General features: G+C 42.4%; 9 protein-coding genes across 11 annotated transcripts; 7 read left to right on the top strand and 2 right to left on the bottom strand.

Moving 5' to 3' along the window:
* Positions 1-7,071: 7,071 nt before the first annotated feature.
* Positions 7,072-19,202, top strand: LOC117268712 (uncharacterized). The gene is made up of 4 exons (XM_078161618.1): positions 7,072-7,235; positions 12,319-12,781; positions 12,904-13,305; positions 13,534-19,202. The coding sequence occupies exons 2-4, from the start codon at positions 12,338-12,340 to the stop codon at positions 17,425-17,427; spliced, it is 4,740 nt and encodes a 1,579-aa protein (XP_078017744.1). The 5' UTR covers positions 7,072-7,235; positions 12,319-12,337; the 3' UTR covers positions 17,428-19,202.
* A 2,099-nt stretch (positions 19,203-21,301) lies between these two features.
* LOC144458573 (mitochondrial ribosome and complex I assembly factor AltMIEF1-like) lies at positions 21,302-23,810 on the top strand. Of its 2 annotated transcripts, none has more exons than XM_078161066.1 (2): positions 21,302-21,392; positions 23,561-23,810. In XM_078161066.1, exon 2 carries the CDS (start codon positions 23,598-23,600, stop codon positions 23,808-23,810), a length of 213 nt encoding a protein of 70 aa, XP_078017192.1. In that variant the 5' UTR covers positions 21,302-21,392; positions 23,561-23,597. The 2 variants fall into 2 exon arrangements, with proteins under 2 accessions (XP_078017192.1, XP_078017193.1); XM_078161067.1 differs by having other exon boundaries at positions 21,305-21,396.
* A 351-nt stretch (positions 23,811-24,161) lies between these two features.
* Positions 24,162-33,152, top strand: mief1 (mitochondrial elongation factor 1). Its single transcript, XM_033644019.2, has 4 exons — positions 24,162-24,308; positions 24,450-24,630; positions 26,760-27,031; positions 28,165-33,152. The coding sequence occupies exons 1-4, from the start codon at positions 24,162-24,164 to the stop codon at positions 29,002-29,004; spliced, it is 1,440 nt and encodes a 479-aa protein (XP_033499910.1). The 3' UTR covers positions 29,005-33,152.
* A 1,173-nt stretch (positions 33,153-34,325) lies between these two features.
* On the bottom strand, positions 34,326-42,444 carry napsa (napsin A aspartic peptidase). The gene is made up of 9 exons (XM_033644020.2): positions 42,262-42,444; positions 41,770-41,923; positions 40,332-40,455; positions 37,875-37,993; positions 37,525-37,724; positions 37,258-37,380; positions 35,592-35,736; positions 35,367-35,465; positions 34,326-35,088 (listed from the first exon to the last, which is right to left on the bottom strand). Exons 1-9 carry the CDS (start codon positions 42,327-42,329, stop codon positions 34,927-34,929), a joined length of 1,194 nt encoding a protein of 397 aa, XP_033499911.1. The 5' UTR covers positions 42,330-42,444; the 3' UTR covers positions 34,326-34,926.
* Positions 42,445-46,381: 3,937 nt separating this feature from the next.
* On the top strand, positions 46,382-59,244 carry LOC117267939 (uncharacterized). Its single transcript, XM_033644017.2, has 12 exons — positions 46,382-46,577; positions 49,702-49,800; positions 50,042-50,188; positions 50,271-50,426; positions 52,617-52,733; positions 52,970-53,089; positions 53,276-53,341; positions 55,733-55,864; positions 55,990-56,064; positions 56,211-56,250; positions 56,428-56,482; positions 58,346-59,244. Exons 1-12 carry the CDS (start codon positions 46,572-46,574, stop codon positions 59,088-59,090), a joined length of 1,758 nt encoding a protein of 585 aa, XP_033499908.2. The 5' UTR covers positions 46,382-46,571; the 3' UTR covers positions 59,091-59,244.
* Positions 59,245-61,350: 2,106 nt separating this feature from the next.
* atf4b (activating transcription factor 4b) lies at positions 61,351-64,273 on the top strand. The gene is made up of 3 exons (XM_033645873.2): positions 61,351-61,507; positions 62,309-62,764; positions 62,867-64,273. Exons 2-3 carry the CDS (start codon positions 62,410-62,412, stop codon positions 63,871-63,873), a joined length of 1,362 nt encoding a protein of 453 aa, XP_033501764.2. The 5' UTR covers positions 61,351-61,507; positions 62,309-62,409; the 3' UTR covers positions 63,874-64,273.
* Positions 64,274-75,011: 10,738 nt separating this feature from the next.
* LOC117269035 (GTPase IMAP family member 8) lies at positions 75,012-85,199 on the bottom strand. The gene is made up of 6 exons (XM_033645851.2): positions 84,734-85,199; positions 83,373-83,928; positions 81,809-81,906; positions 81,508-81,639; positions 80,667-81,257; positions 75,012-76,767 (listed from the first exon to the last, which is right to left on the bottom strand). Exons 1-6 carry the CDS (start codon positions 84,762-84,764, stop codon positions 76,694-76,696), a joined length of 1,482 nt encoding a protein of 493 aa, XP_033501742.1. The 5' UTR covers positions 84,765-85,199; the 3' UTR covers positions 75,012-76,693.
* Positions 85,200-86,049: 850 nt separating this feature from the next.
* Positions 86,050-100,591, top strand: adsl (adenylosuccinate lyase). Its single transcript, XM_033643856.2, has 12 exons — positions 86,050-86,318; positions 92,204-92,407; positions 92,572-92,616; positions 92,894-92,973; positions 93,114-93,285; positions 94,674-94,720; positions 95,794-95,884; positions 95,998-96,067; positions 96,153-96,300; positions 96,492-96,672; positions 96,760-96,936; positions 100,388-100,591. The coding sequence occupies exons 1-12, from the start codon at positions 86,175-86,177 to the stop codon at positions 100,472-100,474; spliced, it is 1,446 nt and encodes a 481-aa protein (XP_033499747.1). The 5' UTR covers positions 86,050-86,174; the 3' UTR covers positions 100,475-100,591.
* Positions 100,592-101,091: 500 nt separating this feature from the next.
* tmem150b (transmembrane protein 150B) lies at positions 101,092-119,412 on the top strand. 2 transcript variants are annotated; one of them, XM_033645758.2, is made up of 7 exons: positions 101,092-101,402; positions 101,485-101,585; positions 103,516-103,575; positions 103,693-103,760; positions 104,042-104,169; positions 104,293-104,470; positions 105,888-119,412. In XM_033645758.2, the coding sequence occupies exons 2-7, from the start codon at positions 101,521-101,523 to the stop codon at positions 106,091-106,093; spliced, it is 705 nt and encodes a 234-aa protein (XP_033501649.1). In that variant the 5' UTR covers positions 101,092-101,402; positions 101,485-101,520; the 3' UTR covers positions 106,094-119,412. The 2 variants fall into 2 exon arrangements, with proteins under 2 accessions (XP_033501649.1, XP_033501650.1); XM_033645759.2 differs by having other exon boundaries at positions 104,296-104,470.
* Positions 119,413-138,245: the final 18,833 nt, after the last annotated feature.

Raw genomic sequence — 138,245 nt, forward strand, 5'->3', positions numbered from 1 at the left:
TCAGTGGCTTATAAAAGAGATTGACAAGATCAGTGGATCTTTTCGGTCTTTTTCAGAACTCATGCAAAAATACGATCTGGACTATAAAGGCAATTTTTGGAAGAACGTTCAAATCTTAGCTGTGTCATTAAGGGCATAGGCAAAGTCACACAGATATTCAGTACAATATTCTGGCATTTGTGCTGCCTCTAAGGCCGGGGCCACACTGCACGAGTGAGCAGTGTATGACAGTTACCTCAAGCAATGCAATGCCGTGCTGGGAGCTATTTTTATGTTGCCAATGTGTTAATGCATCCTTGATAATAATAATAATAATCCATTAATATCACACAATAATAAAAGTCTCTGAGGTTGTTGCACATGATGTACTAAAAGGGTTATTTGGATTTTTATTTTTGCAGTAGCTCGGTCCATAGGGACCTGGGTTGTAAATGGGGAACTAATCAATATATCTTCTTCCTCTTCTTCTAGAGTGAAAAGTGATGAAGAGACTAAATTTAGCAAACTGTTTCACAGCGAGCTGCAACAACATCTGCATTCTTGTAAAAGCATCTTGTAAAAGAGCAAAGCTCATAATAAATGAGTGAAAATGAAACTTTCTTCTAACTTTCAGTCTGAGATTAGCTAGATTAGATTAGCTCCACGCAGTAAATAATCTTTGGTCTCTCTTAAACCAGCCAAAGGTTACTTCCATTCCTACAAACCCGTGATTATAATCTGCATGTCAGGTGTGTTTTACTGCAGTTCTCTCTGGTCTTCCCAACAAACCCATTAACAGGCTTTAAATCATTCAAAACTCTGCAGCCTGGATCCTTATCTGCACCAAACCATCCGACCACATCACCTCCATTCTCATCCAGCTACACTGGCTCCCTGTTGAGTACCGGATTGACTACAAAAACCTTCTGCTCACCTTCAAAGCCCTCCACAACCCAGCCCCCACTTACCTCTCTGACCTCCTCCAGGAGTCCCTTCACTCCTGCTCCCTGCGCTCTTCCTCTGCTGGTCTGACCATCTCCACCTCACGCCTCACCACCATGGGTGCCAGGGCTGTGTGCGCCCATTTTGTGTCTCTTGCTATTGTTATTTTATACTCTGTAAGGTGATCTTAAAGCCACAGCGTGTAGGAATTTCTCCCATCTAATGTTGAAATCATATATTGCATTCAAACGGATAGTGCACTCTAGCGCCTCACTGTTTCAAACGTGTATTGCAACAACAGTAGCTGCTTTGTACCAAAAAGCTATGATAACATTGATGAAACCGTGTCGTCCGATACTTCATGGAGTTTTCATTCAGGCTCCTACACAGACACACGCGACGTGAGTTGACAAACCCCCTCCTCACCATGCTGGCTGTGTTTACAACATAGGACTGTTGGGACAGGTGTAAATCGAACCAAACCAATCACGTTGTGTCTTTTGACAACTGACAAGTGGCTCAACCTCACACACCTCATCCCTCTCCTCGCGTCACTGCGCCGCTAACAGTGGCTGACAGCGGTTCTGGCCTGTGATTGCATTACCTTTCTCCTTCAGCAGCTCTCTCCACCTGGGAAAGGCGACCCCGATGTTGACACTCATTTTTTGAATTTGACGGTCACGTTGCCTTTTTGAGTCCCTTTTTGTGCTTTCTTGGCGACGAGGATTCTGTCTCCCGTGATGCTGCATATGCGTGATCCTGAGTCATGCTCATAGAGTGGGACTTTGTTATGCGGCAGTAGTGCCGGGGTAGTAGTGAAGCGCCTCTTGCTCCTCTCCTTCGGCTTCTCAGTCACGCAGCGCTGGCCTGGCTCTCAACGAAAACGCTGAAAGCGGGGCTATTCCCTGGAAGTGCTATATGTCCCTTGCTGGCGGGTGTATTCTCAAGATGGCGGAACGTTATGAAACCCCCCAAATGACTTACCCGCACAATGTACAAACAAATCTGAAATTCTCCTTTGATGAGAATAAGTCCGATTATTGGTGGAGGTAATAATACACGTATGATGACATATTTATGAATGCAGTCATTGACTTCTGCCAGTAAACAACTGAAAATGCTACACAATGTCCCTTTAATGTCAGAGCCCAAGACAAATTCCCCACTTTGTGGGTCAATAAAGATTATCTCGATCAAATTAGATCCGGACGGGGACTTGAGCCAACAACCCTCTAGTTCCAACTCAAGTTACTATGGACTGAGCTGCTGCTGCTCCAAATTTAATTAAAGATATTAACGTGAACACCTTAGTGACACCAATTTATCTGTATTTTACTGTACATTTTTGTTGGCTTGCAATGTTCACATGTTGTTGCTGTGCTGTGAGCTGTTTTTATGTTGCCAATGTGTTAATGCATCATTGATAATAATAATAATAATCCTTTAATATCACACAATAATAAAAGTCTCTGAATGAGGTTGTTGCACACATGTACTTTTATTTTTGATAAAAGGGTTAACCGAAGGGTCGCTGGCTCAAGTACCCATCCGGACCAAACATGGAGCGTGGACTGGTGGCTGGAGAGGTGCCAGTTCACCTCCTGGGCACTGCCGAGGGGACCTTGAGCAAATCACTGAACCCCAAACTGCCCAGGGCACCTGTCCAATGCATCTCTGACATCTCTCCATTTAATGCATGTATAGGTCTTGTTTGTGCATGTGTGTTTATTTCGGGCCTGAGTGTGCATGACAACAGAATCACCTGGGGATTAATCAAATATATCTTCTTCCTCTTCTTCTAGAGTCAAAAGTGATGAAAAAGAGACTAAATGTAGCAAACTGTTTCACAGCGAGCTGCAACAACATCTGCATTCTTGTGAAAGCGTCTTGTAAAAGAGCAAAGCTCAATGAGTAAAAATGAAACTTTCTTCTAACTTTCAGTCTGAGATTAGCTCCACGCAGTAAATAATCTTTGGTCTCTCTTAAACCAGCCAAAGGTTACTTCCATTCCTACAAACCCGTGATTATAATCTGCATGTCAGGTGTGTTACTGCAGTTCTCTCTGGTCTTCCCAACAAACCCATTAACAGGCTTTAAATCATTCAAAACTCTGCAGCCTGGATCCTTATCTGCACCAAACCATCCGACCACATCACCTCCATTCTCATCCAGCTACACTGGCTCCCTGTTGAGTACCGGATTGACTACAAAAACCTTCTGCTCACCTTCAAAGCCCTCCACAACCCAGCCCCCACTTACCTCTCTGACCTCCTCCAGGAGTCCCTTCACTCCTGCTCCCTGCGCTCTTCCTCTGCTGGTCTGACCATCTCCACCTCACGCCTCACCACCATGGGTGCCAGGGCTGTGTGCGCCCATTTTGTGTCTCTTGCTATTGTTATTTTATACTCTGTAGGGTGATCTTGAAATGTGGTTTGAAATGGGGGCCTAGAGGTCCTTCAGAAACACCGTCAGAAGCTCAGGCTTACTTGAGACATAACAGTATCCAAGTACCAAAGTGAACGTGAGTCCCATTTTCTGTTAAATTGTACAAACAGTGATGATTTAGGAGAGTTAATGTTCTGTGAAATGGCTTGTCTAAACCCTGACACTTGCTGGTGTGCAGAGGACCAAAAGCTAGAATGGCTCATTAATCTAAGTTTGCCAATTTTGTTGCTAAAGCCAGGAAGAGTAGGCAAGAATGTTTGTTTACTAATACACATTTTGATTTCTTTTTTTTTTTTTTTTTTAGTTTACATGATAAATGCCTTTGTGAGTGATCCACGAGCTTGGTCCTACACAATGATGATATGTATGGTGCTTTTGCTGCTTGGTGTAATTTTCTCTCTGGTCCTGGCCTGCTCTGATCTTGTGATGTCTTGTAAGACCAGGTGGGCTGGGTGTAACTGCTTGCATGACTCAGGTGAAGTTGTTTCATTCCCATGCTTTTTTCTTCCTTGTGAATCAGTTACATCTCCCTCATTGTAGTGCAGCCTCACCTTTCCATAGCGTCACTGATTAACTCTACAACAAAGACAATGTATAAACAGACACCGCTGACTCAACTGATGATCCTTCCTTGTACATCATTATGTTACTCGTGCACCACTTCCTGTACGGTGCAGCCTCCGCAGGAGCCTCCACAACAAGAACAAAGGTCTCATTGTTGGGTTGATTATATCCTAATTAGATTGATTTATTTTTATTTTTAAGACTTTGGCCAAGTTGGTGGGTGAGGGGGTGGCCTGATAATCCTGGTAAGCAGAAAATGCAACTTCTTCAGCCTGGGAAATAATCACTGACTCACTCCGCTTCATGCCTATAGCTGACACTTAAAGGACCAGTGTGTAGGATTTAGTGGGATCTATTGGCAGATATTTAACATGATATTCTTATTGTATATTATAATATATATTGTATATAATAGAATTATGTTTTCATTAGTGAATAATCACCAAACACTGGCTCTAGTGAGGGGCTTTCACATTTTAACGTCACCTGAAAGCAGTGGTGTGATGTGACGAAATAATAATACCTAATTACATCACTTGAGTATTTTTTGGGAGTAGCTGTACTTTACTTGCGTTTCTATATTTGTCACATTTACTGCACAACATTTCCTCAAAGCATTTTCAATTACCTACTACAATAAAGGGAAGAACAGGAGGAAGGGATGGACAGACAAATGGAGGAATTGAAAGGAAGGAAAAACTGGACTTTGTTCTTTAAATACTTAAAGTTGTGAAAAAGACCTTGTTTTCCTTCAGGTGTAATGTACGCTCCATTTTTAAGGTGTTCATGTTAAGAGGATACAAACAGTAATTCTTAAAATTCTTACCACTTGCTTTTTATCAACAGCATTTACTCCTACTTTAAATATTTAAGTACATTTCATATCAGAAAATTACTTTTGATACTTAAGGACAGTTAATAGCAGGGCACAAAACATCTTAATTTTTTTCCTTAAATATGACACACGGCTTAATTTCTTCTTAGCTGAGGGACTTACACAGTTGCACAGAATCCCTTAGAGGGTTTCCCTTATTAAGGAAAAACACTAACTCATTTACTCCATTGAAAGAGATTTTACAGCAGTAAAAGTTTCCATGGAGATTGTTTGTTTGCTTGGACTCACACTTGTGACGCCTGTTAGCGTCTCACAGAGTTGGCTTTAAGTTAGAAAGTGGAAAAATGACAGAGGACAAGAAAACCATATTGGTCTGAAGCAGTATTGTAGCGAGGCAGTAACTTATAAAAGTAACATTTAATTGAAGCCGTTTTTTAACCACACTCCATAGAACCACAGCAAAACACACCTCAAAGATTTTCAGATGGTTTAACGGTGAAAATGAGCTATAAAGCTCATGGAAATAAGGAACTCCAGACAACACGCGGAAGACTCCACTCGCAAATATCTGCATGGGACTGAGCTCAAAATGCGAAGCGCTGTCAATCACAAAGGGGTTCAGCCTTTTATACAACTCCTCCTATCATCATGCATACACAGAGCGTCCTCTCCCGCCTACCGCTCCATTAGGTCCCAGGGAAGCTGAGCCTCCCTGGAAGTGACGATGTTGTCGCATTTATCCAATGACCGTCTGGCTTTGCTGCATGAAAAAAACCTGCTCAGCGCTGTCTCATAGGAATGCTTGGAGGCTCTGCGTCCACCACACTGACACGACAATGTAACACAGGGAGGTTATGTTTGAAAACTGGTGATAAACAGCTGACGTTTGAACATCATAGTCGTGATCCTAGCGCACGTTTAATGCAATGTAAATTCTTATTTTAATGTAAATTCAATAGTGCATATTTGACCATTTCTTCTATGAAATTTTAGGGCAAGTTCAGCCTCCCTTGTTGTCTCAGAGCAATACTGTCATAGAAAGCACAATCTACAAAGTAAATTTGATCCCCAAATACCAGAAAACAGAAAATGACTATAGGAAGATTTACAATGAAAATAAATTGAGTCAAATCTAAAGCGTAAAATCAAAAGTGTATCCAATGGGTTCTCATGGTCGCAGAACACTCTTCTTGCTGTGTGTTAGTTGTTTCATTTATCAGCATAGACTCAGTTATGTTACAGTTAAGATAGAGTCAGATGTACCTTCAGTTTGTTTACCTTTGTTTGGTTGCTAAGGTCTTTTTTTAAGTGCAAAAGTAAAGGGGTTCCTTAAGTATAAGACCAAGACAACGAGAAAACCATGAATACTTAAGTGAACATTTTAAGGAAACCTTAAGCAGAAGACTTTTGAGGAAACCATAATTCGGATTTAAGGGAAAATATTAACTTCTACCAAAGTAATTTTCTGGTAATATATCTGTACTTTTACTCGAGTATGGCTTTCAGCTACTTGATCCACCACTGCCTGAAGGCCACCTTCACTGCACAGATAGAAAGGGAGTGATGAGCAGTGAGGTATTCAGCTGGTTTCAATCTGCAACCTCACCACTAGATGGCACTAAATCCTACACAATGCTCCTTTAACGTACCCAGCAGTGACACTCCCAGATTCAGTAGGAAGGCTCTTAGTTTTATCCACTTGGCCTCCATGTGACGTTCCTCCCACATCTCTATGTAAGAGGCCTCAGTGTTGAGACCGATGTCTGTGTCCCTCCTCAGCTCCACCAGGTGGTGTGGTAGCACAGTGTCCTGACTGATGGGGCAAAGTCACTGAGTACATTTACCAGTTTTGAGGTACTTGTACAATACTTGAGATACGTTTCTACTCCACTACATTTCAGATAACGTTACTGCAGCTGCATGTTGAAGCTAATCTGTGGGGGACAGGAGGACCATGGATATAAATGTCAGACAATGAATTTGCCTGACCACGAGACACCTCATTAAATTATTTGTGTGTGTGTGTGTGTGCTGGCCTTTGGCAGGTAAAACTGGGAGCGCACTGGGTCCATTAATGTCTGTCGACTGAAGAATTGATCCCAGGTAGCAGATCAGGCGATTGGCCATCATGTATCCCTCAACAGGATTGGTGCTTTTACCATTAAAACACTCCCTGTTAGTTGTGTCTAAATGTTGCCTTAAACATGATGATAGTGCTCTAGTGAAGTTAGATTATGTAAAAGGCATGTGACAGTATATAAAACACACAAACAGAGATGGAAGAGACAGACTGAGAGAGAGGAGGACAGAGAAAGAGGGGAGGCACGAAGCATAATTGCTTAATTGGAGTCACTGCTTCCATATTACAGACTAAAACTCAGTGTTTTTGTAGTCCAACCAAGTTTTCCTCCCACTGACTGTTCTTCCTTCACACCAGCTGGCCAGATCTTAGACAAATTACCATATTGAGGTAAGCTGATTTTCTCTCTGAAATAAAAAACATGTCGATAATGTAGAAAAGAGGTGATTGATTTGTTTGATGTACTCAAATGTGAAGTATGTATATCAGTATTAGTCTGAAACTTGATCAGTCTTGTTGTTTTTATAGTCTACTTTATGTGTAAAAAATATCAAATGATGATGATATCTGAGTAATACCTTGACCAAAAAATAAAATAAAATAAAAATAAAATTGATAAAATAGAATAAAATGAAATAAACAAGTAGTCTTCTGTCACTTTTTGAGGTGATTTCTTGTCTTGAGAATAGTTTTAAAATGGAAATAAGTCCTCAGACAAAAGAATGAACACTGATGGGTGAGAACCGTAGGGGTGTAAGTGACATTTTGGGCAAAAATGAAATCTCTTGATGAGCTATTTTTGCTGATAAAAGAGAAAGCCTACTTGTGAATTCTGAACCAGTCCAGAGTTATTAATCAAAAACCAAAAGATTTAACATTTAACACTGAACTTTTTGAGGCCAAAAGGAGCATAACTGCGCTTACTCACTTAAAAACACTTTTTCAATAACTGTCAAATATTGTTCGTAACGTATATATTCATCTGCGTGTTTATAAAGTTTTAAATATTAAAGATTAAATTCAATAAACAAAGTCGGAACATAGTATATTGGTCAGGTGTCACTGACGCTCCTTTGGTTCTCACCCCTTTAATACATTAATATTGTTGTCTATCATTACAAACAGTTCTTTCATTGACAATGGAGTAATTTTATTTTAAGTCTTTTAAGCATTTCGTGAGTGAAACCTGAGATCTATTAATATTGCATATGATATAACATTGTCCCGAGGACTATTAATCCAAAGATCTCACTGTGAACAGTTAGGGACTATTTCTTTGGAAGTTTTTCCTCCATTGTTGACAGCCATTTCTGTGGCTCTTCTCAAGTCATTGTCATCGTGTTCTTGGAAAGTTGCTGGAAATTTTTTATCTTGTTTTCAAATTTTCAGTGCTTTGAGCACCACAGACTAAATTCCATTTACTGTACCTCAGTTGTACTGGGGCAATGACAGACATGTCAGACATTGATATCTCAAAACCTCAGCAGATAAAATAGAAATGATCTGCCCGACACCACAGGGGATAAATAAGAAAATCCTATGCAATTTGGTGAACTGGACCTTTAAATGAAGAGCAAATAAGAGTGGGTAAGCACAATAGAACAAAAAATTGTACAATTTTAATAACATTTTTTGTGCTTTGTTAATTTGGCCTGGTTTGAAAGGCCTATTTAAATGTCCATAAACCAAATTTCTTGTATTATTGAATTGCAAAATATATATGTTATGTAATATATAGTATTGGTAGTTCTGCTTGTATTTGGTATAAATGAGCTATTGGAATCACAGGATCAGTATCCTCGCAGAGCCTGAATCCCTCCTCAGATATCACACAGACAGCCAGCATTGTGTGGAGGACTTGAACTGCTGAGACAAATCAGGAGAAATCTAATTTATCAAAAGTCACACAGCGAGCGAGGCATTTCTTTGACAACCAGCGTCAATAAATGCCCAGCTTTAGTTTTGTACAGAGGAGCGGTGAAAGGAGAGTAAGTGCTTTCACGTGAGAGCAGATGGGATTAGTTATCAGCCATTACTCGGTTCGTACAGCAGAATCCAGGAGGTATTGTCTCACACCGAAGTAAAATCTGGATGCATTCCATTCATGTTCACTACATTAATACACAAAGAGACCTGTGTTAGACCCAGCTGTCCTTTACCCAAAATCACATAATTGACTTAGTGGTTCCAGTAATGTGAGAAATGTTGGACATCATGTGAAGGAAATGTAAAGGGCAGTGAGAGGGGGCACATGCCAGTTAGTGTGTGTTTGTACTGTACGTCAATGTACACCATAACAGCTATGCTAGCTGCTCTGTGGGGCTGTATGTAGCCTTGGCACTATGATGCTTTGAGCTAAATGCTAACCTTTGCAAGCTAAAATGCCCACAGTGACAATGCTAATATGCTGATGTTAAGCTGGAAATATTTACCATGTTCACCATCTTACAGTAGTTACTTACATTAGTGTGTTAGCATGCTTACATTCACTAATTAGCACTAAACACAAAGTAGAGCTGAGGCCGATGGGAATGTCATCAGATTTGCAGGTACAGAGTGCTCAAGGAATGATGTGTATTGGTGGGCCTGGGATTTCTTTTATTTTTATGACGATGTTTCAGCCTTTTGGCCTTCTTCAAGATCAGCAATCATGCTGAGACACAGCTACACTGATCTGTTGTATAGACCACACCTTTTGTCGGCCACCAAGGGAGTTAGCATCAGTTTCACATGACAAAAAGACAATGGGATTTTTCCATTGGATTTTGGATTATTGCAAAAAAAAAACAAAAAAAAAAAAAACTCTGTGGCAAATACTTGTTCATGATACTTAGATGTTTTGGTCTGCAAGCTAATCTTCACAAGTGAAAACCACTTTCCTGCTTTTTGAACTGTAAATGCAATTGCCAGAAGCTAAGTGCTAACGTTAGGCTATAAATAAACTACAGCATGATTGCATGACTTTAGCGTCACCACCACATTCACACTGTAAAGTCGTCTCATTTAGCCACTTGTTAGCAACCATCTTTTGTAAGACACCTAAAGGCTTCAAAACTCACTAGTGGGGTATTTACAACAAATGTTATGCTGCAGAGCAAAACTTGAAAGTCTCTTAAGCTTGTGTCACCACAGACCTTATTTCATTCATCTGACCAAAAACCCGTTCAAAAAACCCATTGACCTTGAGATAAGGGAACCAGGAGTGCTAAAATGCTAACTCCTTTCTCAGGGTTTTAGGACTTGTTCCTGCAGCACGGTGTTCGTCCATAATCCAAAATATTGGACTAAGGTGAAAAAATAACAGCTCACCAAAGCTGAAACTCAGCCTGAGGGGAGGTAACAAATGTCAAGGCAATATCACTGTTTGTTGCGGCATTTCACAGACTACAACAACAACAAAAAGTCAACCTTGTGGTCAGTGACGGACTGGGACCAAAAAGAGGCCCTGGCATTTTTGACACAGAGGCATCGGCCAGCCAGGGGTGAAAAATTTTCATATTATTTTACAAAAAAATATGCATTTTTACGTCATTTTAGATCATCAGTTCCTTATTTGTGAAAGAACAGGCGTGGTGTCTCATATTCCCCCTCCCACATATTACTAGGTACTATGATTGATGATTTTACACATACTAACATAAACAACACTACCACTGGCGGAACGTTTCAGAGTGCCACAGAGACACAGAGTGTTCCACAACTACCATAGAAACTCACACACTCACTCACTGCCTTGTTGCACAATAGAAGAGGAGATATACAGACACAGTCATTATGAATGATAAAATTGATTTGTGGCTTGCATGGAAGCATGTGGAAAGCTAACCATATGATGAGAATGCAGAAATTCCACACACCACGCAATCAACTCACTACAATCGCACTGGTACAGTTGACAACAATGCACAGCACACAAGATAATAAGGCAGCAGCAGAGCCCCCATAAATTCAGGCACGTTCAAAGGCCAGACTAATAACCTCAGTTAATAATACTAGCTCTATGTCTACCAAAACACGAAAATCTGAAACACCACACAACTTCATCCTAAAGGCTTAGCCTACTTCTACCATTAACCATAGGCGCCCCCTCTTGGACAGAATACAGCACAACCAAATTACAACAACAGAAACATGAATCTTACACCAACCGCAGTGCATATTACAATAGCATTAGCAAAACATGAAAAGAGCACTGCACAGCCACAGTGCACATTTCAATAGCTCTATCAAAAGCACTAGTTACAACAGAAACAAGAAAGACCCTATGTGTTATAAGCCATAATAAATGTTACAGCAGCCACAATGCATATTACAATAGCTTCACCAAAACATGACAAGAGCACTGCACAGCCAGAGTATAAAAATAAATATGTGTCTCTCAGTGTCTTCTTTAAAATCTCTTCTGAAGACTCACATTTATCGTATGGTCTTTTCTTAATTGAACTGTTTTTAAATTATTTGATGTTTTATTGTTTTATGTACTAATTGTTTTATTGTTAAGCATGTTGTAACTCCGTTTTGAAAGGTGCTATATAAATTAAGTTATTATTTATTATTATTATTATTATTATGTCTTACCTTTAAGTAGTTAGCAGGCTGCGAAGGAGTTTGCTCTTCTCTGAGGCAGAGGCCGTACTGCTAGCTGCACTTGCTGCAGAGGTGCTCAGTCTGTTGCCGCTGGGTAAACACTTTTTTGTAAATAAATTGGATATTTTCGCATACTTTTCACTCTCTGCGAGCATAGCTTTCCTTTTTTTTCTCTCTTTTTCTCCACTCCACCCTTCTCCACCCATCTTTTCGTGCCTCGATCCATTTTCTTTTCTTGTTGTGATGTTGTCGTTGACGTTGAGTGCATTGCCCATCATTCCTTTGTCACTTGTCAGATGTCAAATGTCATCACTCAATAATCGCGAGAAAATGCTTGATGACCAAAAATTCTTTATATTACCGGTAGCCCCATTTCACTCATATTTATTTAAAATTATATTTATGCTACTACTTATATGTATATTGTGGCCGATAAAAATGTTTTGGGCCGCCAAGAGAAGATTTATTTATTTATTTTTTAATTTTTTTTTTTTTTTTTTTTTGCCTGGCGGCCGGCGGCCACAGGGCCATGCAGCTGTTCTGGCATTTGCCCAAATGCCAGATGGCCAGTCCGTCACTGCTTGTGGTGGTGTAAGAGGAAAGGTCAAGGGGTCACCAAAATCATTAGGACTCATATTCCTACAATTGTGAACCGACTTGCCATTCCTAGTGCCATGCTAGCATCATCTGATGATTATGAGTTATGAGTTTAACAGTTGTTGTACTGTATATGCTATATTTTACATGAAGGTGTATGGATTTCTTCATCTGTGCTTTTGTATGCTTCTAATTCTGTCGCAGCTAAAGTGCAAAGTCTAACCCATCAAAGATCCAGTACCTGGTATCTCCATTCATTCTTTCTCTCTTTTTCTCCTTCTGTATAAAGCCTCCTCCATACCAACAGGATGGCCCTTCTCGACTACCCTGTTCCAGAGCTGGATGTTACCTTGCAAGAAGTGAGCCGTGTCCTGCAGCTCACTTTAACTCCTGACCTTTACCCAGAGTTCAAAAGTACGCTGGATCAGCAGAAGGAGCTCCTTCAAGACGCCCAGAGAAAGTTTGCAACGAGAGCTTCAGGCCAAGAGAACTGGGTGACGGAGCAGTTCAAGAAAGGTCTGCTGTCATGTGCTGACCCACTGCCCACCTCCACTGCCCTCCCTGTTGTTCTGTCCTCATCTAAAGCAAAGGGATGTACCCAGCTGGGGAGAGCAGCCTCTCTGCTCTGGGCAGCAGCAAAGCTGTACAGTGAGCCCTTGTTACTGGAGGGCAATGTGCCAATGGAGCGCACGCAGCAGTCTGAGGTATTCGCTGCCAGCCGGATTCCTGGAAGGAGTCAAGATGAGATTAAGGTGAGATTACTGGTAGGGCACAACTGATGAGATTCATCAAAGCAAAATGAAAAATTAGAGGTTTTCAATTATCAATATGTTAGATCAGCTCTTTTTCTAATCTGTAGCTTTGTTTTCTCCAGGTCTACCCAGACAGCCTCCATGCCATCATCACCTGTGTTGGAGGAGTGTTCCCCGTTGACATACTGTGGCGTCCAAGCACTGGTGGGCCGCTTTCTGCTCGGCCATTCATTGACATCTACAACCAGCTGGCTCAGGTGATGGATCAACCCAGTGCAGGAAAACAGAATGATCCCTCTGTCATTTGCAGCCTCTCAGCTCTGGAGCGCAGAGCCTGGGCTGCCACCAGAGAAGAGATCCTGAAGCAAGCAGGAGATGCAGCAGCATCACTGAAGCTGATGGAGAGTGCCGTGCTGACACTCTGTCTGGAAGACTGCAACGCACCATCTGAACTGGCTGATGTCCTCAATGCAGTGAGGCTGGGAGGAGGAGGAGATGGTCCATGTCTGAGATACTATGACAAGGTACTGAAGTGAATCTGGATAAAGGTCCAATTTCTCACCTCTTTCACATGCACACTTTTACACTGTTGAACTTGGTAGTTGATAATTATCATGCACACTCTAGAATAGCAGTAATTAGGCAATGTATTGCTGCCCAAGTAGAAAGAGATATGTTTTATTGCCCTCACTGAAATGTTGAAATGAACTAAGGAAATAAACCAATCTTTGTTGTTCTACTTTTTTTAACAGGTGGTGAACCTGGTGGTCTTCAAGGACAACACAGCTGGGATGGTGTTTGAGCACAGCGCTGTGGATGGGATGGTTGCTGGGCTTGTGACTGAGAATGTGTACAGGCTGTCTGAGACTGCTGACTTAAAACTAGTCCATACTGATACGGACAAAATGAACGGGTCTGTCACAGTAAATAATGTTGATTCTGTTTGTCCAGAATCCCTAACATTCCCCTTGCAAGGAGTAAATACTCCCAAACTGAGCCCTGACTTAAAAGCAACACACCCAGTTCTCACTCTTGATGTGCCCTCCTTTCCTGATGTCTTCTCTACCCTCAGAGGGCAGAGAGGTCTGTATGATGCTTGGATCAACTTCTCTTTGCAGCTTTCCCTGAGGCAGACTCTTGGGGAATCTGCAACCAGGCACCTCCTTGTCACACCTACCCATATGCGCCACTTCAAACATGGCCGTTGTGATCCTACATACTCACTCACCATGCATTTTCACAAGTTGGCAGGTGCCTTAGTGTGTTGCATTGGTCCAGATAACAAAATTCAATACACCACTGACCTCCTACGTCTGTTCCATGTTGCCTTTCTGGAGCATAAGAGCCTCATCAAAAACACCAAAAGTGGTCAAGGAGTTGGTCCCCACCTGGCTGCCCTGCGTAGATTGTTGCCGCCTAATAATCCACTGAGAAAGTACTTGGACCCCTTTGGATGTCCATCTGTGTACCTCACAGGTACAGATCTGGTTGAGGATGTGGAGTGTGGAGTAGGTAATGTTTATGCCCAGGATCAATTGGCTGTAACCTACCTTGGGCAGAGAGACAAGGTTCGTATTGTGCTTAATGGGAAAGGGAGCTTTGCTCTGGTACTGGAGAAGCTTAAAGAAAGCCTGATGATAAACCTGAAGTTAGTGATGCTTCTAGCTCTAAGATATGCCATTGCATGCCAGATGGGAGCCCTGGAGTGTCTACTGAATCAAGGCAAAACAGAGAAAATGAATGGAGAGACCTCCTTCTGCCCAGAGAGCTCAAACAATGTTGATTTAAGCCCTGGAATGAGCACAGACCACACTCTGGTGATCCACGGTGGCGCTGGAGAGGAGGTGATGCTGAACACTGAAGTGATTGGAGTTATTGAGTTTGCTTTACAGACAGCCTTAACTCTTGGATCCCAAGTGCTTCAACAAGGTGGCAAGAGTCTAGATGCAGTTCAGAGGTCAGTAGAAGCTCTGGAGGACTGCTTCCTGTTTAATGCAGGTAAAGGCTCAGTATTCAACAGAGATGGCAAAAATGAATTGGAAGCAACCATCGTGGATGGCAATGCAATGAGGTCGGGATCTGTTGCTTGTGTGCAAACTGTGAAGAACCCAATAAAAGCAGCCAGATGTGTCATGGAGAACAGCTCACATTCACTCATTGTAGGAGACGGGGCTGAGGAGTTTCTGCAAGGGTTGGAGGAGAAGGAGAAGTCTGTTGGGCCTGAGTATTTCCACACTGATATACGTCACAGACAGTTAGCAGCAAAGCTCACTGTTGGAAATACCTCAACAAACAATCACCCCCAGACAGTCGGAGCTGTGGCCTTGGATCGTTGGAATGGGTTGGCTGCTGCAGCCTCCACAGGTGGGCTAGTAGGAAAGCTGAAAGGGCGAGTTGGGGACACAGCAGTAGTAGGGGCAGGAATATATGCTGATGATAAAGTAGCTATTACCTGCTCTGGAGATGGAGATGTATTTCTGAGGCACACAGTTGCACAGAAAATAGCCAGTCTCTACCACCACAAAGGCTACAGCCTTAGGCAGGCATGTAGAGAAGTGATGGCTGAAAATCTGGATGGGATCTGTGCAGGGGTCATTGCTGTGGACAGTAAAGGTGATGCCATTGTTGAAACAAATGCTGGTGTAATGTTTGTGGCCTCAATGATAGGCGGCATTTCACGAGTAGAGGTCCTCAGGCCCCTGAAGAGCTTCTCTGATGTGATCTGGGAAACAGATGAGCTGGTTGCCTACCTGGATCCAAAACCCTGGATCCCTGGGTCAACCATCCTGACTAGAAAAGCTCTAAGCGGGGCAAGGAGCATCTTCAAGTTGGCTACAACTGATTTTGTGGCTATGCTGCAAGGAGCAAGAGCTGTGTCAAGCTTGCTATGTGAGCGACTGGGAGTGCAGCGCTGTGCTTTGGTTTTCCATCCAACCCCTGATCAGCCAGCACAAATCAAACTGCTCCCACTTCATGGCCTAGAGCCAAAGTGGCAGCCCCATCTTTCACATGAAGAGGAATTCCACACTAATGATCCTGGCTACTGCACCTCAAAGAGCGGCCCACGGTGGGATGATGAGGCACTGGCCCAGGTTCAAGCCAAGATTAGAAATGGACTGCCAACACCAAATGCACCTTCTTGCTTTGACTTTTTTGGAGATGCTTCCAATGATAACCTGTTCAGTCGTATTGTACGTGGAGAGCAGCAACAGTGGAGAGTGTGGGAAGACAGTGAGCATGTCGCCTTCCTGACACCATACCCAAACTCTCCTGGACTAACAGTTGTGGTGCCACGCAAACCACTCTCCAGTGACATCTTCAAACTGGAGGAAGCTGACTACAAAGCACTGATCCTTGCCACTTGCAAAGTTGCCAAACTACTGGAGGAGGGGATGAGAGCTCAAGGTGTTGCCCTGATCTTTGAGGGCTTTGAGATCGACTATGCTCATGCCAAGCTAATCCCTCTGTTGCCTTCACCAGATGGCACAAAGCCTGCTGAGCTTCAACCAGAATGCTTCCAAACCTACCCTGGATATGTGTCATCACTGCACGGCCCAGCTGTCGACCCTGAGGCCCTCAAAAAGATCCACTCCAAAATCACCCAGTGCAGGCCTACTCATTCATGGCAAGACCCTCAGTCTCACTCCACACTTGCCATCAAGAGCCAGTGGTATCGCAACCTGTTCCAGATTCAGAACACTCTTTTCCACAGCACAGTGGAATATTTCCACACTTCCTGCCAGTTCTCCTATGCTTTGACCCCTCTCACCACAGACACCATCTCTTCACCAATGGGCCTGGGATCTGACTCAGAACCAGTTTCTGTTAGCCTGCTGGGCCAGGACATCTACCTGGCTGACTCAATGCAATTTGTACTTGAATACTTCCTTCGCTTCCAGGAGAACCTGCCAGGGACGTACTACATATCTCCCAGCTTCAGAGGGGAAGATCCTGATGCCACACACTTGAACCAGTTCTACCACGTGGAGTGTGAACTGTTGGGTGACATGGACAATGCCATCTCTACAGCAGAGGGATACTTGGCTCATCTCACCAAGTCCATGTTGAAGAAACACTCTGATATTATCCTCAACACTGCCGGGACCATTACACATGTCAAAGCCATGCTGAGTAAGCTGGATGGAAAAACCCCACTCCCAAGAATCCCTCTAGACCAGGCCATTCCCATGATGCCCTCTGCTGACTGCTTAGAGTGGGTCCAAGATGGACAGCCGCAGTTTGGCAGAAAGCTAACACGCAAAGGAGAGCGGGTCTTGATAGAGAAATATGGTGGTGCTGTTTGGCTGACTGAGATGGACCATCTAGGAGTTCCCTTCTACCAGGCGTATGTGGAGGGCACTGGGCGGTGCAAAGCCAAAGCTGCTGACCTCCTCCTGGGGCTGGGTGAGACTGTGGGTCTCGGTGAACGTCATTCCACCCCTGAGATGGTACAGGAGGCCCTCAGGCATCACGCAGTGCCAGAGCAGTCTTACAAATGGTACATCAACATGCGGCAAGTGAAACCACTCCTCACCAGTGGATGGGGCATGGGGACGGAGCGCTACTTGTGTTGGCTGCTTCAGCATGATGACATCAGAGATATACATATCATTCCTAGGATGAAAGGAATGAAATACATGCCCTGACCATGAGTACTACACCAATCTTCAGGTTATTAAATGTGATATACTTGTAATAACAGGGCCAAAGAGGAATATACAGTATGGATTTTAACCATAAAAATGCATCAATAATTCAGACACTGGAGCTTTTTTCCAGCTTTGGGTGTCTTATAATCATCACCAAGTTAAAAGTGGCAAAAATCAATACATCTAAAGAGAGTTTAATTTGAAATAAGGAAGTAAATCAGCAGTTGGTTAAGAGTTTGTTTCCTGTTACATGGTAAAGCTTTAGTGCCAATATGACTGCAAAGTGAGCATACACAAACAGTGAAAGTACAATCTGAATTGTTTCAGTATTTCATTTCTTGTTGTATCATTATGTATAGTGTTGACAATATAGTTAGTTTCAGGTTGTAAAGTCTTTCAGACTATGCAAGGACAACACAAGGTGCTACAGTTGTTATAAAGGTTGGCCATATTTTCATAAATAATAATACAATACATCATCTCAGCAAGCAAAGCAAATCTCTGTACCGTTCCTCACTATGTTGTTTTGTTTTATTTCTATTAAATTGTTTTGGTATTTAAAGGATTTTTGTGAAAGTCATATGGATCTTGTATCATTGCTCTTTTTAATGAAGTAAAAATGACTTTTTAAAAACATATCAGGTGTGGATGGATTACTGACATGGACAATGGGACCTAACATTTTATAAAATATGTCATATTATGTATAAAGAGTAACCAATCACCTTCTGAAAATGTATTTTTGCCGACCCCCAGTAATTTAATTTCTCACCTTGCTGTGGGGATATTCAGATGTACTCTAGGACTTCATGACATCACTCCTGGGTTGGTTACAGGTAAAATAAAAGACACCTCTTTTTTCTATTTTATTTTATTATAGTTTATTTTATTTTATCTCATTTTTAATTTATTTTATTTTATTCTATTTTATTTTTTAAATGTAGTTTGTTCCACTGAACAAAACACACCTCTGTTCACACCCAACCACACCTATGAGTGATGCTGGTGTGGTCAGAGGTGAAACGGGATTGCTATTTTCAGAGAGGGTAGTGAAACACTTCTTTTCAGTCTGATGTAAAGTCACTCTTTATACTGACAACAGACCTGACTGGATAATGTCAGTCTACCAATTAGGGCTACAACAACATCTCAGTTTTTCACTCTTATATATCTGAGAAATGAGCTGAAAGTGGCTGAACTCTGCACTGACTTGTAAAGTTGGGCCACCAGTACTATCAACACTCTGACATTATAAGGAGTCAGTTGGGTGTTCATAATGGAAACTTAAAAGACTGGGGTGATATCAGCTAAATTGGGCCACTTTTTGGTTAATCACTTGGGAAACTAAGAAAAAAACAATGTATGACATTTGATTGTGTTCCTATGATTAATAATGACTGTTTTTAATATTTTTGTGTTGAATTTATGTAATAAAATATAATTGTTAAGATCCTACAGCTGTTGAAACATCAGCTGTCCCCCATTTTTGAGATGTGCAGTGTTCAGGTAAAATGGGCCACCTGATCAGCTAAAATGGGCCACTCAAACTGCAAAGTGAAACAGTCATTTTTCATAATATAATCAAATTATCCTGTATTCGCCTAATGCTCCCCTCATCCTCTCCTCTACCCGCTGGTTGTACTTGCCACTTCCCTTATAGACATCCTTTCTTTTTCCTCTCTCTTCCCTTCTCCTAATCTAATTTCCTCTCTCTTCCTTTCTCCTCCTCTCCTTTCCTCTCTCTTCCCTTCTCCTCCTCTTCTTTTCTCTCTCTTCCTTTCTCCTCATCTCCTTTCCCCTCTCTTCCTTTCTCCTCATCTCCTTTCCTCTCTCTTCCCTTCCCCTCATCTAATTTCCCCTCTCTTCCTTTCTCCTCCTCTCCTTTCCTCTCTCTTCCTTTCTCCTCCTCTCCATTCCTCTCTCTTCCTTCTTGTTTGCCATACTGTAATTATAGTTTCATGTTACTTTACTTAACCATCTTCCACTATCACTTCTAGGTTACAGTAAATCAGCCTCTTTCATCTTTCCCTTTCTCATGTGTGTGTGTGACTGAGCGCTAGCTGGTGAGAGCTAGCTCACGATGCGCCCTGGACCAGAGCTAACACACACATACATAATTACAAAGGAAAATGTGAAGAGGCCCATAATATAAAATAATACACTAATATATTTATATATTAATACTTTTTAATAAGAGGAACCATCAAAATATTTGCTAAAACTCAACTCAGAACGTGGCTCATTTTAGCTGAAATGTGTGGCCCAATTTACCTGAACACATTAAGGTAAATTGGGCCACTAACAAAAAATGCTTTTTCATGAAAAATAATTTTATTTAGCAAAACATTAGCATTATATCTGATGGAGGCCATCAGGACATGTATTATACATCATTATTTATATATGTACATTTGTTTTTTATTGAATTATCAACCTTATCATTGACAGTTAAGATTTGGTATGTCAGGGCACTCACCATGCAGTTCTCTGGAGCAGTCTCAATATGAGGCTTTGCCCCACCCACCATAGCAACCATAGACCAATCAAATCAATTGTTACATGTCAAGTACTGTTGCGGCAACAGTTTCAAATCATTTGCATTCATTGGCTGTTAACTTTTAAAGAGCTGAGACGCTCAAACGTTAAATGGCCCATTTTACCTGATGGCCCAATTTAGCTGATGTCACCCCTACATGATTTTGATATACAGATTTAGATATATAAAATGCTCTGGGCTAAATCTTTCCAATAACTAAGAATGTCACATGTAGATTTGCTCACACCTGCAAATCCATACAAACACTTGATGAAGCTGTAAGTGAAACGCGTTGCTCTATTAAATTCTCGATCCTCTTTCTGAGTCCTGTCTTGTGTGTGGTACTTAGCCACAATATATGTGTTTTTTTCTTTACTTCGCAAAGAAGGATTTAAAAAAAAAAATTAAAATCCAAAGAGCACGCTGTCAGGAAGCGTTTAATTAGGTGTATCAGACATTTTCACTGTTTATTTGTAAACACAGCTGTGATGTGCACAATTATACCACATTGTAGTATAAAACTACATCATTGGCACAGTGGAATACAACTTCAAGCAAAAGCCACCTAACATGACATCTTAGCAGTAACATCTTTGTCTCTTATAATAGATTGTAATTTGTTGTTTGCATTTGTATTCATATAGATATTCATCCTCTGCTAGCATTTAGGTATACTACTTTACAGCATTCCTTATTTAATACAGTCTTTAATTTTTACTTTCCATCCATCCATCCATCCATCCATCCATTCCGTGAGAGCTGTCTTTCCATATTATTGTCCTTCTCTCTTTTAAACTGGTCTTTGTGTTGTGTGCTGTTTGTATAGTCCATTTGTTTTCCCCGTGTGATTGCTTTTCCTTTATTTTTTATAATTTTTGCTATTTTTTTTGATTGTGAAACACTTTGGTCAGCTGTTATTATTGCTTTTAAATGTGCTTTATGAATAAATTTGGATTGGATAGGAACCACAAATGATATTTTAAGAGGAGACATCTTTTTTTCATTTTCCTGGTCTAACTCTATCTGCTTTCACAAAAAAAAAAAAAGACATTGCCGCTCTCTGTCTAAAATATTTTTCCATCACTTTATCTTAAATAATTTATTGCAATACCCAGAAGTAACCGTTACATCATAAAAAGACATTGACGGAGACACAAACATTGCATCATGTTTTTTTTTTTTTGCATCATGTAAAATTCATCCGATTTCTAAAATAGATATTTACAATAGAAATAGTCTAAAAATACGCTAAAAATGAATTTATAAATAAAAGTTTAATATGTGTAACTGTATTGTGTCGATAGTAACCCGGATGTACCGTTGAGTAGTAGACTATTTGTTTCCGGTTGCCACTGTCTCTCTGACCCCCGGCTTGAGCAGAGCCCTGCCTCTGTCTGAAGATTATCTTTGCTCTTATTTCTGAAACGTAGGTTGGTGTGTGTGTTTTTGGCTGTATGTTCTTGTCTGTTTGCCTCCTCTGTGTCCTCCGCTCTGTTTTTATGACTGCGTCTTATCAGCGAGGCTGGTTAAAGGTAAGGTCGTAGCCCAACAGCTAGCTAGCGTGCTAAGCTAACATGCTAGCCAGGAGTGAGCGAATGTGTGACTTTCCATGGAGCCAGCCATTTTCTAAAGACAAATGAGCCTCGGTGGATTACTTAGCCTTTGTTTTGCAATTAGTAGAGGCAATGGTCACACAGCAGGCGTTGGGGATCTGGGAGGTAGTGAGCCACGATGTGAAGCTAAGTGGGCACATTTGGATGGTTGCTAACCTTAGCAAACGCTACAGTCTGTGAGCTCTGCACCTGAGGGACAGTAGTGTGGTTGAGTGTGAAGAATTAGTGCCATCCAGCAGGCGACATGTGAACTGTAGAAATGAGCAGGCTGTTGTGCCCTCTGTCATAAAAGTGTCCAGCTTTTAATTGTGAAGTTAATCTACAACCTACTGTCTCTAATGCAGAGATAGGCTGCATAAATATGTGCTGCATGGGTCATGGATGAACTGTGGGATCATGTTTGCTTTGTGCATCCCTCCACACTACTATTTATAATACAGAACAGAGTGGTCACCAAATAAGGGTGAAAGGCAGGCAGCTTTCCTAAGGAGCTTTGTGCATGACTTCTCAGTGCAGTGCATAAACTGTTAAAATAAGTTAATCTCTACAGCAGCTCTTGCTTCCTGTCTCTCTCCACCAGACTCTCTGATTGTGACTTCATTTTTATTCTTTCATTTTTTACCAGTTACATCCTTCAATGAAAATCCAGCATGATGACCAGATTAACTTTTGTCCCATATGACCTTTCTATTATTTTAGACATGGTTGCATACATTCAGTTGAATACAGCCCAGTAATATTCAAACTGAATATTGTAGTGTTTTTTTTAATAAATATACACTCATTCAAAAGTTGGGTTGTTTACCAGTGTGTTACATCACCTTTTTGTTTGGAAACAGAGGACACTAATTATTGAAATTCTGAAAGTGAATTTCTTTCCCAGTTTGTTTGATATCAGTTGCTCCCCAGTCCAGGGCCTCCATTGCTGCATCATGTGCCTCATAACGCGCCACACATTTTCAATAGGAGACAGGTCTGGACTGCAGGCAGGCCAGACTGGTAGCCATAATCTTTTACGAAGAAGCCCAGAATAAGGAGGGACGTCCCCAGATAAGATGCTGTCTGGATGGCAGCATATGTTGCCCCAAAACCTGTATGTACCTTTCAGCACTCATGGTGCCTTCACAGGTGTGCAAGTTACCCATAATGCCATCATAGATGCTGGCTATTGAACTTTGTCTGGTAACAGTCTGGATGGTCCTTTTCCTCTTTAGCCTGAAGGACTTAAAATCTATACTTTCCAAAAACAATTTGAATGTGGACTCGTCAGAGCGCAGCACGTTTTCCATTCTGTGTCAGTCCATCTCAGATCAGCTCGTGCCCAGACAAGTGGGCACCGTTTGTGGATGTTGTCGATATCTGGCTTTCACTCTGCATGGTAGTCTTAACTTACATTTGTAGATGCAGCGATGAACTGTGTTTACCGAGTTTTCAAAAGTGTTCCTGAGCCCATTTATCTTTTATACAATGATTAGATTTTCATCGCGGTGTCATCTGAGGGATCAAAGGTCACGTGTATTCAGCACTGGTTCCCAGCCTTGCCCCATACGTTCGGAGATTTCTTTGGATTATCTGAATCTTTTGTTGATATTATAGAATATAGATTGTGAAATCTATAAATGCCATGCAAAGGTGCTTTGGTAAATGTTGTTCTTAAACTATTGGGCTATTTGCTGACACATTTTTTTATGAAGTGACCATTTTTGCTCGTAAACAGCTGAGCCTTTCTATGCTGCCCCCTCTATAGCCAATGATTATACTTTAATCTGTTCCCAGTTAACCTGTTCACCTGTGAAATGAGTGTATATTTTCCAAAACTTATCAGTTTGAACATCTCGTCTCTGTACTGTATTAAACTGAATACATGTTGCATGACATTTTACACAGCGTTCCAACTTTTTTGGAACAGTAACATGATGCAATTTTGCTATCTGTTTGCATCAGTCCCTTCCTCACATGACTTCTGCTCTCCTCCTCCCAGGTGCCAGGGTGTCCCCCCTCTCCATGTGTGGTCCCTAATGGGCGGCTGGTCTCGCAGTGCCGTGCTGGAGCTGTACCGGGCGCTGCTCCGTGCAGGGCGTCACCTTCAGTACACTGACCGCAATTACTATCGTCGTGCTGTGGCCCGCGAGTTTCGCCGCTGCCAAGCCCTGACGGTACCTGAAGACAAGGAGGACGCGCTGAAGAGGGGCCAGTTCTTCCTCAACAGCCGACTGGGTGGGCTTATGTAGGGGGAAGGGGTCACAGGTCATCTGGAGGTGGATTAAAGGTCGTCTGGAGGTGTATCTCCCAGGTGGGTGTGCAACTAAGAAAATAGTCTTGTCAGTGAAAATGTTTAGATATGAGACATTCTTTGTGGGGGGTGGAGGGCTGTTTAATTTTGTAGGACAGGGCAAAGATCGCAGGTCATGAGTATGACCATGTTGAGTGGGATTACTCATAGATTTCCTCCTGTGGGTGTAATATTAGATCAGTGCCTCTGAGCTAAGCAGAAAAAGAAAAGACCTTCATCTGTCCCTGTCCTCTCTCTACCAGTGTCCCTCTGTCTTACTCTCTTTATCTCCTCTGTGTTCAGTGGCAGGATGGCGGGGGTGAATGGAGACCGTAAAGGGAAGAAAGATGACAATGGGATCGGCACAGCCATTGACTTCATGCTTTCCAATGCCAAGCTGGTGCTGGGAGTGGGAGGAGCAGCCATGCTCGGCATTGCAACGCTTGCTGTCAAAAGAGTAAGTGAGAAAAGATTTAATGTCGACTTTCAATTTTCTCCACACCCCTCCTCTCCCTTGTATGATTAAGGGATAAAAACTCTGACTAAAGCATCCGTACCAACACGAACAATGTGCACACAATTATTCTTTGTTGTGCAGATGTATGACCGGGCCATAAGTGCTCCCACCAGCCCCACCGGTATGGAGCCGACAGGAAAGAGAAGCTGGGAGGAGCCAGCCTGGATGGGTTCGTCACCACGGGTGCTGAACCACGACATGAAGTCCACAGTTAGCAGGTCTCTGCAGTCTCTGCCCACTTCCTCACATGCTTTTGAACCAGGTGAGGAACACAAAGTGCCCTTTGAAAGTTTAATAAGTCTCATATCAGTGATCACGTTTACATGCACGAAATATTCAGTTTTTTATATTTATTTCACAAAATGAAACAATATTCTTACTAAGCTGTTTACGTGACCAATGAAAAGGAATATTCCACTAATATTTCTGTTTACATGCAGCTGTGCATACTTACATTAACATGCCCTTACATGTCGTTAATCTTGTCAAAGTATGGAGAAGTATAACGCCTGGAGCTGCTTGTGCCATTTTGCTTCTTTCATAGATTTGTTGGACCGTGCAAACACACCTTTTCTCTTTCACTCCTTCAACCACCTTCTTGATAAGGTTGCTGTTGTGATATTTGTGCAAATCCAAAACCTGCCAGTCTTTCATATTGTTTAAGAGCAGCTGTGTTTTTCCTTCTGACCAGAACAGCTGTTTGACCCAGCTGTTTCTTAATTTGGTCCAACCTGTCAATGGTGTAATCAGGACCCAGCAACTCATGCCCAAGGATGGGACAATTTTGGGACAAGATTTTTGAGACATTTTCATACACATGTCATAAAACCATAGACCCAGAGCCACAGTTGGCATTATTGGGCGCGGTGACATCTCATTAGCCCTTTTTAGACAGGAGTTGTGCAAATTTGCAGGAAAGCCTAATCCAGTCTTTTTTCAGCATTGGCAGTATAAAAACAAAATCGGGGAGTGCGGCAAAATGCCGCCTGCCTACTTTTTCGGGGCAATGGGGGGCGTGAGCAAGTAACAAAAAGTGTAGCTCAGCGTGTGACGTAAACAGTGACGTGGGAGGGAAGCCGCGGCTGGTCAGTCTATCGGGGATTCTCTCATAAGTCGGCCTGTTCTTCACCGTCCCCGTCATCTGACGGTTAATGGCCTCTTCGTTTGCGAGGGCAAGGAGGGCGCGCAATTCCTTGTCTCCCCAGTTGCTCATCTTTACAGTGTCTGTCAGGTTTGTGTTTCCCTCTTGCTACTAGCTGCTCGCTAATTCCTGCTATCAGCTGTTTCCTGTTTATCCACCGCCAGTGGCTCGCACATGCGGCGTCATCAACAGCTCCTCCCACAAGTCTTCAACAGCCCCTCCCGTTGTGGAAGGCCGCCTCGGTCTGTTTAAACTAAAAGGGTACCTCGGATCAACTCGCCAATCCGGCTCTGTGTGTCTAAAAGCTCGCAGCTTGCCGGCAAAACGGCCCAACATTCGCTGAAAATCTGGCAGTGTAAAAGGAGCTACTGTGTACATCTGGAAGTCTAATCTGCCCCCTCTGTTTGAACACTGGGTCAGTGATGTCATGGCTCACTTCAAGTCATAAAAGCTCAGATATACCACTCATGGATCAGTCAATGAATTCCATAAAGTATGGCAACCATTCCTGGACTATTACAATAATGTCTATACTTAAAGAAATGTGATTTAATGCCTATGTTTGCCTGTTATAGTATGGAAATAGAATATTGCCTCCTCCATTCTGTTGCTGTTTATCACTTGCAATACCTGATTATTATCACAAGTCTATCTCGACTCTATGTATTTTGTATATTCGTGTGTGTTAAGTGTAATTAGCGGCGTTCATTTGTTTGTCTGTGCAGGCCAGACTTGGGGAGGGGTGGGGTGGATTTGGATGTTTTGAGTTCAGAGTGTATGTGTTCCATGTTACTTGTTTCTTTGTTGGTCTAAAAAGACAATAACATTGAATAATAATAAAAAATCCATTTGATATGCATAGAATTGATACGCAGTGGAATATCATTGTGCATGTGAACGTAGTCACTGTCTTTTTTGATGCAGTATTGACCAGCCTCTTATGTGGTTTTAGACTTTCAGCCAGTTTCCATTTTATCTGTTGACAGACAGCCTATTTGGAGGATTCTTGCTCTTCCTTTACAGTGGGTGTTGGCTCTCTGTAGTGCTGTAGTTTTATATTAGTTTGATATGAAGTAGTCGATTAATTTAGTATCTGTAGATTAATATTTTGAAAACACCTCCAAGCCTTTACTGTTTTTTAATCTTAACCTGCTACCTTTCCGTCAGTCATTATTTGAAATGGTGGAAGATAGAAGATTGCAATATTCTCCTGCATCTGTTTAACTTCCACTTGCTCCTGATCTCCCCAGACTGTCTGCGGAGGGCTCTGGGTCGAGCTGCGGTGGGAGGCAGCGGTGCCACTCAGTCAGACCTGCAGCGGGCCCGGATGCGTCTGTCGCTGCAGGAACATCTGTGGGAGTTCTACCAAAATAACGTGAACATCCCCTCGGAGGAGCAGGCTCTGGCTCGGAGAGCAGCGCTGGACATCTGTGCCGAACTCAGAGTGTTCCTTCACGCCAAACTGCCCGACATGCCGCTCAGAGAGATGTACCTGAGTGGCAGTCTGTATGATGACCTGCAGGTGAGAGGTTACACACACTCTGTCCTACCTTTAGTTAAAGGAGACAAGTTTTTATTTTATATGTTTTATTAGGGGTAGGTGATAAATCGATTACACTTGATATGCGACGTGGTTACAGATGAATATTCTGTTAACTGCTAACATCGAACTGTTGACCAGAAGCTTCAAGGACACAGCAAAAACATCAACACTTCCTGTTTAAGACAAGTTCTTCAGAATAAAAGCACCAGTGATTCTGCTTTTATTTTATTTTGTTGTAACAATACTTTAACTTTGTTATCACAGTACTTAATTCATCTTTATTGTGACATTACTTAACATAATTGTTACAGTACTTTACTTAACTTTATTTTAAGAATACTATATTTAACTTTACTTTGACAGTACTTAGTTAAACTTTATTATAATATTACATTATTAAACTTTACTTTAACGGGGGGGCGTCGGTAGTGTAGTGGATAGTGCCGGCGCCCCATGTACAGAGGAGATGCCTCGCTGCAGCGGTCACAGACTCGACCGACAGTACTTTACTTAACTTTATTTTAAAAGTACTTAGTTTAACTTTATTTTAAAAGTACTATATTTAACTTTACTTTAACGGTACTTAGTTTAACTTTATTTTAAAAGTACTATATTTAACTTTACTTTAACAGTACTTTACTTAATTTTATTTTAAAAGTACTACTTTACTGTAACGGTACTTAGTTTAACTTTATTTTAAAAGTACTATATTTAACTTTACTTTAACGGTACTTAGTTTAACTTTATTATAACAGTACTTTATTTAACTGTATTGAAACAATAGTTTACTTAACTTGGTAATTTAACAGTACCTTATTTAAGTTTATTGTAACCATAGTTTATCTAGTATTTTAGTATTTAAAATGTTGCAATATTATTTATTTTTATGCCATATAGCTCAGCCTTGTATTATCCCTGTATTATATATCTAACAATAATAATAATAATTAATAATAACAATAATATATAATAATTAATAATATTTTAATTTTCATCTCTCCGTCCATCCCAGTTACCTTTTATAGTTAGGTAATTGTGAGACAAGACTTAGTTTGCAAAATTTTGCAGCCTGTCATGCTTTCTTCAGTTTAATCCTGTTCCTTCATCTGTAGGTGGTGACAGCGGACCACGCCCAGCTCATGGTGCCTCTGATCTTGGAGAAGAACCTGTGGTCGTCCGTCCCTGGGGAGGACACCATCATGAACGTCCCAGGTTTCTGGCTCGTCCGCAGGGAGAACTTGGAGTATTTCCCACGGAACAGCAGCTACTGGGACCGCTGCATGGTCGGAGGTTACCTCTCTCCTAAATCAGTCCTTGAAGTGTTTGACAAGCTTGTGGCGGGCTCGATCAACTGGCCGGCTATAGGGAGCGTCCTCGACTACATCATTCGTCCTGTCGTTCCCTCAGAAACACTGACCCTGGAGGTGCAGTACGAGACGGACCGGAAACTGTACGTGGACTTCTTACCGTTACTTGTGATGGAAGACGGAACCTCACTGATCGCCAAACCACATCGACTAGCTGCAGAGCGCCATGAAAACCTGTGGCGGCAGAGCTTCCGCGTGGCTGAGACGGCACGACTCAGGGCCCTGGACCAGGAGGACGGAGGCTGCCGATGCGCCTGCCTGAAGCTGGCGAAAGCCGTGTGCAAGCTCAACCCTGCCCTTAACCGGCTCAACGCCAGCCAGCTCACCAACGCCATCTTGTTGCTGTGCGAAAAAGAAGGCGACTGGACCCAAGAAGCGCTGGCTGACCGCTTCCTTCAACTGCTACGAGCGCTGGTGGGACACCTAGAGGCCGGGAGGCTGCCGTGCGCCCTCAGCCCTAAAGTTAACTTATTCTGTGAGCTGACTGCACAGGAAGTAGACGAGCTGGGGTATACACTCTACTGTGCCCTCTCAGATCCCGAGGGGCTGCTGAGAACTGCTGTGGCACAGCCGCCCAACCCCTGACAACCTCGAATACAAACGTCACTACACGGCAACATGGCATTGAAACATCAAACACTGTTGTGCTGGCAGTGGTGACCTCGAGCCGTAATGAGGTCCCTGAGGGGGAAAAAACAACTGCATGGATTCATCCTCTCTCCTGAAACACTCGGTCTCTTCTGTCTTAACCGCCATCAGTGAGAAAACAGGATACACACAGTAGCAGTTATCTGTTGAGTCTTGACATGAAAGCTGTATGTGGTGTGATACTATTTTAATCTCATAAGAAAGTGAAGGCCCGTTTGAATCCACGGCTCTCACTAAAGCCACTGTATTAATGAAGTTAAAAGGCGTCATGCTGCTACGGCTCTAATACATCGGGATTAAGTCTAAACAGACGGGAAATACATGACGTCTGAGATACAGTTTGTACATCTGCATCATAATGAGCTCTTTTTAACTGGTTGGAGAGTTTCAGGAGGACATGCCATTAAATGTTGTCCACTCTGTTTTGAGATAGGTCCAACTCACTGTGTCAAAGAGTAGTGTAATGTTGATCTTGTGTAAGCTAATGAATTGTCAGTCAGCCTAAAGAGACGCACTAACTGTCTTTTCTCTCCGTTTGGTATCAGATATAATCTTAAAGGTCCAGCGCGTAGGATTTAGTGGCATCTAGTGGTGAGGTTGCAGAACTGAAACTTATCCCTAGTGCCAAGCCTGTCGGAGAGAGCTAGTGTAGAACAACATGGCGGACTTGTATGTAGATATAAACCAACAATCCTTATTTAGCGATGAATATTAAATACCATTTCTGCCAATAGATGCCCCTAAATCCTACAAACTGGTCCTTTAAACGCTGCTGGTGTGAAGTCAGGGTTTTTGTCAGAACTTCATTAATACAGTGGCTGCGTTTAAGATGTATGCTTTCCATATCTGCAGGGATCTGCATAAAACGAACATTAGGCTGTGATTGGAATGTGTGCAGCTTGCATGTGTTACCTAATCTAGAAATCAAACAGGTGAATATACACTGAGTTATATGTCGATGTCTATTTGTAATACTTCAAACTCACCATTCAACTATGAATCAGAAGTAAAGTTGAATCCACAAATGGAATATGCTTGAGTTAATGGAAATGTGAAGTTTTCTGGTTTGTCGCTGATCATGAAATTTGAACAATGTTTCCATGTGACTGTGTCTAATACAGAGCTGCTCTTTGTTCGTTACGACAAGGAGGTCTCTTATTCAGTCTCACATTTGTTGCTGTGGGTCACAGGTCTGATATGCTTTATTATCTTGTTTCTTTAATGACCTCCATCACGGGTTATTTTGCACTGTCATGATGTTAGTAAGGTGGTCCAAAGTGTCTCAGTGGGGCAGTCAGAAAGTGCTTTAGCCTACTGGTTGTTGCTTTAATTTAAAGTCCAGTTTCCTCCACGTTATTATTTGGGGTGCAGACACTGGCAGCCCAGTATCTCTGGCTGGACATTCAGTTCCTCACATACTTTGTTTTTTTAACCACAACACACTGCTGTAAACATGGTACTTTTGTCATATCATATACATGGACGTTTTTCATTTGTTGGATTAGTATCAGTATTAAAGGGGTATTTTTCAACCTGGACCCTATTTTACCATGTTTTATGTGCGACTAGTAGAGACAACAAGTTTTGAAACTGGTCCAGTGTTGAGTGAGAGCGCTGCAATGAAATCCCTACAGGCAATTGTGTTTAAGTCCACTTAAAGTGTTTGTTTTTGCCAATGACAGGCTAAAGCTGTTACTAAAAGTGTCTGACAACATTATGGAAATGATCCCTACAAATGTTTTTTCATGTGTTGCTGGTCTGTCTGTTATTTTGGCGAAGTCTCGTTCTGAAATCTCGTGAGAAGTGACTTGAATGGTGGAAATGTTAATGAGAGGTGGAGTGAGGAGTCCCAGGAAGAGTTTGTTGTGTTAGAATACAGACAGTGTAGCCTAGTGTTACCTAAAACATGGGTCTTGAATGTTTTTCTGGCCAAGTACCCCGAACAGCAGGGACCCTCTACTGCATAGTCATCTAGGTCATGGAAATGTTAAGCGCTAAATCGTAATGCAGAGTTTCTTGAAGACGTTTCACCTCTCAGTTCTACGTGACTGGTGCAGAGTCGCAGTCTTTAAACTCCATGTGTGCGACCCTCACAGAGTCGTTAAGGTCACATGTGAGTCGTTGACCCACCTGTCCATCGTGTGTGTCGTTAGGGTTAACGACTGTGAAACTCAGAGCTCACATGTATCCTCAACGACTCTGTAAGAGGTAACATCCACATGGAGTTGAAAGCCTGTGACTCCGCACCAGTCCGAACTGAAGAAGCCTCTTGGATGAGAGGCGACACGTCTTCAACAAACTCAAGTAAGTCCAGTTGCCTACGATATAGCACAGTAATTTACAGATTCATATTTTTAAACATCATGTTTGATAGTCTGGCAGCCTGTCCACGGTGTGCCCGCCTCTCGCCCAATGTCAGCTGCAACCCTGTTTCAGGATAATTGGCTACAGAAATGAAATTAATAAATGTTTTATTGGTAAATATACTTATGGAAGGCACATTTATTTAGCGTAGAGTAGCTCGCATGATTGCAGGAGGACTCATGGATAACAATTAGCCTATAATCAGCGTTGAGTACTGTAAATCAAATGATTTATATTTGCTAATAATATTTTGAACTCATGTTAATGTGCATTTTCACATCAATATGAATTTCAAACAATATGTTGGCAGCCCTCCTGCAGTTACTCTGAGTACCCCCCTGTTGAAAACCCGTGATCTAAAGGACTTGTTATGCCATGGCTGAATATGTAGCTGATTTCGGCAATGTGGAAAAAAGTACACAAAATTCCAGAGCGAGACTTCTACAAGCGAGGGGTAAAGAAAAACATTTTATTTCTCTGTCGGGATCATCTCCATAATGTTGTCAGTAACTTAAGATAACAATCTGAGCCTGTCAGTGGCAAAAACACGCACTTTTGGAGGACTTAAATCGACGATTCAGGGATTATATCGCAGCCTGTTTCACATCTTGCTTAATCCTGGGCCAATTTTAAAATCTATTAGTCACTCAGACTCAAAAACATCTTAAAATAGGGTCCATGTGGACACAATGCCACAGTTTTCTTAACAGTCAGGCTTGATTGCAGAGCTCGGAGCCTGTTACCTCTGTCATTCAGTATTTGTGTGAGTCCACATTAATCTCTGATTAACTTCTAGGTGCCCAGTCTGTCTACCATAAGGAGCCAGACGTGGATTAGCGCAGCATACTAGGCCATATCATGCAGTCCTGACCCTGCACAGAAGTGTTTGGCACCATATGTGTATAATAATAGTTTACAGGTGCTAATCTCCTCTAGATGATGATCTGATTGAGCGGGATCCACTCGTCGTAAAAAGCAGATTTGATAGCCGAGGTTTCTGATGCTAGATTAGCCTGCTGCTCGCTGTAGGTGTCAGCACGTGGAGTCGCTACAACAACAGCTGCCAGAAGTGGAGTTTGTGTCTCTCTCTGACTGACTATCCAAAATATGTTGTCTAAGAATAATCACATGGTTGCTTTTTGTTCTCACCTTTAGCCTTAGGATGAAAGTAATTGCAGTGATAATGGAGCAAGCGTCCCCTCATTTCTCAGTTTGTATGTAGTGTACAATATGGAGGGATTTGTTTCTAGGTCCGTCGTGCATTCAGTTAATAATCATCATCCAGATAATAACGGACAGACAGGTGAATATTTTTGTATTTATTGTACATTTGTAACCAAAAAAAGAGCCGATTATTTATTTGCATTCAATTCAACATGTAAAGTACCACTTCCTGTGCTTCATTAAGTGCTTTGTTCTGGATGTACTGATATAAAATGAATCCACAGTAGGTCCTTGTTTGCGTATTAGGCGTCTTCCTTTGCAGACCTAGTTTATGATACTGCTGTGCTGAAGGGAGAGGAGTCACTGTGCCACATTTGTAATGTCATTGTAAAACAGGAACCCAAAGTAGATCACTACCTCTACCTTGTGGAGTTCACACTAGCCATATGCTTCGCTGCATGCTGTGTATTTTCCCCCAGCTTTTTTTTTTTTTTAGTTCAGCTCTGGAGTTGAACGTGCAGCACTTTGTATACTTCATTAAATGTTAAAAATAATAACATTCATCTTTGTTTTTGTTTTTCTTAAGGAATCATTTAAACCTTTATTTATTTAAGACTCTGGAATCAATTGAGCAAAACCGTTGAATATGCAAACCACTTAAAATAAAACTTTACAACCTGAGTCAAATCCCAAGTCGTAAACTTTAAGTTTTGAGTCCTAAGCAAGTCATAATGCGCTCTTCACCAAATATATACCATTTAACAGCGGACTAATAATATTAAATTAACAAAAATCCCTAACAACGTTTTAAAAATGTGTACTTTCTTGTCACTGATTTATTAAAACTGCGACTGACCTTAATCGTAAAGAAGCATTTCACGTTCATTGCATATAACATTAACAGCCAGTCCGAGAACAGAATTAATTTTGTATGTTTCTGTCCTGTCTTGTCTCGTATTGGAAAAATTTCTTTCAACTTTCTTTAACCCAATTGGCTTGAGGGAAGGTGTCAAATATTTTCAAAGGGCTTAAGTCCAAGTCAAGTCACAACTCATTGGTGTTAAATCTAAGTCAAGTTGCAAGTCTATTTTATCGAGTCTGAAGTCTTTTTTTTTTTTCATTAAAGGGTTAATTGCAGGCAGACAAAACGTTAAAACCACTGACAGGTGAAGTGAATAACATTGACTGATTCATTACAATGCAGTGTTCTGCTGGGAAACCTTTGGTCCTGGCATTCATATGGATGCCCCTTTACGGACTCCAGTATCCCAGATGGTAGTAGCCCCCAGCAGGGCAATGCACCATGCCACACTGCAAAAACTGCTCAGGATTGGCCAAAAGAATGTGACAAAGAGCTCAAGGCATCGACCTAGCTTTCAAATTTCACAGATCCCAATCTGATCAAGCATCTGTGGAACAAACCAGTGCCCTGGAGGTCCTTTGTCCGGGCCTCGACAGGTCAGAGTCAAGTCCGATCTATCATCTATGATGGGGCCTCTGACCCGTTGAGGCCTGGAGACTGGACCTCTGCCAAATATAATTCTCAATTTATTAAATCAGTGTTAATATGATGCTTGAAGTTGAGGTTATTCTCCAGCCAGATACAAAGATATTTATACTGAAGCACTCTCTGGATTTGCAATTTGCCAAATGAATGTTGGACGATTTGGTGTGAGTACACTGAGCTTAGCACTAACTTGAAATGCAGTGAGACAATCAAACCCCATCCATTCAAAGTTCAACAAAACATTATTTATTTATTTAAAGCTTTATTCAGTGAGATTTGGTAATAAAATTCACATTGGCATATTAAGAGAAACATCCTGAGACCTTCAGAGTACAAAAGCAGCCCCCAATTAAAACATCTATTAGTACGCAATGGGAGCTGGAAAGGTGGTTCAGTTTTTAGGAATGAAACAAAATTACATCCCAAAATTTGAGGTGCATTTGTTCCCCCGAAACACCTACGTTACAAAAAATAAACTGCATATCAAAATGCATAGCTCTGACTGAAGATGAAGCTTAAATTAAAACCAAAAAAGGAGTGGAGGCAGTCCCTTTGTTCAGTGGCACAACACATCAGCACTCCTTGCTAACTGTGTTGAAATGGCTTTTAATGCAGCATCCAGCATGTAAACCTCATTATTCTAAGCAGGTGTGAGACGTTTGTGGTGAGCCAGGTCTAACAGTCAAATACAGCGACCATTAAATGCTTTTGATTGCTGCAGATGAGATGACGAAATTTAGCTTCGCATGGTGCAACTTTTGAAAGTCAAATAACCACCAGAAAAGAGAAGTGCAACATATTTGACACAAACAGTGTTCTGTAATCTACTTGGCCGGGGCAAAGCCCACACGGTCTGCGTTCCTGTCAAACACGGTGTAGTACCTCCCGATGAATACGTCTCCCAGGATCCACAGGGGCCCCGCGGGAGGCGGGATGTCCATGGCCATGAAGCCTGAGAGACAGATTGACATCCCCATCTGGGTCTCCTGCATCAAAGAGGAGACAGATGTTCTCAGTGAAAGCAAATATTTGTTTAGTTTTGCAAGGACACTCTAGAGCAGTGGTTCCCAACTAATTGACCCTTTGCTAAGTCCCGCCCCTGGATGCAGACTGGCCAATCATAACGTAGCATCAGCCTGGCTCAGACCAGGGTCCGACAACGACACAGACTGCAGATGCCTCAGTCTGCTTCTCTCTGGGGCGGGGCTTAGTGAGAGGTTTGTTGGTTGTGAATGTCGTCCATCTTGAGATTGAGTGTATCTACCTTTATGACATAATCCTCTCCAGTCAGGTTTAACATCTTCCCTCCGATGTTGAAGGAGACGACGGGCAGAGATGGGATCCTTTTACAGTCGATCCAGTACTAGAGAGGAGGGAGAGGAGGATGTGTTTAAATGATCTCGACAGACGATAAAGACAAAGCGAGCAATTCGCTCCAGTTAAAGTTTTAAACGTTACATCTGGGATACAAGAGTGCAGCATCATCTACCTCTCCCATCAGCAGGGGCAGCGCTCCGATGGCTTTGTGCAGCGCTCTGATTTCCTGCACAGGACCTACGATTAGGGACGTCCCCGTGTCGATGATAGCCTGGCAACTGGCCTTGCAGAGAGTCAGCTGGTTGCCAACTTCAACTCTGCAGGGCGGGTTAGAGAGGGGGCAGCAGCAGGGCGAGGCAGAGAGACAAGAGGTGACAATATTATGGAGAGGATCCCTTCAGAGATAGATCCTTTTGTTTAACCAGAAACAGCCCCGAAATCGTCATCCTAAACCAACTAGACTTCATTTAAACTAACATGATTTTTATCACTGTAAAGGCCCTGACACATGAAGTCGTCAACGCTGGGCCGTCAGTGAGCGTCTGTCGCCCTTGTCACTACGGTGTGTCCCACACCATTGCTCTTCATCAGCACCTGTTAGTTGTTTTTTTTTTGTTTGGGTGACGGTGGAGCCCGTCGTTGAATGAAATCACACAAAGTGAGGAAAGTAAACAAACAGCTCAAGTCGAGAGGGAGTGAGACCAAAACAAACTTGTAACATGAGGTAAGATTATTTTTCTTGAGCCATTGAGCTCTTTGTGTTATTGTTCACTGGCACACCGTAAATATACTCTGGATTGTGTTGTTGATGTGCTAACTAGCTGACTAGCTTCAAGACGGTTTTTCAGTTTCCATTTTCAATGAGGATTACAATATATCGCTGTCTGCTGGTGTGGAGTGTTATTTCCTCTCATGCATGCGCAGAAAGTATGTGCTGATTAGCATTCAGCCGTAGTCTTTGTGGTGTCTTCATGTGCAACTTTTACCACCAAGACAGAGGTGACGTGAGGTGATGCAACAATCGGCTTTCGTTGCCGCTAGATCTCTGAAGTCGGTTTGGTGTGTCTGGGCCTTTAACTCCCTTTATTAAAGTTGACATAAACAAAATAAAACTCACAAAAGCCATCTTAGTTTGTCTTTTAAGTGTTCCAACAATCACTGACTCTGGTTTGGTTGAAATGAACCCTTAATTCACCAAGTTAGATGTGAAAATGGAATTTGGTGGAATTGGTGATGGTGATTTTGAGGCTGTTTCTTTTTTAACTCAAAGGATCTTTCTCTTTAACAAAAAGGTCTATCTCCATAGGGATCCTTTCTATATTGTTGTCAGACACACAGAATAATAATGTGAGCCTGACAGTGGCAAAAACAAGCACTTTAAGTGGACGTGCATTGATCGGGCAAACATGCCCTGAGTGGTTACATGGCAGCCGGTTTCACTGCTGCTGGCTGAAACTCTCTTGCTCAACACTGGACCAGTGTCAAAAACAATAGTTCCCATTAGTCACTTATACACAAAACAGTGGGGAAAAGGGTCCAGGTTGCAAATTACAAAACTTACCCAGTAAGTTTTTGGTATGACCTATGTACCAAGATCTTTTCTGGCATCTGATTTATGTTGTAATGAACAAATATTCAAGAAAGAACAACTGAAGCTCATTGAGTTATTATTCATTGAAATGAGGACTGACCAGAAGTACAAGCTTTCCACATCAGTGGAGATACTATTATCAATAACCAATTGTGATGATGACAAACAAGGAACAGAAAGTGCCTCAACCTCAACAACACTATTCCACTTCCTCCTAACAATGACACAGCAAAACGTTCATTCTCACCCCTTCATCTCGATCTGCCAGTAGGCCTTTCTTGTGACGTTGACATAGTGCAGGTCTCCGGTGTAGTACTGAGGGTCTGTCCCGCCCAGCACTAGCTCTCCGCCTACTGCTGCTTTTGGGTCTCTAAGGGAAGCATTAACCACTGTGTTAACAAAACCTCCGCTTGTCACAACTGGGAAAACCCCACAGTTAGTGAATTAGGACATAACATACCACAAACTCTCTCTGACTGACAGTTCTTAAATGCTTCTTCTGTCAGACACCAACCTGCTGATGTAGAAAGAGAAAATGTTCTGAGGCAGCAGCTTGGCAGCCATGGCCGTGTCAAACACCGGGGTGACTTTAGCGACTGATATGGAGGGGTAGGCCATGCCCAAGACCCCGTCGAACCGTGCCACTGCAAATGTGATGCCAGGCTGCTTCACCGCTTCACCAAACTGCTGGCCAGGGATGGGCAGACCTGCTACCTGTGAGCAGCAGAGAGACGTCGACAGACAAAACAAAAAACTTTGAATGGATTGATAGGAATGGTGTGACCACCAAAATTTAGGAATGCAGTCAAACAAAGAGCTTTGTGAGTGAGCGAAGGAATGTGAGTGAGTGTGTCTCAAACTCACAGAGACTGTGTCTCCGCTGATGAAGCCAGACAAGCTGCCTCTGCCGTAGTGGATGGAGAACTCTGTGCCGTTCTTAACGAATGTGCTGGACTTCTTAGAGTTGTAACGACGATGCAGCCCTGATCAGAGAGGACAGTGGATCAAAATGGGAATGTAGAGATGGTTGTTAGTGATAATACACCATGACTCAGCCCCTCTAAGATGCTGCGATCACAACAACCAACTACTGCAATTGTTCTGCAATTTGACACATGATCGTACTTTCCCGTGAGTTTCATCAATCACAGCAGTCCCCCGCTCAACGTCCCCAAACTCACTTCCTTGTTTTCAGTTCTGATGACGTGTGCGACACAAACGTCCAACAAAAATGACTGCTTAAGACTGTGCAAAGCAATGCCCTGATGTTCTGCATGAAAAACAGCACAGGACAAAATTCTTATACTGTTTTGCACCGCTTGCATCGTTCTGGTGGAACACAAAGGAAAATTAATCGATTGACAAACACTTTTCTGCAGCAAAACACACCCAGAGACTAGCTGAAATACAGCGACAACAGACAAGACAAGTTTTGCATCAACAACTACTGCAAGTGCGCAGAGAATCAAGGTGAGATAGATCAAATATGCAGGGTTAGTGGTACATTAGTGTAGCATAAGCAGCGCGGTTTTATTCTCAGTGGAACAAGTTGCCTTTGATTTTTAATGAATTAAACGAATAAAATGTGCCACTATTTTTGCAATTTTCCCTTGCTCTCACAATTTCATAGCAAAAAAAGTGCAATTTTTAGAAAAGCTGCCATGAAATCGGACATTTTAAGCCGCAACAATCCAAAAAAAGCCTGCAAAATCCTTGAGGGACTGATTCACAGTTTGAAACATAGCCAGCGGTGTAGCACACGCCCCCTGGAATCTCATTGGCCATCACTGGTGTCCCCCCCATACCGGACTCAGAAGGTAGATGGCTTGTTTGGATCAGAACCTTTGCCATAATGTGACTGTTAACATTTCCTGTTGGAAAGTAAGGAATACAAAGAGAAGCAAAAGGACCACACAGAGACATGGTTGTGCCTCTTTCAGTCTGGGGTCTTGTCCCTTTGTAGGAGAAGTGGGGGCCTTTTACACGTTTATGTTCAGTGGCTACATGTCTTATAATCTGTCAATATCTGTAGGCTATTTGGAGTTGCAAAAAAAGCAGCTATTTATCAATATGAGAATATTTAATGTTGTTTATTTCACATTAATTTATTGTTAGGGCTTTAAATTGAAGTCTTAACACATTTTGACTGATTTCCTAAAGGCAGGCGACGATCTGAAACTAAGAATTAGTAATCAAGAGGCTATGAAGGGAAGACTAACCTGACTGGAGCTGGCTGTCAATGGATCATAGATCTGATAGCTGCGTTTGTAGTTTTATGTGCAGAAAAAAAATGTGTTGATACAAGGCATCTAAATATCTTCCCCAAATGGTTCAAAGGCGTACGAAAAGGTGTCTACAAGACATCCTAAAGTGATCATCGGCAATGAAGAACTGCTTTGCTTCCTGTTATACATTAACTGGTCAACAGATGATTTTCTTTTGCTAATGCCAGTGACTGTAGTGTGTTCAAATGCAGCTGACACAGGGTGACGTGAGGCGACGTAGACGACGCAACAGTTGGATTTTGTCACCGCTAGTTCTTTGATGTCGGTTTGGTGTGTCCGCACCTTAAGTGACCAAAAAAGGTGTTCACCAATAACACAGACTATCAGGCTCCTACAGCCCCCTCCTTTAATCTGTGCCCAGTCTGCCCTCCGATTCAAAAGTTTTTACAGTGATTTACTTTAATTTTACTCACTTTTTTTTTTTTTTTTTTTTTTTTTAAATTTACCTTTTCATGTCTCGGATTCAGATTTTGCTTTTTCTTGTTAATTTCCTTTTTCTAGATTTATCGAGCCTTGTTAGACGGAGCCTGAGACAACAGATTTATCATTGTCAACAACTGCTTCACTGTAATTGTTGTGCACATGATAAGAATAAACTAGAAATTGGTTTGCCGTCAGCGTGATTCCCCATGTGACCACTTGTCTTTCACACTGTTCAAAGCCACTTTGGCCTTTAAATGCAGCTGAGATTAAAGTTTGGTTTTAAATCCTCTTTTTAATGGGACACAGAGACGCTCCTTTGTGTAACGTTTGAACTTCCCCTCCACTTACTGTACATTGTAATGAAACAGTGTGCTGCATTGTGATTACATCATTGCCAGAATGCTGACTTGTGATGTTAAAATTGTCCTGAATTTATACTGAAGATACTTAAACATTTATACTGAAACAGCCCTGAGATGCAGCAGACTAGAACAAGTGTGATATTTTAGGCACTGTTTGGTAAATACAGCGAACATCTTCCAGGAAGGAGCCAGCAGACACACATATAGAGCTGTTAAATGAGTCAGTTCCCCCCAAAAGTCCCCGCACTCACAGCAGGCCACATCAAAGAAAGAGCAGTGAATGGAGGGGACCCAGAGGTTGGAGGAGCCGGTGTCAAACAGCACAGTGAAGTTCTGTGGAGGGGTGCCGATGCTAATCAACCCGTAGTACTGAGCCTGAGGAGACAAAAAAGGTCACAGGAAACACTGAGATCTGCTGTGAAACAGGCTCTTTCTGATTCCATGCCAAGTTATTTTACTAAACAGGCAAAAACAGTGATTTCATCCCATGGTACGGTATTTACTTAATCATTCCCTCCTGTTTTTCATACTGCTTCAATATTGAACTTTTTCTGACCCACAGCACCTTGTGTAACTATTAACTCTTGGATAAGTGAAGAAGTGTGCTGGACTTTAAGGAACCGCGGGAAAACTGTTTAATTTTCAGAATGTGAAAAAATGGAGAGGTCCGATCCACTTTCTAAAGTGGGATTTATACTTCTGCGTCAATCGAAACTGACTGAGTCAGCGAAGAGCCAACACTGCAACCTACGCCATAGCTTGACGTGCACCTTCCCAGAAACGTAACTCCTCCTGTCTGTTTGTGTAAGCTGAAACCATTTCCCTCAGTGGAAACAAAGCTTTTATTTACTTTTATTTCACAGATAAGAAACAATAAATTGTGAAGACAATAAAGCCTCCAAAAAATAGCATTGTAAGTCTTGTGTGTGATTTATCCTGGCTTCATATGAGCAGAGGAAATCTCCGCTAGCTGCTAGGCTAATTTATACAATGTAAAATGCCATAGGCTTGTGCTAATAACGTTAGCATGTTGTATTTGTTTGGAAACCGTGTTTAGTATAAGACAGTTGTTTTGTCAGTGAACTTTGTGAGTTGTAATGGAGCCAAATTATGTGCCGTTACCTTTGTTAAATGTTGCTGTTGTCTCTGGCTTCATATGAGTACAGGAAATGTCTGCTAGCCACTAGGCTAATTTATACAATGTAAAATGCCATAGGCTTGTGCTAATAACATTAGCATGTTGTATTTGTGGGGAAAATGTGTCCAGATAAAGACAAGTGTTTGTCTGTGAATGCTGCGAGTTATAGTGAAGCTGATTTGTGTACTTGTGTTTGAAACTGTCTCTATTAAGCCATGTTTAATGTGTGTTTAATGTGTGTTTTGAAACTAAACTTTACAGCAATTCACAGAAAACCTGCTGCTGACCAGTGTAGGAGGTGTAACTGCAGAGTGACACAGACACACCACCGCACAAGTATAAATGCTCACAGTGGCGTAGGGTCTGCACAGAGCTGACGCACAAGTTTGAATCCCCCTTAAAAGGTGCAGGGGACATGTCCACCGTGTCCCTCCCATAGCTTACGCCCCTGCTGCCCACACACACTATAAACCTCAATGAGCTGCTGTTAACATCAGAGGGAGGGGATGGCTTAATTATCATTATGAGGTTAATACTGCATGTGTACATACATCCATGAAGTTGGTCAGCCTCTCTACAGGCACGTTGGGGGAGGGAGAGCTGTCCTGTGCTCCGCTGCTCTGCGCCAAAGCCCGGAGATCCTCCAGAGACATCCCGTTATCACTCATCAGGCGGCGGAGGCTTCTGGTTTTATGAAGGGGGACTCTGAAATTAAGCATTAATCAATTAAATATCACGGGTACAAACATGCGCGTGCGCAAAAAGACTGCTTCCTCATGTTCGCACAAACTTTCATGCAAATTATGCAACTGTACAAAATGTTGAGCCAAACTTAAGTTTCGGTGCAGCATTGTTGCAGGTTACAGTTTGAACATTAATTGGAGGCACGTGGGGACGTCATGAAACAAGGAAGCCAGTGCACGCGCGCGCTCACATTAACCTGCATTGACTGGAGCGCACATCTGTTGCTATATGAAGTGATACAGGATGAACATACAGCTTGACTCTAGCTGCCACAACATCAGCTGATAAACAGTATTTACCTGAAGATGGCGGCGCTTTGTGTTACCAGCAGCGCCCCGATGAGATAAAACATCTTCAGCCGTGTCATCTCCGTCCTCTGGAGGAATAACACACACTTTTAACTTGTTTCCGTTACTAACACGAGCTCCAACACACACCTCCGCTCCAGCTGACGCAGAAAGCCAAATGAAAGCGCTTCGGCAATGTCCGCATTTACTCGGTTTCCCTCGTGACGCATCTCGGTGATTGGAGGGAAATAATCAGTGCGGTGTTCTGATTGGTGGAAGAGGATATCAATCATCCAGCATTACACACCGGTGCACCGAGGTCTCTACAGGGTCACGAGTTGTTGTGACTGTGGAATGAATGATAGGTCATATTGTGTTAATGTTTGAAAGTCCAGCTACATTTAACAGATAACATTCTTCATACAGTTTACTGAATACCTTTCTACAGATAATCTCTAAACCTAAACACACAGACTGAAGTACAGGTAAGTAAGTTTAGTAGCCATATATATGTCAGTATGTTTTTGGCCTCTGCTTAATCAAATGTTGTACTTCTGGTGAAGAATTACTTGCATTTGGGAAGCCTAATAAATGTCAAATGTCAAATTAACACGGACCAACCAGGCAGACACACAAAAAGACCAAAAAAAGAGATGCAAAGGAACTGCAACAAGACAAACTACAAAATGGGCAAAACAACCATATAAGACACACAATTATCTCAAAGACACCCACACAACTACAAGAAAATGCAAAAACTACCTCAAAGTCTGTAGTCTTTCACACAGAAATCCCACTATAGGGCTGCTATAAAGTCCCTGCACCTCACACCTGCCCTGTTTTGCTTGGTTCAATCAAACTCAAGTTCATTTGCCCCCTCAGTGCGGTTCGTTTGGGCAGGTGTGAACACAGCAATCACACTCAGGTGTGCACCAAAACAACCGGACTGAGACCTTCTTGAAGAGGTGGTCTCAGTCCGGTTACAAACAAACTCTGGTGCGGTTGGTTTGTGGTGAGAACATGATCCGACCTGGATGTGAAGCAACTGCAGTCACATGACACATTGTTTGGGTTAAACATGAGCATGTTACAGTCCTGGAGGATTATTAATGTGCACCTCCTCCTGTACTGCCTTAATATGCACATTCAGCACATCCAATGCATCAAAACATTGTTTTCTAGCTGGAGCCGCGCCTCGTTTTCAAACTGTATGGTTTGACTAAAATGAACAATGACAGCAATATAGTCCACGATGAGCAGCGCTAAAATCAACCTGCGTAGTTGTCCCTCCATTGTGACATTAGAAAGTGTCACATTTATCTTGCAAGTGTACTCTTCTTCAACGTTTGCTTTACTTCCTGGATTTTTGACCAATCAAGAGCAGCTTTCTCACACAAGGCATTTGATCTGGTCCGCTTGTAAATGCTGCCGTGAGAACAGGAACCAACTCTAGGTAATTATACAACTTTGGAACAACATTAGTCCCTGATTCAGACCAAAGCAAGACAACTCTAGGTGATCTGGTCCTCTGCTCTGAGGGTAAGGAGCTTCCGAATCTCATTGAGTTAGCACTAACTGCTAAGAGCTACTTTTTAAATCTCCCGCAGTTGGTCGCACGCACAACCCGTTGTCAAAAATCACACTCATCCTACCCATGATCCCCTCCCACTTATACAGATATCATTTCGGTGCTGTTACAAATCTTCGCTGCCACCTTAAAGGTGAGACAACTCTGACCCCCCATTCTGGGACTGTACGTTTTATACCAAATGGCAAGGCGGCAAAATGGTGTGAAATTCTTGCCTTGAGGAGGCAGTGTAAAAGGGGCTGTAGACAGATGGTAAACAAGCAAACAAACAATTAGTTTACACCACATTTCTTGCTAGGTAGCAGACATAGCTACTGCAAAGACGCATAAAGTCAAGAGCAACAGCTGTTGCTTCCAGGAGCCGTTTGTATTTCTGTTAAAAGTGTTACCCATATGATGTGAGAAGCAGCTGACCCCCAGGTATTTTCACATCATCTAATCAGGCCCCCATTCACAAATGTTTAAACACTCCCGTGCTAAGCTAAGCTAAGCTAAGCTAAGCTAAGCTAAGCTAAGCTAAGCTAAGCTAAGCTAAGCTAAGCTAACTGTCTGCTGGCTAAAGCTTCATATTTACCGTACAGACATGAGGGTGGTGCCAACAATGCAAATAAGCACATTTCCCAAAATGTCAGACTATTCTTCAAAGATCAAACAGGAGGTGTCAGTGTCTGGAATAACTTTCTTAAGCACTCATTGTAACATGTAATTATGAATGATGAAAGGAGAGTTTCAATTCCAAGCCACAGCATAAAAAATCTCAGGATGAATCACCCAAACCGTCACTCATCGAGCTGCCCTTTCTGACACAGGACAATGACAAAGTGTGAAAGCATTTGCAGACAAGATCACACAACACCCACTCACCTGACCTGTCGAGCAGGTTGTATTCCCCAACACGGAAAACACGAAAACATAAAGACTGGCAAACACACAATCATCCATCATTATCAATTAGACTGAGGTTTTGACAGTAAGAAAAGCTGGTCAGGCACAAGGTGAAGCATTAAACTTAAGGGTTGAGACTTGGTGTTTGGTCAAGGTTAGTGTTAGTTTAGAGTTCAGGTTGGTGTTTGGCATGTAGTGGTAATGGTTAAGGTTAGAGTTAGCCTCCGGGGCACGACTGTAAGTTCAATTTTTTCAATTCAATTTTATTTATAAAGCCCAATATCACAAATCACAATTTGCCTCACAGGGCTTTACAGCATACGACATCCCTCTGTCCTTAAGACCCTCACAGCGGATAAGGAAAAACTCCCCCAAAAAAACCCTTTAACAGGGAAAAAAAACGGTAGAAACCTCAGGAAGAGCAACTGAGGAGGGATCCCTCTTCCAGGACGGACAGACGTGCAATAGATGTCGTACAGAACAGATCAGCATAATAAATTAACAGTAATCCATATGACACAATGAGACAGAGAGAGAGAGAGAGAGAGAGAGAGAGAGAGAGAGAGAGAGAGAGAGAGAGAGAGAGAGAGAGATGCAGGTAATGACAGTAGCTTACAACAACATTAATGAAAGTAATAATATTATAGTTATAGTTCTGGCTACTGTGGTACAATATGTTGAAAGTATGTATTAATATCTGACAGTATACTTGTGTGACAATAGTCATATGTGTATAATAACAGTAGAAGTATGACTAATGACTAATGATGGCAGCAGCAGCAGGAGGCATCTGGCAGGACCACGGCAGCAGCACAACCACACACGTCACGCTGTCCAGGCACCGCTGCGATATGAGTTAATCTGAGAGACAGTGGAGCACAAAGGCTCCGGAGAAGAAGCCGAGTTAGTGACATCCAGAATGGCCGAGTTAGCAAGATGCAGTAATAGGATGAGAGAGAGAGAGAGAGAGAGAGAGAGAGAGGGAGAGAGAGGGAGCCCGGTGTATTATAGGGGGTCCTCCGGCAGACTAGGCCTAAGTCAGCCTAACTAGGGGCTGGTACAGGGCAAGCCTGAGCCAGCCCTAACTATAAGCTTTATCAAAGAGGAAAGTCTTAAGTCTAGTCTTAAATGTGGAGACGGTGTCTGCCTCCCGGACCGTAACAGGAAGATGATTCCACAGGAGAGGAGCCTGATAGCTGAAGGCTCTGGCTCCTGATCTGCTTTTGGAGACTTTAGGGACCACGAGTAACCCTGCGTTCTCAGAGCGCAGTGTTCTGGTGGGATAATATGACACTATGAGCTCTCTAAGATATGACGGAGCTTGACCATTTAGAGCTTTATAAGTTAACAGTAGGATTTTAAATTCAATTCTGGATTTTACAGGGAGCCAGTGCAGAGAAGCTAAAACAGGAGAAATATGATCTCGTTTCTTAGTTCCTGTTAGTACACGTGCTGCTGCATTCTGAATTAGCTGGAGAGTTTTTAATGCAATATCCTCATAACTGATATTGTTGACTTTGTGTGTGGGTGTAGATGCCTGAACGACAGTGTTGACATCTTTATTTTCCTTCTGTCCACTTGTTGTTTATGTCTATATGGAAGTTGTGCACGAAGGGGATCCACCCACACATTCTTTTCTCTGTTGTGACGTCGCAGGGAAATCATACCTTTAGGCCTATTGAGACCGAACGACACAGAGAGACAGGCATCTATGGCATCTGTGGCCTGACGAGAGGACAGGCATGTAAACGCACCGCAAATTGTTGAGCCATTTCCTACACTGGATTCGTAACTAAAGGAACAAGCGGAGTAGTGAAGCAGAGAAGACTGAGAACTGATCAACTGGAACATGACGGTAAGAATCAGCTCTTTAAATACTCAAATACATGTTTTAGAGAAGAGTTGGGCCTGAAGGATACATGACAGACTCTGTCTGACATGGGTGTATCTGGTTACGCCTTGCTTCTCCTTTCTTCCACTGGTGTCACTCAGAGATTCAGAAACATGCCAGTGTGGTGCCTCACATTTTAGTTGCAATGGTGACATGTAACTAAGTGCATTTACTCACATACTGTACTTAAAGGGATGGTTGGGATCTTTTGGACTGGGGTTGTATGAGGTACTTATCTGTGATCAGTGTGTTACGTACAAGAGATGTTTGTCAGTGTGCTCCCAGTTTGGAGAAGCAGACAGGTGTACTGCCACAGAGGCTAAGCAACGTACTGCTGTGGGCAGAGGCAACAGCAAAATGCATTTCAGCCACCTAAAAAAATAAATATTGGTATAAGTGTATGCTATATTTAAAATACTTTTACACTGCAGTCAGACAGCGATTTCCAATGGGCAACTAAAGCTGTGATATTGCTCTCTTCAAAGCCAGACTCCATTAAGAAAAACAGTAATTTAACATAACTGACCACAGCAGCTGCTGGTCTACCGCTGCCTCATTCAGCCAGTTTGTTTGCGTTATTGTGTGACTTTGGCATTTAAAAGTGTTACTTTATAGTAACAAAAAGTGGTTAATTTAAAGTGCGTCGCTTGCATTATCATCCCCCGCTGGCAACACATTTTCAGATGTAAGCACGCATCATGGTGGCCAACGTGTCTCGATACGTCCCAATGCATTCGCGTCTGCTTGCCTTTGCGTCGACTATGAAACGGCCCTTACAGTGTACGCTATATTGAGATCACTTCACTGCTTTACCTTGCTGCACACAGCCCGTTGTGATGGGGAGGCCCTTAGCAGCTTCAGTTACCTGTCTATACTTTCGTCAAAGCCACCAGACTCTATTTAGAAAAACAGTGATTTTAGCTCACTGAAAACAGAGCTGCTGGTGTGACTGTGGTGAACCTGAACTAACCCTCTTAAACGCCAAAGTCTCACGACACAAACAAACTGACTGATGGAGGCAGCAGTAGACCAGCATCTCCTGTTCAGCGATGTTAAATTACTGTTTTTCTCAATGGAGTCTGGCTTTGAAGAGAGCATAGATGACGTCCGTCAGTAATTGTGGCAAGGTAGAGCTGTGAAAATATTCTACATATGTTGTACACTTAAAGAGATACAGTTATTTTTAGGTGCACGGCTAAAATACGTTTGCATCGTTTAGCTTTTGATTCAGTACTCCTGCCTCTTTCTGCAAACTGGTGGCGTGCTGACTGCCATCTATTGTGGCTAACACACTGACTATGGATAAGTATCTTATACAACCCCACTTCAAAAATTTCGAACCATCCCTTTATCAAGTGACAATGTCAATTAGCCATGAAGATTTTGGCCAAAGTATTATACAATCAGAGCACCTGTGATGCACATGTACAAACCGCTAAAATATGTAGGACAACACAGAGCAGCACTAATTATTGTGCAGGTAGATCTACCAGTGTTGCATGTGCGTGGTTTCCTGCAAGACGTCCAGCCTAGAATTGTTTTTGTTAACAATGCACATCTCAGCTCAACTGGTTTCACATGCAATTTTCTCAGTGCATGACACTCATGTTTGTTTGTTTGATTTATCGACACTGCTTAAATTCTCATCATGTAATTGCACGTTGCAGCACTGTAGACACGCATATGTGTGTTTCTTTGAAGGATGTGATAAAGCTTTTATTTTACTCTGCTCTGGATTGGGAAAAGGGGTTTGTTCTAAATCAACAAATTGATAATCTGGAGCAAAGACAGCTACAGTGGGCCTTTTTCACTGCAGACATGTTGGCTTGTCGTAGTAGGAAAAGCACAGGACATCAGCTAACATGAGGAGGGCTGTGCTCCAGTTTCTTAAGGCCCTGACCTGAAGAGAGTCCTTGTGTCAGAATGTAGTTCTTCATTATTTCAGTATAGTGCTTACATTTTGCAGATGTCGAGTTTAATTTGTTTAACGTATTGAATTACCAAACAGTAAACCTCGGGTCAGGCACGGGAACACTATACACACTATCACAGGGGGTTAATAGAGGCCAAGCAGCTCATCTTTTGCCCCGAGGAACCCTCACAGATTAATCCATCCATGGTGGTTTCAACTACTTATGAGCATAGAATCAGAATCCAAAACCTATAAATTAAATTGTGGATCTGTGTAACGACTTACTCGAAATTGTTTAGGGGTTTAAGCTGCTGAAGGGCAGATATACGGTCAGTTTTTGTGCAAGATAATACCTCTCCACCACACCTCTGCTTCCATGTTCAATAAAAGGAACTGAACTGTCAGTTAGGCGCAAAACCTGGTTCTTCCCTGGTAACGGAAAACAAGAACACACATGTAACCACATAAGAGAAGAACAGCACAGTGATGCAGTGCACATGTAGGAATGGAGACTGTTCTCATGCACTGTTTGTACCTATACCTATGAAAAGTAATCCTCCTTAGACCCTGCGTCTTCATATGAGGACATTACATTTTGGGTTAGATGCACCTTATACTTCATTCTGCTTGACTTAGTCTGCAGCCGATCCCGACAGAAAAGAGGAGAACATACAAAACCTGATCAAATTTGAATTTGAAACTTGTTTACTTGTGCTTAATAACATCTGTAGTTTAATATTGCATACATATTTTTAGCAGTTTTAGCAACAGTAACATGCTAAGATGCTGTCAATTAAAAATACTCACATTGTGACTGTTACACAGACAGCTTGGAGCTCGGAGAAACTGAAAGTGCACACCAAACAAAAGCTGGGATCTCAGGAGGATATATATAAAACCCACGTAACTGGGGAGCACATGTGACAAAACTCAGCGAAAGGAAGCAAGTTGTGGTGGTGGTTGGCTCAAACAAACACAGGACTTTCCCCCGGGAGACTGCTGATAGTTTCCTGTGTGAAACTTGAGTTATTTTAAGATGCATAGTTACCACGCTTCCTTTCCTAAACCTAACTTATGTAACTTTATTTTCCTAACTTAACCTCCATAACTGTGTGATATGTTGGGCAATTAAAAACAAATTAACTAATTAATTTCTGTCACTATTTAACCCCACAGCCTCCCAAACCCCCCAGGACGAAGTACTCCACCCAGTCTGCCATCACCAGCTCCTATGAAGTCGTGCAGCCAACCTACGAAGGCCTGGATGCACCAACGGTAAACATGAGTTCCTCTATCAGTGGTCCATCTGAAAGTATGAATTGATGAATGCTGGTATTTGCATGATATCACCTCATTTTATCTTCAGATGAGCTGGAGACACTCAGAGTGGTGTAAACATAGAAATCCTTGAGCCTGACCTTAAAGTTTTAGGTATAGCTGTCGTGTTTACTGGTTAGCTGCTGCTGTTATGCATCACTGGAAATGTTGATTCACTTCTTGTTTTTTCTACTGTCAGCCTGCCGTCACAGTTGAAAAGCAGACAGAAGTTCAAGTCAAGCCTGTACCTCGTCCGCGATCTAAAACACTACTAACGTCCCAGTTAACCAACAACAGCATCACTGACGACTCTGCAGACACAACCAGCAATACAACCGATGCAGTGGTGAGTGATGTTGTCAGATTCACTCATGATCGTACGTATTTTTTCAATCATTATTAATGTTTTCACATCCTTCTGTCGTCAGAGTCCCCAGCCCAATGGATATCCTGAAGACCACAAGACGCCTCGCCCTGTCCGTCCTCCTCCCAGACCACCACTGAGCAAATGTATGACCCTCAGTAAACCCACAGCAGCAGTCGACGGAGGCAATCACTACATAACTTCAATTCCTGAGCCAACTGTGAGAATATATGATATATGATATTTCACACAAACTAACAAACTTCATTTTACTGCTTCAAACATGTCTTATTATATCACTAATCTTAAAGGAATAATTGGACATTTTTGGGAAATATGAGCTTTCTGGCTGAGAGTCGGATGAGAATAGTCCAAATCACAATTTTCACACACATAATGAGTCACCACTGAGCAAACGCTGCATCGATCGGTTTGTTTTAAGCCCACCTAAAAAAAATTAATATCAGTTTAAGTGTACACTGTATGTAGAATTTTGTCAACACTTTCACTTGCTGTCAGTCAGCCTTTCCTCAAAGACTCAAGCCATTATGTCAGAGCCACCAGATTCCATTGACTAAAACAGTAATTTTACTTTGCAGAACATGGGAGTTGCTGGTGTACCGCTGCCTTGATCACTTGGTTGGTTAGTGTGTAAGGTATTAGCGGTGAAAAGCATTATTTGCTGGGAAATAGTCAATCAGTGGCAGCAGTATTGGGACAATGGGACAAAAGGAAGGCATTTATATGAAGTTCAAAACTAGCCTGGAAATCCAGACCCAAATCTAGAAAGATTTAGGGTCTGGCTATGAGTAATGCAAATGGCCCAACTCGAGGGGCGGCACCAAGCATGCATTTGAAAATATCACTGCACGCAATTGGATAATACTACGACCAATCAGAACAATACACAGGGTGACGTATCCAGAGTTTAGCTACCAGCGGAGCTAACTGGTAGCTAAACAGCAAAAACGTCCTTCTTGCAAAGGAAAGATTTGAGCGCTGTCTTCTGTTCCTCTTTTAGAGAAAAAGCCAAGTCTAACTCGTTCATTGTAGCGGCCAAAGCCGTTTCAAACAACTGGTGTTCATCCGTAGCCATCTTGCAGTGTTTACTGACTGATTCCGGACTTCGTCGTCACAGCGCTGTCGTCATCTGTTTAGCTCGCCTCTGGCCCGCCTATATCAGATACACTGATGTGATTGGTGCAGCTCGGTTTCATGGGCATAGGATGGATTTCCTGGGTAGTTCAAAACAAAGAAGGGGGGGTCAAATGTAGGGCAGGCAGCAAGAAGGAGCAAGTAATTATTAGCAGATTGAGAATAGGTCACAGCAACTTGAATAGCACACTTTTTGAATCAGTGTAGAGTTAAAGGAGTCAGTGGAGCATATTCGTATTACTTGCAGGAAATATGAGGAAGAAAGAAGGGCAATGATGGCAGGACTACAGAGGGTAGGACAAAGGGAGGTTAGGATTAAGGATGTGCTTGAGAGTGGAGACACAGTGGAGGGGAGAAAGGTGATATTTAGGTTTCTAAAAGTTACAGGACTTTTCAGAAGACTGTAGAAAATATAAAAGATTAGGATGGCAACTGCTGTAAAACACCAAAGAAGAAGAAGGAGAAGAAGATATTAGTGGTGAAAACACTCCAAATATAGTGTACACTCACACTGATATTAATTGTTTTTGGTGGCTAAAATCTGTTTTGCTGCAGACCTTATCCGCAGCAGTACAGTAAGGCAACACAGGACACAAAATAAACACAGCAGTAAATGTCAGGTAGGTCGGACCGCCATGTTTAACTACATATCTTTAAACGTTACAGTTATGGCTGAGAATGAACAGAAATTCACATATCTCTGCAATTCAAATCAATCGCAAGTTTACCCAGAAGTGTTTGGTCTATATCACTCTTGACTTTTTTTGTCACTGTGTTGCCAGGCAACCAGCAGGGACTACAGGGAGTCACTGCCTCCAGCCAAGAAATAGTCAGTCCCCTGCAAAGTGCCATTTTTACCCTTAGGTTTTTGTATGGATTAACAAAATGAGATACATGACAGATAAATGAGAACATATTAAGCAGTGGGCTTTACAGGTCCTGGTCGCCAGATTTTGTTCCTTGGACAGAGCCAGGCTCGCTGTCTCCCCCAACAGATAAATATGAGAGTAAGCACATTTCTCAAAATGTTGAAATGTTCCTTTAAATTTTGCTCACATCATAATGTTTTTAGCAACATAAATGAGTGTGTGTTTTTAATAATGACCTTTAGAATCTAAAGCTGGACACAACTAAACCCTTCACATACATTTTTTCAACTCTTCCAAACAGTTGTGATTCACTATCAGCACTGAATGACACAAGGGGCAACTAGAGAGACTATAACTTACTTCCTTCTTCTTATTTTCTCTGCTAGCCTCCAGCTGTCAGTGCTGAGAAGATACAGCCTGCTCCTGGATGGCGGCCTGAACGCCCCCCTCTGCCCTCCGTCTATTACGATTCACCACGTTGTACAATGAAGTTAAAACCTGAGGTAAGGGCGAACATGTTTCACCTCATCCCAACCTTTCTGCAACACGTTAGACTTCTTCAAGACACATCTGAAGGTGACTGACAGTCATTTCTGAGTTGTCCCAAAAGCCTTGTATACAGTATATGCGGTATACTATTAACAGATTAAAAGCTCACCTTTGAATCAGCTGTTCCTGGTTTAAAAATGTGAAATATGTTTAATAATGTTTTTGCCTTGTTAATATTTTTCTTGGATAGAGCGACACTGATGAGAGTCAGCCATCCAAATGTTCCTACGTCAGCTCTACGCAGCAACCCCCAGTCTCAGCAGATGTCTCTGAAGAAGAGGGGAACCTCTTCGGGATTTACAGAGCAATGGTAAACTTCAAGCTAAAATGTATGCACTATGGACTCAGTGTTTGCTATGAGTTGGGGTAATAAATTAATATTCCAACTCAACAATCAGCAGCATGAATACAAAAAACAAATGTTGGAGTATGTTCAATGTTTTGATGATATTTACCTGGAGTATTTCCCCACACTGTGAATGCCTTTGATTTTCAGCCCGCAGACAGACCTGTAGTTCCACCCCGACTCTGTCAGTCCACCCTCCCCTACTCGCCTCCTGAGGTATGTGAACCCCTGCAGACTACAGGTGATGAACCACGCTTTGACAGGTGCCAAAAAAAAAAGGAAACAATAGGTGCGGAAACACATGCGTTTGGCAGGCTGTCATGGAAAATCAGATGTGTAAAGCTTCACTATGTTTTGCTGCATTTTTTTTTTTTGCTGTTCAGTGACTGTGAAATGCAGAGCTGTTTGTACTCCCAACAGAGAGTGACATCCACGTTTGCTGCACCAAGCTGATACCACAACAACCAATATGACTGTTTTGTTTGTTAAAATCTGTTTGTGCGCACTTCTCCTTTTACAAGACAATCCATCCACCTGACAGGTGTGGCATATCACGCTGCAGATTTAACAGTATAATTACACACAGGTGTGCCTTGGGCTGGTCAGCAACACCATGCCACAGATGTTGCAAGTCATGAGGGAGTGTGCCATTGGCATGCTGGCTGCAGGAATGTCCACGAGAGCTGTTTATTTCACTGACATAAGCTGTCTCCAGTGTGGATTCTGAGAATTTGGCAGAACATCCAACCAACCTTAGACCATGTGTAACCACACCAGCTCAGGACCTCCACATCTGGCATCTTCACCTGCAATATAGTCTGAGGCCAGCTACCTGAACAGCTGATACAGTCATCGGTTTCTCAAGTGAGGAATTTCTGCACAAACAGTCAGGGTCTTGAGCTGAATGCAGTTGTCATAACCGACTGAATCCCATGTGTAGCCCTAGTCATGTGTCTCATAAATATATTTTATTCAAAATAAAACTGCACATTTTAGAGTAGCCCTTTAATGTGATGATCCTAAGGCACACCTGTGTAGTAATGATGCTGTTTAATCAGAATATTGTTATGACACCTGTCAGGTGCCAGTTGTCTAATCATCAGCTCCATTTCACTTTGTAAAGAAAAACTCACCTGAGAATGAGTCTTTCCTGCAAATCATGCATGCATTACATTTGCATGTTTTTATACGTATCAGCATTTTCAAAGTGACATAATATAATCCAAATTTGTCATCTGAAAAGGTGGAAGGAATGGTGGATGGCGTGTCACTGAGGCGAGACACCTGCCAGGCTGTGTTCCAGACCAACAAATACTGATTTAGTGAGTCATTGCTGTGTTTCCAGCGGCTTTCAGACCCCAAATATGGGTGTTTTTTTTAGAGACCCGGAGGTGTATTTTGAGCGTTTTTTTAGGCATGAAAAGCCGTTGTTTTTCACCAAGATGTCACTGCTTTTCAAGCCAAAACATGATCTTTCCTTAACCATAATTTTGTGCCTAAACCAGACCACATGTTAACCACAGCATTGTTGAATGCTGAAAGTTTCAAGTTATCCGCCACATGTTAACTCGTAAATGACCTGTAAAAATCTAAGAAAAAGCAGCAACAGAGTCGTCTCTACACCAGTACTTTTAACTTACTTTGGCCAAAGGGGGGCGCTATAGCAACCGATTGAAATTGCAGACTTTGAATGGGCATATCTCATGCCCCGTATGTCGTAGAGACATAAAACTTTGCACAGAGATGCCTCTCCTCATGAGGAACACATTTGCCTCAAGAACCCATAACTTCCGCTTATATAGATTTTCCGCCATTTTGATTTTTTTGAAAAACACTTCAAATCGATCTCTTCCTAGGAAGTTTGAGCGATCTGCATGAAACTGGGTGAACATAATCTAGGGACCAATATCTAAAGTTCCCTCTTGGCAAAAGTTGGAAAACTTACTAAAACTGAGCTTCTATAAGGCAATGAATATTGCGGAGGGCGTGGCTCATCACATAAAGGTGTATAACATCTCAAGGGTTTCACCCATCACCACACAACTTTGTAGGCATGTGACCACACATAATCTGAGGGGACCCCTCCATTATTGACCCCATCAAACAAAATGGGGGCGCTAGAGAGCTCATTTCTTATCTAGGCCTAACCGCCATATGGATTTTTACTAAACTTGGTAGATATGTAGAACAGGACGCCTCAAGGTGACTGGAGAAATTTAACTCTAATTGTCAACTGGGTGGCGCTATAACAACAGAAAAATGCTTACAAATGGCTAAAATGCGACCGATCGCTGTGGCTCCCCCTGTGGACCAATGTTGTAGTTTTTCTAATTGTTGGTATGACTAAGTCATGGTATGGTATGCTGTACATAATCACGGAAACTGTCAGTCAGTCATTCTGTCTGCCCCACGTTTTTCTACTCACTGACGTGGTCAATCTATGTGAAACTGCACATAGGCATTGAGGATTGGCATAGGTAGAAGGTGCCACAGCTACCAATGGGTATGGACTAGTTTATTATTACTAGAATTCTCTGCAGAAATGTTATTGTTGCATCTTTGTGCAGGAGAGGTGATAAACAACTTTATTTTCTCTGTATGTCACAGGGGAGACCACCACGTCCACCTTCATTCACCCCACCGGCCCCACCTTCAACAGGGACACTATCAGAGGCATTGTACAGTGAGATAGAGCACCGTCCCTACCTAGACGTTCTGCCAGAGGACGGAGATCAGATGGTGAGAGACACACTGTTTACACACACACACACACACACACACACACACACACACACACACATAGCTGTAGACACTGTTGTGCTTTCATTTATTTCGGACTCATTAATCTCTGTCTGTTTAACCAGACACTAGGGACTCCAACACTCCGCTACCAGACTGGCTGTTACTCTTCTCGCCAACAGACCATGGAGGACTCAGAGGTACAGCTCTGCCCCTCTCATTCACCTCCAAATAAACTGTGATTTAACACTCTTTAATTAAGTACAAAGCTTGAGGAGGTTTCATGTGTAAAATCTGTTGTCTTTCTGCGATAGTTTCTAATAACAAAATAACCTGATTCCCTCAGGACATCATCGGGATGTTGAGATGGTTGAAAAAAGTGTCAAGTAAGTACAAAATGTTCTCTAGACAGATATTATCTAATTTTTTGAAGACTATAGAAGCATCAAACATCATTGTAATGACTGCCAATAATGTGTCAGTGTCCTCAGTAACAAAGAGCATTACCATTAATCAAAGTACATTACCTAGTCTGATCTGTGTCTGTGCTGTGACTCCAACAGGACCTGATTACATGACTCCACCTGTATATGGCCTCAGTATAGACGAGGAAATCAGGTAACTACACAGAAACCATCACATGAATTGCTTCTTGTTAACTGCCCATTAGTTTTGTTCTAGAAGTTTCTATCTATGAAAATCAGATGCACAGTTTTGAACAGCTACAGTTGTCTGGGGATCAGTTCCAAATACTCACTGTCCTTTACCATGTTAACACCACTATCAATATATAAGCACACATGCACTATTCTGTTGTATCCACGTATGTAACTCATGTATATAAAGTAGCTTGTTTTATTAATAATTCCATTTTCATCCCTGTAACATTTGCACTCAGCACCACTGCACTATTACTGTTTACAATATATATCTACACACACGTTCTGTCCATAGAACGGGGTAGCACGCCAACATTTCCAGAACGAAATAGCGTGTTTGTGCATTCGGGCAGCCCACCGGAATGACGCTCCGCTGTGCTTTTTTTTCTCCAAGCGAGGATTAGAATATACGCAGTTCACATAATCCCATTGAAATGAACATATATATTTTTAAAAGTTTAAAGATCCACTCAGTACTAAAAACCTGTGTCATCCAAGAGAGACAAAAAACCCCAACTAAAGCGATGGTCAAAGCTGTCATAATGAAATTTAAGGTGTGCTGATGGATTCACGTCATCAACTCATGCTTTGAGTAACATTTCAAGTTAACGTTCCACCTTAAAAGTTGCCGGCAGTCAGCCCAGTGGATTAAATTATATCTCAGACTCCAGCTGCTGTGAGAGGCAGCAAAACATCCTTTCATTTTATAGTTACAGTTTACTAATAAAACTCTCCACAGTATGAACAGTGGTTACATGAGCCTCAAAACCAGACACAACTCAGCCCTGAGCAGAGTGACCGTCCTCTACTGACCAATCAGACTGCAGTGTTCACAGCTCCACCTTTTAGTACCAGATCTGTGTGCTAGGTACCCTAACAGAGGGGGGACCAAACATGGGGACGCTAAGGAACGGTTCCACTGGTACCATCCACAACTTTTCACAGTGGAAATGTGGAAAAATTGCGTACCGAACTGAACTGAACTGAACTGTACCGTACTCAGGGCGTAAAATTAACTTTTTACCTTATCTGCCATTGGCTAGTGACCTCCAAAAATTTACCAGCCAAACATATTTTTCACCAGCCAAATAAAAAAATCGTGCCTTGATTTTCATACTAAAAATAATTACCTTACGTTTTTAGTATGAAAATCCAACTTTAGGAAAATCCAACCCTGTCCTCTGTGTTTCTTTGGCGTGCTTGTGGCAAAGGCTGCAGCTCATCGTGTTGGTGTGGGGGTCGTAGGTCAGCCATGACCGCGGCTGGCCAGCCTTGTCTAGTTTCCATTTTTCAATAAAATGCCATGCGACATTTGTACTCTGTTTAACTGTCTGTTCTTCTTGTCCAAGTCCAACATGTTCATCTTCGTTTTTCCTCTTTTCTGGCGGAGGCTTCACGGCAGGAACGTGTCGCCACATCTTGCTCCAGTTGCTGACGTCATGCGTTCCCGGCACACGTACAATAAGCTGCAAGGGTCAAAATAGTCTGACACAGCTGGCAGAAATGGTCGAAGCACATAAAAATCCCACATGCAATTCAAAATTTTCCATCGGCCACTGGCGGGTGTGTGTTTTTGTTTTACACGCCAAACTCATTTTTTACCCACCATTGGCGCTTGGCGGGTGTTAATTTTACGCCCTGACCGTACTCCTCGGTTGAAACGGGGCTTTAGAGACTCCTCAGGTTAATTAAGTTAATTTTATATAAAAGTTACCATCTGTAGCTTGAAATGTGACAGGTGAAGGTAAAAGGCTTAACTATTTCAGGATATCAAATTTAACTTAATGAGCTGGATAAAGACATGATTGTCGTCTCTCTGCAGGTCATTTAATCAGAGAGCCATAACTGTGAAAAAGGCCCTGCGTCTCTACAACCGCCTCATGATGAAACACAGCGAAAGCCTGCGAAACATCATCACAGAGTTCAACTGCATTGCCAACAACCTGGACAAGTTAAAGAAGAAGACCAAAACCATGGACATTGCTGGCGGCACGACAGGAGCTGTTGGAGGGATGACTGCAGTTTTGGGTATCGCCTTGGCTCCTGTGACCTTTGGTACCTCGCTGATCGCTACAGCTGTTGGCGCTGGTATGGTGGCGTCCGCTGGGGGCATCGGCGCCCACACTGCAAAGGCCAAAAAGAACATGGTGAACAGGATGGCAGTTGAGAAACTCGTATACGACTATAAAGGTTGTATTGTTGACCCGGAGCACTGTCTGGATTTTATCCTGTCTGGGATGAATGAGCTGCGGCGGCACGACATTGCCAGGATACAGAGGGCGGGGGCGCAGCCGGATGCAGTGAAGATGGCACATCTGTCGCAGTCTGTGTTTAGAACAACCATGAGCAATGATAGGCGGACTCCTGTTGCACATGGAGCTGGGATGGCATCTGAGAGACTGCTCATGGCTTTTATCAAGGAAATGGATCAGTATTTTTCAGAGAAGGATGACCAGCACCTGAAGAAGTCGAATAAAAGCAGGTTTTCTGGTAGAATTCGCTTGCTGGCGAAAAATCTGCAGGATGAGCTGGATCACCTCAGTCATATGTGGGAACTGTTCGGTTGATTAGAAGAACTTTTGGTGGTTTGAGTGTGTTTGTATGTGACTGTGTGTCTGTGTGTGTGAATGAGAGAAAGAACTATGTTTAACAATGTCTTAACTGAAGATCAAATACTTTATTCACCTCTTATATTTTAATAAACATTTTATATTTGTAAAACCGAGGCTAATGTGCAATTTATTAAAGCCAGTATTTAAAGACATACTATGAAGGATTTGTTTTTCTAAAAAAGAAAGTGTACTCATACACAGATAATCTCTCAAAATCATCGCTTATGTATAGTATTTTCTAATTTTCTGTGCTTGGGACATTTACGGGCGTGTCAGGAGAGGTTGGGGCTTATGGTGTGTTTGTTTTGTACTCGGTGGTCGGAAGTCGGAATGACGTCACCTCCGAGTTGACAACAGTTTTTGCATTCTAGTTGGCAAAGGTGGACAAGTCAGAAAAAAGCAAGGACACCCGCAAGAAAGCCTTTGTTGCCCTTGCACTTTCGGAGTATAGACAGCTTCAAAACTATCATGCCCTCTGACTGATGAACGCCGCAGATGAGGCTGACCTAATGTAAAACAAATAAGATAAAACTGCTATAAACAGTGCTTTAGCAGAGTGTTTACTCACTATGTATGTGACCGGCAGCCATCTTGAATTCGTAAGTCAGGGTTGATGTGGTTGCTCCGAGTTTCCGAGTTGGAAATCCAATCTCAGGGTGCGTTCGAGTTTAAACTTCCGACTGGGAACTGGGAATTTCCAACTTCCGCGTACAAAACGAAGGCACCATCAGTAGAAGAGTAGCGACCAGGTGCCAGACCATAAGCAGCAAGCATCTAAGTGCCGGAAAAACAAAATATAGTAAGGCGAAATGCCAAGCAAGACTGAATCTGGGGTTGACTTTTACTTTCAAGCTTGCTGGTGAGTTAAGTAGTAACATAGCACACATTGTTCCAGGGATGACATGTTTATGCAGACCGATGCAGAAGCTAGCATCGCCCTGGTTTCTTCATCAAAAAGCCCAAGGAGTTTTTCATTTTGGACTATAGGCTCTGGGGCAAACAAATATTTATGATACTGACATGTTTTGTTCAGCAAATAAGCTTCACAAATTAACACCACTGTCATGATTATTAAAGTCTGAATGCAATTGCCAAAAGTAAAAAGCTGACATCAGGCTATAATCAAACTACATTATGGTCGCATGACCTAACGTCACCGCCATAACAAGATTGTAAAGCCATGTTTGGCGTGGTGCGGCATGGTGTGATGATGTTCTGTTCAAGTTCAAGTGTATTGTCATTTCCACACACAAAGTACATGGGAACGAAATTGCGCTTTTTCCCAGCCCCAAGGTGCCATCATACACTCACATATATATATATATATATATATATATATATATATATATATATATATATATATATATATATGTATATATGTACATATGTACATACATGTGTACGTACATATGTACATACATGTGTACATACAGATAAATAAAAGCACACTTAGAATGTAAGGAGCCCTGGACTAAGAGGCGTCTGGTATTTAAAGTGCACAATGGAATAAATGACCGGTTATAATGGATATGAATATAGATAAATAGCAGTGTAGACTAACTATGCATGAGAATCGTGGATGCACTGCAGGTGACAATGTCCTGTTCAGCCCATAAGCTTCAAATTTCACTGGTGGAGCATTTATTGATGTATTATACGTTGTAGAGCAAAACGTGAGTCTCTTCAGCTTGTCTTAACCACAGACTTTATTTCAGGGAGGGTGGGTTGCAAAATGCCAACTCATTTCCAGGTCTTAGGACTCAACCCTTGGACACTCATCCAATGTCTTTTTGGCTTATAGGCGGATACACTGTAAACAGCCAGACAAAGGGTAAGTATATCCAGTATGTCTGCACATACCTCTGCTTGTCAGTCATAAATGAAATAAAAATTAAAGATATAATCAAAGATACTACTATTTGCCCAGGGTGCCAAATGTGCTAGGTCCAGCACTGCATTAACTGATTTTCCTACATCAATACTTCAAGATTGTTGTTGTGATTGTTATAAAACCTCAGAATTAATAAATAGAAATCACTCTCATCATCAAAATAATCAGAATAACACCAGGTACAGTGACTACTTTCTTAGGAGGACAGTCAACTATGCATGGAATGTGGAACACAAACATAGGTGGAGTGATATGGTGGCCGCCGCGGAAGGATACCTCCACTCTGAGCTTTAACTATATTACCACCGCGCCACAACGTGCGCCATTTTCCTTCCAGAGGCACAGCGACACAAGAGGCAGCATTTGTTGAACATCGCTCTTTTGGCCGAAATGGCAGTGTAAAAGTGTGCCGCGACCTAGCCGCCAACAAAACAGTGCATCCCGCCAGTGCACTGAGTCACTTCATATTCAGAAACATGTCGTAAGTATTAATTTTTATAACGTTTTGTCGATGACAGCTGTCAGGCCTACGATGGCTGGGCGCCTCGGCAGCCTGACGTGTCCGCGAGGACGAAGCGGCACCGCGTGAAATCCCAGTTAAAATTAATTTGACATTTACATTTGATTTTATGTGTCGTGGAATAGTTTAATAAAGTGACGTTGTCATACTATTTAAATACAGAATCAGCTACTGAGATGACGCAACATCTGACTTAAAAATGAAATGTCAATATTTTGTGTTTTATTCAATATACCGAGACAATTTGAGCTAATTTTATCGTGAAGGACCGAGTTGTTTGTATTTGTGTAAAACATCTGTGTTATTGTCATGAGTGTCAACGTGGCAGCCAGAAAATGGTTCGTTTCCTCCTTTTGTCAAAATGGCGGCGTCGCTTCGGCAGACTGAGAACAAAAGTGTAGCTGTTTATAAAAGGGGAGGTGACGTACTCCGTGACCCTGTCTAGAGACAGTGACGTCAGCAGAGTCACAAGACTGGTAGCTGGGTGGGAACACGTGATGTGCAGCAGGAGCACTGCAGTGATGGGGGCAGTGTTGGGCCACAATGTGACTTCCTTTTGAGACTGTTACTGTCATCCAACGCAAAATCATCATTAAAAAATATATTGTATATTTATAATTTATCCACACATGTCTTTTTGCAAACAGCACACACATTTAAAGTCTTAATTATGAAATATTTCAATGGGTTTTACTAATTAAAGAATATTTGTATTACATTGATGTTCAGATTTTCACCACCAATGCCCTCTTTCCCCCTCAGGTCCTTTGTGGAAACCCTCACCACTGCTGCTTTCGACAGCATAAAAGATTTCGATACCTTCCTACCGTCACGCACACCGTTTGTGACCAACAACAGCCACTATGACCATGACGATGACAAGCTCACAGTTTGGCCTGGAAGACATGGAGGCCCTTCTCTGGGGACCTTTCTCTCCCACGGCTGACGCCATGAGCCTCCTATCTTCACGCCCTGACCAAGGAGATCAACAGGAAGGAGGAGGGACCTCGTTGGAGGGGGACACCTCGCCCGTGTCGCCCCTCACCTCCTCATCGCTGTCCTCTTCCTCCTCTCCTCCTCCCTTCTACTCTCCTCCTCCCTCGCCGTCGGCCGTCCTCCTCCAGGGGGACAAAGCTGGGACGGAGTCTGACCTGCTCTCCCTCCCCTGGATGGGCCACCCTGGTCACCTGAGACAGGCAGTCTCAGATGACGTCAAAGGTAATGATGGTGTAAAGTAAAAATTGAATCACTTTTTTTAACAGAGCACCATCTCTCAGTGTAGACAGACTGATGAATATGCTGCCTCATTTGCCTCCACAGAGGATGTGTTTGGTGACCTGGACTGGATGGCTGAGAAGGTGGATCTGAGCGAGTTTGACCTGGACTCCCTGATTGGCTGCGATTCTGCTGAAGAGTCCCCCAGCTCTCCAGAAGACCTCCTAGCCTCCCTGGATTGCCCCATGGAGCTCGACTCCCTCCCAATGCCCGCTCTCTCAACTCCTGTGCTCTCCAGTCCTCCCTCTGTTACTCGTCCAAGCATACCTCCCCCTCCCTCTACTCCTCCCACTGTCTGTTCAGTTCCTTCAGTCATTCCAGTTGATGAACTCGAATCCTGCATTGATGACCAGGATGTTCCCTGCCTTCCCATGTGTGTCCCAGAGCCACAGCAGGAGCTGGAAATCAAATCTGAGCCTGCCTCTCCAGACCCACCTTCCCCCGAGGTCCATTCTCCCGCCTCCCCAGCTTACACCCTGGACCTGGGCAGCGAAGTGGACGTCTCAGAGAGCGAGGTGAAGCCGGTGGTAGCCTCTGTCGTCCCTCCTGTCCCCAGACTCGTGCTCTCCCTTTCCCCCACCCGCATCGTCCTTGTGCTGGCTCCCAAAGATGAAATTGGTATCACCACTACCACTGTAACCACCACGCCACAGATCATTCATTCCCCTCCCGCCTCCCCTCCACAGAAGTCTTCCAGAAGTAGACCGTACCCTGAGCCTGCATTTAAACCTAGTCCACCATCTACCAGTGCCACCAGTGTCAAAGTCAAGTCCCTGCGGGGTGCAGATGGAGAGGAAAGGGCATCTTTCAAGGCACCGAAGGCGAAGAAACTGAAGAAGATGGAGCAGAATAAGACGGCTGCCACGCGTTACAGGCAGAAGAAGAAAGCAGAGCAGGAGTCCCTTCTGGAGGAGCACACACACCTGGAGAGGAAGAACATGGAGCTGAGGGAGAAGGCTGAGTCCATGGCCAGGGAGATCGAGTACCTCAAAGAGCTGATGGATGAAGTCCGCCAGGCCAGGACCAAAAAAGGTCTGAGTGCTGACCCCTAGTGGTCGGACCCAACAATGACAGATGATGTGTAACCAGAAGTGACAATTGAGAAAGTTGTCTGGGCAGATTTTATTTCTTACGCACAAATAACTATCAGTAAAGTTTGTCTTCTGTCCTCACAGCATGTCTTGGATCCACAATCTGATTAAATCTCTGAGGATACCTCCTTTTTGAATATTTAACACTGGTATTAACTATAGCATACTTTTTGTCTTGTGTAGAGTAGATGTATGGAAATAAGTGTTTTCCATTCAGTATATAAACTTGTGTGTAATGTTTGTACAGTTGTTTGTATCTCTGGACCTCCAGTAACCTGCCAGTAGATGTATTTTAAAAATCATGTATTATCAAGTAACCGGACCACCTGTATTATCTCTTAATAAAGAGTCTTAAAACTAATCAGTCATTTGGTGTGATTCCTTCTGGAGCAGCAGTGATGAATAGTGGGAGGCAAGTGGGCATTTTTTCCTCTGAATAAGTCTTAATAGTCTCTAAAAGTATGCATCACTTAATGTAATGGTGTCATCCAACTCTGGAGGGTAGTCTTTATAGTGGACACATTTTTGTAAGGTCATTAATGTGAGTTTAGTGAAGTTGTGCTCTGCTGCTGTCAGAGTTCCAGTGTATTCTTAAAAATCTTATATGGCACTGACTTTATTAATCTAAAATAAAATCTTTTTTCTAATTTAGGTTTTTGTTGGTAAAATTGATCTTAAATGTCTTTCTGAGTGGCATCAGTCTGTAAAGTCTTACAAATTTATTAATCTAAATATAAGACCTTAATTGGTAATAAAAATCTTGCCTTAAAAAAAACAAGTCTTGAAAGGCTGACACATGAGAACTCAAGAATTTTTCAGATTTTTTTTTTCCTGACCTATTTGATATTTCAACATAATTGGTAACAAATGTTTTTGCTTCATTTTTTAAATTTGTCTTTACAATTTTTGTCTGTAAAATCAGGCTTAAATTTATTTTCAAGTGGCGTTAGAGTCATAAATCTTCTAAAAATAAGACAATTGGTTATTAAAATCTTAAAGTCTTAATGCAAAGACAAGGAGTAGGATTTTATGATTTTTTTCTGACCTTGTACTATGATATGATATATATTCAACATTTGTAACATCAGTTTTTCCTTGATTTTTTTAATACATTTCCTCATTTTTTGAGTTTTTGTTTGTAAAATTGGTCTCAAATTTCTTTTCTTTTCTTTTTCTGAGTGACACTGAAGTCTTTAAAGGTCTTATAAATTTATTATTCAAAAAATAAGACAATAATTGGTAATTAAAATCTTAATCTTGAAGTTTTCAAAATGCTCAGACATGAGAAGCAGGATTTTATGATTTTTTTCTGACCATGCATGGCGATATCTCACCATAATTGAGAACTCATTTTTCCTTAATAATTTGTTATTTTAATTTTTTTCCCCAGTTTTTGTTGGTAAAATTGGTCTTAAATTATAGTCTGAGTGGCATTAAAAAGTTTGTTAAATTTATAAATCTAAAAATAAGACCTCAAGTGGTATTAAAATTTTTACTCAAAGTTTTGAGATGTAAAGACATGAGAAGTAGGATTTTACAAATATTTTTTCTGACCTTGTATTTTGATATTTCAACATAATTGGTAACACCAGTTTTTCCTAATTAATTTATTGATTTTTTCAGTTTTTGTTGGTAAAATTGGTCATAAATTTCTTTCAGCGTGGCATTAAAAAGTCTTATAAATGTATTAATCTAAAAATAAGATAATAATTGGTAATAAAAATCTAACCTTCAGAAAAGTCATAAGATTGCTTAGATATGAGAAGTAGGATTTTATGATTTTTTTTCTGACCTTGCATTGCGACATCCCAACATAATTGATAACAATGGTTTTTCCTTAATAATTTAATTATTTATTCATTTGTTTTTTCAGTTTTTGTTTATAAAATTTGTCTTTAATTTCAGTCTGAGTGGCATTAAAAAGTCTTATAAATGTATTAATTTAAAAATGAAACCTTAATTGGTAATAAAAATCTTACTCTCTGAAAAGTCAGAACATTGCTAAGACATGATGAGTAGGATTTTATGATTTATTTTCTGATGATGCATTGTGATATTTCAACATAATTGGTAACATCAGTTTTTCCTTATTTTTTATTTATTTTTTGTCCAATTTTTGAGGCCTTGTTTGTGAAATTGGTCTCAAATGTCTTTCTGACTGGCATTAAAGTCTTTAAAGGTCATTTAAATTTATCATTCTATAAATAACACATTAATTAGTGATAAAAATTTTAATCTCAAATTCTTCAAATGCCAAGTCATGAGAAGTAGGATTTTATGATTTTTTTTCAGACCATGCATTGTGACACTACCATAACTGCTAACATAATTTTTTCCTTAAATTAATTTGCAAACTTTTTTCCTTTTATTTAGTTTTTGTAAAATTGGTCCTAAATTTCTTCCTGATTGGCCTTATAAAAGCCTTAAAAAATAAGTCTTCTGAAGCTGCAGGAAGCCTGTGTGTTAGTGTGGACAGTATTGAGAGTGTTTTCAGTCTGCTCAGAATGTAACCTCAACCCACACACAGAGAGTCTTTGTTCCCTCCCTGATAATCCATCACAATGAGCCTGTGGCTGTCCATCTGAGTGGAGCCTCTTTCATACAAACAAACTGTGGAGAGGATAATGGAGCCCGCCTGACAGGCAGCGTGCTGCAGACACATGCATCCAATCAGACTGACCGTCATGTGAGCTTTTAGATTCGAGGCAAACCAGTTTCACATTTTTATAAAGAGTCTTGTTCCCTGACCTCAGCCCAGCGGGAGAAACACAATGATGGTATCCAAATGTGCTCGATACAACATTTTACAAATAACACGTATATTACACCACATGGCTGTGGTGAGGCAGGATTGCTCATGTATCTGTTGTGGTATTGCCCCCCAGTGAGATGTTTTAGGGACAAGGTGATACTAAGTTTATCTTCTATCCTGGATGTGTGGTGTCTATCAGTCTGCCTCTCAGGCGCAAGGATAGAAAACATACAGTCGAAGCCCACACATGACATTATTGCTTTGGCTCTATGTCAGTTTGTCATATCATACCATCATCAGTTTAAAGTTTCACTCAGTTGGTTCAACTGAAAACATTTACATCCCAACCAGTCCCCCTCTCCTCTGGTGTACCTCAAGACTCTGTGCTCGGACCTCTCCTGTTTATCACCTACCTCCTCCCTCTTGGCAGTATTGTCCACAAATATAACATTCAATTTCATTGCTACATGGATGACACCCAGCTCTACCTGTCCACCAGCTTCAGCTCTTTGTGAATATGACCATGGAGATGGGGATTTATATATAGGCTATATAAAGGCTTCATATGAGAGGTAGATGGTCCAACTATAGTTTGATAGAGCAAAATGATTTGTGAGTCCTTTTTAATTATACAGTGGGCAAAATAAGTTTTCAACACATGAAATTTCTTTCCATCAAACATATTGTCAGAGCAGTTATGCACATAAAACTTAGACCAGACATCATTACTGACCCAAAACTTAAATTAGTATCAGTTCCCACACTTAGGTAATAAGGTGACGTAACATAGTTGTAAACATGCCCCTGTCCAAACTTCTTTTGTAATGTGTTGGAACATTAAATATCGTGTCTTTTTACTGTGTTTAATTATATAAAGGTTAAAAAACAATCTGCAAATCATTGCGTTCTGTGTTTTATTTAGGTTTCACTCAGCATCCCAACTTTTTTAGAATTGGGGTTTTATTTTGTGATAGTCAGTAGAAATCGTTTTTTACCTAAAGAAACTGACTTTGCAGTGTATTTTTTTATTTTTTTTTAAGATATTTTTTGGGCATTTTTAAGCCTTTAATTGATAGGACAGCAAGTGTGAAGGGGGGAGAGAGAGAGGGAATGACATGCAGCAAAGGGCCACAGGCTGGAGTCGAACCCGGGCCGCTGTGGCAACAGCCTTGTACATGGGGCGCCTGCTCTACCACTAAGCCACCGACGCCCCTTTGCAGTGTATTTTTTAGGAAACTCAGCTTCAGATTTGTTCTCGATTGAGCTTTAATAAATATTTTATTTGATAGAATAATTGTATTTATTATCTGCACTCTAAGGTTTTCAGTATTAGAAAATTACATTTGTTTCATTAAAGTGTTTAAGTCAGTGGACAAATCATTTTAAGAAGCTGGTCAAAATCCAAAACATTTCTGACATTTTTGCTTATGATAGAATTCAAATAAATAAGTTATCTTAAAAAAAGTAGTTTGACCACTAAATATCAACACAACATTTGGATAAAGACTAAGTTGATTTACCTTAATTACATTTTTCGAGGTCAAAACAAATCATGTTGGTTGTTCCAAACTAACTGAGTTTGTCAGATACTGAAAGACCCATAGGACTGACTCAGAGTTTGAATTACTTAAAAAGATGCATGCAAATTGTTACCTTCATTCATTTAAGTTGAATAAGTGTATTGTGGACCGTTTTTATCCAGAGCTTCCAACATTGTGTCCAAAGGTACAACATAAACCTGCAACATATGTGCAATAGAAAACAAATTCAATATATATTTGTACATGTATATAAACCCCTATTCTCCCACAGTCTTGTGTACATAATAGCCTTGTCTGTATGTATTAGTCCAGCTTTGTTCTCCTTGTTTGTAGCTGTTATGTGTATTAATTAGCAAGTACATTGAGAGCGATGCTAAAACCTGAGTCAGTCCCTTTGTGTGTACACACACTCTGATTCTGTAACCGTCTGCATTTGTCATAGTCCGAGGGGGAATAGCAGAGCATGTGCAAGAGCAATAAAGAGAGTGCTGACCTAAAGTAAAGGCGCAGCTTGAATAATATTACCAACCAAAATGTTCAGCCTACAGCTGGCCCCGCTGTGCACACTGTAATTGGCTCAGGCTTCCGTCCAGATAACTCAGGGACGATCTTTATCTGGAGGCACGCCAGAGTCAAGATGCTGCAGAGCCACTTAACAATAGGAAAAATATTTCCTCCAGAACAAAACTTGGACGCAGTCGTGCTTCTGTAAATGCCCTCATTTTTCATTTTGGTTTCAGATGACCTGAACTTTAAGACTTTTATTAAACATGCACTATAAGAGGAATGTAAACCTTTGGCTGGGATTAAGATGAAATGTGGGCACATTCTGGACATTTATTTGTGTTTACCTTGCACTATGTTACTGCTCTCCTCATTGGGAGCAAAGAGGCAGAATGGAGGTTAATACTTTATTAATATATATCTATGAAAGGCCACATCTTCTTTCCCTAATTGTAGAGTTGGTGACAATAAGATATACGGGAACAAAGATCAATAAATCCTGCAGAGTGCAGCACAGAATGGCCCCTGTACATTATGTACTCTCATTTCTTTGCAAGGCTGCAGTGATGGAGTCAACATTAGGGGGGACCAAATCTGATTGGGGGGGGGGGGTCCCCAACTACCCCCCAAAAAATCTGAATTTAAAAACTCATGTCCTTATTATTATTCATCATAAGTAAGTGCATCTTCAAAGGGTCACCTCTTACAAATACATCTGAAATTTGATGTTATCAGTCCCATCATCCGCCGACGTTTTTATCAGTCTTTTATTAAGGGCCTCCTGTGTTTTTCATTTATCTGCTGGTTTCACAGCCTCACATTAAAAGACAGAAACAGTCTTAATATCATTGTTAAAATCTGCTCTAACATCACAGCAGTGACACAACGGGAATTGACCAGTTTTTGCAATTAACAAAAAAGTATTTTAGCTTCTTCTGGACATGTTCTTGTTGCCATCAGGGCGTCATTACACTTTACCTGCTTGTAAAACTAACCGGTTTTCAAAATCTTTTGTTCGTTCTGCTCTTTGTCTTTTCAATTCTCTGTAATTTGTAATATAATTGTACTTATATCGCTTTTATTTTTACTCATCTATTTATGTGTCTACATGTTACTGTGTGTTATGTGTGAAAGGCAAGCTGTTCATACAAATTAATAAAGTTGTCTGAATCTGAACCTGAATATGCAGTATGCAAATATGCAATGAATAAAAGCGACTACTGTCTACACATGCAGGGCAACATGAAGATTGACCCTTTACTCAGACTTCGTGCGGGCTATCTGACAAATATGACATAATGTGAGCACCACTGTTAAAACTCAAGATTTTTTTTTTGCCATTTGCTCGGGTACAAGCGTACAAAGCCACTGGAATTCTTGTGCAGATTGTTGGTCGCTGGGTCACGGACACCACACCACAGACGAACTTGAAGCCAGTTGACTCTCTGCATGTGTGTGTCAGCTGTCAGTGTTGTTGTTCTGGCCTGGAGATACTTTGTTCAGCCTGAGCCTTGACTGAAGTAAAGGTGTTTTTGTCTGCCATTGTATAAAAGATAATACTTAAGATGTTTTATTTCACAGTGTTTTTAAAAACATATTTCTTAGTTAGTGTTCTATGTGTATGTTGGCTGACAAATCTGCTTTGTACAGTGCCACCTGGTGACGATACAGCACAACTGCTACTTCCACCACAGAGTTATGTACTTTGAATGCAGCATACATGGAAATAGTGTTGCACAGTGGTTGAAGGATGTACTCAGATCATTTACTTAATTAAAAGTACTAAGAATAAGAATAACTTTATTCATCCCAAGGGGAAATTCAATTATCTGTCAGTTTATCTATTATATGTCAAAGAATTATAAAGCCTGATGGCTGTTGGTATATAGGATCTTCTGTATCTCTCTGTCCTGCATCGAAGAGAGAGGAGCCGTCCACCACAGTTTTTTTGCTCCATCAAGGTGTTGTGGAGTGGATGATCTGGGTTGTTCATGATGGCCTCGAACATCTTCAGTGTGCATCTCTCCACCACCTCCTCCAGTGTGTCCAACCTGACTCCAATCACAGAGCCGGCTCTTTTGACTAGTTTGTCCAGCCCCCTTGCATCTTTGTGTCTGATGCTTCCTCCCCAGCAGACTGCAGCATGAAACAACACACTTGCCACCACAGACTGATAAAACATCTGCAGCATCTTACTACAGATGTCGAGAGATCTGAGCTTCCTCAAGAAACAGGGGCGGCTCTGCCACTTTTTGTAGAGAGCGTCTGTGTTTAGAGACCAGTCCAACTTATTATCCATTGGCACCACCTTGATGATCATTTACTTGGTCTCTGAGGTGTTCAGGAGGAGACAGTTCATGTGACTCCAGTCACTGAAGGCTTTTATCAGGTCCCTATATTCAGACTCCTGCCCATTCCTGATACACGCCACAATAGCAGTGTCGTCCGAGTATTTCTGGATGTGGCAGGACTCAGAGTTGTATTGGAAGTCCACCGTGTACAGTGTGAACAGGAATGGAGCCAGGACAGTCCCTTGTGGAGCCCCATGCTGCTCATTAATGTCCCAGAAACACAGTTCCCCAACCTGACATACTGTGGCCTTCCTGTCAGGTAATCTGTGATCCAGGAGATAAAGGAAGGATCCACTGCCATCTCTGTGAGCTTGTCTTTGAGTATGTTGGGTTGGATGGTAATGAATGCGCTTGAAAAATCAAAGAACATGATTCTCGCATAAGCGCCAGGTTCATAAGATAAGCCAGGGCACGGTGAAGCATGTAGAGGACAGCATCGTTCACTCCAACGTGTTGTTTGTGTGCAATCTACAGGGGGTAGAGTTTGTCTTTGGGGTTAGGGTTAGGGTTAGTCAAGGGTTACTCAAGTCTCAGTAGGCCTAGAATCAGCCGCTCCAAGGTCTTCGTGATGTGCAAGGTGAGGGCTGCTGGTCTGAAGTCATTAAGTTCAGCTGGACATTTAATTTTTGGTAATCTAAGACTAATACCACACTGTGAAATTACTCCACTACAAGTAAAAGTTCCACATAAGTAAAAGTCTGTAAGTGTAATCAGCAAAATGTACTTAGAGTGCTCATTGTGCAGTTCTATCAGATGTATACTGTTGTATACTGTTGGGTGGTTTAATCTACAGCAATGCATCATAGTCTATATAATCATCATATGTTTGTAGCATCACTGTCCTGAGAGAACCACACAGCTTTATGAAGCTTTCAGCTTTGCAATGATGCATTTTCCAGCTGATCCAAGAGGGTTTTAAAGAGTTTATTAAGCCTGAAGGGACAGTTCACCACAAAATATATTTTTCCTCTTACCTGTAGTGCCATTAATTTATTTATTTAACCTTTATTTAACCTGGAAGTCCCATTGAGATTGAAAATCTCTTTTACAAAAGAGACCTGGCCGAGCAGCCAATCAAAACACATTAAAATGCAACAAATACAACATATAACACAAAAATCCACAATTCAAACATAGTGGCCTCTCAAGAGAAACAAGCACATGTCTCTATCACTACATTCTTTATGATGCCTTTAAATTCATCACTGGATATGAGTGTTTCTAATTTTAGATTGATTTTTTTTAGATTTTTTAGAGATACCAACCATAGAGGTGTCTGTCTTCTTTCCAATATAATGGAACTAGATGGCACTCGGCACCAAGGAAATTAATACATTTGAAAAGTAAACAGCAGTGTCTCCTTCCAGAAATGGTGACCTGGTTTTAAGGATTCATCCATACCTCTGTCTATAAAGCTTTTAAACAATGACAGATAAATCCAGATCTGGCACTGGATTATGACGATTTGCATTTTTATAGAGGTATTTTTAGCCTAGGATGTTATTTATTTATTTATTTATTTTGTGTTTCCTAATGCTACGATGGGTATGATGTTGATTTGTCTATGTACTGTGTTGTATGTTGTATTTCTACGGCTGCAGTATAGAACAAAAGTTCCCTCTCTGTGCGACAATAAAGTTAATCTTGATCTTGATCCTACTCAAGATAATCCACAGACCTTGTTGTGAGCAATTTCATGTAGGAACTATTTTCTTTCTACCAAATTAAACCCATCAACCGCATCACTGTGCAGAAGGACGAGTGCATCTACTAAAAGACGAGAGGCTCGTGCTCGTGACAGCTAGAGCAGTAAACATTCATGGTGTCCTCCTTGGCTGAGCTGTAACGTTACCTAGCTCAGTGGTGCTGGGTGAGTAAAGGCCTTTGCACACTGAGTCTGTTTTTTGTGGATGCAATTTTTTAATCCGTCATATGAAAAGAAAATCATTAAACACAGAAACCTTGCACTCTGACTCTGATGCATTTTATTCTTCTATTCGTTGTGAAAATTTGCAATACAGGACAAAATGAAAAGACATATTTCCTTCTTTGCCTATCTCCACTTGAGTTACCTATCTGGCTGCCATCACTCCCTCCCTGTCTTTCATTTGGCACCGCAGCTGCATGAAGGGGCGGAGCTGTCCTGCACATTCTGTGTGCTGTCCACATCCTCCCCCTCTTCATCATCATCCACCCTGAATATTACTATCTGACCTGTTGAACGTAGCTATCTGAGTTTTGAAATGATGAGTCTTGGTCAAACGTCTCTAAAGGCTCTGACAGATGCGACAAACACAGATAATTGAACCTGTTCTGAAAACCGGAATGACGGACTTAAGTTTTGGACTCCGTGTGCAAACATGATGTCAGGATTTGAATGTGATGTTCTGTTTCCTGTTTTATTTTGATGGTCTGTTATTTGTCTCTCCATGTCCTGTCAAGTGTCCCACTGCCCCGATTGTCTGACTGCTTTCACCTGTGTCTCATTATCCCCCGTCAGAGTATATATAAGTCTGTTCCCTTTGTTCTCTGCTAGATTGTCTTGTCCTTCGTGTGAGGTTTTCGGTGTTATTCCTTGTGTGTATTCCACGTGAGATTGACCTTTTTTCATATGTAGACCAGTGAGTTTTTGCCAGTTGATTTGGTTTCCTCTGCCTGTGCTGACTGCCTTTTGTGTACTCACTCGGACTGTATGAAAAACACTGAACTTTGGATTTCGTCTGTTTGCATTTGTGAGTCTGCCATTGTGTCTGATACATGATTGACACAATCATGTGTCTGATACATGATTGACACAACGTGAGGTCGTATTTATTTTTAGACTTGCGACAATTTCAGATGAAAAAAACAGACTCAGTTTGCAAAGGACCTTAAGTAGTAGATGCACTCTTCCTTCTGCGCAGTAATTTGGTTGGCGAGTGTAGTTTGGTAGAAAGAAAACAGTTCCTGTATGAAACTGCTCACAACAAGGTCTGTGAATTATCTTGAGTAACCGGATCATGATTTCTGGAAAGAGATATTGATGTTGAGTTTTTCAAATGTACTTTTTTGGCACTTTGAGCACCACAAGCCGAGTGCCATTTAGTTCCATTATATTGGAGAGAAGGCAGACATCTCTACAACCGATATCTCCAACACTCTGCAACTCACACCAAAACAATCTAAATTAATAAACAGCACTAGAGGTAAGAGGGAGAAATATGTATTTTTGATTTTGGGGTGAACTGTCCCTTTAAGAAGTAGGAGAATTTTCTCAGCCTATAAAGGAGCACTTCGTCATTCACTTATCACAAACATTCAAAGTCAACACGTGGAAATACATGGTGTCACTGCTTCAGGACGGGGATGGAAAAGTAAATCAAGCTGTCAGACAAATAGGTCTATAGTGGAGTAGAAATAAAAAGCTGAATAAAATGGAAACACTCAAATTTGTACTTAAGTACAGTACTTGAGTCTGTCAGTTGGAACAAAGCACACAACACATAAAAAGAATAGTTAAATAATAAGATGAAGGCCAAAAATACACAACAATATATCCATATCTTTTATTGTTGTCTGAGGATGAGCAAAGTACTGATGATGCAATCACCATTTAGGAAGGACCACACAGGAAGTAACATCACTTTGGCCACGGTAAAGTGGTCGAACTTACACAGTGCAAAATGCTCCGCTAAAAGCGTTACAACGCAACATGTCTTACACTGTAAATATACACGACTTATACAATATATTCACAAGTGAGGTGGGACTCTAAGACTCCAAATGAATGTTTGAAACATCCTCATATCAAATTGTAAAGTCATGCTCGTCACACAAAGTGCTGCGGTAGCCTACATCACTAGATGAAGCACAGAGGCGGTAAAGCAGAGGGGACGCAGTGTCAGGGTTTCTTTTATAGGCTACATCATTTGTAGAAAATAAGATTTTACAGCATGGCAGTGGTGTCGGTCATATATATCATATATGCTTTTATTCGTACCTTTCAGAGTGTGATTTTTTTTTTGTACACTTTATCTTTTTTTTGCAGTCGTAAAAGGTAGACGGATGTGATGTCGTTACCAGAGGTTCACATAGGCTTTCTCAAGCAAGAGTCAGAGGAGTAAGAAGTGAGGTTGCCTTCAGCTCTATAGGCACTCGTTTATCTGCATGCGTCGTCTTAACATGCCTCTCAGAGCTGAGTATATATATTTTAATCTTTTGAAAAACATCGCAGCTGATGTCAGATACAGATGTCTCACTGATGTAGAAAAGGTAGTAAAAGCCCTATGTGAGTGAGCTCCCATGGTTCATGAGGTTATGTTGTTTCAGTAGCATGCGAAAGCTTGATGTAGCCTATAGGATACTGCCCTGCCGCAGGGCTGCACAGTACTCCCACTCTCACGCTTTGATGCTGAGGCACGTAGCTGAATCTACCTTGTCGATAAATAAATGCACTGGATGCATGAAAACGGCGAGCCAGCCTGAGCTGCTCCGCAGGGATCTGAGACTGCACACAGTTTCAATACGGCCTGTAACTGTTCACGCTCCAGGTGAGCACGGATGCTACAGCAGAGGTGGGCTCGTTGTGACTGTATTTACTGCTGGGGATGGATTCAGTTTTCAGCACAGGAGAACCAAAGGAATCAATCACAAGCAAAGTGCAAACTCTCTTTCACTTCCAGCAAACTGAAGCAAATCCTCCCAGAAAAAAAAAACCCAACAACCCTCCACTCTGAATTAATATGCGACTCTGCAGTTTAGCAATCAGCATTAATCAGCATTTCTGTAAATGTACCAGATTTGCCCCGGAGGAAGCAATTTGGCCCCGACTCCCTGAGCTGAAACGAATCAAATGTTTATGACGAGAATTTTAATATCACTCATGTCTGAATGTGTACTGTCATGATACGGGAGTGCACAAGCAACTCAAGCTTTTTTTTTTTTTGACGTGTGTGTGCACAGATTCCAGTACACATCACTATGTTTGCTGCACTTGTCACATTTTGGATTGGTTCAATCCCCATTTGGTTCAAACTGATTCAAAGAAAATGACAGAAATGGCACTTTATATAGAAGGGGATGACTATATAGTAAAATCCAGCCCCAATTTGTGGTACAAGTCACACATACTCTTAGTCTTCCAGTAACCAAAACTGACAAAGGTTCTGCAGACATAAGTCCTACCATCAAATCTGACTAAATATTGTCCTCTTTTGATTTTCATTTTTTATACTTTCAACTTGTATCAGTGCGGTCTGAAAACATAGTAACGATGATGAGTAATTCTTTACTCTGCAGTGTTGAAACAGGGTCTCTTTAGCAGCAGTTGTGTACATGCTCACAAACAGGGATCGAGCTCTGGTCCCTTGAAGCAGAAGCAGAATATTTCTCCTCCTCTTTTGGTTCGAGGAGAGTGTCTTTGCACTTTCAGTCCAGGTCGAGGTTTTGCTCAGCGATCAGTTTGGTCTTTTTAACAAAGAGCTACTCATGTCGAGACTCGCCCAGTCCGAGCCGTTTGTTTCCCCTAAGACTCTTCGGAGTTGGTGCTGGGATATCAAGATGAGGTTTAAGTTACGTGAGGTGGTGTTTGGGCCTGTCAAAGACTCAGAATGAGGATAAAAAGCTGGACCACATGCCTTTTTAGTGCGGTGGTGTCACTGCAGCTGGCATCCTCGACAGTCGTCCTCGGGCTCGGTGTTGTCGGAGGAGTAAGAGCTCTCCTCGCTCACTGTCAGACACAACACAGGCATATTAGACAGATGTATAATATAATATTTCAGTGGTTAGACACACAAACTTCAAGGACGAGTTCACCCTTAACTCTGAAATACATATTTTCCCTCTTACCTGTAGTGCTATTTATCAGTCTAGATTGTTTCAGTGTGAGTAACCGTGTTGGCCCTCTCGCTAATATAATGGAACTAGATGGCACTCATTTGCCACGCCAAACATTTGAAAAAACTCAACATCAGTGTCTCTTTCCATAAATAATGACCTGGTTACTCAAGATAATCCACAGACTTTGTTGTGAGCAGTTTCATGTAGGAGCTATTATCTTTTTACCAAACGACACCTGCCAACCGTATCACTGCGCAGAAGGAAACGTGCATCTACTGCTAGCTCACCTAGCACCACTGAGCTAGCTAACGTTACAGCTCAGCTGAGGAGGACGACATTAATGTTTACATCTCGCATATCTTGTCACAACCACAAGCCAATTGTCCATGAGTAGATGCACTCTTCCTTCTCTGCACTGCATCCTCATATAACAAATAAGTGCCTCATGAATGAAGCTAAATACTTAACGTAAATCAATGTAGGTTAGGTTTAGGAAAAGAAACATGGTGACGACGTACCTTAAAATACTTTAGTTACAAACACAGGTCTCTTAGGGGAAAGTCCTGTGTAGTTTGACTGGTCTACCACCCTATTTTGCGTCCTTACACAGACTTTTCGGTCTTTATACTACTCTTTCCACATGACGGCAACCTTCCCGATTACATGGGTTATACAGTACAGGCCAAAAGTTTGGACACACCTTCTCATTCAATGCGTTTTCTTTATTTTCAGTGTGTAGAAGTGAAGGGCATCTATTGGCAGAAATGGAATATAATATTCATATGTTTTTATTAGTTTATAATCACCTGAAAATAAGAATCATTGTGTTTTTGTTACCTCAGAATGAGCTGTTTATATCTACTTATGGAGTAGCTCCTCTCCAAGACATGTTTCTGTGGGCCAGAATGGACAAATCAAACTCTAAATAGGGCCATTCATGTTTTCACATTTGCCAGCTTAGTTCTCCTACAAGTTTCAGTTCTGCAACCTCACTGCAAAATGCCACCACATCCTGCACACTAGACCTTTAAAAACGGCACTCAGCTTGGGGTGCTCAAAGTGCCAAAAACTACATTTTAAAAACTTAAGAGCAATGTCTCTTTCCAGAAATCATGACCCAGGTACTTAAGATAATCCACAAACCTTGCTGTGAGCAATTTCATGTAGAAACTATTTTCTTTCCTACCAAACTACGCCTGTCAAACGTATCACCGAGATAAGATATTAATGGCGTCCTCCTCGGCTGAGCTATAATATTAGCTAGCACACAAGTGTATGAGTAGTTGGCTGGTGCCGTATAAGGAACCATTTCCTTTCTATTGAACTACACCCACCAACCATATCACTGTGCAGAACAGGCTGTTCTCATGCATTGTTGGTACATGTACTCACAAAAGTAATACACCACGATTCATATACAGTACAGGCCAAAAGTTTGGACACACCTTCTCATTCAATGCGTTTTCTTTATTTTCATGACTATTTACATTGTAGATTCTCACTGAAGGCATCAAAACTATCAATGAACACATGTGGAGTTATGTACTTAACAAAAAAAGGTGAAATAACTGAAAACATGTTTTATATTCTAGTTTCTTCAAAATAGCCACCCTTTGCTCTGATTACTGCTTTGCACACTCTTGGCATTCTCTCCATGAGCTTCAAGAGGTAGTCACCTGAAATGGTTTTCCAACAGTCTTGAAGGAGTTCCCAGAGGTGTTTAGCACTTGTTGGCCCCTTTGCCTTCACTCTGCGGTCCAGCTCACCCCAAACCATCTCGATTGGGTTCAGGTCCGGTGACTGTGGAGGCCAGGTCATCTGCCGCAGCACTCCATCACTCTCCTTCTTGGTCAAATAGCCCTTACACAGCCTGGAGGTGTGTTTGGGGTCATTGTCCTGTTGAAAAATAAATGATCGTCCAACTAAACGCAAACCGGATGGGATGGCATGTCGCTGCAGGATGCTGTGGTAGCCATGCTGGTTCAGTGTGCCTTCAATTTTGAATAAATCCCCAACAGTGTCACCAGCAAAACACCCCCACACCATCACACCTCCTCCTCCATGCTTCACAGTGGGAACCAGGCATGTGGAATCCATCCGTTCACCTTTTCTGCGTCTCACAAAGACACGGCGGTTGGAACCAAAGATCTCAAATTTGGACTCATCAGACCAAAGCACAGATTTCCACTGGTCTAATGTCCATTCCTTGTGTTTCTTGGCCCAAACAAATCTCCTCTGCTTGTTGCCTCTCCTTAGCAGTGGTTTCCTAGCAGCTATTTGACCATGAAGGCCTGATTCGCACAGTCTCCTCTTAACAGTTGTTCTAGAGATGGGTCTGCTGCTAGAACTCTGTGTGGCATTCATCTGGTCTCTGATCTGAGCTGCTGTTAACTTGCGATTTCTGAGGCTGGTGACTCGGATGAGCTTATCCTCAGAAGCAGAGGTGACTCTTGGTCTTCCTTTCCTGGGTCGGTCCTCATGTGTGCCAGTTTCGTTGTAGCGCTTGATGGTTTTTGCGACTCCACTTGGGGACACATTTAAAGTTTTTGCAATTTTCTGGACTGACTGACCTTCATTTCTTAAAGTAATGATGGCCACTCGTTTTTCTTTAGTTAGCTGATTGGTTCTTGCCATAATATGAATTTTAACAGTTGTCCAATAGGGCTGTCGGCTGTGTATTAACCTGACTTCTGCACAACACAACTGATGGTCCCAACCCCATTGATAAAGCAAGAAATTCCACTAATTAACCCTGATAAGGCACACCTGTGAAGTGGAAACCATTTCAGGTGACTACCTCTTGAAGCTCATGGAGAGAATGCCAAGAGTGTGCAAAGCAGTAATCAGAGCAAAGGGTGGCTATTTTGAAGAAACTAGAATATAAAACATGTTTTCAGTTATTTCACCTTTTTTTGTTAAGTACATAACTCCACATGTGTTCATTCATAGTTTTGATGCCTTCAGTGAGAATCTACAATGTAAATAGTCATGAAAATAAAGAAAACGCATTGAATGAGAAGGTGTGTCCAAACTTTTGGCCTGTACTGTATATGAATCGTGGTGTATTACTTTTGTGAGTACATGTACCAACAATGCATGAGAACAGCCTGTTCTGCACAGTGATATGGTTGGTGGGTGTAGTTCAATAGAAAGGAAATGGTTCCTCATACGGCACCAGCCAACTACTCATACACTTGTGTGCTAGCTAATATTATAGCTCAGCCGAGGAGGACGCCATTAATATCTTATCTCGGTGATACGTTTGACAGGCGTAGTTTGGTAGGAAAGAAAATAGTTTCTACATGAAATTGCTCACAGCAAGGTTTGTGGATTATCTTAAGTACCTGGGTCATGATTTCTGGAAAGAGACATTGCTCTTAAGTTTTTAAAATGTAGTTTTTGGCACTTTGAGCACCCCAAGCTGAGTGCCGTTTTTAAAGGTCTAGTGTGCAGGATGTGGTGGCATTTTGCAGTGAGGTTGCAGAACTGAAACTTGTAGGAGAACTAAGCTGGCAAATGTGAAAACATGAATGGCCCTATTTAGAGTTTGATTTGTCCATTCTGGCCCACAGAAACATGTCTTGGAGAGGAGCTACTCCATAAGTAGATATAAACAGCTCATTCTGAGGTAACAAAAACACAATGATTCTTATTTTCAGGTGATTATAAACTAATAAAAACATAGTTATGAATATTATATTCCATTTCTGCCAATAGATGCCCTTCACTTCTACACACTGGACCTTTAACTTTGCAGACTACATATGAAAGTAAAGCTGTGTGACTTACACCACTCAGTCTGTATGGGGAGGAAGGCCTTGTCCCCGTTCTCTCTGATCATCTCCTCTATCTTATCCAGTAGGACTGACACACTCCTGTCCTTGCCAGGAGTCTTACTGTCCAGGACGTGGTAATAGTTCCCACAGTATTCCAGTAGTCTTTGCAGCTCCCTCCCTCCTCTAAGGATGTGCTCCTCGATGGGCGTGCGGCCCAGCCAATCACCACAGCTGAACAGCACCATGGTGTGGAGGCACGCGCTGTCCCCAAACAGAGTCTCTATGTGGGCCAGGAGTGTCCGCCTCTTCCTGGCGGTGAGGGATGACACGACGGGGAGGACTAGCAGCAGGGTATGGGGTCCAGGTCGCAGGAGGGCAGCCCCGCGCTGGGACTCCTGGCGGATACGCTTCGGGGTCCGCCTCACTGAGAACCAATCCCAGCCTGGGGTGTCGACAATTGTGATCCGACGGCCGGACACAAGCGCCTGCCTCCTGAGGCACAGCTCTGTCTCCTGGCCTGACTCAAAGTACCGACGACCCAGGATGGAGTTCCCCACTGAGCTCTTCCCAACACCCTTCCAGCCTAACAGGAGCAGTCTGAGCTCTGAAAACCATGAAAGACAGACAAAGGACGAGTGTGAGAGAATGAGACACCATTAAGATTAAAACACAGACAAAGAAAAACAATATTGATTGCCTAGGATGAGTAAGCTGTTTCCTAGAACACCAATTCTGCAGTTTCCTCTGGAGCAGCATTATGACACATATGCACTCATCTCTCTCCTTCAACGCATGACTCACTCACCTACACACACTCTAACACACAGTGACACAAACACGCAGTCCCCTCATACCTCTGGGAGGCCCTCCGATCATCTGCTCCCTCTGTCTGGCATGCTCCTCCATCCTCATCCTCTCCTCCTCCAGAGCTCTCCTGGCCTGCTCCTCCTCCAGTAAAATCAACTCATTCACCTCAAAGTACCAGCCTGCGTGACAGTGACAATGAATTATTCACTGTCTTCAATCAGGTCTATAACACAACTGGTGTGTTCATTAATAATGCAGTGATTATTAATATAGAGAGTGCAGAGGGGATGCTTATTTGCTTTATCACAGCACAGGAGAGATGCAGTGATCATAGTATGAAAAACAAACCTTGGTTGTCAGTGATCATTTCCTCCACCTTCTCCATGAGCTCGGGGACCTGCGTGTTGTCTTCTGTGTCTTTCCGAGTGTTATCAAAAGCGTGGTACCTGCAGGTGAGGGAAAAAACAATTTAAAGGAACACTCCGCCAATTTCCAGATATAGTTCACTTTAGTCATCATGATGAGTCATGTTGTGTAAGGGGACGTACACATGCCGCATTTCTTTGTGCCCTCAGATTCTTTTTTTTTCAATATAGATGCAGGGCAACTGCGCTTAAACACCAGAGCGTTGCACACGCGTTTCTGAGCACCTGAGTTCAACTTATGGAATGCAGCAGCATGCACCACGTTACGTGCTGGGGAACAACCAATCACAGTCGTCAGACATCTTTCGCTTCTTCCGTAAATATCAATCTGTGGTAAATACACCTACACACTTAATAAACAACGCCTGGAAGACGATCAGCTCTGCACTCAGGATGTCATGTAAGTAGGCCATGCTACGGTGCTTGTTATGGTTGCTTGGCAACTTCAAATGCAATCTGTCTCGACGCCTTGAAAGTTGGCACAGAATAGGCACAAGAGTCGCACACAGCGCCCGACCTTGTGTTTTCCAGGCGGTTAAAGGCGTGGCATGTGTACAGTCCCTAATGTATTCTGCGGCTCTGAAGGGAGCGTTTAAAAAAAAAAAAAAATACCCTGGTGATGTCATAGTGATGTCATCAGGGGGTACCGCAACTTGAGGTTATTAATGTGGACTAAAAGTTAGGATATCTCGACCTCTGCTGCTTTGATTTTGAGCGGACTACAAAAGTCTTGTAAGCTCACTTCTTTCTCCACAACCCCAGATACTTTTTTCATTTTCAAACTTTTAGACGTCAGACCCGCTGACACTGACTCACGTGACATCACTCTATAAACAGATCTGCATTTGGATGCACAGTGGTGTAGTGGTTGTTAATGAGGTGGGTGTACTGCTAGGTGGATGGATAGGTTACAGAGGAGGTAGTGGGTACACCCTCCCATATATTCCAATGGCTTTTTTGGCTGATAGGTGGGTATACTGTAAACAGCTAGAAAAAGAGGAGGGTATACCCCGTATATCTGTGGGCACCCTCCACTACACCACTTTGTATGCAGAATCTGAAGGCAACTGTATAAGATTTTGCTATCAGATGCGTTCTGATTCTGTTTTTAGTGGTATTGACGAATCACATTTGAGTGGGATTTGATCGTCTGCAGGTGAACAGTTCATGTGGAGAGCAAAATAAGAGGAAAGCATTGGTTGAAATACAATCTCAGAATGGATCGACTATTGTGTGATGACAATTTACCGTTTTTTAAATCTTTCTTCTAATTTCTGTGAATTCATATGCAGATATCTGTTTAAAGAGATTAGCCGAAATGTTGTCTGAACTGGTCTCAAGTTGCTTCAGAACTCCCAAAATTTTGCCAGTTGCTCCCAGAGGTTTTTTCTCCAACCACAATATTTGTGATTGTTTTGTGCTAACAGAGACTCGCCACAGCAGACCTTTGTGAACTCAAAGAAAGAAGAGCGAGGTAAACATCGCACCTGCTTCCACATCTCTCCACCAGCCACTGCAGGGCCTCTCCAGTGTTCGCTATGTGCTCCTCAATGAAGACCCCCTTCGGCAGCTTGTCCACCCCGGTAAACACCACCATGGAGTACCTCCAGGTCCCCCCACCCAGCGCCCCCAGCTGCTCCTCCGCGGCTCTCCTCTCAATGTCAGTGAAGGGCTGGGTGACCGACACCACCAGCAGGATGGCGTGGGGTCCAGGAGGGCAGAGAATGGCCCCCATGCACGGCCCCTCGCTGTCCAGGCTCGGCGCCGGCCGCTGTGGGTTGTCCAACTCTGCGGCGGCGTTGTCGCTGCTGTCAGCTTCGCCAGTGTCCTCCGGGTCGTTGGGGATGGCCCACGGCGGCGTGTCCACCACAGTGACCCGTCGGCCGTAGATCTCCGTCTGGCCCACATTGCTGTGAGTCGTCTCCGTCCCAGCGTCGAAGACCTCGTCGCCCAGGATGCTGTTGGCGGTGGAGGTCTTTCCAGACTGGGGCCCCCCGAGGATCAGCAGTCTGCGCTCAGGGGGGTGGCGGCCCCTGGGGTCCCCTGTTGAGACACAGAGAGATTAGACAGGAGGTTGCCCACAAGGATGGATTTAAGTTTGATTGTCTGACTGCTGCATGAAGCCAAGCAGTTGGCCGTCTGAGGAAATGATCCTAATCCTTTATTCTGTTCTGTCTCTGAAGGATTGCCTTGTCCACAAAGTGCTTTCCGGAGATGAGGAAACTTCATTCTTTCCACTGCAACATATAGCCCTATCCCTCTCCTCACTCAGATTTCCTCTTTGCGCCCTTCTTATCTGAGCTCCTTGTTACCTTATACCTCTTCTCCTTAACTGCCTCTTGTCCTTACCCCCTTCTCTCCCCCTAGCCTTCCTCCCAGCATGCCTCCTCTTTGTTTTCCTCTGTCCTTAGCCTTTGGAAAAAATTGGGTCAGAGAGGAGGAACCTTGGACTCCTTCCAAAAAGAAAGGCATGTGGACAGAATATGATTTAGTGAAAGTTGCATGAAGAGGACAAATGTTTTGGTCAATCATTGTGAAAGAATATGAATATTCGGAGGATGGAGAGAGGAGCAGCACTCTGTGCTGATGACAAGAGGGGAGAACACAGAGGGAGGAGAGGGAAGTTTATTGATTTACCCCGTTACTCACGGCTGCTGACACTTTCCATGTGAGCTGCTAAACACAGGAAGTTGACTCAAGCAACAGTTTCCCAGCATTGTGAATGGCCCCAACATGAAATGGCTCTGAGGGATTACGCCTGATGCTGTGCCTGACTGAATGGATGGTGATGATGGAGGGGGGAACCTGCGGGGACAAGGTGTTCAGCAAAGGATGAAAGCCCACTCACCAGTGTCAGAGGCAGAGGACACAGCAGCCATCTTGTGTGTAGAACCTCTGGCTTCCTCCTCCTCTGCCCCCCTCCTCCTTCTCCTTCTCGCCTCCACGGTGGATTCCTCTTCGTGCCCCTTCAGAAAGCGACGGATCCTGAGTGGTGTGTGAAAGGCTGGCAGCTCGAATGCTTCTTGGCTCTCTCTTTCACTCTCACCCTCATTCTACTGCAGTGGAACTCACTCTATCCTCTGTTCCCTGTGTCTGCCTCCCTTTCTCTCCTCATACCTCCTTTGCCATTCAACCTCTCCCCCTCTCTCTCCCCCTTTTTTTTTAATCTATTATCCTCCACACCCCCTCACCCCACTGTGGCTCTTCCCTGTCCTTTCCTCTGTGGCTTCTCCCCGTCTCCTCCGTCTTATTTATCTGTCCAAGCAGAGGGGAAAGATTGTGCAATGCAGGAGTCTGGAAGCCAAATCCACCCCTGCTGCAGCAGCTCCAGGAAGATGTCTCGTCATTTCTTTTTTTTAAGTCAAAACACAGGAAGCTGTTCCTCCCACTTGCCCGTATCACACAGCAGCAGCAGCAGCAGCAAGAGTGTGGCACTGTATGCAGACTGCAGTCAGGAGGACAGATAGAAAGATGGATAGACAGAGAGGGAGGGAGAGAGATAGAGAGGGAGCACAGTGTTCTCTCTCTGTTTACAGCTGGATGTATTCCCCAGCTGCTGCATCATGCACAAACACTACTATTTATATGATGCCTGCAGACACAGAAACATTGTGAGGGAGGCAGGGGGGGTATGTATACTGCATGAATAAATTTAAATATTGATATAAGACATGCAGCTACATCTTACATAATACATTAAAGCTCCCATAAATAGCAGATGACTGCAAGACGTTATCTAATTGCACTGAACTCAAAGCACTGTCACTGTAGTGTGAGTAATGTCTGAGGGATGCTGGGCTGAAACATTACATATATGTCATCCTGAATGTCTGAGCTCATCCTTGGCTCCTTAACAGATCAATTACACGCTGTATGGCGAGATACATTCACGGAACCGAGCTAAATCATGTAAGAAAGACTATCAAAAAAAAATAAGAGCTTTAAAAATGAACAATTAGCGTACTGGTACATTTTGTAGCGTCTCTTTATTGACGTACTTTCCCGCACAGGGGCGTTGTTTCAACTCTGTTGTGTCGCAGCTGTTTAAAACAAACAGTTGAACAGCAATTAGGCGGTCACGTACAGGCGCCTCTTTGCCGTACACCGCCACAAGCGTCGTGATCTTACCTCACGCCGTACGCCGACTCCTACTGCCGTAAAACCCGCTTCTTTGCCCATGTGATGCTACAAGCTGAAGTCGGCGCGGCTACTCAGGGAAGCTAGTGTGTGTAGCTGAAGGTGGAGGGCAGACTCTTGTGTTTAAGCAGACACAACCTCGTCTCACAATCATGGAGGGAGCCGACGAGTTCATGAAGTACCGCTCACCGCTGGTGTCCAGGTATGCCAGCAAGGAAATGGCGTACAACTTCAGTGACAGGAAGAAATTCACAACCTGGAGAAAGCTGTGGATCTACCTGGCCAAGGCTGAGAAGGTGTGTAGCTGCTTTACAGCAAACACAGCATGTGTCTTTGCCATTATTGTGCTTCTAAACACAATTTTTTCATGCTTAAGGTTTTATGAGCTGAAGTTTGCGACCTTCAGGAGCCATATTAAGTTTCCTGCTCTAAATATAGTTTTAAGGAGGACCCCCTTTAAGAGCTCTCTGCTATGCATGACTGTCAGGTCCTGAATGAAGCAGAGTTGTGTCTGCTACTTGTACTATACAACAAGCAGAAAGAAAATCCACATATAATGTAGAGAGGGGTTATTTTATCATGATTCAAGACTTTTCAATTTTGATTGGTGTAGTTTGCACAGAAACCATGTGTAAGTTTTAATGTATTTCGTGAATATGAATTTTAGCAATTAAAGGTCTATTGCAGGGGTGTCAAAGATACGGCCCGTGGGCCAGAACCAGCCCACCAAAGGGTCCACTCTGGCCCACTAGAGAACTAGACTAAGGGTTCGTCCCAATTAGAGATGTACCGATACCACTTTTTCCTTCCAGATAACGATATCGATCCCTGAACCTTAGCTATCTGCTGATACCGAGTACCGATCCGATACCAGCGCATAAAATAAAAATGGATGGGATATGAATTGTTGTATGTCTCAACTCCTAAAACTCTATGTAAAATATTAAGAAATAAATATGTAATAGTAGAATAAATGCCATAAAACTTTTTTTTATTATTATTATCCAGTGTTGACACAGATCAAGACACAGGTTAAAGTGCAGCCACACAATTTGGTAAAAAAAAAAATACATTTTAAAGGCTACAGTAGAATGCTTTTTAAACTCTGCTCCATCTGTTTCGTTTGCCTGTAGTGTGCGTATGCGTAACGACGTGAAGCATTACGTGGTATCGGATTGGTCATAGGCTGTACTCACCGATACCCGATACCGCATTTTAGGCAGCATCTGAGGCATTTCCGATACTGGTATCGGTATCGTTACAACTCGAGTCCCAATACTCACACTTCCCCTCAAAATTGGCCCTAGCCCTTGTTTTGCACGTTCCTGCGAAGGGCTAGGGTGCTTCTCAGCCTGTAAAATCACCACTTAATTTGAAGGGCCGTGTGATGCATACTTGTGAACCCATCTCAACTGAGGGGAAGATTGAATTTCCCAGGTTGCATTGCAAAACTATCCAGCCAGGCGCGTTTTCCAGGAAGATGGCAGCCTCCATGAGAAAGCCATCGCAAAATTCAAGTACTATTTTCGCAAATAAACACGCAAAAATTCCAAAATATGTCAAAATGTGTTATGTTTCTGCACAATGCATTGTTATCTGTAAGTGTTGAGTTAGAATGTGAGTTCTCCGTGCAAGAAGCCTATGTCGATGATACGTGCGACCTAGGTGAACACGTCTGTTACGCTAATTTGCATGAAGTGGCATCCCAATTCGTAGGTAAAATTCCCTAACCCTCAACAATACCCCTTCATCATTGAGGGGAATCTATCTGGTGAGTGCACTTGAAACCAAGGGGTAAGGTTAAGGGAAGAGAATTGGGATTGGCCCAAAGGATGCTTTTAAACCTGCCCTGTTTGGTTCAGTTCAGTCAAACTCAAGTTCATTTGCCCCCTCAGTGCAGTTCATTTGGGCGGGTGTGAACACAGCAATCACACTCAGGTGTGCACCAAAACAACCAGACTGAGACCTTCTTGAAGAGGTGGTCTCAGTCTGGTTACAAACGAACTCTGGTGCGGTTGGTTTGTGGTGAGAAGGTGTTCCGACCTGGATGTGAAGCAACTGCAGTCACATGACACATTGTTTGGGTTAAACATGAGCATGTTACAGTCCTGGAGGATTATTAATGTGCACCTCCTCCTGTACTGCCTTAATATGCACATTCAGCACATCCAATGCATCAAAACATTGTTTTCTAGTTGGAGCCGCGCCTCGTTTTCAAACTGTATGGTTTGACTAAAATGAACAATGACAGCAATATAGTCCACGATGAGCAGCGCTAAAATCAACCTGCGTAGTTGTCCCTCCATTGTGACATTAGAAAGTGTCACATTTATCTTGCAAGTGTTCTCTTCTTCAACGTTTGCTTTACTTCCTGGATTTTTCCCACATGGAAATTCTGACCAATCAAGAGCAGCTTTCTCACACAAGGCATTTGATCTGGTCCGCCTGTAAATGCTGCCGTGAGAACACGAACCAACTCTAGGCAATTATACAACTTTGGAACAAAATGAGTCCCTGATTCAGACCAAAGGAGACGACTCTAGGTCTGAGAGCACCCTGAGAGGTTCCAAGGTTTCAGGAGCAGGTTAAACAATGTGTTGCCTACTTCATGTAAGAGGCTTCAGAGGCGTCAGGGGCGTTTCCACTCTGACCAAGATACAGTTCTCTAATTAACAATGAATACTGTGACTATGTTTAAAGATACTGAAAAAAAATTGCACTTATTTTTCTTGAGACATTTCAGTTCAATACCATAGATAAGGAAATGTAAATGGTATAATAGCCATCAAATTCCATACCTCGGTATACCGGTTTGTCAGTATACCACTGCAGCCCTTCTGCAGACTTTTGGATTTGTATTCCAGGATACCAAATAGTACTTGTTTCCGTGGACTGTTCATTAAAATGGAGGCTGGTAAAAGCACAAAGGTTATATTGCCCTGATTTTCTGTCCTTGTCTGTGGCTCTTTTCTATGATAACCAGAGACAGAAAACATTGGTCAAAAGCCAACTGTGTCACTGCAACAAACCTCAACTCTTCTCTGTTTGAGCTACTCTTCATTGATGTTACACACAGTTTCTCCATTTGTTCCCGCTTAAATAACTTTAAGGTTGTTAAAATCACTCACTGTCTGACATTTTCACTCATATTTCCTGTATCAGCTTATATACATATGTCAGATTATAAAACCAGAGATTCCATGTTTTCTATTGCTGCCCCACTCCATTAGATGGAAATATTCTACATGCATTGTGCCTAATTTCATACATATTTCCTCATAAATCAGTCTCGTGTATTTGGTTTCATTGGAAACTTGTGGTCTTCTGGAACTGACACTAAATGATTGTGGGTTTATAAAGGATGTTTGGCTGCACAGAGTGAGTCTGTAATGACTGATGGCTTCTGGGGTCGTTAGAAAACACCCTCTGAAACATCCTGACATTTAGCTCCCAAACTAAACAGCCATGGGATCTCTCAGCTCGTGTTTAGCACAGCGGGGTCAAAGATGATTATTATTTAACCGAGCAGAATTTTGAAGTTGCAGATGATTTAAGAACAACTATTAATGTAACCCTGTAGGCATCACAAAGGCTCAGACACTAATTCCTCAGAGTGAATTGTACATTTGTATATTAAAAACGGGCATGTGGGGGATTAACTGGAGAGGGATCCTGTCTCACATGTATCACCTCACATGACCACACAGTAATCAGATCTGATCAGAGTCCATCTTTTCTAGCTCTCCTGTATTTTGACGTGTTTTTCAGGGGTAAGCTTTGCCACAGTTTGCCTGGGCAGAGTTAGTGAGGCCTGTGGCTGCCGCTGTGTGGCTTGTGTATGAAAATAGCATGCAGAGAATGTCACAGTAACAGGAGACCGCCCCATGAGACGCTGCATGTTAATAGCCTGACATAGCTTCTGTAGCCTTTGTAGTTTTTTTTTTTTAATCATTTCTTATGTTGGTTCACTATTTGCTTGCTCACAGTCTGACCTTTGACCCAGCAGGGTTTGACATTGCTGTGTTGTAACATAGAGGGAGAGAGGTACATTTAGGGCTCAGTTTCTCAATTAAGTAGTCCCATCATATGACTGCTGTATCCTGATAGAAAAACTCCAATCTAATCAGGATCTCACGAGGAGAGCACATGCCTGTCAAGAGAAGGATGACTAATGTCACATCAGGCTGTCTGTCTACTGTTCAAAGATCTTCAAGTGACGTGATTTTTTTTTAATCTTAAAGGGACATTTTACTCCAGAATATTAAAAAATACTTATTTTTCCTCTTACCTGTAGTGCTTTTTATCAGTTTAGGTTGTTCCAGTGTGAGTTTCAGAGTGTTGGAGATATCAGCCGTAGAGATGTCTGCCTTCTCTGTAATATAATGCACTGGTTCCCTACTGGTCCAGTCACGAGGTACAGATTTCTCCTTAGTCATAATTTAAAGGTCCATACAGATGAATCCATTCAGTATCATACTTGTGTTTGGCCATGTCATCCAGCTAGTTTGCTGTCTCTATCAAGTAGCTGTCTGTTAGTCACTCACTCTACAGCAGGAAAATAAAAGTTCTGTAAATCCACTGTACTTAAAGTGTGTTTTTACAAACTTGCGGTCCATTCAGAATGTGACCCACTTTTTTGACCAGGACCCACCAGTTGGGAACCACTGATATAATGGAAATGGGAATTGAGATCCGGTTCCTAACTGGTCCCATCCCTTTCTGCATAACTACACCCCCCAATTGTATCATGGCACCGAAGGAAGTGTGCATCTACTGCTGCACCACTGAGCTGTCTAGTTACATCTTAGGTAAAGTGGACGCCATTAATGTTCACGTCTGTCTTGAGCACGAGCCTCATGTCCATGAATAGATGCACGCTTCCCTCTGCGTGGTTACACAGTTGGTGGGTGTAGTTCGGTGGATCGAGATGGGAATTGACCTATGGCTAAGCCACGCCCCCCTCCACTCACTCGGACAAACTATCAACATTCAGTGCCCGGCGCTATGGCAGGTGTCAAAGTACACGGCATTTCGCAGGAGGCAATTGATGATTTTTGGGGACATAACGATCAGCTGTCATTGAGAGGTGGCCAAAAGGGCCTAAACTACACATTGGAGGGATATATTCATCATTTTATTGTTGAGAAGGTCGATGAAAAGCTTAAATTACAAGCCAAAATTTACAGGTCACAGTGTACGCTTGTGAACCGCATCTGGTTGCCGTCACCATCAAAGACAACAAGTTAAAGTGCCACTGAAGTTAAGGTTTTTGGCTCAGAATATGAGAAAAGGATAACGGCCTTTTTACCATCTTTACCAAGAGTGTCTCTCCGTTAGTTTGGTGCTACAGTATTTACACTGAATCATTCAGCAGAACGTTTGCCAACCTTTGTTATCTCTGCCATTACAGATAAGTTAATGAAGCTAAGCTCCAGAAGTTAACGTTAGCTTAACTAGAGCCCTTTGGACAACAGCTAACAATGATGTACGATCACCAAAGTACAAAACTAGAACAAAATAGGCTAATGAACTCCCAGCAAACAAGGTGACATGATGAACAACGCAGCTAGGAGCTAACCTTAGGCTAACTTTAGCTAACGTTAGCTAGAGATGTTAAAGATAACTTTATATTTCTTTCCAGCAAAGTGACAATATGTTGCCTCAAACACAATGTTGACTTACCTTAGAACAGATGTAGACATCATTGTTAATCTTATTCACGTTGAGTTGATGTTGTGGTCTAACGTTACCACACAGCTTTATCCAAAGGAGACACTTTTCTCGGTTGAGATGTGGTTTAAAGTGTAAAAAATCCACCTGGTCGCCCAGCCTCTCAGGATACCTTGTGTCAGAGTTGCATGTACCCCATGCACACCGTTTGACCATTTTTAAACTTCAAATCTCAGAAAAAGCTCATAAAACCGAACAAAACTGACTTTCTGTGATGCATTTCAATGGACGTCCAGGTAGAGAATGTCCGAGTGTATGGGAATGGCTATATGCACTGTGATTGGTTCATCGCATTTGAGGGCGGGACTTAGCCATAGGTCAATTGAGAACCAGATGTGTTGTCCGAAACTTCTGAGTCATATACCTACTGTTTATTCCTAGCCGCAATGTCTTCCCTTCATCACTGTGTCTCTTCTCTCACCTGTCTTGTTGTCTTCACCGTTCTCCTCAGGCTTTGGGTCTGCCCATCACAGACGCCCAGATTCAGGAGATGGAGAGCCATGAAGTGGACATTGACTTCGCCATGGCGGCCGAGGAGGAGCGTAAGCTCAGGCACGATGTCATGGCTCACGTCCACACCTTTGCACACTGCTGCCCCACCGCTGCTCCCATCATCCACCTCGGTGCCACCTCCTGCTACGTGGGAGACAATACTGTAATTATCACGGACATTGTGTTCATTTTTTTGATTGCATGATCAGTCATCTCATATTTTCTCTCTCATGTGTCTGGTGATGATGATAAAACTCCAACTCTGCTCGCAGAGCTTTTCTTCAAAAGAGCTCATGTTCTCTAAGTGGTTTTGTTTTTCCTCCTCAGGATCTGATTATGCTGCGTGATGGATTCGACATTCTCTTGCCTAAGGTGAGGCTCAGCTGTTTCCCGGAAAGCACGCACACCCATCCAGTTGTGCGTCTATGAAATTGGTATATGAATCTTTTTTTCTTGGCAAGCCTCAGCTGTTCAGTAACAAGTCAGCAATGTAGAAATAATTCACCACGGTAGATTATTTGCAGTATTTTGTCACACCACACATAGATAACAGAAGTAAGCTTAACATGCGGGGGTTGTATGTGCGTGAATAACAGCGGCGTATTATGTCATAATTCATCGCTGAAACCTTTTGTTCTTTTTCCCACAGCTGGCCAGAGTCATTGACAGACTGGCAAACTTTGCAGAGAAGTACGCTGACCTCCCCACGCTCGGCTTCACACACTACCAGTGAGTCTGAATACAGCTGAGGGGTGTCCCACCACATGCATCCTATTTGCAATGTTTCCTTACCTTAATTTCTTTCCTGATGAAGTACATGCAGTGTTAACATATATCCTCTCCTCCTCCTCCTCCTGCTCTGCCTGCAGGCCTGCCCAGTTGACCACGGTAGGAAAGCGAGCATGTCTGTGGCTGCAGGACTTGACTATGGACATGCGGAACCTGCAGCGAGCCCGTGATGACCTGCGTTTCCGGGGGGTCAAGGGGACCACTGGCACCCAGGCCAGCTTCCTGCAGCTCTTCCAGGGGGACCATGAGAAGGTACAAATCACTGATAAATTTGCATGTAGACAGTGATGGAGATTTAACATCCAGAAGCATTTTATTATGGTGGATTGTACATGTAACTTGTAGAAAAACTCCCACACACTGTCTGACTTGCAAAAATAATGATTTTAATTTAGACTAGTCCATACCCATTGGTAGCTTTGTCACCTTCTACCTATGCCAATCCTCAATGCCTATGTGCAGTTTCACATAGATTGACCACGTCAGTGAGTAGAAAAACGTGGGACAGACAGAATGACTGACTGACAGATGACACACTGACAGTTTCCGTGATTATGTACAGCATACCATACCATGACTTAGTCATACCAAAAATTAGAAGAAGACAAAACATTGGTCCACAGGGGGAGCCACAGCGATCGGTCGCATTTTAGCCATTTGTAAGCATTTTTCTGTTGTTATAGCGCCACCCAGTTGCCAATTAGAGTTAAATTTCTCCAGTCACCTTGAGGCATCCTGTTCTACATATCTACCAAGTTTAGTAAAAATCCATATGGCGGTTAGGTCTAGATAAGAAATGAGCTCTCTAGCGCCCCCATTTTGTTTGATGGGGTCAATATTGGAGGGGTCCCCTCAGATTATGTGTGGTCATATGCCTACAAAGTTGCGTGGTGATGGGTGAAACCCTTGAGATGTTATACACCTTTATGTGATGAGCCACGCCCTCCGCAATATTCATTGCCTTATAGAAGCTCAGTTTTAGTAAGTTTTCCAACTTTTGCCAAGAGGGAACTTTAGATATTGGTCCCTAGATTATGTTCACCCAGTTTCATACAGATCGCTCAAACTTCCTAGGAAGAGATTCATTTGAAGTATTTTTCAAAAAATTCAAAATGGCGGAAAATCTATATAAGCGGAAGTTATGGGTTCTTGAGGCAAATGTGTTCCTCATGAGGAGAGGCATCTCTGTGCAAAGTTTCATGTCTCTATGACATACGGGGCATGAGATATGCCCATTCAAAGTCTGCAATTTCAATCGGTTGCTATAGCGCCCCCCTTTGGCCAATTGATGTAATATTGCTTCATTCACATCCTCCCATGACCCTCTACCACTGTGCCAAATTTCACATGGATTGACCAAGTCAGTGAGGAGAAAAATGTGGAACAGACACAGACAGAGTTTTCGTCATTATATAGTAAGATTATTGATCAAGCAGTTTTGCCTGACGAATGTCTCGTTACTAAAACGTTGCATCATTATAATCATAATTTTTGTTTGACATTGTGCGGGAATTTTTCTACAAGTTATGTTCTGCTTGTCCCTCTCCTACGTACCTGTTTGGAAATAGATGTGCAAAGTATCCTTTTCACCTGGATGATAAATGTAACAGTGCTCAACTTTAATAATTTTCCTTCATCAGGTGGAGGAGCTTGACAGAATGGTGACGGAGATGGCGGGCTTCAAAAAGTAAGTTCTGTATTTAAATAAACAAGATGAACAATTCCTGCTTCTAATATTTTGTAGAATAAGATCTGTTTTGTAAGTATGATGGAAGACATGATTAGAAAAGAGTAAGAGTGTTGCAGACAGCAGCAGTGTAACGGGCTCCAGTGTAACCACTCGGGGCATATTCGTACCTTCAATGTACATCAGCTAAAAGTGCTTGTTTTTGCCACTGACAGGCACAGATTTTTTCTATAAGGGCCTCATAATATTATGGGAAGGATCCCGACAGAGAGAGACTTTGTTGTTGAAGAGTAAGACCCCTTTTGTTTTACTAGAAACAGCCCTCAAATCGGTATCGCCAAACTCACCAGACTCCATTTAAATAAACAGTATTTTTTTTCATCATAAAACAGACTTTATTCAAAGTGGACAGAAACAAAATAAAACTCATAAAAGCGTCTTGGTTCATCTCTCCACTGTTCTATAAATCACCAACTCTAATTGGGTTGAAACAAACTCTTAATTCACCCAGTTAGATGTGAAAACTTGCTGGCTCTGTACACGCTAAAATTACTGTTTATTTGAATGGAGTCTGGTGGGTTTGACAATGGTGATTCGAGGCTGTTTCTGGTTAAACAAAAAGGATCTTACTCTTTAACAAGGTCTTTCTCTTCAGGGATCCTTTCCATAATGGTGTCAGACACCTATTATAACAGTCTGACCCTGTCGGTGGCCAAAACAAGCACTTAGAGTGGATGTAAATTGACGGTGTGAACATGTCCCCAGTGGTTACATCGACCTGTTTTCCCGCTGTCAGCTGCAGTGCTCTTGCTAAATACCGGACCAGTTTCAAAAACTGTTGTTCCCATTCGTCACTTAGACACAGCAACATGGGAAAATACCGTCCAGGTTGAAATATACTGAACTCACCCTTTAATAACACAAGACAAGCAGACGTGGAGATGATGCACAGTTCGTAGCAGAGTTATTGTGTAAACTGTGAAATGTCACGACCACAGTATAGGTGGTGTTACTTAACAGATTATGGAGACTTGCTTTATCATGAGCCCTGATGTTGTTCTCATGCTGCACAGAGCCTACCTGGTGACTGGACAGACATACAGCCGTAAGGTGGACATTGACTGTCTGTCCAGCCTGGCCAGTTTGGGAGCCACTGTCCACAAGGTAAGCTGCAGGAGACTCAGAGAGAACTGCTGCCATCTAGTGGTGACAAATGGAAACCTGCACATGCTGTCATAAAGACTTGTCAAAGCTCATCTTTGATCTCTCCTCTACAGATCTGTACAGACATCCGCCTGCTCGCCAACCTGAAGGAGATTGAGGAGCCTTTTGAGAAGGAGCAGATTGGTACATTCACATTCTGCCACACGCTATCCTGTAATGCAGATATCTGTACAAACTATACCAGCATCAAGTTGTCTTTCCTCTCCAGGTTCCAGTGCCATGCCCTACAAGAGGAACCCCATGCGTGCAGAGCGGTGCTGCAGCTTGGCCCGACATCTGGTGGCACTGATGGCCGACCCTCTGCAGACAGCGGCGGTCCAGTGGCTGGAGAGGACGCTGGACGACAGCGCCAACAGGTCAGCACCCCAGACACACATATGCACTGCATGTGGGAGATATTCTGACATGCTTGTGTCAACCCAGAGTTACTCAGTTTTTTAATAAGAGGTTGTTGCTTGTCATTAGAGGTGTAATGGTACAAATATGGTACTGGATCATGCAGAGGTGTTTCTCTCCCGCTTCCTTCCACCCCCTTGCCCACGTGCAGGAGGATCTCCCTGCCCGAGTCCTTCCTGACGGCTGACATCATCCTCAGCACTCTGCAGAACATCACAGAGGGACTGGTGGTCTACCCCAAAGTCATCGAGAGACACATCCGTCACGAGCTGCCCTTCATGGCCACAGAGAACATCATTATGGCCATGGTGAAGGCTGGAGGCAACAGACAGGTACTGGTGTTGATTTTTGATTGTGTGTAACAACAGCCCACTGTGTCCTGACCCTTGTGCTTTAAATAACATGTCTTACTCCTTCAGGACTGCCACGAGAAGATTCGTGTTCTGTCGCAGGAGGCAGCGGCTGTGGTCAAACAGGAGGGCGGTGATAACGACCTGCTGAAGAGAGTTCAGAAAGACCCCTACTTTGCGCCCATTCTGGGGCAGCTGGACGCCATACTGGACCCTAAGACCTTTATCGGCCGTGCTCCCCAGCAGGTACATCAGCAGTCCCTCGTCTTTATACTAGCTACCATCCTGACCACACCTCTACCATGTCAAGAGCTCTCAGCTTTAAGTATCTGTATATGACAGGGTTCCTGCAGAGTTTGGAAAGGTATGGAATCTGATTTCAGTAATTTCCAGGTCTGGACAGGTGTGAAAAAAAAGAATAGAGAGTATGTAAAAATATCTGTTTCCAGACAATTGCCCTCGTTCTGCTTTCTAAAATATATAGTTTCTAAACATAAGTTGGTCCTATAAGCAGAGTGTTTGGAGCAGACAGCGCAGCCAAAATGTTTACTGCTGTGTGAGAGTGTGTTCCACAGTGAACTGGATGTTGTCAAAAGCAAGGCAAGAAGCATGGGGAACGATTGAATTTATTTTCTACTACGGCATCTTCTGCAATGGTTTTCCATAAAAATGAAGGTTATCTTAATCTGTATTCCTGTTAAGACATCCAACAACACAAGAAGACATTTTTATTCCGGGTATGTCAACTGTTTCTCTCCAGTGTCCACTGTTTTTCTGCCACCAGTTAGGCCTGTCACGATAACAAATTTTGCTAATTGCGTCAGAAATTATTGCGATATTGTGCTTTTAAGACAATTTTTATTATTGTTGTAATTTTGCTGTTTTTAGACCCTTTTTTAAACGTATATAATGATAAAAAAGGCATATTGCTGCAAGTACTCACTTTTAATGAGAAAAGACATTTATTTAACAAGAATATTTAGGAGTGCAAAAAAGAAAATTTAAATATCCGAAATAACACGTAAAAATATATGGAAATAAATAAATAAATACAAAAAATAGACTGTCAGTCTCTCACTCTCAGGTGTGCAGTTAAGTTGGTCGTATTCGCTCTTTTTGTTGAGATGGTTTTAGAACAAACCCGGCACACCGGCTCGTCCAAATTACTGGGCTCCCCTCTGTCATTTGGTTTAAATCCAAAACACTCCCACACAGGGGCCGTGGTGTTTGGTTTAGGAACAAGTTCCATGTCTTTCTCTTACACACAACTGTTTTGTTTTTCTCCGCGTCGTCTCCCCCTCACGAAGATCGCACTGTTTGTGTGGCCCATAGCCCCGCCTCCCCCACAGAGACAAAGACACTCGATGACAAAAGCTTTCCCTCCGTTCATTACGCTAATGAACCAATTCACCTGGCTGCCAGACGATGCACGGCAGTGAACGCTCTTGTCGTCCAGTCTCTTTGGTGGAGAGAGACGAGGAAAACAAATACGCATGAGTATGGCAATTAATCGAGGCCAGAAAAGTTACCGTCTCACTTTTAATTTACCGTGCAATTAACCGACATATCACATATCGCGACAGGCCTACCACCAGTATGTGCACGCAACTGCCGTGACCAAAATTGGTCTATAGTTAGTTTCTTTTACAGTCTGGTCCATAATTATTTGGACAATGATACAGTTGTCATCATTTTGGCTCTGTACACCACCACAATGGGTTTTAAATGAAACAATGAATACCTGCTTAAAGTGCAGACTCTCAGCTTTCATTTAAGGCTTTTTTCAAAAATGTAGTATGAACCGTGTAGGAATTACAACCATTTCTTCACACAGTCCCCCGACTTTAAGGGCTCATAAGTATTTGGACAAACTAATCATCAGATGCTGGGTTTCTTCCCTGGTGATGCTCTGCCAGCCCTTTACTGCAGCCGTCTGCACTTCCTGCTTGTGTTTTGGGTGTTTTGCCCTCAGTTTTGGCTTCAGCAAGAGAAACGCATGCTCAGTTGGATTCAGGTCAGATGATATGACTTGGCCATTGCAGAACATTCCACTTCTTTGCCTTAAAAATGTCTTTGGTTGCTTTTGCAGTATGCTTCAGGTCATTGTCCAACTGCACTGTGAAGCATCATCCAATGAGTTTTGAAGCATTTGGTTGAATCTGAGCAGATAATGGTGCCCCAAACACTTCAGCTTTCATCCTGCTGCTCTTCTCAGCAGTCACATCATCAATAAATACAAGAGAACTAGTTCCACTGGCAGCCATACATGGCCATGACATAACAGTACCTCCACCATGCTTCACTGATGAGGTGGTGTGCTTTGGATCATGAGCAGTTCCTTCCCTTCTTCCTTCTCTTGTCTTCCCATCATTCTGGTAGTTGATCTTTGTTTTATCTGTCCATAGTATGCTGTTCCACAACTGTACAGGCTTTTTAGATGGTTTTTGACAAACTCTAATCTGGCCTTCCATTTTTAAGGCTAACCAATGGTTTGCATCTTTGTGATAAACCCTCTGTATTTATTCTAGTGAAGTCTTGTCTTGCTTACAAGGGCAGCAGGATGAAAGCTGAAGTGTTTGGGGCACCATTATCTGCTCAGATTCAACCAAATGCTTCAAAACTCATTGGATGATGCTTCACAGTGCAGTTGGACAATGACCTGAAGCATACTGCAAAAGCAACCAAAGACATTTTTAAGGCAAAGAAGTGGAATGTTCTGCAATGGTCAAGTCACATCATCTGACCTGAATCCAATTGAGCATGCGTTTCTCTTGCTGAAGCCAAAACTGAGGGCAAAACACCCAAAACACAAGCAGGAAGTGCAGACGGCTGCAGTAAAGGGCTGGCAGAGCATCACCAGGGAAGAAACCCAGCATCTGATGATGTCTATGTGTCCAACACTTCAGGCAGTCATTGACTGTAAAGGATTTGCAACCAAGTATTAAAACTGACTGTTTAATTGATGATTATGTTAGTTTGTCCAAATACTTATGAGCCCTTAAAGTCGGGGGACTGTGTGAAGAAATGGTTGTAATTCCTACACGGTTCATACTACATTTTTGAAAAAAGCCTTAAATGAAAGCTGAGAGTCTGCACTTTAAGCAGGTATTCATTGTTTCATTAAAAACCCATTGTGGTGGTGTACAGAGCCAAAATGACGACAACTGTATCATTGTCCAAATAATTATGGACCTGACTGTATTCCCGTGTCATGCACCTAAAAGTGCCCAACCCTCATGGGTTTATACGTTAAGACACCAAAACAGATAGTTGCAGCGTTCACAGATAATTCATAACAATTGAGTTCATTTCAAAATAACAAAAAAGAAACAAACATACTATAACAGCTCATGCACCACTTTTTTTTTTTTCCTGAATATTGTAAAACATTTTTTTTTCTCATTTGACTTGACCAGTTTTGACTATTTTGTGTCGACCCATTAAAAGAAAATCCAAATATAAATCCATTTAAATTACAGGTTTTAATGTAAAAGAGGGGCGTGAATACTTTTACAAGGCACTGAACAGGTTAATAGTCGGGTTTTCAAACCATTTATTCACATAAACATCTCGCTGTTTGTACTCAGATGTCAAGTGTGGTCTGGAAAATCTACCAAGACCTCTCTGAAAATTTGAGTCTGTAAAAGTCTGGAACTATTCATGGTGTGTAATACATCCTCTATATCCTCTCGTCCAGGTGACCAGGTTCCTGTCTGAGGAAGTCCGCCCCCTGCTGGAGCCGTACAAGGCCAAGATGGATGTCAAGATTGAGCTTGAGCTCTGACACTCACACTCATGCACACACACAGATACAGTGACTTGCACTGGAGCCAAGATAGCGAGACTTCATCATGATGTGTGCTGAACGCTGCACCTCAATAAAGAACAATCGTTGAATGAATTCATCTCTGTCACAGTGTTTTCATTTCTGACAACGTGATCAACAATAATGTGGTAATAAATTATGTTGATAATGTTTCTATCACGTTTATTGACAGGAACCAAAGGTCATATGTGCTGCGAGCACTTTTACAACCTGACTCATAATTATAGGACTGCAAATTAAATAATTATTAATCTACCACTGAGTTACTTAACATTTATGATGCTCACCTGTACACACCAAGACCTGAATAGCTGAGTTTCACTCATTACTATTTTAACCATTTAAACAACTGATCATTGTTAAAAACCATTCAAACAAAGGATCTAAACCATCCTTTTTTAGAGTGTATAGCCTTTGCAGTTTGCTTTCAGTTAACGGAAAGGAAAAGGTAAACCATGGAGAGGAAACCCACTCTTCAAATTGAGAGGAACTTGTTCAAGAGGTTGTAAATCTGAAAAAACACGGGCTCAAAGTCCAGCTCAGCCCTTAAATAGAAGCGTTTACCATACCTGACAGTGTAGCACACCACTGTGTGTTTCTCAGTGCAGGGAATGAAGTAAGGTTTTTTTAGTTTATTGTTTAAAATCTTAAGGTTATCAAATTTGATATGTTTCCTTTCTTCATCCCTCCAATCTCCACCCTTCCTCCTGCAGTAATCACATAATTTGATATCATATTTTGCTGACTCAAAATCGACTTATTGCTCCAGCAGGACAAAGTGCAGTGAGCTCCCATCGCGTGTTAGTGTCATTAAGGTAAAGGGAAAGATTGAATGAGCTACTTTAGGTAAAGTTTTGACAGAGAGCTGCATCTCAACCTGCAACCAGTGAGTACACACGGCTTCTCTCACACACATAGTATTTAATTTTTACACTGCAACTTTCAGTCAGAGGTATGTCCGTTCTCAGAGTTGAGCTCCTGTTGGACTCCAGCTGTCCTGCAACATGTGGCTGTGGGCAATGCTCCCTATCTCTCTGGCTGTCTTCGGCACTTCGGGGATTTGGACTGTGTGAGTATTTAGCTTCTTCCTTTATTAATGCTTTCTTGCTGTTTCAGTTTCAGTTTAGTTTATTTAAGAAGGGACAGTGCAAATTTTTCCACATGTTTTCATGGAGTTTTGGTAGGGATGTTTATTGAGAACTCTTCAGTTCTGAGTTTAACATAATGGAGATATGTCCGGAACAAACACACCAATATGCTTAACTAGTAACGGAATGGATAAAGCACACAACATATGTCCACAGTAAACTCTACTTAAGCACAGACAGTGATTGTGGGTCAGTATCATTAAGACCACTTACCTAAAACAAAACCTTCTGCACCTTCTGTGACCAGGAGCTCCATCCTACAGCACTGGGGAAGAAAGTAGGGAGCAAAACCTGCAAAAAACCCAAAACCCTAATATTGTTATTTATTAATGCAGTAATGCTTTAGGTTAATAGCCTGTAAATCACACTAGATATGTTGTGGATACAGGTTTATCAGTACAGTACCTACCTCCCAGTGGGTGGAAGGGAAAAGGTATGGGGAATAAGGTAATAATAAATTTGCATTAAAGGTCTAGTGTATAGGATTTAGTGCCATCTAGTGGTGAGGTTGCAGATTGCAAGTAACTGAAACTATGTAGGAAAACTACAGTGGCTGATGCAAAAACCTCATCTTGAGTAGCCTGGTTCCAGACCATAGACCCCGCCCACTCAACTGAATAGGCTTGCATCTCTGGTCTGGCATACTTCAATGAATTTGCGATTTATATCATCCAAACGATGGATGGACCAATGAACGCCGGGGGTCTAGCGATTAGCCAATCAGCGCCACGCTGATGTCAAGCTGTACGCCAGTGGGTAACTGGTGAGGATAGTAACAATGGCGACTGCTACAGATCCTACAGACCACATTAACGATGCTATTGAGGTATTTCGCCACTACTCACGTTAATGGAGGACCAAATTAAGGAAGCTGCTAAACTGGATTTAACGGCAATGCAGCTGGGCGTGCATGACGACGGAGACATTTTAAACGGGCAATGCTCGCTTATTTTCGGCACCCCCGAGGCATGGATACTAATGACGTCAGATTCTGGGTGAGTTGTTGATCTCTACTGATTGGTTAGGGAAAAAAAAATTCCCTCCCCCTTGTAAATCGCCTTCAATGGAAGCCATGTCAGACTGAAGGTTCTGGGAGCTTCAGTCTGACACTCAGGCTACATCTTGAGCCAACAGTCCTTTTCAAACAGCCTATTCACGGCAGTAATATGGCATGTGACCCACCACCATACATTTAAAAAGCAGCTTTTAGCAGTTAGAGGCTAACTCCTTATCCTTGGAGCAGAGGACGAGATAAGTCACCATATAACGGGGATGGTAAATGATTGTTATTGTCATGTCATGTTTCTTGTTTATAAAGTGCTGTTGACCTAAATGTTTTATGTCACACAAGACACTATTGTGTTACATGTCACGCCTGGCAGACCTCTTTTGATTCCATGATGCCAGGATGCTGTCTATAATCACACACTGGAGCGGAATGATGCTGCCCTTGATTGGTTCTGTGTAAAAATGCAAAGGAGGCATAAAGATGGGACTTTGTAGCGGCTCTATAGCACAAGCTCTGTGTAAAAAGGGCTAATGTTTGGTTTGTCCTTTATGGACTCCTGTAGAAACAACATGGCAGCATAGTTGCAGATTTCATAGCTGAGAGCTTTTATTTTACAAAAATAAATGACATTTCCAGCATAAATGAATGCAGAAAAGGCACAAATTAGTGCTTAAAAATTCACCAGAACTCAGGTAATGACGTGTTTGATGCTCAGAATTATTTGGCGGAGGACCCCCAAACCGCTTGTTATATGACTAAACATAACTGATGATATGATTTGATTCATGGGTTTATCCAGTAACAATAAATAAATAAATCAGTGGTTGTTGTCCTCCCATTAGGTTTGCTCTATCTGTAAGAAATGGATCAGTCAACCTCACAGAAGGATTCCCTTACATCAGGTTGGTATGATGCCACTGAGACATGATAAGTCTCAGTAGTTAAAGTGATACAGCAAAATGTTCAGCCTAATCATGTTGTGGAATGATAATGCTTTTATTCTCTCATTCACCTGTTAGTTACTGTGGCACCCACAACCCTCAGAGCTGTCTCTTCGCCCAGATCTGCAACATATGTGCTGTTTTAGGTAATGACAGATCTATTTATACAGCTCTCGGTAGTAGGAGTCATTATCTAAGATCTGTCCATCATATGCTTAGGTCTCTGTGTACCTGCTTGAAAATTAAGTCAAAGCTACTAATCAGGGCTGTGGTAGTTTTCAAATCTCCTTTTGAAGTCTTGGACTTATGCCTGTTTTATTTATTGAAAGGTCGTGTTGTCTTCTTGTAAATTGTACTCAAATCATGATTTATCTCAAGTAACATATTAACCATCATCACCATCTCACTCTCTGTCTGTATCTCTCAGCCCTGTGGATTGTGGTGATCCGTTTCCAGCAGATTAAGGACTACGGTCAGCATGGAAAGGCCAACATAGCCAGCATTGTTTTGGGATTCATCTCTGCCACAGCAGTCTCCATCCTTGGCAACTTCCAGGTTAACAGCTTACAAAATGAATAGAGAATAATAAATAACTCTTTCATGGTCTTTTTTCTAATCCATAATAATTAATCTTTGCACACTAAAAATTTCTCTTCTCCCTCTGCTTTTGCCACTTAGCAGTCAGTCGTAAGGAGTGTTCACCTGTTTGGAGCGTTCGTGGCTTTCTTCTTCGGCCTGGCCTACTTCTGGGTGCAGCTGTTTCTAACCTACAGGGCTCAGCCGTCTCAGGGCCGATTCTGGGTCGGGCCCGTCAGGGCGACCTGCTGCACCCTCTGTACCAGCCTGGTCATCGCTAGTATCCTTCCTGTCAGTCTGCATTAAGACAAACAAATTTGTTAAATACAAAATCCAAGCTAAATTGACACTTGTGTCCTTGTGGGGAATTTAAGGATTATTAGGAATACAAAGGAATAAAAAAGGAATGTATGCTTATTGTTGCAACCACAATGCAGAGCTATTTATTATTAAGTGGTCCCCAAACTTTTTTTTGTCTGCACCTGCCTTTAGGGCTAAAAGTAATCTATAAATGGTTTAAAATGTTAGGGAAGTTTTAGCGCACATATATTAAACCATTAGTTCATTACTTTTAGGCAAAATGTAATCTCTAAATGGTTTAAAGACTTAGCTAAGTTTTAGCTAATATTTTCAACCATTAGTTCATTACTTTTACTGTTAGCTAATATTAGCTACGTTCTAGCTAATATTTTCAACCATTCGCTCAAAGTAATGTATAAATGATTGAAAATGTTAGCTAAATTCTAGCTAATATTTTGAACCATTCTTTCATTACTTTTAGGTTAAAAATAATGTATAAATGGTCATAATTTTTAGCTAAGTTTTAGCTAATATTTTCAACCTTTAGTTCATCACTTTTAGGCTAAATGTAGTCTATAACTGGTTTAAAATGTTAGCTAAATTTTAGCGGTGTTTTCAACCATTAGTTCATTACTTTTAGGCTAAAAGTAACCTATAAATGGTTTAACATGTTAGCTAAGTTCTACCTAATATTTTCAATCATTGGTTCATTACTTTTAGGCTAAACATAACCTAAATGGTTTAACATGTCAGCTAAGATCTAGCTAATATTTACAATCAATAGTTCATTACTTTTAGGCCAAAATGGTTTAACATGTTAGCTAAGTTCTACCTAATATTTTCAATCATTGGTTCATTACTTTTAGGCTACCTAAATGGTTTTACATGTTAGCTAAGATCTAGCTAATATTTACAATCAATAGTTCATTACTTTAAGGCTAAAAGTAACCTATAAATGGTAAAAAAAAAAAAAGTTAGCTGAGTTCTAGCTTATATTTTTTAACCATCATTCACAATTATTAGTTCATTACTTTTAGGCTAAAAGTAAAGTATAAATGGTTTAACATGCTAGCAAAGTTCTACCTAATATTTTAAACCATTCGTTCATTACTTTTAGGCTAAAAGTAAAGTATAAATGGTTTAACATGTTAGCTAAGTTCTAGCTTTTACTTTCAACCAATCGTTCAATACGTTAAGGCTAAAAGTCATGTACAAATGGTTAAAAATGTTAGCTACGTTTTAGCAAGTATTTTCAACCATTCATTTATTATTTTAAGGAAAATAATAAGATTACCAGCGGGAAAAATCACATTTTTACAACATGTTTACTATTTGATTTACCAAGACATGCATTTATTTAGTGTTACACTCCTTGACTGCTCTCTTCCCTCCTTCAGTGACTGTTCTCGCCAATACAGGCTATGTCTCTGGGGCTGCTGTGTGTGAATGGGCTCTGGTCATGGTATTCTTCTTCCTGTTTGGACTTTTTGCAGCTGAGTTCAGACACATCGACTGCCACCACCTCACCATACAGAAACGGGCTCTTGGGAGCAGCCCTGCCTTAATAGAAGTGAACAATTACGTTGTTAATACAGTTAGCTGAAAACACACACGTAAAATGACATACAAGTAGTTATAAAAATAATCTTCTCGGGGCTTTAACCACAGTTGCTATATTGGTCTTTACTAAAGGTACGATGCCTGATATTACTTTGCTGCGCATTATATTTTGTATTTGATATTTTTAATGATGTAATGGTGAGAGATTTACATTACAAGTGTATTTGTAAATATTTTAAGAAAAACTGGATTTTGATATTTTTAAATATTCTTATCTCATACTTTGTTTTGAGTGTTTATAAGATTTATTATCTTTACCATTTTATGCCGTCTTGCCTTTCCATGATCAACACGAGGATAGTGCAGAACGTGTTTCTTTAAAATGATAATCTGACTATTGTTTTAACGACTATCTGATTACAGACAACCGCAGCATATGCATGTGCTTCATACAGTAACCCAGCGTTTCCTATACATTGATTTATTTAATCTTATTTAATTTGTACAGTTGCGTGCAGCATGTTCATTCAGCCTCATTTCCCCACTCTCTGTGTTTAATAGACCACAAATGACACAAGAATTGGCTAATTAGCCACCCAACCGTCCCTCTGCCTCACTCCCTGCCGCTGTTGACTGCCTCTTTTTTGGGGGGGTGTCAGGGCCGTCCAGTCGCCCTGAGCTGGGGTTTGCGTTGGCTGGATTCGGGTTGCTGTGGCCACCTACTAGGGGGCTGTCTCAGGAGCTTCTGCCAGGTCTCCTCCCACAAGGTGGTCTGCAGCAGCAAGCAGTGAGATGGAGGACACGCTATGATTCAAGGCTCTTGCTAATGTTAGCTACATAAACATGAACTTGAAGCTGCAGCCTTGAGCCTTTAGCTCTGGTTAGCAGAAGGCTAAACTATTAGCAATATTTCTCTCCATCTCTGAAATGCTTCACCAATATTGACAGTTGTTTTATTTTGTTTATTATCAGACTCTCTTTTAGACTCTTTTTAATAAGCCCGTCTTCCTTTTTTAGGTTGCTTTGCAGTGCAGGCAGTTGTTGCTGCCTGGAATAACAACTTTCTCTGCAGGGTTCTCCGCCATTGAATCAGGCTTTCACTGATGGGGCGTGAGATCAGATAAACCTTTATTTGTCCCACAGCAAGCAATATATAAGTATGTAAAATAAGTGAACTGCGCAAAAACAAGGAGCAGTATAATAAGCAAAAAGTATAAAAACACAAAGCAATATAATAAGGAAATCATTGATGGAAGTATAGATATTGCACTACTGATACTGTGCTCTAAAAATAGTGGAAGCTGTGTGTAATTGGACTGAGATCATAAAACTTGTCTTGGCCTATACGGCAATAAATGTATATTACCACATGGGGGCACCATTTGCCTGTCAATCCTATTGACTGTCTCTTCAATAATCCCTCTTTACAATGGAACTATATAGAAACAATTCATTCGCAGATTAATCACTTGTGCATATATTGTTATTTGTTCCCCATAAACCCCTTCATCCCTCTCTCAGTATGGTATTCTATGCTCCAGATAGAAGTCTTAATTTTTAGAATCTGACATGAGCTCATGATTTGTGCATTGAGAGTGAATACCAGGAAAAGTCTGGTCTTTTTCTGCCTCACTCTCCACCTGTCAGCTGGGTAATACAATAGAGGAAGGCGAATAGAAAAGGAGGATGGAGGTGTGCAGGAAAAGTTTTGTTAGCATGAGAAAAAAGAGTCCTAATGACATAATACATGATGAGAACTGTAACCCACTATTTGATATATATATAGGCTTTTATTTTGAAGGATTTTGCTGAAGTTACTAATGAAAGCTCTGAGCCAAAAATGCATATACTCCATCCTTCACAGCCTCAGCACTGACCAGCAGGGGCGCTGTGGAGTGACGCTGGCTGATGATGGGAAAATAGAGCTGTGGCGCCGTGCCAGCATGTTTTTGGAAGATGCCTCTAGTTTAGACAGAGGTTCTACATTCAGCACAATTTGTCAGGGCTATTTGAGATGGACAAAACAATGGAGCTCTCACAGCCATGCCGATAGTGGGAGAGGTCCTACTCTTGGCTCTGGCTCTCAAACTATTTCTCTCATCCAGCTTCTCTGTTTATTTAAACATATTGTCCTGGGGTCTGTTGACACTGCCTTTTTATACGTACTTTGTGATCAAATTTTCACTTTTGTTTGTGTCTTTTATTGATGTTATTAAAGAAAAAAAACCCCACCAAGGGCTTGTGAAGCTTGAGCTGGGAATACTGGGCCCCCAGTGTCCTGCTATGTCCCGGCAGCATTCTTTCACATACTCCATGCTGTGTGATCGCCAGAGGGGGGTTTCGACGAGCGGGCACTGGGATCAGACGGACAGCTCGGAATTCTATGGGAATTTCTGAAGTGCTGTTGGTTACCGGTGTTTCTGCTGCAGACAGCATGCAGATTTTACACTTGACAACGCTGTCTTGGGTCTCTGATAAACTTGTTCACTGCAGCTGACTGGCAACATGAACTTCAGATTGCTCTTGTGACGCAAGTGACTCCAAAATGTGCACTGGGAAAAACATTTTGAGAACTTGTTAAAGGATCTGACACATGAGTTCACCTCAGATGGATTATTTCTTTAAAAGTGCAATCTGGCTTGGTGAAGTTTGCTGCAATGACAAAGTGTTCTTGAATTATACAGCAGCTCATACGGAGGAATTCAGAGGGAAAGTGTTGGCGCCAAAACACCCTTGGCCCTGCTGTTTTCATTAGTGAGTATAAGGCGTCTGATAAAGTAATAAAACTCATAAAATCACCTGTAGCGACGTGCAAAGGCTGGGAGGCCCTTGATGTAAATGTCAGAAGAAAGGTCTGGATCCTCTATTGTGGTGTAGGAGAGCATGGTTTATGTGACGCCCGCCTTGTTGCTTTTGACTTTGATTCAAGAAAGAGGTGCATGCTTTCTAGGCCTATGCTGTAATCTCTCCCAACACCTGCTCGTGCGCTAGTCTCTCTTATCCCCTCAACAGCTCGCCGCTAGAAACAATACCAACGCTTTCCTATCATGCGGCGGAGCAGTCGCCTCCAAGTTCACTATCAGACATCGCCGCTCGGCTTCTCTGAAACAGTCTGTCAGCTCTTATCATCGCGGAGCCAGATCCTGCACATTCCATCTCGAAAGGCCACATTATCTGCAAGACAGCTGGATCTGCCATACTTGGAGGTTCAGAGAGGAACGGCGAGTTAAGTGTTGGGGAGAAATGGTTAGTGAGAATGAGATGAAGGGGCATGCGGCATAGTGACAGGATGATAATGACAGAAGAGAGATGGGATTGTCCAGAAGTGCGACAGCTAGATCCAGAGACAGATATAAAGACAAGCAAGAGGAAGATGGAGTGATTGATAGAGGCAGAAAAGAGAGAAGAGAGAAGAGTGGGCACCAGCAGCCGTGATCTCACCCTCCTCTCCTCTCCTTTGGCAGCGGCTTCCAGAAAGCTGCCCTTTTGCTGAAAAATGCCAAGCGCACCGCATTCCACCAGCCACACAAAGGCCCTCCCTCGTCTCAGCTGCACAGACACAATCAGACAAGGGATAATTATATAATTAGGCTGGCTGGTGCAGACAGGGACCCTCAGATGGTGTGTTGGTGTGTCATATTTATGTTATCGGACAATGAAGAGAGTCTGGTCTTATCAGAGGAGGCAGCAGAGTGTGTGGGGGGCTCCAGCTGTGGCACTTAGGAACAGATTGTCATGATAGAGAATAACGGGTCGATAGAATGACCTTCAGCTTGTGGTCTGGCCGAGATCAGGGCCTTTATTGTGGTCGAGCCTTTGTGTGTGTGTGTGTGTGTGTGTGTGTTGGTATCCTCTGCTATGTGAAGAGGTGGGGACTTTTGGGGCTCTGACAACCAGACAGGAGGTGAGAAACACAGAACGCGAAATTATATAAATGGCACAGTGCTGGATGTTTAGCACTATTATTGTTTAAAAGTGGTAATTGTCCCAGTATTTTTTTTGTAACTGAACTTACAGTGTTGCATTTGTACTACTACCATCTGATGAGCTACACTGGACATTTCAATCTTTTATCCATTACTTTTGTTTTTAGCTAATTAGCTAATTTCAGCAATTTATTTTTGCCATATGAACCATTTGTCTGCTCCTTTTAACCTTTTCAACTTTTATGCTGGAAAAATACGCAAAGCAGCGGCAAAGTGCGGCCAGCGGCAAGCTGCTATCAAGCTGCGGCCTTTTGATTCTTCGGAGAAGAGCAGCTAAACCATACACTGTAAGAAAATGGACGTAGCTACCGTGATGTCACCCATTGGTTTATGAACTCTCATTTTGAAGCCTCGAGTTTGACATTTCAGCTGTGGCCATCTTGGTTTTTGGAGCCAGAGGTGGCCATATTTGGGCGAGAGGGTAGCGCTGTGGAGGTGCAAGGGGTGGATCCTACCTCTGACTCGAAGCGGTCTGCCCTTAATGATGCATAACTTAAAGCCTTAATCCATTATAATGGGTGAGTTATATAATAATTCACCTCCCGTACAGTTATCATGAATGTTGAAATTAGCTGTAGAGACCAAAATATTTTTTGTACCAGGCTGTAAACATTTTATTGCTGCCAGGGCTGGAGTGGGACTCATTTTCAGCCCTGGAGTTTCATGCCTCAGACCGGCCCACTTTAGATCACGATCTATTATAACTTTACATGTTTAGTCTACAATAGCGCACTGTTCTCTAAAGCCTTGTAATTCAGTGTATTTTTCTAAAATATTTTCAATTCAGTGCAAGTAAGGGTTGCTTCACAATGTAGATTTATTTCAAAAACATCTCCAACATTATTCTTAACAACTCAACATCCTTTTCAACAATATCAGAATCTATATTCTGTTCAAATAAGTAGTGTCCACTCTGGACTTGTGGGCTCATGGCTGGTGCTTGGTGCTGGATCTTGCTTCTGAGGGGCTACAAGACAAAGTTTCCCAGTTATGTGGCGTTGCATCATTCTATTATTTAAATTATATAATGTTATATGTTACAACGCCACACAATTCATTGACTTGATAATTAATTAACTTGCACAGTGGTGGATGGAGATGTATGCGTAGTCAGCCACAGCTGCTGAGCTCCTTGGAGCCGTTGTCTCGACCTCAGGTGCCGCAGGGACTTCGGCGTTCTCTGTCCACTCTTCTGATGAGGAGGCATGTTGGTGGTCGAGTCCACAAAACGTTGGAGATGTGCGTGTAATCAGACCGCTGCCGCAGAGCACCGCAGAGCCGGTGTCTCCACCTCACCAATTCAGCTGCTGCAGAGACTTCACCTTCATCCGTGTGCTTTGTTAATGAAGAGGCGTGTCGGTAAACGACTCCAAAATTCATCGCCGGAGATGCGCGTGTAATTGGAGTGCAGCTCGCACAGCCGCGCAGAGCCGGTGTCTCCACCTCAGAGGGCGCCAGTGAAGGCGGCCCAAGGATAGCGGTAGCAGCATATGTGATACGCAGTGTCATGACTGAACACCGGCCCAATAAAAAAATAATTGAAGACCGGCCCTTGTGGCCCAAACGTCAGACCGGCCCACCAGGAATTGTCCCGGTCCTCCCGATTAGCCACTCCAGGCCTGATTGCTGCTGTAAAGTTGGACATTTTAACATGAGGGTCAATGGGGATTGACTAGCTTGTGGAGCCGGCCTCAAGTGGTCATTTAAGGAACTGCAGTTTTTGGCACCTCCATGTTGGTTTCATTTTTTAGCCCTGGAGGTTGCTGCTTGGGCCAAACTAAAAGATGGTCAGTTTAACTTTTAGCAGCAAATTGCAGCCGGAGAACACTTGCAGTCAATCAGCTAACAGAGTCCTGTGACTTCTGTGACCATAATTGACCTTGTCAACAGTTTAACAGTTACTCTTTATAATGGTGGTCGATGGGGAAAATGCTTTTTGGGCTGCAGGGGAATTTTTCACTACAATACCGTGAGTGGCCAACCAGAAGCAAGGCTGAGCAGCGTTCCTGGAGGCCTGGTTTTCATGCACTCAGAACACGTGGTGGTGTTCAGGTGTTTCCAGCTGACCCAATACATAGATAGATTTATTTTTAAAAAACACAATATATATTGTTTTTTTTTATATTATTTCAAATTAGTTCATCTACTCCTAAAACTTTCTGTATACTCTTGGCAGCTGCAGAAGTAGCCCTTGTTGGGGAATCTCTGCACCATAATGACCGTTAGAGTTGCCAAACAGACCACCTCTTCCCTCTTGTCGAGGCAGGATCCACGCTCCCAGACGAGAATTGAGCCAGTGTCCCGCTCAGTTGGCCGCCACCCAACAATCTCCCCTCGCACCGTGGCCTTGGCTTTGGGTGTGTCTCCACTCGCACGGGACAGCACAGAATAGACTATTGTTGATCACACAAGACAGAGAGCCAGGGGAAGAAGGAGGGAGGGGGGGTTAGTTGGGGAAGGGAGATGGTGGGGAGAGAAATTAGCTTTTAACGAGCGAGCGAAAAGCATATGGACAATGAAGCATGGCTCCCCTCCCACTTACATGCGTGTGCAGTGATGCAGAACCACTGGGCATTTATTCACACACACATGCACACACACAGTCTTTCTTCCTTCAGTGTTTCCAGACACATGTAGTATTTGTTTTGGGATCAACATGGAGCAACTCTCAGAGCAAACGCCAGGCGTATGTCACATGAAGCATGAGGTCTGGAAGCTAACGAGGCCATGCATGTTTAAAATGATGTTTATCAAGACTCACCCACCAATACACAAACATCATTTACCCGTCAAAAAACAGTCAAGTTTGGGAAATACCCTTATTCTCCTTTTTTGCAGAGTTACCCCACATTACAAGTTTGATATGACTCTCATACCTTTACGATAAATAGCCTGTGAAGCTACAGCCAGCAGCCTGTTAGCTTAACTTAGCACAAAGACTGCAAACTGGGGGAAACAGCTAACCTGGCTCTTTGCAATGGATGACAAAATCTGGCACCCAGCATCTCTACAGTTCACTAATTACCACATTATATCTCTTTTTTTTCTTTTTTTCTTAATTCGTTCAGAAATGAAGGTGTAAAAACAACAAGTTGTTATGTGCGGTGTCTCTTTGCCAGGATCAGTGTCTTCCTGGAGTGTCTGGTTGCCTGGTGACATCACAATGACCACAAGTCTGCGGTGCTCGGCTAAAACTTTTATTAATATTTTGTTACTTTTGGACAGAGTCAAGCTAGCTGTTTCCAGTGTGTGCTAAGCTAAGCTAACTGGCTGTTAGCTGAAAGTTCATACTTATCGTATATTTCCTGGATTGTATTTCTGTCATAACCTACACCTCAAACAGTTTGTCTGTTGGGATATTAATCCATTCTTCAGATGTTATTTTAATGGACAGTATTGGAAATATACTTTCATAATGTTTCAACAATGTGAAGGGCTGGTTTAAGCTTTCTCGAATTAATTTGCTTCCTTCTACCCTCTACAACCATACAAAGCACAAGACATCATTATATTAAATGACCCTATTGGATGGTTGACCTTATCATTATTAATGTACTAAATGTAAGGCTAATTTTTTTGCTATTTTTCTCCCATTTTACGGCAAGTACGGCTGCAAATCCCCTCATATTTATTCAGAAACAGATCTTGATTCAAGGTTTAGGAGGAATTCCTTCATGAACAACCCAGTCTTTGGCAGTGACTTGCTGTGTCAGACACTGACGAAAAAAGCCATCCTTAAACGTTGGCATGATATGCGGCCAGTCGCAGTTATAGTTAAATGGCACTTGGCAGCATCAGGGGGAAATGGGGCGGGGCAAGAACTAAAGTTAAAGTGGCGAAAGTCATAGTAGGGTGGGCGGGACGGGTGTTGGATGGGTCTAACAAACAGAGATTTTCAGCTGGGAGAACGGTGTTTGTGTCCCGTAACATTAAGCCAAATCTTGTTCTTTTTCCCTAAATCCAACCATGTGTTTACCTAAATCCAACCATGTGTGTTAGTTGTTGCAGAGACTATATAAAAATAGTAATTTTCCCGTGAAAGTGTATTTTGAAAGAAGACAATGCATGTAACAGGCAGAACTTGACAAAGCGTCCCAGAATGTCAGCAACCAACACACCCAGGGTACCTTACATGTCGACCAAATGATTTTCAAGTTTGAAAATGCAAAGAAAAGAGCATTAAAGGGTATATTTGGCGATTTGGAGAACTAGCCAACATATAATATAATATAGCTGTCTTGAAATGCAACGTGAACTCATCCCAACTCATCACAATTTGAAGCTGGGGGCGACATTTTGTGTTGTTGGGAGTAAGTCACATGAGTGGACTCGGGGTTACTACTTGGTTAGGGTTGGAAAAGATCGTGGTTGACAGTAGTCATATGAGCGGACTCATGGGACTAAGGACTGACGTGACAAAATAACTCAATGTTGACTTTTAGTTTCACGTGTTACACAAGCATTGCTCTTCTGGGTCAAAGTCCTGTGCGTGTTGGACCCACCCACGCTTAAAAGAGTCTGTCACTCTTTATAGTACAACCGTTGCTCTGAACGTCTAATAATGACACAGATTAGGTCGTATCAGTTTGTTGAAAGCCTAGTGTGTCTTATGGAGACGCTAAAGCATGTCCCTGGTGTCGCAAACACCTGCTGAACCCTGTCAGACCTGCAGTGCTGAGGTTGAAGTGAAAGTCGTGAGAGGGCTTTGTGAGTGTTCCCAGACTTATTTTGTGATGAAACTTTATGGTGTCCCCACTTCCCTCTTCCTCAAGGCAACAAAACAGAATGAGTCATTCATCCCAGCTAAATACACCTTTAATTTTGTGTCACTGAGTTTCTGGAAATGTAAGTGAACCATATGGGTAGCCATTTAACCTTGAATGTCCTTAATTAATTACATTAGTTCTGACAATTTTTTAAAGCACAGCAGAGATTTTTAGATTCACTTTTAGCCTCTGGGCAGCCGTCCATTTTCTGGAGGGTAGAAAATCAATCTGAAACACATGGTGTGCTTCGGAAAAGTAATGGGAACCAAAGTACTTGATGAGCTTCAGAACCAGCATATTGTACATTCCATTTACTATACACATGGTATTTTCTCCATGTATCATACATGCTCGTTACACACATGCACAAATGCCTTGATGTTTTCTGTCTGACACACACACACGAGACACTGTTAAGAAAATTTCATTGTCTCACATTACCGCGGGCGACTGTTTGCCTGCAACAGCAAACAGTCATTAGCACTTACGAGGCTCCAATTGTCTGTCTCTTTGGTGAGATTACTGCTTTTGAACACGTGGAAAAACAGATCTTCATACAGTAGAAAGTATTACTCTCATGGCAACAAAAACAACCCTCTTCAATTACAGATTCTCATCCAGCCTGGAGAAGATATTCACATGTAACCCTGTGCTGCAGAACTATATTTGGGCTTTAGATGTCTTTGAGATGGTGAGAAACTACTGTCTTAGTAGAGATGGCTGCCATTACGAAGGTTTTCTGTTTTTAATCATGCTGTTTTTAGATGTTGGCAGCTATTTCTTAAGCTTTGTTTCTCCCCTGGGCTTTGCATTGCTTTGGAGCTTCAATAAACATTTTCCAGAGGATTAAACAGTAATTGGGCAGAGGTCAGTTTTATTGGCATGGAACATGAAATAAAATAAAACTGTCTGTTCATGGCAAGTCATGTTAATTTGGATGATGATACTAAAAATGTTGGCGTCGTACGTTCCTGCAAACCACAAATATGTTACATTTGTATTGTCATACGTATCATATCAACATTTCTTTAGGAGCTGACTTTGTCATTGGGAGGTAGGAGGGAGGGTGGATGGGGTGTCACCTTGGTGAGATGCCTGTCAAGCTGCAGTTTCCAGTCATCGCTGTGTTTCCAGCTGCTTTTTAGCCACCAAATGTGGGTGTTAGTTTGCCACCCGTCGCTATTTTTTCCAGCAAGGATAATGCCACAAAAAGTGCATTTTACTAAGATATTGCTGCTTTTCCAGCCAAGATTGTGCCCCCCAAACCATGGCACTGCCTATTGTTTGCCAAGAATTCTGGCGCCCCATTAGTCCAAAAGACTGAAAACCCATTTCTTTGACAGCCTGTTATCCCAAAATCAGACACCCATTGCTCCTAAGTTAGAAAATACACTCTCGCTGCAGTTAGACTACCCAATAATCAAAATAAATGTTTGGATTGTACATTTCTGTAAACCACAGATATGTTAGATTTGTCAGCAACGCTGTGGTGAAGCTGTGGTTAGGCTGAGGCACAAAACCACTTGGTTAGAGATCATGTTTCAAATCAAATTCCAGTATTTGCACTTAAGGGTGCTTTCACACCTGCCCTGTTTGGTTCGGTTCAATCGAACTCAAGTTTGTTTGCCCCTTAAGTGAAGATCATTTGGGCAGGTGTGAACACAGCAATCACACTCAGGTGTGCACCAAAGTAACCGGACTGAGACCTTCTTGAAGAGGTGGTCTCAGTCTGGTTCCAAATGAACTCTGGTGCAGTTGGTTTGTGGTGAGAAGGTGTTCTGACCTGGATGTGAAGCAACTGCAGTCACATGACACATTGTTTGGGTTAAACATGAGCATGTTACAGTCCTGGAGGATTATTAATGTGCACCTCCTCCTGTGCTGCCTTAATATGCACATTCAGCACATCCAATGCATCAAAACATTGTTTTCTAGTTGGAGCCGCGCCTCGTTTTCAAACTGTATGGTTTGACTAAAATGAACAATGACAGCAATATAGTCCACGATGAGCAGCGCTAAAATCAACCTGCGTAGTTGTCCCTCCATTGTGACATTAGAAAGTGTCACATTTATCTTGCAAGTGTACTCTTCTTCAACGTTTGCTTTACTTCCTGGATTTTTCCCACATGGAAATTCTGACCAATCAAGAGCAGCTTTCTCACACAAGGCATTTGATCTGGTCCGCTTGTAAATGCTGCCGTGAGAACACGAACCAACTCTAGGCAATTATACAACTTTGGAACAACATGAGTCCCTGATTCAGACCAAAGCAAGACAACTCTACGTCTGAAAGCAGCCTGAAACACCCATGTTTGGTGGCACAAGAGTTGCTGGAATAGCAGGGATGGGTCAGTGAAAAACATCAGGGTTTCATAACTCAAATGCTGCCAGGAAATGCTGTGAAGGGTTGCTTGGTTTCGGATAATGGGCTGTTGGAGGAATGGGCTTTCGGTCCAATTGGACATTTTTTGGACTAATGTGGCTTCAGAATTTTGGGCTGTCAGAACAGTGGCACTGGACCCCAAACCTAACCGCAACGTTGATGACACATAACATTTCAAAGTATTTCCTATATAATGACGTACAAATGAAATGTATCCATTGGCTTGCAGAGATGTACAGTACCAACATTTTTTTCTGGTGATTGGGTTGACATAAAATGACTAAACTGACAATTAGTCAGACTGTATGACAGCGATCCGAGCCACCCTCTGAGGTCGTCAGATGACCAGTTGCCCACTCACCATACCAGTTTAACAAAGCCAGCCTCAGACTTGAACACACTTCACAGGTCACCTTCAGGCAAAAACCATGACACAATCAATAAGTCAGCATCAAGGTCAGAGAGACGAGATCAAGGTCACTCTCTAATTGTCCTAATTCCCACTCTCCATGCTAACCTTTTGCATAATGCCAGGCGAGCATGCCAGAACCTTTCTCCCTCCTCTAATGTCCTGACCTTTTTGTCTTGTTGGAAGAGTTCAGAGCGGGCAGAGGGGTATAGTTGGTGTGTCCCAACAGAAAATACACGCAGGGATTATGTAAGGGCTGTGACATTTTGGAGTGGGCTGTGACCTGCCCTGGTCCTTCACTGCTTTGAGGATCAGTCAGACGTTCTCTCAGACGGACCCCCGAGGTCGGCGCCACTCGTGGGCTGAATTGATGTCTTGATGCAGCATCAGTAGTTACAGGCTCATTCTATGTGGTGTGACACAACAAAGACGTCATTATCAATGTCACATTGTACCAAATATGTCAAATTGGCAATGCAGCGTTTTTTCATCCCTGTCCTTCTCCTCTGTGTTTTGCTTTTGCTTAATTTTATTTTTTTACTTTATCACTGTGCAGATAATCACATTAATCTGCTAAAGTTTAAGACATGTACGTACAAACAGGACTTGTGGTCCAATATACAACTATCAGCACACACACACTGAGAATGGACTTTGCGGTGAAGTAGTAGACATCTGGTGTCCAATGGTTAAACTTTTGTAATGGGACACATTTGCATATTCATTGAATATAATGTAATTAAGCAAAAGACAAATTTTTCTGGAGACAATTCGACTTTTTATTACACTCTGGCTCTGTGTCCTGATGCCCTCAGAATTTTTGTGAAGACTGGATTGAGTCAACGTGATCTCATCCGCAGTCCTTTGCATTGTATCTTGAATCAGAGGGGCTCACGTGAGTCGACTCACATGACTAAGGAGAGGTTGGCAGTCAGGCAACATTACAACTTGATTAGGCTTCGGAAAAGAAAGTGGGTGAAGTTAGACTGACGTGACAAAATAACATAACATTAATTTTTAGTTTCCCATGGGGCATTAACACTGGTCTCCTGGGTCAAAGTCCTGTGCTTGTTGGACTCATCCACCTCCCAAGGAAGTCTTTTGTGTTCTTAAATCTATGTGCGCTGCTCTAAATGTGCTATAATGATGTGAATGGGTTTACATTGTAGTCTGGTATGTTGTGTTCACACTGGGTGCAAATAAAACAAGTCACATGAGTGAATTACATGTAAGACAATGGAAAGACGCGATCAGATGCAAATTCCTGCCGGGCGGTGTGATGGATGCGAAGGGCGCGATGTGAATGTCGTGAGATACACGAGTTAAGCAGCGCAAATAAAGCCAGGAGCGAGATTTTGCGTCATATGCTTATTTGCAAGAGTTGACAAATCTGAACTTCAGCAAACAGTTAGCGACACTTTAGCCAATCAGCGTTAAGATCCTCTGGGGATGTATGATGCCGCGGACATACCAGCAGAAGTTCACTCATCGATTTAGTGATTTCACGTGCACATGATGTGAGTTATTCGCGTGTATGACGTGAGTCAACACGAAATATTCTAATGTAAAACTAGTGCAATAGAGCAATGAGCAACGTGCATTAAACACACGGCACTTTAGCACTCAGCACTTTTTCTTGCACTTCAGACGTCTCTGTATGTTTCTGTGTTGTGATTGTTAAATGTAGTCCATGTCTGTTTTATGTGATAGAACTGTCCCTGTGATGATGTTTTTATCTTGTCCTGTGAAGCAATGAAATGTAGCACTGTGCCCAAGATGAATTTCCCTTAGGGGACAATAAAGTTTACCTTACCTTACCTTAATGTTCAAACTTGCGTGAGTAACATGACGCAAAAATTTGCATCATGTTTGGCGTGAGCACAACATTAAACGTCCAGTGCGTCTCATACAGACGCTAGAGGGGGCTCCGGGCGTCATCATAGTAACGCCAAGGTGACTTTGATACCCTGACAGTGAGACCAGACTGAACAGGGGTGTAGTTCTATTTGTCCAAAAACCGGAGTGCACCCATAATGCGTGTGTGTGCAAAGTTGTGGCTCGTTTTTAAGGTCATGTAACAATTACAGTGTCAAGTTTACCTACAATCAACTATAAGTATAAAATGAAAGGATGCCTTTTCTCTTCACTAGTTAATTTCAGCTAACAATAGACTGAGACACAATAATTTAATTCACTGTGCTGCTTAAAGGCAACTGCTGGCAGCTACTGGCAGGTTTTAAGGTGGAATTTTTTAATGCATGTTACCCAATGCATGAGTTCATGGTGTCACCTTAAATATAAATGTGATAACTTTGACCAGTTCTTTTATTTTTATTGTCACTCTTGCATGACATACTCTTCAGTGATGATTTGATCTTCAAGCAAAAAATGTTTACACATTTTAATCAGGTTATGCAAACTGCAAATATTCTATTTCCTCACTTAGAGAAAAGTCTGTGCTGTATCTTTAAAAGACATATGGCATCATAATCATTTACGTTGCCATATTATTTAGTCAGCCTTTTTATTTTTAACTCTGGTCTGGACTCACACAGCTGAGAATCAGTCTCAGTGATTACGAGGATTTTGTTTTCTTGGTTTTCAGTTTGCTGTGTTTTTCCTCCTGCTCCACGCACCTGTCCTGAATCAGCCTCGTTAGTCCTTCCCTGCTCATCAGCTACCTCCCTGTTCTCCTGCCTAATCACCTCATTACCCTCACCTGAGCTTCTCCATCCTTCTCTCCACCTGCACTTCATCCCCTCGTCAGATCAGTTAGTATTTAAGTTCCTGCAAGAACCTTGAATGAAAAGCTGTTTCTTCAAGCAAGCTATTGTCTTTTCTCAGCAGAAATGGTGACCATGGTGATTACACCGTACATAAAGCACACAGGCAGCATGTGTTTACATCCCTGTGACGGGAGGGAATATAGAAATAAAAGAAAGGAGACAACAAAATTAGGGATATTTGTTTATCAAAACATCATTATTTTATCTGTAGCAGGAGGAAAACACTAAAAATGTTCATTTGCAGTCTGGAGATGCTCTTCATACTCTTCTATAGAGAAATATAATTGTTCTGGTCCTTCCTGTTGTTGAACTTTACTGTTTTACCAGAACGATTTTTTTCATGTCTGCAACATATTCTACACATGTAGACACTGAAGTTGTAGTGAAAGATGTCATGTTGCTGGTATGATGTCAGTATCACTCTCAACAGATCACTGTCTCCACTGTCCATTTTTTTGCTGAGAGCCGTACACATCACAAATTGTCTCTCTTGTCTCTCAATGACATATCTGCAATATGCGTGATGAAGTAAACGGCAGTGTGTATTTTTCCAACTGTGTAGTTTTTTAAGGTGCCAGTGCACATATATGTTGGTTATTTAAAGATACCACTTGTTTATAATTCCAATTATGTAGTTTCCTACGTGGATAGTGCATAGTTATTATAGTGACTGTTAAAAGGTACCCGACATATATTTTTGTGTGCTGCTTCTTAAAGGAACAGTGCATATATTTTCTGAAGTGTTTGTTTTGAAATTGCTGTGCAGAAATACGTTTGTTGTGAAGTTTGTTGAACATGTATGTATTTGCTTGTTCATTAAACTTCGGGGTTGACGCCAGCAACATCGTGTCCGCTTCATTTCTTTCTATCTCCTGTTACAGGTTTGTAACACTCACGTTGGTTGTGTGACCTGGTTGTGAGCCAAAGGAAGTTTATTTTGAAAAGATATTAGACATGTAATAAGCAGAAACAAAAGGGGCTTTCACACTGCTGCATGATGCCGCCAGACATTTTAAAGAGGGGGACGGCGGCAGAGAGGAAGTGGTTTAAAGCGGTTGCTGCTGACATGCACAAGCATTGATTTTTGCTCTGCCGTGCTGAGTTAACCATGTTCCACTTTGGCGGTTGCTGCCTGCCTGACCAGTTGATTAATGAGCATTGAGGAGGCATAAAGAAAACAAGATGGAGGAGTCTGATGCTGTTGGTGTCTGAATACCTGAAGTTATCGTGCCAGCAACCCAGAACAGAAACTAGGTTGGGGATAACTTGTCCTCCAAACTTCAGATGACTGGTGAATTGCCCAAATATGTAGAAATCTTTTGTCTTGCTAAAATATAGCTTCAAGCTAACTTGCACTTTTGCTAGTGTTCAACAAAGCACCTGCTTGTCATGGCAGCTGTGCATTGTAGCAGCGGCAGGCGCCATTTAAAACACTAAGCAGCGTTGAACATCCACAGCAGATGCTAGGGGGTATCTATAGTTTGAAATGTAAAGCCACTGACTGAGCTGCCATATCTGACGAGGTGGGAGTGAGAACAACTTGTGCAAAACAACTGTGTGTAGCACTTTTCTTTGTCATTCATGATGATAGGAATTATTAGTCTGTTGTGTGAACACAAGCAGATGTGCATTAACTGGCACCTCACCAGAGTTCTCAGATGAACCTGGCCGGGCCATGGGAAACTTGACGTCAAAGAAGTTCACCCTCCAAAATAAGTAACCTTTTTTTCCCCCTCCTCACTGGTCTGGCCCGCATTTTCATATTTCACTGGTATTTCCGGATGGCTCCCACATTTGCAAAATAAAGGCCATCAGAGTAATCATTATAATGTCGAACAATAAAAACTGGGGGAACTGAATGAAAGCTTGGAGAGGCTTGTTGACCTTTCAGAGCTAAACTGGTCCTGGCTTCTGTCTGTGCACTGCTGAGCCCATTGTGTTCCCAGACCTTATCATTGTGTTGCAGTTTCCTCTCCCTGCTGCGTGTGCGCACGTGCATGTGAGCGTATGAGTTGATGCGCGTGCGAGGGTCCTGTCCTTGTGTATAAATGTGTGTGTGTTTGTGTTTTAGTGAAGCCGGCCGGCGTACAACAAAGGTACAGAGGCTTGAAGAGTGATACATGCTGTTTCACACTTACAGGCCCCCTCTGTCTCTTACACACACACACACACACACACATGTACAGACAGAGTTGCTGATTTCAGTGTTTGAATCGAAGTTTAAGTTTTTTTTCAAGCGATTTGAGTTAACAGAATGCCTGAAAATCTGTACATCATTTGCTAAAAACATGGTAATTACCAAGGAAAGAAATCATCCTGTCGATCCTAATTTTTTTGCAGCTGTCATCATCATTCTCAAACGTTGACACAACAAATGTTGAAACTGACTAGTTTACACTTCTGCCTAAAAAGAGGCACAAACTGTCTGATGATACAGAACATAGTTACCCAGCAAACACTGAGACACTGAATGACTGTGGCTTGAAGGTCCAATCAAGGCGTCAAAAACAGGCACCTGTCTGTCAGCTGGCCATCCTTCCTGAGTGTCCAAGGAACATTGACGTACTACAAAATAATACTTCAAACTCTCCTGGGTGAAAGTCCTGTGCCCTCCCCATTCATTCACAACTTCCTGTATATTAACTTAGTCGATCTTTCTACTATGTCACCTGATTTCCTGGCAAAAAGCCCTGGTGGTGACCTCTCACACATGCGATCAAAGACAGCTTGGATAAAGACTTCCTGTACGTTCACACCAACAGTGACCAGAGCTTCCAAAGCGGTGGAAGTCATTCATTTTAAATGAGAGCCCGGCGACTTGGGCGCCTTGGGTGACCTGGTCATCAGCTGTGCGTCTTGGGCGACCAAAGCGACCAGAGCGGCTACGGAGGGGAGTTAAAACTGGTTTAACTTTATGTTAATGAGCTCTGACGTAGTTCAGCGACAACCAATCGGAATGCTAACGTGCTTCAATGAAGTGGGTCCCAGAGAACAAGCCATGTAACTTTGGTTCCTACAGCACACTTGTTCCCACAATGGATATCGAGAAGTTTATTACTTGCGTTTGTGCCCACTCAGTCCTTTATAATGTGTTGCTGTTCGGTTTCAGAGACCAAAATAAAAAGAATGAGGCTTGGGGCGGCGTCGCGGAGGTAGTTGGTTGGTCTGGTGAGTTTTAAAGTGTGTAATGTTTGTAATAGAGGAGAGAATTGCAGGCTAATGTTGCGACGTAGCATGCAAGTCTTCCTTGCTTGGTTTGAATGGGATGACATACGTTTTCTGTTTTCATTGACCAAACATAACTTTCTGTAGGTCAACTATGAGCTTTGTGACTGGACAGCAGCAAGCAGCAACTACGCTGCTTTCAAGCCAGTAGTCTCTTTGCGGCTCCTTTAAATTGACAAGCACGATCGAACGTTGAATGATTCTCGTGATGAGCGACTAGAGCGACCAAAGCTGCCACAGATATTTTTGACAGTCTGCTTCCGCGAGAGACTTTGCCTCTTTGGAAGCTTCTGGTGTGAACACACAGTTATAGCTTATGGGGTGCCGTTTGTAAAGTGGCTCACGCTAAAAATAACATCAACATTTTGCCATATTTTGCTTCAAAAAAATGTTGTGAATTTTTTAACATCACCTTTTACCACATTTTCAGCAATAATTTTTAACTTAGAAATATATTAAATAGTTAAATCTAAATATTAAATATGGCACCTAAATGTTAAATGATAAATCTAAATATTAAATCTAAATCTAAATGTTAAATCTAAATGTTAGTAGTTATTGTCACGCTAATGTATGTTCAAGTGTTCATTTCCCCCAATAAGTTGGTTTTAATTCGTTATTTGATTCTATAAACACAGTCTGACCATCTTGAGCTTTTATTTTGGTACTTCCGGTGACCGGCAGTGTGAATTTGCATATTAGCTAAATATTTAGTTTCACCCAGAACATTTAGATTTAACATTTAACATTTAGATTTAGATTTAGCATTTAGATTTAACATTTAGATTTAGCATTTAGATTTAACATTTAGATTTAGATTTAGATTTAATATTTAGATTTAACATTTAACATTTAGGTGCCACATTTAATATAAAGATTTAACTATTTAATATATTTCTAAGTTAACAAATATTGCTGTAAATGTGGTAAAAGGTAACGTTAAAAAATTCACAACACTTTTTTAAACATTGTTTGAAGCTAAATGTGGCAAAATGTTGATGTTATTTTCAGCATGAGCCACTTTACAAACAGCACCCCATAATCGCTCTTACAAACAATGATACAGAAAAATAATTTACATGTGGATATACAAAAAAATGGCATAAACCTATTTTTTCTATTTCATAAATGAGCATTGAGTAACACAAGTCTTTGGATGTGGAGTGGACATGAAAGTCAAAGATTCGAATCGTCAGTTGACTGAGGTTCTTGAGGCTGAGCAATCATTTGTCACTCAGTGTGTAGTGTACTTCTGGGTACATCTCGGTCCTCAGATGTAGCAGCAGAGGGAGCGCTCCTTGCTTTAATGCTGCTCTCTGATACAGGCAGCTGAGGACCCAGACTCGGGGTGAGTTCGATGGAGACAGCTGCCTGGAGGTAGAAAACCTTTGTCCTGTCGGACTCCAAGATAACAGTATCTTCTTTCTGTCTGCTTAGAAGTGGTGAATTTACAGCTCATGGCACCTTAATACGATGCAATCTCTGGCTTTTGTTTGATATCTAGTGTCTGCAAAAGTGTCCGTCGTTACCATATTTAGCATTGTCTATAAGATGTTGGTGTATGAAAAAATAACAGAAAAACATGCAGTTGCTTTTTCGTAACAATAATATGATCAGTATTTCCAGAAACATGTGAAAACAACGTAACCATCTGGCCATCTAACTCATAACCATTTTGTGCCAGGGACAAACCATTACCATCTGACCAGTGTTTGCTGGGTAAGGTAGTTATTTGGCGTGAACAGCATTACTAATAGAGAAGTGACAGAACTTCTGCTCCATTGTTTTGCCGGTCCAGTCAGAGAGACGGAGGGGAAATGACACAAAGTTGAAGGTATTTGAAAAACATTTAAGATTCGGTACTTTATTAGAGAACAGTTGGGTCTGCTGTCTCAGCCCGACCCGCTCTGTCAATGAATGTAAGTGCACAGAAAGCACACACACATGCACACACAGAGCTGGTCGATGTCACAGTGAGATCCAACAGTAAGAATTTTCTTCCCTCTGCATCACAGCTCAATCAGTGCTGTTACTAAACCCTACTGAAAAAAACCGAGTGTAACACTGAGGCTCATTCATAAAAGTTAATAGCTGATGAGAGCTGCAGTTATCAAAGTATTACTACAAGTCAGGAGTGAGTGACGGATTCTGCTTCCACCAGTCTGTCCCTGATGCTAAGAAGAAAGAGAACCTCTGCCTCCACCTGTTGCCCCCCCTCCTCTTCCTCCCCCCTCCTCTTCCTCCTCGACCTTCTCCACTGACCGGTGTAGGAGCGAGACGTCCTATGATGTCACGCTCAGCTCTGTTCTCTCAGACAATACACCCACACCTCCGGGGCTTCCCCTGCCCTGGCAACAGGGGGAGCTGTTGTGTCCTGGTGGTATGTGCGCTATGACTCATCGCCTCCTTTCTCCCACGCAGGACACACACGCAGTCGTTCACACACACAAATACTCAAGCAGCCGTACACAGCTGCTGTCAGCCCGAGCTCCATAGTGATACACACACACACAAATACACGGTGCATCACTGGGTATAGAGTGCAGTGCATGGACAAAAGGGACAGGGGCTACATGTAGGATGTGGGGGCGGACCGATGGAGATGTTGCCAGGGGCAACTGATATCCCAACACAGCTTTGACCCTGGTAGCGCCTGTGGCTTACTGAATCAATGGTAGTATTGATACACATGGAGAGAGTGAGACAACAGAGGAGAGAAACCAGAGAAGGACAGGGAAGGACGATGTGTGGGTGATTAGTTGCTGAGTCTGTGTGCTTTTAGTATTGCTGAGTTTACACGTGTTTGTGTGCTTTCATGATCATCCAACAAATGTAAATCCAATATTCAGGGAGCTTTAACATGAGGGACGCGGGCCCAGATCTGAGTACACTTGACCACAATGTCCAGTTTGTTTGACTAGTGTGAACACTGTGTACCGTACTTGGGCACGGTTCGTTGATCCGTGCCAGGGTCCACTTGAGGAGGTAGTCTCAAGTACCATTCATGTGTACTCGGGTACTTTCACATCAGGTGTGAAAACCAGCTGTACCAAAACACGGAAGTGGACGTCTATTTAATGCAAGAAGCACAGCAAGTAGAGTTCCAAAGGCATTTCTCAACACCAACTGTCTCCCCTGATGCGCACATGCATGCAGCACACGCCAGTCTCATCCTCTGAACTGCATGGTCCTGGGCAGGCTGTTCTCACAAACTGTTCATATAGTATTTTGAAAGGCTGCAAACACGTGACCAACGCACTAATGGCAGTAGGAAGCAGTCTCAAGTATGCTTGGAAGGAGACAGGTTGGGGTGGTGGATGGGTCACAAAACAGCTCCGTAACTTTTATTACGTAACTATATTTTATATGTTAACGTCATTAGCGGAATGCTAATTCGTAGGATATCACAGATTTTGAGAATATCATACAAACTGTTCCATGAGAATACGTTGCCCTGGGTGATAAAGTAGGGAGACAGGCGAGAGGGTTGTTCTTGCCATTGTCCTCAGTCGTATAAAGACTTCAAAGAAAAAGACTTGAACAGAGCAAAATTACAAACATGAAAGCTGAGCAACGGGAGTGGCGAAATTCTAGTCGCGCATGTTACAAATCAATAATATCTAATATGACAACGACACAGTCACGGTGCAAGAGGGTTCCTGGTTTGAATCCTGGGATGGGGGAGCCCTTCTGTGCACAGTTTGCATGTTCTCCCTGTGTCAGCGTGGGTTTCCTCCAGGTACTCCAGCTTCCTCCCACAGTCCAAAGACATGCAAATTGGGTTAACTGGTGACTAAACTGGCCGTAGGTGTGAATGTGAGTGTGAATGGTTGTCTGTCTCTGTCAGTACGTTTACATGCAGCTTGAGAAAATTTAATTATTGGCATCGGTTTACACAAAAATGATCCACTGAAAACAGAATTGTTTCTCATTTTTTTTTGAAAAAAGTTCTGCATTTAGACGACAACGTTTTGATAACAATCGCCGTGCACACAGATCCGCTTCCCTCTACAGAGTGGCGATGTATAAACAAACAAAATGGCAACTGCACAAATGTTTGTCTGGACGGACGGCGAGGTGGAGTTGCTGCAGTAAATCCACACTATGATAGCGAAGCATTAATAAATTCAACAGGGTGAGCAGCACAAGCAGAGCTCGGGAGTCCGCCATTGTTGTTGTGATGGTCGACTTTCCTGCACATGCCTAGTGACTGGAAGTGTAATGCGCATGTGCGAAAAGTCTCCGTTTTCAGAGGAACTGCATATTGCAAGTTTACATGACAACGGATTCCAAAAAATTGCACTCTGGAACCCGTTTTCAAAATGTTGCGTTTTCAGGCACCCAAAACGCCGCTGTCATGTAAACAATCGCCCAAAAGGCAACTAAAGTTTACCGTTTTCAGTTGAAATCGTTGTCATATAAACAGGACCTTAAATGCATGTAAACAGCTTAGTCCGACTGAAATTGGACTATCTGTAGCTCAACTAACACACCTAGACAATTCGAGTGAAAATCGAACTATTGCTGCATGTATCCACTCGGCATTCTACGCATGCACCACTTTTTCTTTCGCGGGCTTTCACCCGGAAGAAGAAGATGACGTGGCAGCAGTGCAGTAATTCCCGGAAAAACAAACAAACACCATGGCAACCGAGAAGCAGAAGTAGCACTTCTGGACGGGCGAGGAAATTACATTCATGCTCCGCCATCTTCATTCGCCGTTAGCTTCCTCTTCTGGTCAACCAGAACTAGTTCAATACGCACTATGTTAAAAAGGACACAGCACCACCTATTGAGGCGGAGTCAGATGTACTTGGTCAGAGATTCGATTATCGCTTCTGCATGTACACTCAGACAATACGAGAAGTCTGACTTCACTGATTAGCCGAGCTATGAGCTTAGCCCGACTACTGCGTGCATGTAAACGTACTGTGTGTGTCAGCCCTGTGATAGACTGGTGACCTGTCCAGGGTGTTCCCCGCCTAGTGTCAGCTAGGATAGGCTCCAGCCTCCTGAGACCCCTCACAGGATAAGTGGTTATGGAAAATGAATGAACGACTTCATGCTCCTTTTTTGCTTTTTTTTGTTTTGGTATCCACCAGCTGGCTCTTTAGCTGTTGCGCTACACTATGTTCACTGATTAGTTGCTACCCTTGTCTGTTTGTCATTTGCAGATAATCTACAACAAGTTTATCAAAGCTTTTTGCTTGAAATGGCAAAGTGCTGCCTGCTGCTAGACAGATGGCTGATGAAAGAGGTTAAACTAAACTGAAACATGTGGGTTGTGAAACCAAAACAGTGAGCTGAAAGATGCTAAAACACTTTTTTTTTTAAATATATAGAGCTACTGAGTAGCACAGCTTTAATCACATTACAAAAGACAAAGGAGTTTAATTAAAGTGGTGCAAATAGCTCATATAACAAAGCTGTAGCACACGTAGAGTCAGTATTTAGGGCAGAGCTGCTATCTTTCTCTAGAATCACTATGCATACAATGAGCTAGCATGAGGATATTCCTAACAATACACATATGCTATTGAAATCAGCTAAAGCTCATAAAAGAATGCTTGCAAAAATAAGCTGTGTTTTAGGTGTTGTCTGCAGTCGTCCATACACCCTGACATCCTGACAGTGGTTAAAGGATAAAGCTGTTCCATAGTAGGATGCTGCCAGGATCTATAGCTGATCTGCTGATGCTGGGGCCGATAAGAGAGTATCTACAACAAACCACCTCTGGCCATCAAAGCTATCCCACTATTGTTCCCCCACGCACAGGAAGCAAGGTTTGTTGTGTTATTGTTGGATGAGGGAGAAAGAGAGCGCGCTGGAATAAGGCCGTGTGTGTGTGTGTGTGGGTGTGGGTGTGGGTGTGGGTGTGAGACGCACTACAGTATGTGTGTGTGATTTATGTCTGTGCTTCAATATGCCAACAGTGTGTCATGCGTGTGTGTGTATGTGTGTGTGTGTGTGTATTGATCAGCGTGTTGTGTACAGCAGCGAGGGGAAACTATTGGTATGCTGTACCTGAGTCAGAGCGGAAGAGGAGTTAAAGCGGAACATGGAGCCGTGCAGGAAAACACCTGGGAGCTGAGGGAGAACAAACAAACCCAGAGGAGGGAAGAGGAAGAAGAGGGAGAGGAGAGGCAGGATGAGGAGGGGAATTAAACACGGATAGAGAGAGAGAGCCAGCCAGCAGCTGCTGCTGAAGCCATGTGGAGTCCAGGAAGAAGGCCGGGGAAGAGAGAATTCCGGTTTATACGTCAGTGTAGCATCATTGAGATTGAGCTGCTTTGGAAGAAATTAGTTTGTGTGTGACAACCATGTTGTTTTAAAACTAGTCCTAGGCATTCAGGTTGCTCTGTGGATCCAAATAAATACAGGCTTAGTGTTCTGCAGGTGGTCCACTTGCTTTAGTAATCAGAAAGTTGTGGCTAAATGTGAAAGTTCTACACCTCCTACAGACTGTGAGATTTGAGCAAACGTGTAAGTTTAGTACAGCTACACTGTGCGACAATGGTTCTAATAAACTCTGGTACGACATCAAGTTGGATGTATGCAGACTGTGTGATGACAGCGCCTACTGAATCACAGGCTACAACGTTCGATGAAATAGCTGCCCATACTGAGTGCGCAAGGATGCTGCACGGGTTATTACTTCTTCAACTATGAAGCACAACCTAGAGGGTCACCTTATTAAATAACCTTAAGTTTTGTGGGCACTATATACTGCGGTGTGTCTGTGTGTGTGTTTGCTAGCTGCTAGGTTGCTCATCTGGCAGCTGTAACTCCGCTGCTATTTCCTTCCATGTCTCGTACGTTTTTACGCGACTATGTTGAAAGCTGGAGGACACAACATACAGACAAGGCTTCTGTTGGCACAACTCCAAATGGTTTTCCTCTTTGCTGGAATCCCACACTTTTCTGTCCGTCTGTTTGTTGGGGTTTAGCGCCAGTGCGTCATTTCATGCTGCATTTCTATTGGTGGGTTAGTAGACGTAAGTGGTAACAGTAGTCACACAGTGACTGTCATCCCAAATTTCTGACACTGTGAGGATTTGATCCCAGGCTGTCTTTGATCGCAAGACCGTGACAACGGCCATCCTTGAGCCTCTCTCACTGTGTGACGTAGGACCACTGTTTTAGAGCCATGACCAAAAATATCGCCACGATTCTTTCACGTTGAAAGTAAACATAAAGCTACAGCAGTCTCATTCCCGTGAACACAATATCTCAAGAACGTGGTGAGGAGATGTCTTCAAGTTTGGCACAGATGTCCACTTGGACTTATGGAGCTTTTACAGATGTGCAAGTTACCCATGATACCATGGGCACTAACACTTCCCCCCATACCTACACTGCTGGCTTTGAACTTTAGGCCCATTTCCACTGAAGAAGTTCCTGGTACTATTTGGGGGGCAGGAACTACTACAAGAACGTCCTCTCGCTCGGCCCTCTCAACCATTGTGTCTCCACTGAGAGCGGAGTACGAGGAAGGTTCCTGTAAAGTTACGGGCTCTGGATGTGATGTAATCGTTGCGCGACCATTTACCGGGGCGACGTAGGGACGCTGTTAGCTGTTAGCCCTTAGCGGTGTCTGTAATAACTCAGTAAATGGCCCGTGAAAAAAAATATTTTTTCCAGCAGATGTCTTATTTACAACATGATTGAGCTAAATGGAGTAGTTTAATGTCGTATCCGACAATGGGAGGCTTTTAACAGATGACGTCCTGATGTTAGCGCTGCTGCTGTTAGCTGTCCTTGTCAGCTGATGCTTTCTAGACATCGTGATTTCCCAAAACTGAATAAATACCACACATAGCAACACAAAACTGCTTTGCTAGCTCAATCATGTTGTAACTAAGATATCCACCGGAAAAAATATTTTTTTCACGGGCCATTTAGTGAGTTTTTTTTACATGGCGGCAGAAGCTATATGAACGAGCTAACCCTCGTCTGCTGAGTTTTAAAAATGCCGGCTATTTTGTTGCTTTCTGTTGACGTCACATCCCGCCTTGAGTATATCCAGTCAGCACCTAGTAAATCCCAAGCCCTAGCCAGGAGTTTCTCGGGGCCGTTCTGAGTACCTACTCCGCGGCAGGGACTTGTTTAGCCCCCGTAAAAGTTCCGGAACTCTGTCCTTTGGGGGTGGTTCCTGTGGTGGAGACACGCACCAACGGCCCCGGCCCCGTAAAATTACCCCGAAGTTCCTGCGGTGGAAACGGGCCTTTTGTGATGGTAAGACCCCGGATGGTCCTTTTTCTCCTCGTGGTCCACGATTACCAAAAAACAATCTGAAATGTGGACTCATCAGACCACAGCACACTTTTTCCACTTTGTGTCAGTCCATCCCAGGTGAGCTCGGGCTCAGAGAACTAGGCAACTAAGCTTTCACTTTGTATGTTACAGTATAAACTTGATTTTTTAAGATGCAGCGACAAACTGTGTTTACTCACAATGGCTTTCCAGAGTGTTCCTGAACCCATGTCGTAATATCCTTTATACAGTTATGTTGGATTTCAATGCAGTGCCACCTGAGAGATCAGAGGTCATGGCAATTAATACTGTTTTTTAGCCTTGCCCCTTATGTGCAGAGATTTCTCCAGATTCTCTGAACTGTTTGATGATGATATGGATTGTAGATGGTAAAATCTATAAATCCCTTGCAAATATTGCTCTTAACTACTGGACTTTTTGCCCATGCAGTTTTTCACAAAGTGGTGAAATATCTTGTCTTTATACTGTATTTAATCGAATGTATGTTGAAATGAATCAGCAGATCATTGCATAGTTTTTATTTTACACAGTGTCCTCACCTTTTTTGGAATCGGGGTTGTACAATACAAAATGAGAACAGGAATAATGATGACAATAATTTTGTTGACTAAAACAAGAATCAGACTGGCACAAAGTAACACAGACACAAAGCATAGACTGGTCCCTCCTAAGAAAACAGGGCGCACAGAGGCCCTGCTCTGTTGTAGTCGTCCAGACATCACATCCTTGACACAGTTCCCTGGCTGCCATGCAGCTGAACTGGGCCACTCCAAAGTTTCTTCCCACTCTGTCTCTGCAGATGGCATTGTTTTCAGACACAATTTTCATTGTATCTGGAGTAGGAGGGGATGGAAATCACTGTTGCAGTAGACGCCAAGCGTTTTTGTACTCAACGACCCTCACTGGCAGTCGAGAGTCAGTCGCAGGTCTTCTTGCCTGGCTGCTACCCCCCCTCTCCACCCCTCCCACCCCTGTCTTCTGGGAGGTAAAGCCTGGATTTCCCCGTTTCCACTCTCCCTAGCTCTTTAACAACTAACGCCTCGCTCTCACCCTCTCATTTAGCACCACTCCTCTCATTTCCTCTCCTCCCCTGTTAAACCATTATGTCCTTTTATTCAAGAAGCTTCCTCCTCCCCTTTTCCTCTGTGCCTACCTGCTCCGGACCTGTCCTCCTGGCACTTAATATTGATCTAATTCCTCCTTCATTTTTCACTGCGCCAGCTCCATCTCACCAAAATCTCATCTTCACAACCTCAGTACTGCCTTAATCCTAGAAAAATATGCACAGCCTTGGCTTTAAATGTGGTTTCAAGGTGTATACGCTTGTGTGAGTGTGTATCCTCTTCACTCTCTGCCTCATTTCTTACCCAGAATGTTTTTCTTTTTACCTCCAATGACCTAGATAGAAAGTGGAAACACTGCCTGCTCTTTTCCGTCTCCTCTCTCGCCTCGCCACCCCCAAATCCATCAAAAGTAATTACTTTTATAATGTAATAAGCAGGTACAGCAGAGATATTTAAGGCATTTTCGGATGCAGTTTGGTATTCACTGAGTGTTCCCCCTGCACCGCTACTGTTCTGTCTGGACCTGTCTGATTGTTCACTTTGATTACAGGGTCCTCGGCTCAACTTAAGTATTAAAACTTCCTACTAAGCACGTGTGAGATACCGTATGGAGTACAGGGACTGACTACAGTATATGGGTGTAGCTGTGAGTGCAGGTGTGTGTGTAAAAGCCTTCCAAGAATCTGCGCAGAGGACTTGACATCTGTGTAATTTATGGCGCACTAAGGATTTTCAACTTTCGGTGAGCAGCTGCATGGCAAAGCAACAAAGGGAAGCGCTACCAAATTACAAAGGTGTCAAGCGTGGGTGTGCCAAGTTAATTACCTGCAGCCTCCTGACCTTTTGTTTTATGTCTTTTTCAGTGGATCTTTAGAGTCTTTATCTTCCAGTTAATGGACTAACAGATTCATGCGGCACATTGAGGTGCTGGGAGATAATACCGAGGAGGCCTGTGTGTGGAATTTAAAAGCAGGTGTTGATTTTATGTTTCGTAAAAAGTGAAGCGGTGTCAGTATGTCAACAGTCTAAGGACAAAATTATATCTTCTAGATTAAAGCTAGTTTAACAAATGAACATCTATCTGTTTTTCTAACCTCAATTTTAAAGCTCAAGTGTGGGACTTTTACATATGAATGAACGTCCATTACATTCAAGCCCTCACCAAACAAGTTCACACAAAGATGATTAAGCTGATCGCTGCCAGGGAAATCTCTCTGTATTTTGCAGTTTACTGAAGTTGTGGTGTTTGGTGTCTGTGGCGACTTTCTTGCACTGATGAACAGGAAGTGATGTTTTTTACATCAACCAGCCTGCGTGAAAAGGGGACAGGAAGTGGGGAGAGATCATTGTGAAGGAGCAGCAGGCGGAGTATAGTGGAGGCGGTGGAAAATTCTAAAAGCCCAGACACATCAAACTGACAAAGAACTAGCAGCGACACATGTTGACTGTTGTGTTGCTTCATGTCGCCTGTGTCTTGGGAAAAAAGTCGCACTTGAAGACACCATAAAGACTACAGCCAAAGGCCAGCTAGCACGTACATTCTATGCCCGAGTGAAAGGAAATGATTGCCAACCAGCAGTCAGAGATGGACTACATTCATCATTTTACGGATTCAAGACACTTAATAGCTGGTTAGCACATCACCAAAACAACCGATGTTAAAGTGCTAAGGGTTTTTACCATACGCCAGTTAACAAGCGAACAGTTTATGCTAAAGAGCTCCAGGATTAAAAAAATAATCTAGTAGAGTTTGGTTTAAAGTCTATACCACTTTCTAGGATGTTGGGAAGTGGGTGAACTCGACACTTGAGGAGTCAGGTCCAAAAACCGTAAGGTATGTTCGTGAATAATTTTTGATAGGAAGGTGGTATAGATTTGAAATCAAGCTCTACCTCCCCATTTTCGGCCCTTCCGCACTGATAGAGCTCACCCCCAACCTTCTAGGATGTCGGGAAGTGGGTGAACTCGACACTTGAGGAATCACATCCAAAAGGGGAAGGTATGTTCACGAATAACTTTTAATAGGAAGGTCATACTAACTGGCTCTGCTGTCTCACACTAGGCGCTACTCTTGTGCCTTTTTTTGTGCCAGCTTTCAGCACAGCAGAAGGTTGCATCTGAGGTTGCTAAGCAACCTTAACATACATCGTATAGCTTAGAGTAAAAAAATTGAATTTCCCCTCAGGGGGATTAATAAAGTATATAAAATTTAAAGGCGCCGTATGTAAGAATGTGGCCAAAACGGTTACTGCACTCAAATTCAAAATACTGCCACGAGTCGTGTCTGCCCCCCGTTCGAGCAAGTCCGGCCTCTCTGCTGCTAACGCTGCTGCCGGGATACAGCGGAGGAGAAGCCAGCTGCTAATGCTATGTACCGGGACACTGCTAATGCTGCTTACTGTGCTGCTAACGTTTGTTTCTCAAAAAAATTAGTCGGGTCAATGACCCACCTGCACATGGGCTACAATGTGTGACTGAAAATGAATAACAGTTGAAAGTATTTGAAATGTCCATCCCCGTCTAGCTATGATGCTAGTTAGCCAACTTTTGCTAAAGCTTACCTGTCGAGGAGAAGAGTAGCCACTTCGACATCCGATTTCAAATTCTTCTACACTTTCAACCGTCTCGAGTTTTGTCTTGGCGTTTTTGGGAATCATAACGAGGTCGTTTGGGTTTAGTCGCTCAGTCGTAACTACTGGCAACCCGGATGCTGAGACTCTACTGACTGCGTGACTGGTAGACGGCGGTGGGTGGCGCAACAGGCCAAAATACAAATTCAAAACATAAACATGATTTGTGAACCGTAAAATTTTGACTCCTGAATGACTGCTGAGCGTGGCCACTTCCTGTGTCTGCCCTTTCAAATTAAATTCCCACATGGTCCAGGCATATAGGTTTGGATTTATTTTGACAAGGTGCAGCTCCTAATAGAGCTTCATGTTTTGTTTTGTTTTCTCCGATTAAGCGATCAAATCTTGCCGACTAATGACCTTTCTAGTTGACTAACGTTTGATTGATTACTAGGGGGCAGCCCTAGACATTGCTTTACTAATTATTCAGTAATTTAAACAGCTCCAGAACCTACATTAAAGTGTCACATGTTCTCTACTGAACACGTGTAAAAAAACTACTGTACTTACAATTAACACACCTTAGGTTCCTTATTTAGTCTTATTTCCTTGATCAAGATACAACTTGTGTATCCATTTCCCATTTTTATCATGGCCCCCATGGGTCTGTTTATGACAGTTAGAACAACAATGTCAAATCTTTCATAAAGTCGGAGAACGTCACGTCCTCTGTTCCAGGATGTGCACATGTGTCAGCTACAGACTACACGGCTGAGGTCCACAGGTTTACAAAAGAGAACATGTCACCAGAGAGTTGACGACAAAAGTCCTCAACCAAAGATAACAAGAAAAGAGTTTATCTGAAATCTGTTTGAAAAGATCCTGTGAAGGAATTTAATAAGAACAGGATCAATTAATAAACACACAACACACATACTGTACAGTTGTCCTGCTCTCTGAGAGGAATACCAGATGACGGACCATGACACACTCAGCACAACGTCATCAGGAAGCAACCTTGTAAACAGGAACGACTGGGAGGAGGCTCAAACACTTTGCAGAGAAGAACGTAAAGGAACAAAGTTCACGGAGGCATTTATAGATTGACCATTACAAATACACCTGTAATCCTGTCTCCCTCCTCCCTTTTCTAATTCTGTTTCCCTTTCTATTTCTGTTATGTGTTGAACCCCGCCGGCCTTCTTGTCTTCTGTCTGACACACCGCCTCCTGTTACTCCATCATGTGCTCGACTGTCTCACCGTCTCCTTTGCATTACCTTTGGTCAAAATTCACATGTCAAGAATTATAATATATCATAGCCATTTAGCAACTGTCAATGCATTTCAAGTATTATTTTGTTATTCCGTATTATATCTTGAAATGATTAAAAACTGAGTTGACAGTAGCCCCACTCAGGTCTTAAATGCCATGCTAGCAGCTCTATCAGGCTGTAGGCTAAATGCTAACTCTAGCATGCTAACATGATGATGTTTACAAGGTATTATGATTAACATGATCATCACATGGATGTATGAAGAGAACTGGATATGGCCTTGGAAGGGGGTTCCTGTTTATTCATATGAAAGTTGCTTAGTGGTGCAAAAAACCATAGGAAAAGTCTTCTATTGGACAGAATGGATCAAAGCTTGATAGTGAAATGGTTCATTCTGCAGTTATGATGCTCAAAAAAAAAGTTTCAACAGATTTTCAGATTTCATCAAAATCCTGATGTTGGACTCACTTCGAAAGTCATCAAAATCCAGTGCTTGGTCAGTGACTTCCGGCGTCACACACCGATGAAAAAGCTGTCTTTTTACGTCAGCATGACACATGGCTGGTCACCGTTATCATTTAATGGCATCAGGGATTGTTGGGGGAAAACGCAGCAGGACAACAACAAAAGTTAACGTTTCAGAAGTCCGAGAAGGGTGGGTGGGAGAGGTAGTGGATGGGTCCAACAACCACAGACAGTCAACTGGGAGGCCAGTGTTTGCTACCTGCAAGACTGTAAAGCCAAACCTTGGTCTCATTTTCTAAACCCAACTGTGCTTTTGTTGCCCAAACCTAACCACATGCATATTGGCAAAACGTAACCATGTGCGTTTGACAACAATTCATGGTGTGAAACTGACATAGTGCTTTTATTTTGAAAGAAACTGTATGTGAATGTTAAATTTCCTGTGAAAACCGAAGTGTATTTTGATAGAAGACAATGCATGTAACAGGCAAAACTTGACACAGCGTCACCAACCAACGCACCCAGGGTACCTTTCACCTTGTATCTCGACGTAGAAAGTCCATGACCAAACGTCAATACGTGACGAGGTCGGAGTGAGAATGTGTTGGTCTCGGACATCTGACGGAGCTGGAAGTTGTGATTCCACATTTGGCCACTATGTCAGATTAGCTTCAAGGCCATTTTGCTGTTCTTTGGAGCTAATAGCATGTAACACCAACACCACTTTCACTTCATATCATGCAGGTTCCCAGCTGGCACAGGACGTCAATATGGCGATAGAGAAGCGTAAGACTCTTACACTGGACTGAAATTGTGGTTGGAATGAAAATGGGGTTGATGATATTTTAAACGTCTAGAGATGTCAGAATTTCATTGTGCGAGGATGTTAAAATTATAACCCAGCAGATGCCGTCAGGATGACGTTGGCATAAGATGTTTAGAAGACTTTGGATTTTGGCTACTTAACGACAAAGCTTAAAACCAACGAAATA

Source organism: Epinephelus lanceolatus, chromosome 18 (genome assembly GCF_041903045.1).
Source record: "Epinephelus lanceolatus isolate andai-2023 chromosome 18, ASM4190304v1, whole genome shotgun sequence".
In the NCBI taxonomy this organism is placed as follows: domain Eukaryota; kingdom Metazoa; phylum Chordata; class Actinopteri; order Perciformes; family Serranidae; genus Epinephelus; species Epinephelus lanceolatus.

What these genes read in the sequence shown, in the direction of transcription:
- LOC117268712 (XM_078161618.1), top strand. Translation starts at nt 12,338, where the DNA reads ATGGCCCTTCTCGACTACCCTGTTCCAGAGCTGGATGTTACCTTGCAA. An exon ending in GGAGTCAAGATGAGATTAAG is followed by an intron (nt 12,782 to 12,903) that starts GTGAGATTACTG and finishes TGTTTTCTCCAG; the next exon opens with GTCTACCCAGACAGCCTCCA. An exon ending in GTCTGAGATACTATGACAAG is followed by an intron (nt 13,306 to 13,533) that starts GTACTGAAGTGA and finishes TTTTTTTAACAG; the next exon opens with GTGGTGAACCTGGTGGTCTT.
- LOC117269035 (XM_033645851.2), bottom strand. Translation starts at nt 84,764, where the DNA reads ATGGCTGCTGTGTCCTCTGCCTCTGACACTG. An exon ending in AATGATCACTGACAACCAAG is followed by an intron (nt 81,640 to 81,808) that starts GTTTGTTTTTCA and finishes ACTGTCACGCAG; the next exon opens with GCTGGTACTTTGAGGTGAAT. An exon ending in GATCGGAGGGCCTCCCAGAG is followed by an intron (nt 81,258 to 81,507) that starts GTATGAGGGGAC and finishes CATGGTTTTCAG; the next exon opens with AGCTCAGACTGCTCCTGTTA.
- napsa (XM_033644020.2), bottom strand. Translation starts at nt 42,329, where the DNA reads ATGACACGGCTGAAGATGTTTTATCTCATCGGGGCGCTGCTGGTAACA. An exon ending in CAAAGCGCCGCCATCTTCAG is followed by an intron (nt 41,924 to 42,261) that starts GTAAATACTGTT and finishes GCTTAATTTCAG; the next exon opens with AGTCCCCCTTCATAAAACCA. An exon ending in TTTCTTTGATGTGGCCTGCT is followed by an intron (nt 37,994 to 40,331) that starts GTGAGTGCGGGG and finishes CTCTCTGATCAG; the next exon opens with GGCTGCATCGTCGTTACAAC.
- mief1 (XM_033644019.2), top strand. Translation starts at nt 24,162, where the DNA reads ATGGCGGGGGTGAATGGAGACCGTAAAGGGAAGAAAGATGACAATGGG. An exon ending in CTCACATGCTTTTGAACCAG is followed by an intron (nt 24,631 to 26,759) that starts GTGAGGAACACA and finishes TGATCTCCCCAG; the next exon opens with ACTGTCTGCGGAGGGCTCTG. An exon ending in GTCTGTATGATGACCTGCAG is followed by an intron (nt 27,032 to 28,164) that starts GTGAGAGGTTAC and finishes CTTCATCTGTAG; the next exon opens with GTGGTGACAGCGGACCACGC.
- LOC117267939 (XM_033644017.2), top strand. An exon ending in CTTCAATTCCTGAGCCAACT is followed by an intron (nt 50,427 to 52,616) that starts GTGAGAATATAT and finishes TTTCTCTGCTAG; the next exon opens with CCTCCAGCTGTCAGTGCTGA. An exon ending in CAGAGGACGGAGATCAGATG is followed by an intron (nt 55,865 to 55,989) that starts GTGAGAGACACA and finishes CTGTTTAACCAG; the next exon opens with ACACTAGGGACTCCAACACT.
- adsl (XM_033643856.2), top strand. Translation starts at nt 86,175, where the DNA reads ATGGAGGGAGCCGACGAGTTCATGAAGTACCGCTCACCGCTGGTGTCC. An exon ending in TTTTGAGAAGGAGCAGATTG is followed by an intron (nt 96,068 to 96,152) that starts GTACATTCACAT and finishes TTTCCTCTCCAG; the next exon opens with GTTCCAGTGCCATGCCCTAC. An exon ending in AGGCTGGAGGCAACAGACAG is followed by an intron (nt 96,673 to 96,759) that starts GTACTGGTGTTG and finishes TTACTCCTTCAG; the next exon opens with GACTGCCACGAGAAGATTCG.
- LOC144458573 (XM_078161066.1), top strand. Translation starts at nt 23,598, where the DNA reads ATGGGCGGCTGGTCTCGCAGTGCCGTGCTGGAGCTGTACCGGGCGCTG.
- atf4b (XM_033645873.2), top strand. Translation starts at nt 62,410, where the DNA reads ATGACCATGACGATGACAAGCTCACAGTTTGGCCTGGAAGACATGGAG. An exon ending in AGTCTCAGATGACGTCAAAG is followed by an intron (nt 62,765 to 62,866) that starts GTAATGATGGTG and finishes TTGCCTCCACAG; the next exon opens with AGGATGTGTTTGGTGACCTG.
- tmem150b (XM_033645758.2), top strand. Translation starts at nt 101,521, where the DNA reads ATGTGGCTGTGGGCAATGCTCCCTATCTCTCTGGCTGTCTTCGGCACT. An exon ending in CCATCCTTGGCAACTTCCAG is followed by an intron (nt 104,170 to 104,292) that starts GTTAACAGCTTA and finishes TTTGCCACTTAG; the next exon opens with CAGTCAGTCGTAAGGAGTGT. An exon ending in TACCAGCCTGGTCATCGCTA is followed by an intron (nt 104,471 to 105,887) that starts GTATCCTTCCTG and finishes TCCCTCCTTCAG; the next exon opens with TGACTGTTCTCGCCAATACA.